The sequence below is a fragment of the Patella vulgata genome, chromosome 6, assembly GCF_932274485.2.
Source record: "Patella vulgata chromosome 6, xgPatVulg1.2, whole genome shotgun sequence".
NCBI classification, from domain to species: domain Eukaryota; kingdom Metazoa; phylum Mollusca; class Gastropoda; family Patellidae; genus Patella; species Patella vulgata.
Window position 1 is genome coordinate 63,724,890 of NC_065884.2, and position 144,179 is coordinate 63,869,068.

Genomic DNA, 144,179 nt, shown 5'->3' on the forward strand with positions numbered 1-144,179 from the left:
GTCATCATGGAGAAAAGGAAAAATAAAGAAAAGAGTGGCTATAATTCTCACTATCCGACATTCCTCACATTTGTTTTAAAAACAAAAACGCAGCCATGTATAATACATTATCAATAATAAAAACATTTATCATAAATTTCAAACAAGATTATTTAAAAATTCATTATTAAATAATTCAAGAAACATAACAAAACAAAGATATTGTACAGGGAATGTCTCGAAATATTAAACAATGCTCGAATATGAAACAACAAAACTTGAGTAACTGGTCTAATCACTTTATAGACGGAGATAGCAGTGTTGTGCACGAGTCAGGGTATGCTTACTCTTTCTAAAACACATGATACCACTTACTGCTCATTGCATGAGTTGACATAGTATCTTTACTCCTTCTATAACACCTCATACCTCATAGTATGCTTACCCTATCTACAATACCTGATACCACTTCAAATTTGGGCAGTTCGCATAGTCTGATTACTCTTTCTAGAACACGTGATACCATTTCTCATTTCATCATTTTAGTTGTTCTCAACGTATGCCTTCTTTTTTCTAGAAAATACTACTTTTCATCTCAGTTGTTCAGGATAGGGTATGCTTACTCTTTCTAGAACACGTGATAACACTTATCAATGAATGCGTTCACGCATCATGCTTACTCTTTCTAGAACACCCGATAACACTTTAGTACTATGTTATCAACCACATTTGATATATATGTATTATTATTTTCCTAGTTTGATTGCTTGAGTTATGTACAATGTGTCTATACTGTTGGTCCTACACGTGGTCTTACTATTCAACCTCAATAACGCACAAAATATTGTAAAACGTGACCGACAAGGAAAGATATACTTTACCTACATGCATATTCCACATCCAAAATTTAAATGATTTCAGAAAACAATAACGACAATTATGGAAAATGAAATGACATTATCAAGCATTTTATGAATAGCATCATATAATTTTAATCTGATTAAAACACAGATGCTATTTCGTTTCGTTTTTTTTATAGTCGAAAATTTCGTTTTAGTTGTCTTTACTACACTAGGATCTAGAAGAGTTGTTATCTAACACACGATCTGGTTGATGTTAGGGATTAGCCAATGAAACGGTCTGTTACCGCGAGTTTTTGGCGTGAGGTGTACGAAACTGTGGGTAACCCACTAGAAACACCAACGCTGATTGGTTAACCAAATGTCTGACGTCATAGGGTCAAAAGCCGATCATATGACCCCTGACACGACCTTCCACTACAACCGGCCATATCTTCATGTTGTAGAGGCCATTGAAAGTATAAAAAAACCGAAACGAAATATAGATCTGTATTTTAATCATAATGCATTTAATTTCGTTTGTGTCTTGAAAAGTAAAGGGGCCAAGGTAGCTAGGTAAGTATGGGACTGGCTCACTAATCAGGAGTTCCTGAATTACAGTCTGGTTTCACTTTGTCGGAACGGCGGACATGGCACTGAAAAGCGTCTAGTCATTCGTATGGTATGATAAATCATTAACAGCACGTTAAAGATCCTCTGGTAGTTGGAAATCAACTTAAGAGTAGGCAGGCCATAGCGCCGTTTTCCCAGTAAAATGTCTCTCGTAGCCCATTGTATACCAAATTTCATTTCCTCATTTAAAAAGTACAATTGAAAAATACCGACCTATTCTTCTACAAATAAGCCTGAATCCATAAATCTACGATTCCTAATAGACAATTAACATAAAAGGAAAATAGCAATGGTCAAAATATCTAGTAAGTTAAATGATATTCGATTGGACTCATTGGTTCTGATCAATTATTAAATATGCATTATGTAAGAGCTAAATCTGCCTATTGAGGGTCTTTGCTTTGGCTCGAAAGATTATATAAATTACTATTTAATGATTTCTGCACATAAAAAGGGTATAATCAACGCGCTAGAACATCGGATGGCTGAAATTTAAATGGATTAAAATTCAACGATAAAATGGATAATTGAGGCTTAGTCTCAATTCCCAAGTAACGTTGCTACAATAATAAACGATCTACGATAGATCTTCCAACAGTCATAACTTCACCCAGAATAAAGTAATTTGAATTGAATTTTCAATATATTAACTTTTCATTATCTATTTTTGACCTATTACAGCACAAATGGCGCCTCTTTATCTCTTACATAATGCATCTTTTATAATCTGTATTAGCCAATGAGTGTGTATCTACGACTGTACGATTAATCTAGTCGTCTACTTTGAGTATTTCTGGTTGTAATATTAAACAACGAAACTGCGTCAATGTGCTTACGGTATGGAGCATGCATGGAGAATTACCCGATTCCGATACTTTCACTTTCCTGATGCGCTATCCTTTTCAGGTTCATATTCGACACATTTAATCGGTGTCCAAAACTACTTCATCGTTTCTATATTCAATTGCATCAGCAATTTTGATTTCAACCTGTCATTGATAAATTGATAAATTTGTGACTAAATAAACATCAATCTAACATCTGAGACCTGGGTCCTGTTTCTCGAAATCTTAACAACTAAAGATAAAATCCAAATTTTAGTAGATACTTCAATTTTGATTGGTTAAGCACTGAAATCAATCTAATATTATCCAATCAAATTACTAAAATTTGGATTTTATCTTAGTTAAAATTTCGTTAAACAGACCTCAGTATTGCTAACTTTATAACGAGTTAAGTTTTTTGTGTTATTATCAGTTTCACAGCTTCCGCTCTCTGCCCCAGTTCAAGAAATGAAATTGTACTATGAACTATTCCACTAAAAGTCTAGATGGCCATTTTGAATTAATACATAAAATAACAACATGTACAAATATGGATTAAATATTATACAAAATCACAGTTTAATAGCTTTGCACATCTGTCCCATAGTACTCAATTAGTATCTACGTCGCCACAACTTTCCATTACGTAATATACCCTACACAACTCTAAATTACTTAATAAGTTATACACATAACTCTAAATGACGTATACAAATACTATACGTCACTTCTATTTGCGTACAAAAAAATACACAACTCCAAGACACGTCATAAATTACACACAGCTCTATGTTACGTCATCAGTTATACAACACATTTGATGAAAGTCACGAACACAACACCAAAAATAAATTAAACATTCATAAATATTCATAAATTATCGTTTATGATTAAGGGCTTGTGAGTAATATTTGTAAATCACACCGTTAGACGACTTGATAATGTTTATTTAATAAAGAGTATTTTGGATTTTTCAGTCACTGAAAATTATCTATCACAGGGCGTCCGGAATTCTTCATCAGGAACTAAATACGTCAGACGTTGGTTCCCTTAAATTACTGTCATGGATTTTCGAAGATTGTATATTTTTTTGCTGTAGTTTTTAAATTAAAAACACACGGACTATTTTCTGTCCGGACTATAACTTCTTGATTCCGGTGCCATTTCTGACTTCCTATCCAAACCATTCAACATTCGTTCTATGCTCTTCAGTTCATGGTTGGGGTTCGGATTAGTGTTACCCTGACGATGAGCCGGTAGGGGGCTTTTATGATGACGGGAAGAGACATGTTCCTCGTTGGTAGACGGAGACAGAGCACTGGTACTTCTAATAGAATCCGCTAAACCATAATGTATCCCAGGGACTGTGAGAGGACTAGCCGTAGTGACCATTGTAGTTTTAGTGAGGGGTACAGTGTAGGGATTGAATCTGTGCGGAGCAGAACGTGGCGAGAACATTGGTCCTAGGGGGTGGGAACCGGAGATGTGTGACATGGAGCTTGAGAGGGAGGAGTTCAAGGCCTGATAACTCTGGTTGATTAGATGTGAGTTTGATAAAAGACTATGGGATCCTAACATGGGACCGGTGTTGCTATGGTGAAGGTGTGCGGGAGGTAGATGAGATAATTCTGGAGACGAACCTGATAGAAGAGGAACAGAGAGAGGACCATGAGGGAAAGAGGAACTGCTGAACAAAGCTGGATTTAGATGAAATGAGAGGGCGCCTGTGGAACCTGGAAATACTGTCCCCGGTGGACAAAGATATGGAAACATGGGATGCGTCACGGAAGGTTGTAAAACGGTGACATTTGGAGGTGAGGAGTCCTTACCAAGTAATCTCTCGTGATCTTTCATATCCCTGTATTTAAAGAAACTGCGTTCCCGATCACTTTTTTCGTATTTATCAATACTGTAGTCTCTACGATCTTTATCAACACTCGGCGGCGATAATTCTTCATTCGACGAGTTCATTTCGTATTTATCAGAATTGTCCAATTTTTCAAAACGCTCACGACGCTCAGGGTCTCTGAACTCACGCGTGTTAGCAGGTTCGGGTATTTTTAGTTCTTTATCGTTAATTTCACTTTTTAAGGGTGATTCGTGTTTCTCTTCGGTGTCGTCGTGTTGTTCCACGGTGGATCCACTGTACTTAGGAGGTGCATGAAACACACCGTGTTCCTCTAAGTACGTTTTCTCATCCCCAACGTCAATCTCTGTAAAAATAAAAGGATTAAATTAATGGCGAGCGCACACGAGACAGGGTTTGTTAATGTAGCTAAGTCTCTAAACTCAATATCATCCAAAGTCTTACACGTTGAAAACACGAATTACTTGTCAATTCAAATCAACATTGATGTTGTTATCTTACCGGGAAACGGTAGGCGTATGATATCCAATATTTAAGACAAAATAAACATTTTACCATTGTTACACGAATCGTGTACCATAGTGCGTTTCATCGTCATTTGTAACAAGTGACCAGAAAGAGCGAGGCTAAACATATTCCACAACTGATGTCATATGGCGACAAAATAACTTATCTGGAGTGCATGCGTAATAGACTGGAATAACCAGACGCTAGAAATTTCTATTCGGTTAAGACTCATGCCGTATTTCCCTGGACCTAACTGATATGAAATTAGAGTCAAAACGGAAACAATTGAATGTAAATCAGTTTATATACAATCAGATTACATTATTATTTGCGTTGCGACCCATTTGGGTCAATTTCTAGGTCTCAAATATTAGCGATTGAGCTCCTTTAAACTTTTTGAACACCCGATGCCACTACTTATGTTTGGCATATACGCTGTGCGCATGACCAACAATTTCTTCAAAATTTGAATTTTAAAATTAATATTTACAGCTCAGGTTGTGTCGAGATTCTGCTATAATAGTGTAATTTTCTAAGTTTAAAATTGCTTTACAAAAACAAAATCATTGAATGGGTATAATTATATAATCATAAGTCCGTTAGAACCTCGTTAAATTTTAAAATTTCTTAATTTGAGGCTAAAGGGAAGTTCGTATTAACACAGTTTTAATGTTTTGATATTCAATTACTTATGATCTATTGTGTATTCCTTTCCGTGCAGGGCCGAGGGCCTGACAAGGGACAACGTATGGGACAAACAACCGAGGTCCCGTGTACAAACTGCCCTCATACACACTGTAATGTCCGTCTTCATTAGCCCAATAAGATCAGAACAGTAGGACGTCAAACAGCATTTCTTTGCTGCTTCTTGGACCATCAGGTCCATCATTAAGTCAAGTGGGGTGGTTTGGATCCCCCGTTTGTACGTGACAAGGCGTATGGCCGCCTGACTATCATAGGGAGGCGGGACTTCCGGTTTCCTCCCACTCCTAGTGACCTATACGCACAAACGAATTATTGAAAATAAACTTGTACCCTATGTTAGTCCCGAAATGACCCTACCCTTGTTTGAATGCCAAGGGCTCCTTTACGTGCACATGAATTGTTTGAGCACGTGAACGGTTCATAAAAAGAAAATTCTTATTATACCTTGTGGTGTTGGTGTTGAATGACGGATTGGAACAGGTTTCTCGTCTGGTTCAACAACACAAATCTCCATATTTTCGTTGTCTTCGTCATCACTTCCTGCTGATTCGTCATGTTTAGGGTCACCGGAAGCATATGACGAGTTGTGCTCACTTATTAACCTTCTGGGGAACAAGAAAATATATATCAATTATCTCATACAAATATCATCGTGAGCCAAATGTTGTGTTGTGATTTTGGAACCCAGTCAACGAAAATACCGGATTCTTCAACGGTTTCATGAATATGGCCCCTAGTTTATGAATATGTTGGAATTAAACCATATCGGGTCTTCTATTGTCTAGTCTCGATTACTCCAGCCTAAATTGTCTCCGCTTAGATCACAAGGAATGCTACTCTGGACAAAACAGCATAATTTGTCTATATCGTAATAGGCTTTCTGGATGTTCGCGAATACCACACGAGAAACGTTGTCCCATGTCTCAATCCACGACTACCGTTATCTGAATGCAGATTTGTTTATAACGTAACGTCTCCTGATTTTCTTTCTGTTCGACTTGAAAGAAAATTCATTTCACGATTCTCTGTTACGAGAAAAGAAATCGTGTACAATTGCTCCCAGAGATAACCGACTTCAATAAATTTACATAAAAGAATCTAAATTCGAATACTACTACTCAATTAAACAGACCTAAAAATATTGGTGACTGAATCCTAGATACCGGGCAATAAACAGACCCTACACTTTTGGTTACTGGATCCTACATATTGGTCAATCAATCAGACCCTACACTCTTGGTTACTGGATCCTAGATACCAGTCAACCAAACAGGCCCTACACTATTGCCGCCTGTTGGTTAGTGAATCCGAGAGCTGTAAAGGATGTAACATCAAACTCGAGAACAGTTATGTCAAACTGTTGACCGCTAACAGCCATCAATAATTAACCTTAAACAAACCCCCACCATCAGTACCAAATTTCACCAATTACCCGCTATTCTTTATAACTACATTACCCGCCCTAAATTGATATCGAGGTTAATGTGATCAGTCGCCATATTGTGGTCGAAAATTTGGCGCCAATCATGGAACATTTGGTGCGAGCTTTGTTCAAGTTCCGTTCCCAATAAACGCCAAGTGAACGGAGCAATTAAGATAATTGTTTTAAAGAACTGCGGATCATTTTACTCGTATTCTGATTGAGTGATCACATCTTGTCAGTTAGTTAAGATCTCGCGTTACTTGCCCGCAAAACGAGTAATTCATTAGCTTCGCTTATTATGTATTCTTCCGCTACAAGTCACGAAGGGCCGCGAATCTGAATGGGACTCAATGAGCGGACAAAAGAGTTCGAGTATAACCGGTACTTCAGACCACAATAACGAGGAAATTCTTAAGCGATGGAATAATGATTGAACGGAAATACAAAGAGGCGAGGCTGCGCGGGTAAATTTGTCTTACTTGTTCCTTCATTACCGTGTTAGGTATTACACGTTCGGACCACCTCGTTCTTTGCGACTCTCGTCCCTCGACCACAATGCAAGCACTGATTAAAGTGTTTCCTTTAGTGAAATTAGCGTGAATTCAAAGCTAAATGTCTTAATTAGATGATCGCCTTTCTAGTGAACAGACGGTCAATTCTTAACCGCAACCTGACAATCAACATGGCAACACAAACCCACATTTTATTTCATCTCAAAATCTTCAAAAATGTTTTTGCTACTCGATAATGGATTTTTGTTTGCAGTCGGCCATTTTGTAAAATTTTACGGGATAAGAGCAAACGATTTTAAACAAGAGACAACAAAATACCAGTTAGTAACCATTTCAATATCAACTATTTCAATAGCATTAAGTAATTAAACGAACATTAACTTGATAATAATGATAAGAACATGAGAATTGAAGTCCTGCTAATCAGGGAAAGCGCGTGGGGTTTTTTTGTCAATAAGTGACCGATAAAAAAGGTGTTATAGACATGTATATTCTATACAACATATCCCATTTTTAATAATTTGATTTAAAATTTGACAAAGTTATGAATAAGTGAAATTGATACTTACTTTTTCTCCCTCTTGCCTCCCCCAGTGTCTCTAAAACCTTTAGCAAACGGATTGTGGTTTATCTTTAACTGTGTAATCTAACAAAAAATATAATAATTAAATTATGAATCAGACATTAAACAATTTTATCAGTTAAAGTCAAGATTATGACATATCTAAAAACGTAAACACTATATGTTGCGGTTAGTTAAGTCTTGGTTTATCGGGATTTTCTGGGGTGGTTTCCCCTTGTGTGTGGTGCAGGACGGAGGACCTGGCATGGACAGCTGTCTAGTCGTTTGGATGGTACGAAAACCCGAAGTCCCGTGTATACATTGGTGTGCACGTAAAAGATCTCTTACCAGTTGGAATTCGATATAAGAGTAGGCCGTAGAACCGCTGACCGGGGAAAATTTTCCTCACGGCATAAACCCGTCTTCGTTAGCCCAGTCGGAGCAGAATTGTTGGACGTTAAACCTCATTTCAATTTATATTGATATATTGAAAGTTAAATATCAAGTTTAATAGTATAGTCCTTAATGCCGCTGCCAGGGAAAAATTTCCCTAATAACACTCTGCATGACCTGTGTCCGTCTTCATAAGCCTACTTGGAACAGACAAATCGGACGTGAAACCCAATGTTGTTGTTTTTTTTAGAGATATTATATTTACTATAAACGAATGGGTGATCGATGAACAGGCAAAATGCCTATGTCAGACCCCATTTCATTTCAACAGTTACTTAAAAAGTATTTACCAATAATAAGTTAAATTTAAGAATGTCCTGATGTCAGGTGAATGATTTCCAAGTTCTTAATTTCAACAATTTATAATTGTTAATTATCACGTAACTTTACAAATCTGTTTATTAATACTTTCAATAAAGCGAGTCTTTAACTAAATGTTGCATTTTTGTGGGGCAGTATCTAACATGTCAGAGTTTAGTGCTTGCTTCAGAATATTCAGGTCCGGATTTCACAAAGCATTCTCAGACTTAAATTAAGAATTTACTCAAAATTGTTCACCTTATTTTAACTAAAATATAGCCCTTTATAAAACTTTTGTTGTTTTAATGTATCAAATACATTAATAAGAAACTATGTGCAAAGTTTTGTATTTCTGGATCAAAGATATTTTTCATAAACAGTGTTTGAAAGTTGAGTAAATTCTTAACTTAAGTCTGAGAATGCTTTGTGAACTCGGGGGCAGATTGATTAATTAACATTTAAATAAGAAAACAAGATATCAATATTAGAGAAAGTTCTGGCTAGGCATTCATTCGGATTACAACGAAAATCATGTGTGGTGATTTCCAGTGGACGCCGAATGACTGCAACCTTTCAATCCATCATATTTTTGTTCATACTAAAGGGAATTCTATCATATTTTGATTAATATTCTTTGTATTAGATATTCAACTGGCACGATGTTGTGGTTGCTAAAATGACGTGGAGTGGGATGGCTGAATGGTTAGCGTGCTGTATCATAAAGTCTGTCATTGAGTCGACTGGCGTGGTTTCGAATCCCCGGTTGTACGTGACAAGGAGTCGGGTCTCCTGTCCAACCTCGTGGGTTTTCTCCGGGTCCTCCGGTTTCCTCCCACTGCTAAAGACCCCTACGCGCAAGCGAATTATTGAAATAAAATTAAACCATATGTTAGTCCCGAAATGACCTAGTTTGTGTCGAGTGGACGTTAAACCCCATTTCTCTCTCTCTCTCTGCTAAAATGACGATGTATGTGGGCTCTTATCAATGTGGACATACACAAATGAAACTGAGTTTGTTTTGAGAATAATAAACTGGTTAAAATTTGCCGGAGCCTACTAATGTACGAAACTGTGGGCGACAGGCGAGCAACATAAATGTTCTCTTGCGTTCTAAGTAATATGTAATTAAAAAATGTCAACAAAAGATGAACAGCGTAGATGTTGTTAGTTATAAAATTAGTTACTAAAACAGCTACATTTTAAATTTCCTCTAAATATCAAATATGGCATACAATATGTGAAGCATGCGCATTGGTCAGTAAAATTAAACTTTTTGGAGCGTACATGGAAAAAGAATTACGAGAAAAGATAAAAACGAACAATTTTAATTTCCACTAAAGCAGAGTTTTTAATATGTGTTCCCAAATAAGAGAAATTCAAATTGATGTTGCCTAAAACACACTCAGCACGGTGTATTGTTGTCCTCATTAAGCCAAGTTAGTGCAGAAAAGTAGGAATTAAAACCCCATTTTACTTCATTTCCACTAACTAGTGGAAAACATGTGGGACATGCGCATTATTCAGTAAGACTGAACTTATCAATAGTTCACCTGCAGCGAACAATTAACTTAATGATTATAAGCAATTACCCAAATTCGAAAAAAAAACCCCGAAAAACGAACAAACAGGTAGAAAGATAAAATTATAATTTATTTGTGAAAAGAAATGAAATGAAATCGGGTTTAACATCCTACAGTTTTGCATTTGTGAAAGGAAGATCGTTTACATTTGAATAGAGCCAGCGTTCTGCTCGTATAATTAGCTTTCAATATTTCTAAGACTTGAAAACGTTTGAATAGTGATACAATAAGGGTTAAACTATTAAGAATTTTTAAATACTTCGCTCGGGTCGCTCAGTGTGTTGTTTTCACTTGCACATGAATAGAAATGATCGAGGGATAATGAAAATGTTGTTATTTAAGAAAAGAAAAATTGATATTATATAAAATACCATAATAGGCAGTTAATCATCCAAATCGTTCAAATACAAGAAAATAAACTCTAATATTCAACAAATTGTTATCAAATAACTGGATAAGGGAACTTTTCTTGCAATTGACTTGAAAACAATGGAATATGGTATCCTGAAAGAGAATTTCTTGTAGCGATTATACCGTCCCATCAAACACTAACAAAATGATTGTTAATAATTAATGTCACCAGTTATCCTGTTCTATTTCTCAAGTTTAATTCAATCTTGTAATGATTCTGTACAATAGGAGTGTAGAAATCCCTCAACAGGAAACAAAAATGGTTAAACGAGGTAACATTGTATTTTATCCAATATCATATCGTCTTAAACTTCTTGGGTTGATTGGAAACCACGATTTTTTTTTTTCTCCCTTTTTAAAATCATTCTCCCGGAGAAACTGATGATCTTAATAGCATATCAGAAACATTTCCAATTTAATTTGTGAATTATTCTTCTTTGAAGTTACGCAATTAAATTTTTAATTTATTACTGAGTACCTTCACTAAGTCTATTCATATTTCTCCGCCCATCTTGTGATTTTTGTTAACGAACGAGCCACGAGGCGAGGAAATTTACCGAACTCAGTAACATCGTCGCCTTGCTAATTACATATACAGCCCGCGTGGTTTAAGACTTAAAAGTATTCGAATTTAAGGCCTGCTCAGACTAAGCATTAGATGTGGTTTAACGTCCGCTCGACACAAACTAGGTCATTTCGGGACTAACACGTGGTCCAATTTTATGTCAATAATTTGCTTGCGCGTAGGGATATTTAGCAGTGGGAAGAAACTGTAGGACCCGGAGAAAATCCACGAGGTTGGACGGGCGACCCTATTCCTTGCCACGGACAGTGGCTCGGTGCTTAGGACGTTGGTTCGCTAACCTTGGGGCCGTGGGAATCCAAACCACACTGGTTGACTCAATGGCAGACCTTATGATACAGCACGCGAGTGCTAACCATTCGTCCATCCACCCCACCCCCCGGCATGGTGCGTCTATCATGACCTATATATCGTGGCTGACCAGAAACAAACGTTGGTGTGTACAGTACTCTGGTCATTTTTCGTTAGTTTTTGTTGTAACAATATTTATTCAGTAGACGTTAATACAAAGACATCATTATGGGATATGAAGCAGGCGCTTTCATACATCCATGCCAAATTTTGAGTAATACCTCTAATATGGTTGTGGTGTGTGCAGGGCCTGATTAAGACCAATAGAGGCCCTAAGCATTTAACAGATGTTGGTACCTCCATATAAGCCTATATGTAATTCCAAATATAAAGATAGGAAGGAGAAAAACAACGAAAAGCTCATTATAAAGTCTTAATGTTTATATTACATATTTTAAATCTGTCACCTAACAAAGCAAATGGTGCCACCTCCCACCCAGATGGCCTAAGCAGGTGCTTAATTTGCTTAATGGTTAATCCAGCCCAGGATGTGTGCGATTCGTCTCCGTCTCTTCTTATCCCAATCCAAATTATTAACGCGTCTTTCACTCCTCTATGTACATAAGATTAGTATTTATCCAGATTACTGGAAGGTTTCCTTCCCAAGACTATTTCCAGACCATGATTGGAACAATGGCCCTCTTGTTATTTATGTGTGTGATGGGGTCTGGGAGCAATTCACAAAAGTACAACTTCGAAACAATTTAGTTGCGGCCAGTGAATCTGCGTGAGGTACATCATTTGTCCCACGGGAGGAGGGGCGGGAATGGGGGGGGGGCAGAGTGAGGAAGAGAGAGAGAGTGGGAGTCGGGGTGGGGGGGGGGTATTTGGAGACTCTCAATGGTATATATTTATTTCTAGCAGTTGTAGGAAACCGGAGACCCGGAGTAAACCCACGACAAACATGAGATTGCAACCATGCCACTTGAATCAATGGCATTAACAAATCTTCTAATAAGTATTAGTCCCCCCCCCCTTCCTCTGTTGTATGCGGTAACAGCCCCTACTCTCATGGGGAAAATGAATCGCCTGTCTTAGAATTAACAATAATTAGTTATAGATTTCGTGAGCTCCACGAGATTGGACCACCAGATACCACTTCTCAAGTTTTTACACTTACCTTTTCATTCTGATAAGCTGTAACTGCTATAAACTCCATTTCTTTAAATACGTAAGTTCTAAAAGCACTGTACGGCAACTTCAAAATATCATTGGCGCGAACCAGATGAAAACGAGGCTGGTACTTGTGCATGGAATTCAAAATGGTCTGAAAAAGAGAGAAATGGAAGAGTTTAGTGGGTATTTAATTTATTGAAACTACCACTCATCTGCTCGTCCATAGGGGCCCGTCCATATAGGATCTCCACCACCGTAAATAATACTTGGATTTCCTTTCATTCCTAACTTACTGCGAGTTTATTATATAACTATTACCGACTAATTAAACCCGTTAAATCGTCATTTCAATTTTTCGGACAATATTTAATTATTCACGGTTTTTGTCCACGCTAAAATGTACTCAAATAAATTGATTATTTAATAGTTGAAGGAGGCAAGTCTTTAACTCAATATCATCCACAGTCATCGACATGGCAAATAAGACTTATACGTCAATTTAAATCAACATTGATGTTGTTATTTTACCGAGAAAAGATAGACTTCTGATATCCAATATTTCAGACAAAATGAAAATTTTAATATTGGCACACGAATTGCGTGCCAGATTGCTTTCTAGCGCCATTTGTGATGAAGCGACTCGATGAACGAGTAATCACACGCCAAAGACTAACTTTTATTTTGGACTCGCGTATTTCGCACAACATAACTGATTAGAAATTACAGTAAAAACAGAAAAGGTTGAAGGTAATCAGTTTATATACATTTTTATTTTATGATCAGTAGTGGAATACCGCGTTTTATCAGTGAAATAAAAGTGTTATTCCACTGGCTAGCAGTAGTCCATGTTGTTTTTACCTAAAATGATTGTAAAATCATAACTCAATATCATCCAAAACCTTCGACAATGAAAACACGAATTATTTGTCAATTTTAATCAACATTGGTGTTGTGATCTTACTGGAAAAAGATGGGCTTCTGATATCTAATATTTAAGACAAAATAAACATTTTACGATTGGTACACGAATCGTGTACCATAATGCGTTTCAGCGCAATTTGTAACACGCGACTCGAAGAACGAGGTTAGACGTATTCCACAATTCAAACGATGACCCCATATTCTTATCTGGAGAACATGCGCAATAAATACTATCGGTATAGACTGGAATAACCAGACTTTAGAGATTGCCATTGGATTGAGACTTCTGGGGTATTTCGCCGAACATAACTGCTTTGAAATTAGAGTAAAAACGGAAACGATTGAATGTAAATCAGTTTATTTACATTCATATTACATTATTATATACGTTGCGACCCATTTGTGTCGATTTGTAGGTTCCAAATATTAGCGATTTAGCTCCTTTAAACGCGCCATTTAAAAAACAAGTACGACCGTACTATGTACCAGGAACTGACTATGTTGTTGGATGAAATTCAAATATCTAATTGACCAAACCGATGTAGAATTGCTCAAAGAACAAGCATGCCAATTTTCATGTCAATCGAACTTGAATTTACGGAGCCTTAGGCTTGTTCGAAGAGGGTCATCCCAAGAAGAAGACGATGAGTAGCGGTTAGCGACCATGTTTGACCATGTTAGCTTCAACCATTTAAATCCATGTGTAAGAGCAAGAAACATACTAATCGACCCGAAAAAATGTTTTTATAGTGTAACAATATTCACTGTGGCTCCATCTCAAATCAAATCAACGAGAGAGAATGGGGTTTAACGTCCACTCGACACAAACTGGGTCATTTCGGGACTAACATATGGTTCAATTTAATTTCCATAATTTGCTTGCGCGTAGGGGTCTTTAGCAGTGGGAGGAAACCGGAGGACCCGGAGAAAACCCACGAAGTTGGACAGGCGACCCTAATCCTTGTCACGTACAACCGGGGAATTGAAACCACGCCAGTTGACTCAAGCAAGAAATGATGATATTGAGTTAGAGACTTAGCTACTTTAAGTAGATGAAACCTAAATATCAACGTTAGACAACCCCCCTGTGCATATAAAAAGATGAATCCAAAATTTTCAATTTAATTTTTAATTAAATATTTGTAAATACTAAACAAAACTGGACCATTATTGGATTGATATTCCACCTTTTACAAGATTATGGTAGTTAGTAAAGCATAAGAGGATAAGAATTTCCATATCAGGTTCAGAGAATTTAATTAAATTCACTATTTTAGGTGTAAGTAAGATATACACGTAATTTACATTGACATGCATATGATATAATTATATGGAAAACAAGTTTTGTTTATTACTGGGCGGCATTCTCACTCTCTAAACTGTATCAATCAATGATGAAATATAACCCAACCCAATAATATTCAGTAACTTTAAAGTAGCGAAGTCTCTAACTCAATATCATCCAAAACCTTCGACAATGAAAACGCGAATTATTTGTCAATTTTAATCAACATTGGTGTTGTGATCTTACTGGAAAAAGATGGGCTTCTGATATCTAATATTTAAGACAAAATAAACATTTTACGATTGGTACACGAATCGTGTACCATAATGCGTTTCAGCGCAATTTGTAACACGCGACTCGAAGAACGAGGTTAGACGTATTCCACAATTCAAACGGTGACCCCATATTCTTATCTGGAGAACATGCGCAATAAATACTATGGGTATAGACTGGAATAACCAGACTTTAGAGATTGCCATTGGATTGAGACTTCTGGGGTATTTCGCCGAACATAACTGCTTTGAAATTAGAGTAAAAACGGAAACGATTGAATGTAAATCAGTTTATTTACATTCATATTACATTATTATATACGTTGCGACCCATTTGTGTCGATTTGTAGGTTCCAAATATTAGCGATTTAGCTCCTTTAAACGCGCCATTTAAAAAACAAGTACGACCGTACTATGTACCAGGAACTGACTATGTTGTTGGATGAAATTCAAATATCTAATTGACCAAACCGATGTAGAATTGCTCAAAGAACAAGCATGCCAATTTTCATGTCAATCGAACTTGAATTTACGGAGCCTTAGGCTTGTTCGAAGAGGGTCATCCCAAGAAGAAGACGATGAGTAGCGGTTAGCGACCATGTTTGACCATGTTAGCTTCAACCATTTAAATCCATGTGTAAGAGCAAGAAACATACTAATCGACCCGAAAAAATGTTTTTATAGTGTAACAATATTCACTGTGGCTCCATCTCAAATCAAATCAACGAGAGAGAATGGGGTTTAACGTCCACTCGACACAAACTGGGTCATTTCGGGACTAACATATGGTTCAATTTAATTTCCATAATTTGCTTGCGCGTAGGGGTCTTTAGCAGTGGGAGGAAACCGGAGGACCCGGAGAAAACCCACGAAGTTGGACAGGCGACCCTAATCCTTGTCACGTACAACCGGGGAATTGAAACCACGCCAGTTGACTCAATGACAGACTTTATAATACAGCGCGCCCGTGCAAACCATTCAGCCATCCATCCCCCGGCAAATCAAAGAGTGTACATCCCTGTAAAATTTAAAGCAATGGTACAATATCTGTTTATATCGATCTATCACAGCCAATGAGTGAGGTTAATTCTGTCAGGTTCAGCCAATTATCATTCTTCTAACCTTTAACTGTATTAATTAACTCTCAATTACCCTCAGCTCTATCATTGTTCGCTCCACAGATCTCACGAGATCTTACGATACATGTATTAACAGGTCGCCGCCAATCAAGAGTCACAAACTGACGATCTGACATCTATACGATATAATGTCTCACAGAAAATATATAACAGAGCTTTAATTAGTTGGGTTGCCGACTGGTTAACGCGTGCGCGTTGCATCATTAGCTCTGTCCTTGAGTCAAGTTGCGTGGTTTCGATTCCTTGCTTGTACGTGACAAGGTGTAGGGTCGCCTGTCCAATCTCGTTTTTTTCCTCCGGGTCTTCCGATTTCCTCCCCCAACTAAAGACCCTTACGCGCAAGCGAATTAATGAAATATAATTGAACTATATGTTAGTCCCGAAATGAACCCTCTCCCTCTCTCTCTCTCTCTCTCTCTCTCTCTCAATAGTTGGTGGCTCAGTTGATATGGTGCTGGCTTATTAACAAGGTGCTGGTCGAGATAGTTCTTGTTTTCCCTTGTCAGTGGTATAGGACAAATGACAGGACAGGGGAAGGCATATAGTCCCTTGAATCGGACAAAAACCCCAGGTACTACCAACAGCAGTACATTAAATATTCCCTGGCAGTAGGCAATCGAAATAAGAGTTGACCACTGCGCAACTGTTCATTCACAACACACTGCATTCTGTATGCCCTTCGTCATTAGCCCGGTTGGGGCAAAAACGTAAGACCTTGAACATCATTTTATTTTATTTCAATTAGATAGTTACATGGGAATAGTCTTACTTCGAAGAGTCATTTATGCAGAATTATAAGACTAAAAATAAAGCAATTAAGGCGCGTATCAGATTAAATCATTAATACCGGAAGTTGTCGTGGTTCTATTATAAGCACGTGTTCATGCTGTTACTATATTTAGACTAATTCTGGTAATAATAAACAGTATGGACGATATAAATAAACAACTTATCGCTAACAGACATTATAAGTGCACTATAGATGTTAGTCAAGTGCTTTTGAAAAGGGGTATTATCACTCTCAAGCTGATCTGATCATTGAAATGAGGTTTAACGTCCTATATACTCCTCTGCACCAACCGGGATAATGAAGATGGACATTGTGCGTATCCGTCTATTCGTCGTCGTGTACGCGGGTCCTAAGTTGTTCGCCCCATCTTAACGACTAGACGCCGTTCCCAACTAGCCTAACGGTTCTTCAACACTGACATTGGGAAACAGAGCTTTAAATTTCCGAGTAATTTTCTCGGCCAACACCGGGATTGAACCCAGGCCACCCTGGTTAATGAGCCAGGGTCTTACTCACTGAGCCACTTTATGGTACTTTAAAGCAGGGGCTAAGTGAGATGGACGCAATGACGAGCTTTGCGTTATGGTTTTGAGTTTTTGCGCCCCCTTGAAATTTTGTGCCCCCCCCCCCCGCACACACGTATAAATATTGCTTTTTGGGGGACCCGGGTGGGATCTTGTCCCGTATGCAAATCATGGGTCGCCCCACCACTGCCTTAAAGGGGTATTATCACTCTCAAGTTGATATTTTAATATCTATAATTGATTTTCAATAAAGTCACAGCACTAGACAATCATAGATTTGTTTTGTGTGGGGATAACCCTCTTTCAATGGATATCCAGTAATTTTGTTATTGGGCGGGGGTCGAGTGTGAGGGTATCATGTCTTGCCATTCTCGTGGAAAATTTATTAAGAAATATGTCTAAGGTTTGAGGCAGTTACTTTTATTTGGATAGAGGGCCTGACAAGGACAGCTGTCTAGTCCTTCGGATGAGACGAAAAACCGAGGTCCCGTGTATATATTGGAATGCACGTAAAAGATCCCCTGGCAGTTGGAATTCGATATAAGAGTAGGCGATAGTGCCGCTACCCGGGCAAAATTTCCCTCATAGCACGCTGTATGGCGTATGCCCGTCTTCATTAGCCCAGTATAGGAGCAGAACAGTAGGACGTTAAACCCCATTTCATTTCATTTCATTTTATTTGGATAGAAAATCCTACTTGTTTTTTTAATTAAGTTTCGCTGTCCATCTGAGGAAACCATTTATTGCACAGAAATAACCGCTTTCAAAACTATTTCGCGTTCTATAGTAATAATCATATGTGATAAATCTAGCAGTCGTCTTGATAATCGGGGATAACAGAGTATCTATTTCTAGAAGAATATCTCAGCGCCTTGACAATCAAGATAAAACGCACACTTGATCCAGCGTGAAAGACCGTGGAAATAAGAAGCCAAATAGAACCAGATAATGTCTGATTCTCGAGGAACTATTCTGTATAATGGAGTAGTCAGTCGTCTGATGAGATTCCTGATAAACTCAAGCGATAAAAATTCTTGTCAACTCATAATAACCAAATACCTCACTGATGACTTTATCTCCCACTTATCGCGTTTTATCGTCAAATTCACGTCTTTTCTCGTTAGTTCGTCACTAAGGTGGCGGAAAAATGGCGGCCACGGAGCAAAGCAATCTGTCTCGGTATCGTTATTCCTTCCGCTTTTCTTAACCGCGTTTTATATGCGAGTCGACAAGCGATTATTAATCATATGAGAAAAGGCTTTTAGCTTCTAGAATGATTTCGAGAAGTATCATCATTATGGACAGATAAACTGTCTGTTTCAGAGTTCGGGCTTTAATTTGAGCATTCCTTTCATATTCGCCAGATTTTCTAGGTTTTAACGTGTCTGTGCGCCCGTCATCGGCACGTTTAATTATCATAAAGCGAATCCGGTATAAAACCCACAAATTAACTTTATTCGACTTAAAATCGGGTACAATCGAACCTAAAAAGCAGTAAAAACACGGATGATCAATTAAAAAAATAAATAAACAAGCAATGATCCAAATGTGAAAGCAATGGCATACAAGAAATGAAGCCGTTAGCAGTTCGCACTCCAATAAGAGTAGGCGGAAATGCCAATCCCAAAACAAGATTGTAACGAAGATTACAAGTGGTGTGGGCTTGTTTTGAACTTATCCAGTTGATATTGTCCGCCGAATGCTGACAAATTTTCAATTCATTATATTTATGCAAATACTGAACGGCACAGGACCATTTTCATACTGATGTCTTTTGCGTGGGGAGGGGGGGGGGGGTAACTCGCGCTGGATCAGAATGTCTGTCATTGAGTCAAGTGGCGTAGTTTCGATTCTCCGATTGTATGCGTGACAAGGAGTAGGGTCTCCTGTCCAACCTCGTGGGTTTTCTCCGGGTCCTCCGGTTTCCTCCCACTACTAAAGTTATTGAAAAAAAAAGAACCATACTTTAGTCCCGAAATGTGTCGAGTGGACGTTACCCCCCCCCCCCCCCCGTCTCTCTCTCAAGACTGGTGTTCCTTCATATAGTTTATAAGAGATATACCGATTCCCCCCAATTGACGTCCATAGTTCTCTTCTTGCTGTTTATAAATGCGAGAATCTAGGTCGAAACCGTTAATGGAGCCGAGACGATTAGCAACATTGACCCTCGTTAGATGTTTTGTTTCCAATGTTTATTTGTAGTAAAATCTCGGTCGGTAATTAATACACCAAGCGTGCTTAGTTTACCTTAACTAACGCCTGACATGTTAATTCGTTTCGTTTGTTTTGTCGTCTGTAATCTTGTCAAATCCTAACAGGCGTCGTGCTGAGATTGACACCAAATTTGGGATTGGTCGTTAGAAAAAGAGGAAACGAAAAGTAAGAAAAAACACGTTTCGTGTATCAGAATGTTTATGTGTTTATTCGTACTTTTTGTGAACTGGAAACGTTCTCATGGTAAAATCGATGCGTTTTAAAACTGGATGCATTACGCTCGTTAAAACGAGTGGTTATTTAGGAAGCTTTTGATACCGGTGTTAGTCTTATCAAAGAAGAAGAAAGGCTGTTTTGAAGACAAAGTGTTTTGCGAAGTAAAAACTTTCTCTGCTTTATGCATTCGAGTATTACTTCATGTTACAGACTTTGTTGGATCATGGGACATAATACATGTATAATTAAAGACGTATTCAAAAAGCGTTAAATTCTAGGTTGTTAAAAGTAATTAGACAGTTAAAGATGTATTCCTGTGATATTCGAATTAGCACTGATAATATAGTACCTCCAATGTACTCATTGTTATGTATTAGTTTGTAAATTGTTTATATAATGTTGTTTTGTACATATTAAAATATGTGTTATATTGTAAATTGTTTATATAATGTGGTTTTTGCATTACTTTGTACTACATTGTAAATTGTGAATGTAATGTTGTTTTTGTATAATTATATGTTATATTGTAAATTGTGAATCTAATGTTGTTTTTGTATAATTATGTTATGTTGTACACTGTGTATGTAATATTGTTTTTGTATTACTATGTATATTATATTGTACATTGTGTATGTAATGTTGTTTAGTACTACTATGTATTATTTTGTAAATTGCGTATGTAATATTGTTTTTGTATTACTATGTATATTTTATTGTAAATTGTGTATGTAATGTTGTTTAGTATTACTATGTATTACATTGTAAATTGCGTTTGTAATATTGTTTTTGTATTGTTATGCGTTATATTGTAAATTGTGTATATGATGTTGTTTTGTATGTATTAATAATTGTTTATATAATGATGTTTTTTTGTATTAATGTGTATTATTTTGAAAATTGTGTATATAATGTTGTTGTGTAACAGTGTCTTATATCTGTATAATATGTACAGAGGCTTTTTCTGTTCCCCCATGCTAATATCAAATAATTTTATTCAAATAATCGGGAAAATATACATGTATCTTTATATTCTTTTAGTGATAACTAAGGTGTCCGATGAAAACAAATCATAGCAACAACAGCAAAGGGTCCAGAGACAAATGGTGCATGTTCAAAAGATGGATATTGAAATTCGAACTGGATCAAGCTATCTTAAACAGTGCAAGAGAACCGTGCCACGCATAAACAAACAGAAATCCAGAAGACAAACAAGAGGAGTAATCGATATGTTTTAATTCATTGGATACGTGTAGCTGTACTTCGACGGCATAGATAGCCATTTTGCTTTTCAGATTTACTATCTAAATCATATCTAAACCATAAAGGAATTTAAATATTTAAACATAATCATAAAGGAATTTGCTTTTCAGATATACTATCTAAATCATAAAGGAATTTAAACATTTTAAGATAATGATAAAGGAATTTGAATATTTGAACATAATCTTAAAGGAATTTAAATTTTGCTTTTCAGATATACTATCTAAATCATAAAGGAATTTAAATATTTAAACATAATCATAAAGGAATTTAATGAACATACTCTTAAAGAAACTTGACTATAATTGTATAAAGGAATTTATATATTAAATATGATTTTAACGAATTATAAAATCATAAAGGAATTTAATTATTATTATATCATATTTGAACTTTATCGTAAAGGAATTTAAATATAATTGTTTTAAGGAATGTATATATTAAAAATTATCATTATAAGGAATTTTAAAGATAATCAAACCTAATAAATAAGGAATTTAAATACTGAACCGTAATCATAATGGAATTTAAATATTTAAATATAAACGAATTTATATAAATATATTTGTATAAAGGAATTCAAGTATATAATGATAATAATGAAGGAATTTAAGGATTTAAACAAAATTATAAAGGAATTTAAATTTAATTATTGTATTATAATTTCTTTTATAAAGTGATTTAAATTTAATTATTGTATTATAATTTCTTTTGGGCTTCAGTATATTATTCTCTGGTAGATTTTCACTTTAATTGTTTGGCCAAGTGGACGTTTGATTGTGATAAAATAATAGGGAAATAGAAATAGTAGAGATCGTGGGCGGTACACAATCATATTTCTCATTGTTGTTTACGACAGTGTTGGAGACAGGGATATTGTTCAAAACCGTGAGAAAATATATTGTAAAGAAAAATGGGATTTTCGTATCCAATTTTTTTTTCACACTCTTTTCAAAAACTGCCAAAATTAAACAGTTAAAAGTGGGAACGGATATTTCACGAAGTATATCTCTTGAAATTAAAAGGCATTTTCCGTTAGATACACTTGAAATCGAGAGAAGTTTGGCGACTGATATGTCGGCAGAGTTTTTGATACGATCTACCGTAGCGCCATTCTTATAGTTATCGCCTGTTAACGTGGCACGCGACGCGCCGCGCCGTACTCAAGAAAAAGGTGAATGAATAGACTCTGTCATCAAGTCTGTATTTATGCCAACTTTTTGGTGAAACTATACTTAAAGGGGTGCGTCCACTTTTTATTTTATATGTGCTGAAAATTTAAAATGGGTTTTACTACAAATACAAATTCTGGTGCATGTGTGAATTCCTCGGATACACAAGAAATGTTATTGGGTGTTCTATCTCGGGAATAGCTGCCCTTTATCACCAAATGAGATACATGTAGTTCGGATTTACTTCTGTTGTTTGTTTTTTTTTAGTTTATAACTAAAACTGAATTGGGTTTAATGTCTGATACACATAGGGACCCATGGTGGCTAAGGGGATAAGACGCTGTCAGTGGTGCAGGAAAGAGGTCCCGTGTATACATTGGCTTGCACGTAAAAGATCCCTTGGCAGTTGGAATTCGATATAAGAGTAGGACATAGTGCCGCTGCCCGGGCACAAAATTCCCTCATGGCATACTGTATGGCGTATCCCTCACACATACTATTTTTAGTCTGAGACTACATTGACAGTGGTGAGTACGCGTTGAACTATACTGTTAATTTAACTTCTGGGCGTTAGCACAGGACACAATTCTTCGTAAAATAATTATTGTTTATGTCGGGCGTTTCGTCTAGGATTCGCGCTGCGCTATTTCTGTCCATGCTACGAAACGTCTTTGGTTAATGAGTTAATATCTTTGAGCCACTCTCAGTAAGAAACAGAAACTGTTCTTCAGAAGTATATCCTGTGTGTATCCATTTCAATTACTGCACATCATTGAAACAGCATTTATGAATGAAAGACTGGATAAGGAAAGACTACTATAGACACTGTTAATGATTAGTGAGACGTTATTGAGTGTATGTAAAATGAAAGTAGCGGAATGCGCGTAGTTGACGTTTTATCACTATAACAGTCAGTTGTTGTGTGAACAAGTTACAAGGCTGGTACTTGATAAAATACTTAAACAAGATTTATTTAAAACACATGTGTTCTCTAGTTTCAACTCTTTCACACTGAATTTCATTCATTACCCCCTGATGTTCATTCACAGATTCGTGGGGTTGGATAGCCGAATGGTTAGCGCGTGCACGTTGTATCATAAGGTCTGTCATTTAGTCAAATGGCGTGGTTTCGATTCCCCGGTTGTACGTGACAAGTGTAGTTGAAAAAGGGTTTTCTCCATATCTCACAGTGCAGAAAGGTGGGACGTAAACTCCATTTCATTTCATTTCCAACCTGGTGCATGATCAAACGCCACGAGGCAGCTTCAGAATCATGACGATATTATCACAGGAAGGAGCGGGTTGCATGAAAAAATCTTTGATCAAGCTAAACATTTTGTTTTTATTTCTGGATTTTATCAAAGAATATTTAAATTTATTTTGAAATTAATTAATCATTTATTAAAATCAGGAATGTTAGATGCCACATATGTTTTAAATTTTGTAAAATTATTCTAATTTATTTTAATTCAACCGCTATCAAATATATTTATGCAAATTTCCAGTAATATATTATGTTAATTTTTTTTTTACAACTCAAATATTATTCCATAAATAGCTTCTCTAGGTAGAAAGTTATTTTAGTCTTTCTCTTAATTCTTTTTTCTTTTTCCCCCTTTTGCATGGCGATTTGTGTTGACTTTTTGGTGTAGAATCGAATAAAAGGGTTTGAAAATAGATTTTCTGTCAGGTTTTGGTGAAAATTCATGACTTTGGGGCGGAAAGTTTCGGGAATTGAATGTTTGGTAGGGTTAAAATGTAGCGCCGAAATTGCATGTTTTTTGGTCTTTACTTCCAGTTTGTGTATCTCAAGTTTTCAATGGTGAACCTCATACGTGATTTTGAGCAAGAGGTTGCCACAGCTCCATCTGTGGTAGAAAGCGTCCTACCCAACGAAAATTTGGGGAAAAGTTAGAGGCGGTCTAAGAGACGAAAATTAACATGAAAGTCAATTGGGAAATCATTGGTGATCTATGTCCATATAGATTTTATTCCTATTTTTAGCTGAAAATGAACACTATACACAATCTGTTATATTATCCGGTCGTTTGCTTCATCTAAATTTTTTCAATACCATTTGGTAATTAAACTTAAATATGCAGAACATAATTCTATGGGAAGCGATTACTGTTTTTACTGAGTGACGATAAGGACTACAGAATCCTAGTAGAAACGTCACCCAATAATAAAAAATAATTATATTCCATATTAATCTTAAACAGGTATGATCTACGGGCATATACTATTTAATATGCAGGAAGAGAGATTGTGATCACACAAAATTAGGTCAATACATAAAATTCAAAGAAATCGACAAATTTAATTTTGAACAAGATAAGATCGAGGAGGGACCACCCATTTATAATATATGTAAAATATACTGATCTCCATCAACCTGTCAAATTTACAGGATTAAGAACAAATAATAATACAAAAAGTAACAAAATAAGGCCATCTGTTTCTACGTGAATATAATTAAAGTGACATTATGTAAGATTTAGATAAAGAGCTGGCCGTTCTTTTTATAATAGTTTAAAAATAGATGATACAAAATAGATAATGAAACATTATTTATATTGAATATTAATTCATTCAAAATAATGTTATCAGGGTTTTGACACGATGTAACAAATTGTTTATATTAGCGTAGCAATGATCTCGATTCGCCAGTTTTAAATTAAAATATTGAATGGGGATTTTTCGGCATATATATAATTTTTCATAGCTTTATTTGCCCTAAAATATACCCAATTTGCCTGATCAACATTTAATTTAAAATCTATATATCAATGGTAGATAATCTTTCAGCTTGGATTCAATCGAATTAAACATAGACTTATCAACGTGTTTTAATGAACTTGGGGGGACCTGGCGTGTTTTGACCAAACAATACAGTACATTACAAATTGCAAATATAACAGAAAACCAACACCAATTCAAGGATTAATATTAATAATAAATACGTTAGTCGTTTCAAACCCCTCTAACATAGTGTTTTAAAAAAGACAATGAATAAAAGTTAAAGTAGCTAAGTCTCTAACTCAATATCATCCAAAATCTTCAACATTGAAAACACGATTTAGTTGTCAAATTAAATCAACATTCATGTTGTGATCTTACCGGAAAAAGATGGGCTTTTGATATCCAATATTTAAGACAAAATAAACATTTTACCATTGGTACACGAATCGTGTATCATAATGCGCTTCAGCTCCAGTTGTATCAAGAGACTGGAGGGACGAGGCTAGACACATTGCACCAAATCAAACGGCGTATGTAGACTGGAATAACCAGACGCTAGAAATTTGCACTCGCTTGAGACTGCTGGCTTATTTCGCCGAACATAACTACTTTGAAAGTGGAGTAAAAACGGAAACCATTGAATGTAAATCAGTTTATATACATTCATATTACAGTATTATATGCGTTGCGACCCACTTTTGTCAATTTCTAGGTCCCAAATGTTAGCGATTTAGCTCCTTTAAGCAACATCGAAAGAAAGAGAGAGAGAGAGAGAGAGAGAGGGGAGAGAGAGAGAGAGAGAGAGAGAGAGAGAGGGTCAACGTCCACTCTCGACACAAACTAGGTCTTTGGCAGTGGGCGGAAACCGGAGAACCCAGAGAAAACCCACGAGGTTGGACAATGGACCTAACTCCTTGTCACGTACAACCGGGTATCGAAACCACACCAGTTGACTCAATGACAGACCTTAGGATTTCACCCGCACGCATTAGACCACTCGACCATCCAACTATTCAAGACACTAAAGACCGATAAGGAATATATAACAACTCATTACGTAATTATCAGAAATAATTAAAATGTGATTGATATCTAGGTATTCCCGATGATGGTGAGAACAGGTCGTTTGTTGCGTTCTATATTGAGGGAATCCTGTGCGTCAAGATTCTACTACAATACGTATAAGGGTTGAGGTGGTTGTTTACTCGCTTGACTGTTTCGTTCTCAATTATCCTAAAAGTAAATTAATCTCTAAATTAGATGAGGTTGAAGATTAATTTACAACTAGTCTATCAAGATTAAGGGTGTATTAAACGTGTAATAATAATAAAATATATACATAAAACTTTAAATACATAATATTTCCCAATTAATGTTGTATGTACATGTAGAGATATACTTTACTCTCTCACACTGGTATACAAAATCTGTACCGATAATAAAATAATAAATTTAGCTGTTCGAGTTATCTGAAATCAACTTCCTCTCATGGACGTATGATGCACAGCGTATAAATTTCATTACAACGTTATCAAGGGTCACAACTCTGACAGTAATTATCGTTAAAAATCAAAAGGCTTTCTTCTTCGCATATCCTAAACACTGTGCTTAAAGGAATTCGAGTGGTGACTTTAGTTGCTCATAGCACGTGGACGACGGTCCGACAAACCAATGTATATTTCAATATACATGTACCTGTATAGAAACTAGATTTTTATTTTTAAAAAATAATGTTCCACTTGAAAACAGGGAACTTAAAGATACATTATCGGAGATTAGATAAAGAGCTGGCAGTTCTCACTATAATAGTTCAAAACTAGATAATGTAAATGGAATTTGCTGAAAATTTCAAATTGATACACTTTGAACTGAGAATTTAGCATTGAATTTTGGGCCTAGTCTCGACCATCATTACTAAAGTCGGTACGATAAAAAAAACCCACATAGTTTCGATTATCCACTTTTTGATTCAATTATCAATGACCGTTGAACAGTAGATCGGGTTCTAATCCAGTAAATATCTCATGCTAGCGGTCGACGGTTGACTATGGTCTGGATAAGTTAATTAATGTTTAATTAATAATTTAGATAACATTTCAGGCCTAAAGAAAGACCTGCACTTGACAGAGATATATATATATATATATATATATATATATATATATAGAGAGAGAGAGAGAGAGAGAGAGAGAGATGGGGTTTAACGTCCACTCGACACAAACTAGGTCATTTCGGGACTAACATATGGTTTAATTTTATTTCAAGAATTCGCTTGTGCGTAGGGGTCTTTAGCAGTGGGAGGAAACCGGAAGACCCGGAGAAAACCCACGAGGTTGGACAGGCGACCCTACTCCTTGCCACGTACAGCTGGGGATTCGAAACCACGCCAGTTGACTCAATGACAGGCTTTATGATACAGCGCGAGCACGCTAACCATTCAGCCATCCAACCCCCCCCCCCCTTGACAGAAAAAGCTCTGGCATAATGTATGTTTAATAGATTCTTATGCTTTTCAACCCGAGTCTCAAAGAATCCGGTCTGAACTGCGACACCAAGACACCAGCATATCCCATCACCCCTCTTTATGACGAATTAACCACGTGACGATATTTAAAACGTGCATTTATATTACCATAGATAAATCGTTTCATTCGTTTATATAATGAACCGGGCCAAACTGGGTAGCCTACTGATTTGAACGGTGACGCGAAGACATACGCATCAGAATACATATCCCATGATCCCTCTTTATAACGAATTAACCCCCGTGACGTGTATTTATATTACCATAGATAAATGTCTCCTTCGTTTTTATAAATCATATCAACGGAGTGTTATGTACATGTACACTATGACTTTTAATATGCTTTCACCTTTGACCCTTCGTGACGAATGTGTTATATCAGTGATTAAATGTACATTACATGCGTGGTTTGAATTCATTACAAAACGATTAGTAATTGTCTAGTCGGAATAATACATGTTTTATTCTGATGGTAGAGGCAGTCGCATCATGGTAGAATGTTTTAAAACATCCATTAAAATACTTCATTATGACATTATGAGCAGTGAGGGATGTGGACTAGTTGCCTCCCTTTATTTTCCGTAGAACGGACTGGGTCTAAAACTTAGTCCATTACGGTTAAAAAAAAAAATACATTAACAAATTCATTGTATGGATGGTGTAGTCTATTTCAAGGAATAACCTTTGAAGTTTACATTATTGATTTCACACCGCCATAGGCGATGCATTGAAATATATCTGATTTAAGAGAATGTTTGACCAACTTTTTTTTCTCAATGACACAGTCTTTAATTTAAATAATAATAATATTATAGAGGTTCAGGCATATGGTCTCTTCAAAGTGGTGTTTACAGCTTTATAAAGTGAAATTGATCTGGGCTGTATTTATGAATGTTCCCGCATAGCACATTGCACGGCGTATACCCGCAGATCGAGAGAGAGAGAGAGAGAGAAATGGGGTTTAACGTCCACTCGACACAAACTAGGTCATTTCGGGACTAACATATGGTTTATCAGTAGGGTGTTAAAGCTCATTTCATTTCTTAATCATGAAAACTTAAAGATACATTATAGAAGATTAGATAAAAAAAACTGACAGCTCTCATTATAATAATGAAATAATAAATAATGTAGAGGGAATATTCTGAAAATTTCAGTCAATTACTTCACTCTAAGCCGATAAATACTCATTTGAAAAACATTGTAGCCTCGATTGTCAGTGTTGCCGTTGTGACGGAAATAAAAAAAAGTCTTGATTATCCAATTTTGCGTTTATTCATAATGACTGTTAAACGGGAGACTGTATTCAAATCTAATGAAAATCAGAAGCATCAGATGGCACCGAGGGTTGATTATAGGCTTGATATGTTAACAAATCTCTAATATATTATATAACATCTCAGGCCTAAAGAAAGACCTGCAATATGCAGATTTAGGGCTAAATCTATTTGTTAAGGCCAGCTCAATTTTTGTCAAGGTCGCTGAGATGTAAATAAGGTTAGGGCACGTGCTTGTTGGCGAGATTGTGGACAGGGGTTAGGTTAAGTATTGGTGCTAGGTCCATAGTTAGGGTTAGGGTTAGTATTAGCGCTAGCCCTGTTTACATCTTGTGACCTATGACCAAAAATTGAGCTGGCCTTATCATTTAGCACTAACCCAGATTTAGCTCTTGCATAATGCATGTTTAAGTTAGAATATTATATAAGTATACTGTTTGTTCATTAGTTGTGAACTAATATTACAGCTTAAATTACAGATCTCGGCCAATGAAAAGTCTGAATTCTTAAAGTTTTCTTAAATAAGACTCTTGGTAGTTGGTCGCCTTTCGGTGATTTTAGATTTCCCTGTCTGTTATTAGAGATATCCAGGAAATTATTCGTCGGGTTTTCGAACTACTAGAATAAAACAGTGCACCAATAAAGCACATAATATACCCCTAGATTGCAACATATGAAGCTTTCCACAAACGACAACTTCCCTCTGACAGATGAGCATATCATACATCATGCACGATATTCGTCAGAATGTATTACGTGAACTTAGATCAGTTCAAAGGGAGAAAGTCGAACGACAATAATATGCCAATTCGTGGACAAAAACAGACACAAAATGCACACAATAAAATGCCAACAAAAATCTTTTATTTTTTTCATTTTCCAAACTATATTAACAATTGAAAGAAGTTGAACACATTACGTGAGAAGTTTAGCACATTTTTATGTCCAAACATGGCAAATCAACAACAGGCGAACAAATCGTTCAATGCAAAAAACCTTTTTTTTCTTGTCACAAACCGCACTACAATGAAATAAATAAGAACGCTTATTTTAAGAAGGAAAACTACAGCTCGAAGTATTTTGGCTCGAAACAGTGGCGCCAGTCTGTATGTTCTTATCATCTAAAATATACATAATTGCGCATGACTGAAATATACGACAATCGTAGCTAAGTCGATTGTTGGCATGGTTTCAAAGATGGCGTTGCGGACTTCAAACACAATCGTTGTATTTTTGTATTTGAATAACCAGGCGCCTATTGATTGTTAAATACTGACAATATTGCGGGTAAATTTAATGTGCGAAGAACAACGCTCACCAGAACTTTAACCAGTCTCAAACAATCGGCATAACAACAGTCACGTGATTATCGCCATATTTGCTAATTTTTTAATCATAAAAATTCAATTGTCACTCCTCGTGTTTATAGCCAAACGCTAATTAAAATTGATCAAAAATATTTCCATTGTGTGAAAACTGAAGTACTGGGATACCTTTTCCTACCCGAGTAACATAAAAAAAAGTAGGTCTACAGGATATATGTTAGCTATGCTATGAGAAGAAGTAGGTTCAATAACATATGAAAGATGGGAATCAATATTATTGATAGAAGTTTTCTGACTATTCAGTAACATATGATCTGCATCAATAGTGATATAACTGTTTTATATTTTCTGACTATTCAGTAACATATTAAAAGAAATGTGAATCAATAGTGTTGATATAACTGTTTTATATTTGCTGACTATTTAGTAACATATAACGAGAAATGTGAATCAATAGTGTTGATATAACTATTTTATATTTACTGTCTATTCAGTAACATAACGAGAAATGTGAATCAATAGTGTTAATATAACTGTTTTAAGGATGACTTTTCTGACTATTCAGTAACATATTACGATAAATGTGAATCAATAGTGTTGATATAAGTGCTTTATATTTTCTGACTATTCAGTAACATATTACCAGAAATGCAAATTAATAGTGTTGATATAACTGTTTTATATTTCTGACTATTCAGTAACATATTACAAGAAATGTGAATCAATAGTGTTGATATAACTGTTTTATATTTTCTGACTATTCAGTAACAAATTACAAGAAATGTAAATCAATAGTGTTGATATAACTGTTTTATATTTTCTGACTATTCGGTAACATATTACGAGAAATATGAATCAATAGTGTTGATATAAATATTTTATATTTTATGACTATTAAGTACACGAAGTGTGAATCAATAGTGTTGATATAAATGTTTTATATTTTATGACTATTAAGTACAAGAAATGTGAATCAATAGTGTCCATATAACTGTTTTATATTTTATGACTATTCACTTACATAGTATGAGAAATGTGAATCAATAGTGTCGGTGAAGGATAGGTGTTATTGACATGCATATTTATCATTCACAGACGTGGTTATAATAAACATATTAATATTAGTCTTTCTCACATTATCCGCCGTCTAAACACACCATCTTTAACTCAAATATGTCAACAATGTCCAGCACGCTGGTCAACTTTTTACTTGTCTAATGGCATGGCTGACATCAATTACGGTCATAAAATTCGGACACGATATCTTTGATCTCGATAAAAACGAAACGGTCGATTTAATCAAATTTGAGAACTAGATTATTTTTTTTGCGAACTGAGTATATTTCAATGTTTAATATTATATCTTAGGCCCTGATTTGATGTCGACGATTAAAGTCAAAAAGAAAATGGAGGTGATAAAATTTCCTACTCGCTCTTCCATTTTCACCTTATTTAGACTAGCCTATCGCTCACAAATAACTTGTCTACGATATCACCCTAGGTAGAAGCGGACGTAAATCTTGGATAAACTAACTAACATGGTGGACAGAATCAGAAAACATTTAAAAGGTATAATAAAAATCAACTTACGAAATGATAACTTACAAAACCATGTTTATCCGAAATATTGTTTGTAAGCTTTAACTTGTGGAAGGATACGATCTTCTGCATCCATTGCTCACCAGTACTCGGAGAATCTGGATGGATGTACATCCTCTTGGGCATCTCTGGATCAGCTTTTCCCGCCACCATCCATTTACTGTTGTGAAATTTATATCTACAGTCATCAACAGCCACAATATCCATCAATAAAATATATTTAGCTTTTTTATCTAAACCTGATACTTTCACTTTAAATGGCGGGAACATTCGTCTGAAAGTAGAAAAGGCAATAATTAAATTGGCGGGAATAATCGTCTGAATGCCGAAAAAGGTCTAATTTAAATTGAACATTCGTGTAGAAGTAGAGACAGGTATAATTTAAATGGCGGGAAGTGGGACATTTTTTTCTGAAAGTAGAGCAAGGTATAATTTAAATGACGCCAACATGCGTCTGAAAGTAGAGATGGGTATAATTTCAATGGTGGGAATATTCGTCTCAAAGTAGAGAATGGTATAATTTAAACAACAATAATTTGAAGAATTAATGGAGATATTAAAATTGTTGTTATGCCCTAACCACGTGCGCTTTCTAAGATTCCACAAAAAACACCAAGGCCAATAACTCTGGGCGTAATAATTAGAAATCGCTAAAATCAAATAAACAGAGAGAGAGAAATGGGGTTTAACGTCCACTCGACACAAACTAGGTCATTTCGGGACTAACATATGGTTTAATTTTATTTACATAATTCGCTTGCGCGTAGGGGTCTTTAGCAGAGGGAGGAAACCGGAGGCCCTGGAGAAAACCCACGAGGTTGGACAGGCGACTCTACTCCTTGCCACGTACAACCGGGGATTCGAAACCACGCCAGTCGACTCAATGACAGACTTTATGATACATCGCGCGCACGCTAACCATTCAGCCACCCCCCCCCAAATAAACAGTAATTACAATATGAGTACAAGATATTATCCCGAGGGTGTTCACACGCGTGGTCGACGCACTGACAAACGATCGGGGGGGGGGGGGACAACAATTTTAGCGTATAAAAAACGAAACGAAATTCAAATCTGTATCTTAAACAGACTGAAAATTAACGAAATAAATAATCATTTTGAAAATGTTGACGATATTCGAAATTATCACACACATCCTATTTTATTAGAAAACCTTTATTTCACCCCTATGTTTAACCAATGTCAGACGTTAACCCCGAGAGTTTAGTCGCAGCCGATTGTAAATTGCGACTTGTCTGTGTAGTTTGTTGATCCGAGGTGACCAAGGTGTCGGAGATCAGTTTATACAAGACTTCACGACAACATGTCAACCAAAACAACAATTGTTGGGACTGAGAAATAAAATTTTAACACCTATCTCTAGCCTTTGATCGCACCGCTGGTCTCATCAGGCAGATAAAGGCCATAATCTGAAGGGTCACGAAACTTGTATTTAAAGAAAGCTTTCTGTATTTTCTAGGATCTGATTATTTTTGTCTTTTGACAAATATAGAATCATTCCTTTGATTCGTCTCGAGGCTCCATTTATTCCTCGATGAATCGCTAATCAGGTGGTCTCGGGGTCGTTCCGCGGAATTTTCCGGCATAGTTTCCCCTTGTCGGGGTTGCAGAATAGAGGGCCTGGCCAGGAACAGTGTCTGGTGCAGACACGAAAGACGTTAAACCCCATTCCAATTCATTTCATTTTCCTAAAGAGATTCCATTAACGACTCTGACACAGAAATGAGTTGGAATATATCGGACATTACTTGTGTGGGTTTTCTCCGGTTCCTCCGGTTTCCTCTCACTGCTAACGACACCTACGCGCAAGCGAATTATTGATATAAAATTGAACCATTGGAAAACTGGATTTTTATTGGAAAACTGGATTTTTATTGGAAAACTGGATTTTCATGGGAAAACTGGATTTTCATTGGGAAACTGGATTCCATTAATTTAAAGCCAGCAACTGACTCTAATGCAGTACAATTCAGTAACGGAATCCCAGCAAAAAACCCAATATCTAAAAGTTAAATTAACAAAAATTCTTGAAACAAAAATAACCGACAGACAGATAGACGGCTGAAGAGAAAATCTATAGTCCCCTTAATAAAATGCCTCCAATAGATAAAACCATCGCCATATTCTATATTATAATTGCATTCAAATTACAGAGAGCAAATAAAAAACTTCATAAAAAAAAACACACTTCCTGATTCATACATTTCTATGATCAATTCAAACACAAATCAATCAATCTGATAATTGAGGCAATCAAGTGCGTGAAATTGTCCTCCCATAAAATTTAAATATTGGAACAGATCGGATGCGGTGATGATAAACCTAACAATGGCCAACCGGGCAAAGAAAAACAACAATTGCGGTTCATCAGAGCTTGATTAAAATCTACTGGCGAATTGGACAAACAAAGTGCATAGATACCTCACCAGAACATGGCTTGGTGCTTTTTGTTATCTTGATCATTAGCATTAGTCTTCTATTCAAAACCGTTTCGTTTCGGAAAAAAAACACAACAGCATTATATTGGACATTATGAATATAAAGAGAGTGTAAATGCGAGTGACAAGCTGATTGATTTTATCACCTTTCTGAACAAATCGATTTTAATCAATAAAACAGTGTTCGAAGAACCAATTTTCAATTATGTAAAAAAAATATCCCTATTTGTTTTACAGAAGGCTTTTGTGTCGTTTCTGAAGCAAGCATGACAATTAAGTATATGACGACCAGGCGATAAGGACGATGGCGAAGTACTGACTAATTGATTTTTCAAACATGACAAAGAAAATATTGAAAATTATTGATATAACTTTTCAATTATTGTGTAAAAGGGGAGGATAAAGCTGTTCTGAAAATCAGCAACTTATGGTTTGTTAGAAAGCAGTTTGAATTAAAATGGGGTTCTACTTTCTCTGCCAACACGGATATAAAGGTGAAATCAGGTTTGTCATTGAGTCAAGTGGTGAGATTTCGATTGGTATTGTGACAAGAATTAGGGTCGCCTGTCCAACCCCGTCGATTATCTCCGGATCCTACGCGGTTTCCTCCCACTGCTAAAGACCCAACTGTTAAGTAACAAATGAACTAGTTTGTGTCGAGTGGACGTTAACACTCCCCCTCCCTCTCTCTCTCTCTCTCTCTCTCTCTCTCTCTCTCTCAAATGAATCAGTCCTGTTCAATGTAACAAAAATTAGAAAATGAAATGAAATGAAATGAAATGAAATGGGGTTTAAGGCCTTACTGTTCTGCACCGACCTGGGCTAAATAAATGAAGACGGGCATACGCTATATAGTGTGCTATGAGGGGAATTTTGTCCAGACAGCGACACTACGACCTACTCTTTTATCGAATTCCAACTGTCCAGGGTTCTTTTACGTGCAGTCCAATGTGTACACGGAACCTCGGTTTTCCGTCCCATCCGAACGACTATACGTTGTCCCTTGGCACAGACCACCTTTTCTGCACAACTGACAAGGGGGGGGGGGACACGTCGGAAAAGCCCGATGAACTTTCTCGACCAACGCAGGGATTGAATATGGAACCGCCAGGTTAGAGAGCCAACGATTAGCTGCATTGCAAATGACAGAAAATTGAAATAAGAGTTTGCTATAAGAGTAATATACCTACATGTGTGCAAAATTATAACACCCATAAAGTCGTAAAAGTTTTGAACTATTCCGAACCCTTATTAGTGGAATTATTGATCTCTAAAAGGAATATCAGTCCAAAAAGGGTCCCGTTCACTATTTATTTATATACTGATATAATCATTTGAAAAATTTGGATTATTTAGCATCTTCTGTATAGACGAGTAACTTGTTTCGATATAAATGATATGAAATGAATAGGGGGTTTAGTTTAATTAACGTCTTACTTTTCTGCACCGACTGGGTTAATGATTACTGGAGACGGTAGTTTGATATAACACTAATAAATGAAATAAAATGGGTGTTTAACGTACTACCCGTCTTCATTGGCCCAGTATAGGAGCAGAACAGTAGGACGTTAAACCCAATTTTATTTCATTTCAGTTTAACGTACTAATTTTCTGCACTAATTGAAAAAAAATACAAGTCGTAAAGGTATATTGAACGTTTAACCTCCGTGTGTTAATTACAGGTATGTAATGTTTGCATACAGGTAAAAATACCTACTATCTGTGGTATAATAGTTGTGGTATATCAACTGTGGTATATTAGCTGTGTAATATTTGTTAAATAATTGTTACATTCACCTTATGTTGGTTGATTAGCATATATACATACAGGTAATAATACCTACTATGGTATATTAGCTGTGGTATATTAACTGTGGTATATCAACTGTGTAATATTATTGTATTTAATTGTTATATTCACCTTATGTCTGTTGATTATTATATATATACCACATGTTTTACATGTTTATTGTACTTGTATAATTATAATGATCTACATCAGTGATCTCATTAATACAGATATTCTATTAAATCAATTCTCCCTGTCGTATTAATCACGTGACCACAATAATTAAATTTAGAAGTTAGAAATGAAATGAAATGAAATGGGGTTTAACGTCCTACTGTTCTGCTCCGAACTGGGCTAATCAAGACGGGCATACGCCATACAGTGTGCTATGAGGGAAATTTTGCCCGGACAGCGGCACTACGGCCTACTCTTATATCGAATTCCAACTGTCAAGGGATTTTTACGTGCACGCCAATGTGTACACGGGACCTCCGTTTTTCGTTCCATCCGAAAGACTAGACACCTGTCCTTGTCAGGCCCACCGTCCTGCATCACTGACAAGGGGGAACCACGCCAGAAAATCTGAATGAACTTTCTCGCCCAATGCACCCGACCAATGCACCCACTTAGCCACGTGATCCCCTTTAGATGTTAGAATCTGAATGGAGTACTATTGATCGTAAAGGGAAGTCAAAATCTAATCCAACATACTAAAAAATGACAAAACAGCGAAACATAAAGCTAACATACAAAAACGAGTTTTCCAAGGCGTTTCGAACTGTCAATGGTTCTTTTACGTACACGTCAATGAGCGCACGGATGAATCTCGTTTTTGTGCCATCCCGACGACTAGACACTAAAATAAACGAGAAGCTGCATGATGTGGTCGAAAAAGAGTTTTAATTCTTATATCCTATTGTACCCTTGAGGGTTCGATTGTGTTCAGAAACGTGTATAACAATACGCAAGTTCATATTAGATACATAAGTAATATAAAGTGGTATCGGGTGTTCTGGGAACATAAATTAAAACACCTGTCTACAGAAACAGTAATAAGAATACATTTCAAAATCAAAATCGAAACCGGAAGTGTCACTCTCTGGCTCCTGGTGCCCAAATTTCTGCCTCGGGACATTCCTAGTGTGATCGCCAGCCCTAAACAAACATATGGACAAACGGCAGTCACAAGTAAATAGATGATGTGGTATCAGGTGTTCTAGAAATATAAATGATAGTCCTATATCTCTTATTTACGGGGGGGTGGGGGAATGGCTGAATGGTTAGCGTGCGCGCGCTGTATCATAAAGTACGTCATTGAGTTGACTGCCGTGGTTTCGAATTCCCGGTTGTACGTGGCAAGGAGTAGGGTCGCCTGTCCAACCTCGTGGGTTTTCTCCGGGATCTCCGGTTTCCTCCCACTGTTAAAGACCCCTACGCGTAAGCGAATTATGTAAATAAAATTAAACCATATGTTAGTCCCGAAATGACCTAGTTTGTGTCGAGTGGACGTTAAACCCCATTTCTCTCTCTCTCTCTTATTTACGACGGGCAAAATTTCCCTGATAGCACACTGCATGGCGTATGCCCGTCTTCATTAGCCCAGTCGGAGCAAACCAGTATAGGACGTTAAACCCTATTTCATCTCTCTCTCTCTCTCTCTCTCTCTCTCTTTCTTTACGGCACCCATTTGTCTATTATTTTGATGTGCTTCCTTTATAACTGTCAACTTTATAAGTTAATTTATATTTTTAGAAATTTAAAATATTAACGTATAAAATATTGGTGCAAGCTTCACTAAAATTCTTATAATAAAATCATGAGCTATATTTTCTAAATACTATTTATTCAAAATTATGTCAAATGTCTTATAATAAATGCCAGATGTTTTTTTTTATTTTAAAAATAACATTTATTTTATTCAATATATCAAAATTATGTCAAATGTTTTATAATAAACGCCATTTATTTTATTCAATATATCAATACGTCTACATTGTAAAATTAAACGTCTGCGTTTTAAATAATATTTATGCATTACATTATAGATATGATGTAAACGCCTGGGTTTTGTTTAACAACATATATCTATATGTCTACAGTCTTAAACATACATTATGTAAGAGCTAAATCTGCCTATTGCAGGGCTTTCGTCGGGCCTGAAATGTTATCTAAATTATTAATTGAACATTTATTAACAAAACAAGACCATAATCAACTCTCGATGGCATCGGATACTCGAGATTTTAACTAGATTAGAACGGTTCGCCATGTAAAAATTTAATTTAAAAATGGGAAAGCGAGGCTTAGTCTCGAATATACTAATGCCCTGGTTACCACTATGCACATATCTTGTCAAAACTACAAACAGTGATAACTTGGCTCAGAATGAAGTAATTTGAATGAAATTTTCAATATTTTCATTTCACATTATCTATTTTTGAGCTATTATAGCAAGAATGGTCAGCTCTTTATTTGAATCTTACATAATGTATCTTTAAAATAAACTTCTGTGTTTTATTACATATTCATTACATACTGATATGATGTAAAAATAAACATACAATTATTGGATCTGAAAACAATATGGAGGTTTTATTAATTTATCATCCTGAAGAAATTATATATTTACAATGTTATAAATACATTCATTTAAATTTTAAGGTCTAAAACGGAGAAATGGTAGGCATTCGAAGGAATAGGGGGGGGGGGTATTACAAAGTTGGTAAATGTAATATACGCTATCAGGACACAATACGAAAAGAAAGGGCGAATGAGGTTTAACTTCCACTCGACACAAAAAGGCTATTTCGGGATCAAAGGGTTCAATTTTAATTCAATAATTCGCCTGCGCGTATGGATCTTTATCAGTGCCGAAGACCCGAACAAGCACAAGCCGGGAATCGAGTCCGCGCCATTTTGAGTGAGTGACAGATCCAATGATCTAAACAATTCGGCGATCACAACATGTAATACGCGGACTCATGAGATAAAAGTGATAACATTTTATTGCCATATTACGTGTTGTTACTATATACTGTTAATAAGTTGTTATATATCACGGTAATAGAACAGGGTAATATACTATTATATATCATACCTAGTTATTATAATTAACACAGGTAGGCTACATTCTAGTATATTAAATATAGAAACACAAATTACAAAGTTGATTAGAGAGGTGGGTCAGGTGAGAGAGGTGGTGCGTTTATGTGATTAGCTTATTTCAATATTTTAAAATTAATTAAATATAAATGAAATGATATGTGGTTTGACGTCCGGATTTTCTGGACCAACCGGGATAATGAAGACCGGCATACGTCATAAAGTGTGGTATCGTGGAACGTTTTGCCATGAAAACGGCACTGCGGCCTACTCTTATTTCGCTATTTCAACTGGCAAGGATCCTTTTACGTACATGCCTATGTGTACACGAGACCTTTGGTTTTCGTTTCATCCCATAGAATTTCTGACGAAACAGAACTAAATAGTAAGTGCGCGAGGACCTGTTTATAGTTAGCTATACCAAGAAACGTCCCGGGGGATCAAAATGTCGCCGGGGATTAGTTTCGGATTGTCGTCAAGACCGTTAAGAAGAAAACCTAGTAAAAGAATCAGAAGCCTTTTATTTAATCAGTCCATGGGGACAAACAAAAAAAAAATGTCGAAAATAATAATATGTCTCTTATAGAATTTATTTCTAAATATAAAATTATTACCAGCCAAACATTCAACAAAAACTTGTTAAAAGATGTATTCAGTGAACAAGATTAGATACAAATTTGATAAATATCCAAAAACAAAAAAAATTAAATCGTAGTTTCAAAGAAATGATCAGAATAATAAAATAAACTAATTTAAATACAAAAATGTAGCACACAATAACCACAGAAATATAATGATGTAAGAGGGCTTAATAAAGCCATAATTCTTATAATATTACGTGTTTGTCTAAGCAATAAGAAGTATTATTAAATAGTCAGTATTATTATTATTATTATTAGGTTGTAAAGCTTTATTTGTTTATCCCGCCTTCTGCTTCTTTGAACTGTGTCTGATAGCAGACGACTTGTTCGCCGATTACCGCGAACAAATCAATATCGCGTTGTTAATGAACTTAAAACCGCTTTAGAAGCAGACGAAATGTCGGCCATTTTGTCTGATTGACGAAGAAATGGCGACAAAAACTAGCGGTCTAGTAATCATGTGAATTCAAACAAGTTCCTGTTTGCGAAGATTATCCTAAATTATTTAACTAATCTCTCGGCGGTTACATGAAACTAGCAACCGTTACTCTTCGTTTTCAAAGTTCAAATATAGTATAAATCCCGATCGCTTTAAATCTCTTTTAATGGAGACCTGCGTATAATTTCTGTCTTACCTGCGTATAATTTCTGTCTTTAAGCAACAATAAAAAGTTGTTTTGTTAATGTCACACATCTTCCATTTTTTCCCAGATAAAAAAAATTGTGACTATTTTCTTTAAAGTGTAATTTCTTTTGAAATTTAAATTCTAATTTCAAAGTTTTTCTTATTAACTTTTTGGAAATTCTAATTTCAAAGTTTTTTTCTAACATGTTTGAAATTCTAATTTCAAAGTTTTCTTTTACGTTAATTTTAAAATAAATTATACATGTTGCCTACTTTTGATATAGTTAACGATAAATACAAAAACATATTGACCATGTGAACTCCCCGTAGATGATAATTTCTAAAGTGCAAGTAGTTTAGTGCAGCGTAACTCAAACGTAGCCTATTATATTTATATCTAAATGTGGTTATGTATTTTGGGAAGACGAAGAATGAATGACGAGGGAAAGAAAAACGTTTCTAGTATGTAAATGTATATGTAAGCATGTATATGGTCATGTTTTTTTTTTAAATGTAGGCTATTTCTAGTGAATAAATTTAATAAATGTTTTAGGTTGGATTCTGTCAAGTATAGAATAATATATCATCACTTGTGTCATAACGGAATTAATATGCTATTTAAGTCTACACATGTATTATTTATTGATTTGAAATTTAAAAAAGAAACCACAAAAAAAAAATAAGTAAAATAACCGTTATTTATTTCTTTACCTGCACCATAACTATATTATTATTATAATGATATTTCATAATATGTTATATTAAATAAACTCTAGGCCGCAAATTAACATAACCCCTGTTGGAGCGGCTTTTTTTAAATTATTATTATCATTATTCTTTTACTTATTCATTATGCCTCTATATTGTACAGTTTCTTTCAAATAAACACTGTTTAAATTAGCCTATTTTTTAATTATTTTTTTTTTAATTCTGAAAGTAGTCTTATACCCATCAGTAGTAATCTGAACAATCCTCCATTTCAACAACACAAAGAAACAATCCCGAGATGTGGTCTCGTTACATTTAATATCAAGAAGAGAAATTCTATTTTATCATGTTGACTCACTGCTTAGAACATGGCTATCACTCAAATGAGATTATCCAAAAAAATAAGTATTTAAAATCACACTTATTATAAATATTACAATAGTATAAACAATAAAATCCGCATCAAAGAGAAAGCAATAAAACAAACCAGTGGACATGACACATGTAATAAAACAACAATATGCGATCAAATAAATGGACCGTGAAAGTCCACTGTACTAACTGTACATTCATTCAAAGGTATGTCATGATACAGTGTTCGTGTGCAACAAAAAACAGACATAACAAACCATACAGAGAGAGAGAGAGAGAGAGAGAGAGAAATAGGGTTTAACGTCCACTCGGCATAGGTCATTTCGGGACTAACACATGGTTCAATTTTATTTCAATAATTCGCTTGCGCGTAGGGGTCTTTAGCAGTGGGAGGAAACTGGAGGACCCGGGGAAAACCCACGAGGTTGGACAGCCGAAACCATACAGAGCTATAAAGGTAGTGTATATATGAAATACAATTAATGGTTTATTATAATATCTAACGCGACGATTCGACAAGGTCGTTTTCAAGCAGGTCGATAATCAAACTGTGATTTTTATAATAATACTACTTTCATTTTGTTTCTTGTTAGGTTTATTACTTTCAGTGTAAAAACAGAGTTTATCTTTTAACAAAGGTTCATGGTTTTTGAATGTTATTCATTTATTCTTTTGTTAACTTTGGCAAGTATTAAAATTCTTAAAAATATTGTAGATACCTGTCTAATTGTGATATAATAAGTGTTGGTGGCCAATTCTAGGTGGCATGCATATTTTGTTTTCTTTATTAAAGTTGAATAATCAATTCGAACCCATTTTAGGGTGGATTGCATTTGTTATTTTCAGCAAAAAAGCAAACGACCATATCAAATTTGTTTCGGATTTTTCGAGCATATCTTGTATCTACTCTGACAATGTTTACCCAAGTGAGTTGTTTGTTTTTTCCCCTGTTTTAATTTCTCGTGCAGTTATCCTGGTCTCAATTCTATAGAATTGAAACGTTGAAACGAAAAAAAAAATCCGAAACATATTTAACAAAAAATATAAATGTTGTTTGTAGTTATTAATAATATATCAAAGGAAACAATTTCTTATCGAATAAAACACAATATTCATCGGGGTAAAATCCATATTTTGAAAGAATACTTTTAAAGTAATTAGCTATCTTTCAACTATTGTTTAATTGTGCTAATTGTAAACGCCTTGTTTTTAATAATAGGGATATTTCATCTCAAATAACATCTATATTTTAGAATCAGGATTTTCTTTTCAAATTATCTTTGGAAGAAATTGTATAGGTATAATAGCTATGAAATTTCACTTTTAAGAAGTGTGTCGATGTACCGTGTAAAATCCAATATTTAAGAACCTTATGCCCGACAACACCATGTAAAATACATTTTTTCAGAACTTTATGTCCAGCAACACCGTGTAAAATCGATTATTTATGAAGCCTTTATCCCGCAAGACCGTGTAAAATCCCTTATTTAAGAACTTTATGTCCAGCAACACCGTGTAAAATCCCTGATTTTAGAACCTTATGTCCAGCAAGACCGTGTAAAATCCATTATTTATGAACCTTATGTCCATCAAGACCGTGTAAAATCCACTATTTAAGAACCTTATGTCCAGCAACACCGTGTAAAATCCATTATCTAATAACCCAATGACTGACGATAACGTGTAAAATCCATTAGTTTAGAATCTCATGGACGGTAACACTGTGTTAAATCCATTATTTAAGAACCGTATACCCGGAAACACCGTGTACAATCCATGTTTGAAGAACCTTATTCCCGAAAATCCATTTTATCAGTACGCTTATCACACTTTTCAAATTTTCCAAAACAAATAATTTTAATATAGTATCACTTTCAATAATATCATGTGCATTCGATTATATTAGTATCACGCTATTCTAATTTTTTAAAAAAAAAAAAGAATGTTGGTAATAATTGTAAAATTTCCCTGTTAAGAAGTGTGTCTTGTGAAAAAGGTTAAACTGGGCCAATTTTTACCTATAAATGTGTGTATTTAACGACAAATTGTTGAATATATCAACATCATTTGCTGTATTCCTTTGTTTGCGGATTAGTTGCTGGTCATAAACAACTCTTTCTGCCATCGTTCAGTCTTTTTCCTGTCTGGTTTTATTGTGATTTATTAAGAGTTGTGTTATGTTGTCATATAAATATATATACACATACTTTTATACATATATATACATTTAGTCCATTATGCTCAACATAGCCATCATTCCGCAGACAGAAGATCCATCTACGCCATACTTCGAGAGTAGATCTCTGCCCTAAATGGCCGCCATATTCAAAGATTAGTATACCGTTTTGTAATGCGGTTCTACTCTGTTTAACATCTGCCATACACACAAATACTAAACAAACTTTATCAGTTTATTAAAAGGAAGCAGAATATATACTTCTCACAATTCGCGAAGTACACTTGGTGATATCGACTTAAATCGTCGATTTCGGAATTAAAATGTCGGTCACCTAGCTTAGTGTCTGTAGACAGGCAGCCCAATTTTAGTATGCATAGACATGTCCTTAACAAGAGGACCTACTAATCACCAACGAGAGCGTTTTTCACGTTATTGATATGCAAACATTTTAAAGAGTTAAAAAAAAAATTAAAAAGATATGTTTAAGTGAAACTGACAAGAAAATGACAACCGCTGTCAGTGATTAGTAAACCGTTTTTGTCAAAATTTCACCTATCCACATTTTTTTTTCAATCATATGTAAACATTTAAATTTTGGACATGATGTGTAGAATTTTTATGACTATAACATATCCTTCCTTGTCGTTATTGACAAATTAACGTTCTTGTCAGTAAGATGGTTTTATCAATATTTCAATTATCCATAATTTTGGCAATTTTTATGAAATCATTTCAATTCTGAAAATGATGTGTAGAAGGTCTTGTGGGCCCCTGTCGATTATTAGTAGGACCCTTATTCTCCCGTCAAAAGGCAAAACCTAGTAACTCACTTTTTTCTTATTTTGAGAAAACAAAGGAAAACATAATACATGAATATTAAACCCCAACAAATCCATTGATTTGACTATTGAGTTACTAGGCTTTGCTGTGGTATACTAGGCAAATGAAGGAAGTTGCTAGGTTGTGTCATGGGTGTAACTGCTTACAAAATCAAAAGATTGGAATATCTAGTACAACAACATGAAGCACATACCCTGGTAACTACAAATTTGGTCCTAACTCAATTTTGATAAAATAAAGCGAGTTACTCGGTTTTGCCTTTTGACGGGAGTATTAACCGCCAGCAGATGTTATGATACATATATACTAATCTGATTAAACATGAAATGGGGTTTAACGTCCTACTGTTCTGCTCCGACTGTGATAATGAATCTGATTAAAACACAGATCCTATTTCGTTTCGTTTTTTTTATAGTTTAGAATTTTGTTTAATTGTCTGTACTACACTAGGATCTCGAAGAGTTGTTATATAACATGCGTTCTGGGTGGCGTGGGGTATTAGCCAATGAAGCCATCTGTTACGGCGACTTCTTGGCGCGCCATGCACGGAACTGTGGGTAAATCACTAGAAACGTCAACGCTGATTAATTAATCAATATCTGACGTCATAAGGCCAAAAGTCGCTCGTACGATCCCTGATGCGACCTTTCAGTGAAACTGGTCAGATCTTCATGTAGTAGGCAATTGAAAGTATAAAAGAAACGAAACGAAATATAGATCTGTATTTTAATCAGATTGCAATTATACATAAGCCATACATTTTGATATACATTCTGATAACACATGTAAATTCATAACCATTTACTGTTTAAAAATTCAAAGCTTAAAACCAGGTTGGAATGAAGTTCACCTTGTAATGTTGTAAGGTGAAAAACATTTATATGTAATTAACTGTATGATATATGTGACTTGCATTAATTACCCTTGGTATATTGTTCTAAAATTTAAAGATTAACAAAGTCCAAAGTAACCATAACTAGGCTGTATATTTTCCTATGTAAAGGTTGCGAGCGTTGGCTTTTATGAATTAATATATCGAAATATCGCGTATATTATTTGTCCAAATTTCTCCTATGCAAAGACAGTGAGCGTTTGGCTTTTATGAATTAATATTGGTATCGTTATATTTCGAAACTTCGTGTATATTACTTGTCCAAATATCTGAACACCACATCTAATGAATGGAGTTCAGCAGGGCAGTTTAAAAAAAAAATATAACAAAGCGCTTTAACCCAAAGATGTATCATTTAAGATTTAGATAAAGAGCCCATTTAAGATTTATATAAAGTGCCTATTTAAGATTTATATAAAGAACTGACAGTTCTTGCTATAATAGTTCAAAAATGAATTATGAGAAATAAATATCTTAAAAATGTCATCCAAATTAGTTTATTCTGGGCAAAATTGTGACTGTTTGAAAATGAAGCGCCGAGTGTTGATTATCGTAGCAAAGGTATTTAACAATCGGTGCTGTCTCCACTATACATTTTATCGTTAAATTTTTAAAAACTCATCGGTGTTTTAATCCATTCACATCTCAGCCATACGATAGTCTAGAGAGTTGAACATTGGCTTTCCGTGTTATTAAATGTCTAATTATAATATATATAACATTTGAGGCCAGAATAAAAACCCACAATAGGCAGATTTATCTCTTGCATAATACATCTTCAACCGATATAATAGTGCACGTATCAGAAACTGGCAGATTGGTTTCATGGCCTTTGGCAGCAAATGTAACTTTGACAAAGTAGGGTTAGCTTTCGAAATTCAGGTTCAGTGTATATTTTATAAAACACCTATAGATAACACTTCTCATTTAAGCAGTGCCCACAGCTAGGGTTTTTATGACTTGTCTTTTAACTGAATGGCATTCACTCACTGGCAAACATGAGAGCGAGTTGGATTGGTCGTGTGAGCTAGTTTAGTGCTACTGGTGTTTTTTGTATGAGCTATTGGAATGGTGTAATTAGTGTTGGTTGTATGAGATACTGGAATGGTGTTGGCTGGTGTCGTTTGTATTAGGTACTTGAATGGTGTAACTAGTCTTGACTGTATTTTAGTGGTGTTACTGGGGTTGTTTGTGTGAGCTGTATGGAAGGTGTTACTGGTTGTGTGAGCTATTGGGTGTGTGTGTGTGTGGGGGGGGGGGGCGTTACTGGTATTGGTTGTGTGAGCTATGAGTATGAGCTATTGGGGCGGGAGTTACTTGCACTGGTTGTATGAACTACTGGAGTGTTGTTACTGGTACTGGTTGTATGAACTACTGGAGTGGTGTTACTGGGGCTGGTTGTGTGTACTATTGTAATGGTTTTACTTGTGTTGGTTGTATGAGCTGTTGGTGAGGTATTACTGGTAGTTGGTTGTATGAGCTATTGGGGATCCGCGGCATACTTTTTTTTATATATAAACGGCCTGCTAAACAAGGACTATACACAAGACCTATATACAATTACTACATACTTTTGTACTTATTGACTTACAGTGAAATTAACGGAATTATTCAAATTATCTAGGTGCGATACAGAGCGTACTATATACAAACAATATTATTCTGGCCAGGATGCCATGTCATGCATAAACTGTACATTCTACAGCTAATGGTATTTTAGTATTCAACAATTTAAGAAAATACAGCATTTAAACAAAATCAATGAAACCCCCCATCCACCAAGCCATTAAATAATTTGAAAATCAAATATTCATGATCTTTTAATTACCTCTCGCGCTCTAGGTGATTACGTCAAAAATACGAAACAATGGACAATTCCTACAGGAATGGGTTAAATTGATTTAATACGAGTATACGTATTTCATTTGAGAAGACTGTCAATTTTTTATAAATCCATTTACATATTCAAGTATACCTTTGGTAATTCTTACAATTCGTTAAAAAAAAATGGGCACAAAAGATTTGTTAATGTGTTTATAGTGAATAAGTAAATATGCATGTAATATTTCCAGTGTTTTCTTGCTTCTTTTATTATTCACACTAATAGTGTTTATAAAAACACTTTATACAGTATTATTGTGTTTTGTTATTCAACAATTAAGGAATGAATTGTTACGAAAGAATAGATTGTCTCCTGTCGTACTTATTAACTTCTAACACTTCACTTCTAAAACTAACTGATGCATATAACAAAAGATTGCACAGTAAAAATCAAGAGCAGCGTAAAGAAATGTATTTTGTCAATTTTTCTTAACAATAGTAGGTTTTTAGAAATCACAACCTTTCTTTCAAAGAGCAAAGGAGTTGATTTATATTATTTTAAAAGCCCATTCGTGGTCCTGTAAATTCATAATAGTTAATAAATTAATCATGGCGGCGTCAAGCCTTGGCAGTTAGTTGTGAGATGATATAGACCGTAAATAAAATAAGGTGGTATATATATATATATATATATATATATATAGTTAGTGCAGGAGGACTGTACTACACACAAAACAAAACCTACAAAAATAAAGCTGCGGACAAGACAGAATATAGAATTCTCAAAAAATAAACAAATATCAAATCAAGTGAATACTGATAGTGATATTGTAATGGGAGTAATACGGTACTGGGAGTAATATGGTACTGTGAATAATACGGTACTGGAAGTAATTTGGTAACTAGAGTAATTTGGTCATTAGAGAAATATCGGTACTGAGAGTAATATGGTAACGAGAGGAACTGTGGTATTGAGAGGACTTTGTTACTGAGATAGGTAATGGTACAAAGAGTTTTATGGCACTGGGGTGTTATATGGCACCGGGGTATAATATGGTACTGTGGTGTAATATGGCAATGGGGTGTATGGTACTGGGATGTATGGCACTGGAGTGTAATGTGGTACTTGGGTGTAATATGACACTGGGGCGTATGGTACTGGGGTGTAATATGGTACTGGGGTGTAATATGGCACTGGGATGTATGGTACTGGTGTGGAATATGGTACTAGGGTGTATGTCACTGGGGTGAATGTTACTGGTGTGGAATATGACACAGGTGTGGAATATGACGCTGGGGTGTATGGTATTGCGGTTTAATGTGGTACTTGGGTGGAATATGGCACTGGGGTGTAATATGGTACTGGGGTGTATGGTACTGGGGTGTAATATGGTACTTGGGTGTATGGTACTGGGGTGTAATATGGTAGTGTAATGGTACCGAGGGTGATATGGTACTGAGAGTAATATGTTACTAAGAATTGATATTTTACTGAGAGTAATGTGGCACATATACTAGTATGGTACCGCGAGTAATATCGGTACTGAGAGGACTGTGGTACTGAGAGGACTATGGTACTGAGAGGACTATGGTACTGTGAGGACTATGAGCTTGAGAGGACTATGCTACAAAGATTGATAATGGTACTAAGAATCATGTGACACTGGTAGTAATACCGCGCCGAGTTCAACGTCCACTTGACACAAACTAGGTCATTTCGGGACTAACATGGTTCAATTTTATTCCTATAAATCGCTTGCGCGTAGTGATCTGTAGCAGTGGGAGAAAACCGGAAAACCCGGAGAAAGACCATGAAGTCGACAGGCGACCCTACTATTTGTCACTCCTTGTCTAGACTGACCACTAACCATATGTTGAGTCCAGCAGCTGCGAGCATGATTTACTGCTGACCAACAGCGTTAGCAGTAGTTAATAAGCCTACCTTACAGATTGATTAAGTTATTACAATTTGGAGTGGAATGAGAGAGAGACTGGGAGAGCGTAATATCCCAGAGAAACCGAAAACAAATATTCCATTTCTAAAGCATTTAATAAAGAGAAAAGCGAAATCCACACCATATTTCAATGATATCTAATATAATTAATTATTCCCCAGATTGATTTCTATCACTGCTAAAAATTATCATAAGTAAATACTATAAAACATATGCTTTAATTTATTCATAATATACAGCTCTGTTTAATATTCTCTGATTAACCATCCACTGATTTGCACATAAAAACAAGCTTCATTAAAAGAGAGATGAATTCAAAATAATTCTCTGAAATATAACACTTAAAGCGATGAATTTCATATTGCTTTAGTTTTCCATCAATATCTTCACGGTTAATTTAGTAGTAGAATATCGAATATTATTAGTAATAAAAAATTATGTGTAACTTCTGTTTAGAACAAACCGGTATTTTCTATTAGTTACCGATCACATATATACACAATATATAAGTCCAGAAATGGCCATGTTTGTGTCGAGTTGGGTTTAAATCTTTGTGGTTTTTTTTTTGCTAACAACCCTGAGTTTGAATTGGGGTTAATTTGTGGTTTGTTATTATTCTTATAGTATCTTTTTGGTCTTGATAGTTTTGTCCAAATGGTTGTGGTTCTAACAGCTTCGTCCAAATGGTTTTGGTCCTGACAGCTTTGTCCAAATGGTTGTGGTCCTGGTAGCATTGTCCAGATGGTCGTGATCCTGGTAGCATTGTCCAAATGGTTGTGGTCCTGACTGCTTTGTCCAAATGGTTGTGGTCCTGGTAGCACTGTCCAAATGGTTGTGGTCCTTGTAGCATTGTCCAAATGGTTGTGGTCATGACTGCTTTGTCCAAATGGTTGTGGCCCTGGTAGCATTGTCCAGATGGTTGTGATCCTGGTAGCATTGTCCAAATGGTTGTGGTCCTGACTGCTTTGTCCAAATGGTTGTGGTCCTGGTAGTATTGTCCAAATGGTTGTGATCCTGGTAGCATTGTCCAAATGGTTGTGGTCCTGACTGCTTTGTCCAAATGGTTGTGGTCCTGGTAGTATTGTCCAAATGGTTGTGATCCTGGTGGATTTGTCCAAATCGTTGTGGTCCTGACAGCTTTGTCCAAATGGTCGTGGCCCTGGTAGCATTGCCCAAATGGTTGTGGTCCTAACAGCTTTGTCCAAATGGCTGTGGTCCTGGTAGCTTTGTCCAGATGGTTGTGGTCCTAGTAGCATTGTTCAGATGGTTTTGGTCCTGGTAGTTTTGTCCAAATGACTGATATGAGTATTTCCATACATATCGTAACTGCTTTTGGGGTATTCGATTGGAAATCCCGGAAGTGAATCCCGCAAAATGTACCAATAATCTCGTCCACGTGTTTCATAACGTCACGAAACTACTCACAAGTTTTCTTTCATCATGTGATAAAACTCCATTCGATCGAAATTCTGTCAATTCGGAACGTTCCGCGTTCACGATCACGAACCCGCTTTAATATGTCATGGAGGTGACGATAGCGGTGTATGACGTATTTTCTTTTTATCAATAAATATATGTGAAATATGGAAACGTGAAATAAAATGGGGTTTAACGACCTACTGTTCTGTTCCGTCTGGGCTAATTAAGATGAAGATTTGTATTTAATTGATTTCATAGATTTTCTGACAAAACAGAAAAATAAAAAAAAATGGCTGTTTGTCTAGAAGTAAAAAAACCCAACTGTGCCACATTAAATGAAATAATCAATGTAATTGCTATGTTAAGAATCACCTAATATCGGTTTTAATTCGTTTGTAGATTCTCCGTATATCACGTGTTTGTTTTTATTAGTAATCTAGGACACAATTACTAGACATTAGTAGACAGTAGGAGGTTCGATATTTCCTGGTAAAGTCAAACTATCCATTTGTTTGTATTAGAAAGCTTTAGATAAACTACTTTCACTTTTTCACTATACATACATTATACATAACATTATGGACTGTATACACAATCTCTCATACTAGTATACAATATACATCAAATCATCAGATAACTGATTACTATAAATCGATCCTAGTAATAACTGAAAAGAACCAACAAGAGGGTCTCCTTTTTCAATTGCGCCTAAACAATTGCAAAAAGTGACCAAAACGGAAAGATAAGTTATAGATACGCACATTCTACAAATCATATTTCATAATTTTTTTTTTACAAAATTATGGAGTAATATGACATAAATATTATTGATTGCAATTTATATTATATCGTATTAGTAATAATTTATATTATATGACGTAAACATTAGTTATTGTAATTTATATTATATGACGTAAGAATTACGTATTATAATTTACATTATATAACGTAAATATTACTTCTTGTATTGAATATTATAAGGTGTGCAAACATTACTTATTGTAATTTACCTTTTATGGTGTAAATATTACTTATTGTAATTTATATTATATTACTTATTGTAATTTATATTATATGACTTATTGTAATCAGTATTATATGGCGTGAAAATATTACTTATTGTAATTTATATTTATATTTATAAATATTAATTATTGCAATTTATATGACGTAACGTATATTACTTATGGTGTAAATATTACTTATTGTAATTTATATTATATGACATAACTATTTTGTAATTTATATTATATGACATAACTATTATTTACTTTTTATTATATGACATAACGTACACATTACTTACTTTAATATTTATATTATATGGCGTACATATTACTTATTGTAATTTATATTTTATGACGTGCATATTACCTATTGTAGTTTATATTATATCGATTCAGGATTACTTATTGTAATTTATATTATGTGATGAAAATACTACGTATTACAATTTTAAGATTAATTCTATCATAACGTAATAAGCATTAATTGTCAATTTCGTCATAAAACGTGATTAATATGAAGCTAATTTTAACTCACTGTCTTTCCGTCTCAAGGGTGCAAAAAATATTGGTAAGATCAATAACTCCCACGGCCCCATTTAGCAAAATAGGATTTTCTTCCTTCGTTAATGTTCAATTGCATCGTTAAGTATACCACACCAAGCATTATTAAATTCCTTGCAACAAAAACTATTATGAATCTATTTAAACAAATTCAGATTAACCATTTTGCTTCATATAGCGAACTCACAAACAAACAAACAAGCTCCCATAAAGATTACATACTTTAATTTCTATTTTAATATAAAACGCAAAGGTGGTCAACTTTAGCTAACATATATCTAGATGACGTAACTGCTTTTTTGATAATGAAACACAAAAATGACTAACTTTAGCTTTCAAATATGGAACAAAGTACACATGAACATAAAATTAAAACTGAAATAAAAATGTGCACAAGAGCAATATTAGCCATGTACACTTGCTAAAAGGGACAAAACTATACATGGTAAATAAGCTAGATGACAAAATCTGCTACATTGTAAGAAAAATCTTGGAAAAGGTAAATACGAATATGGTTATCATCCTGAAAACTGTTTGTTTAAGATGTCTTCATCTTTTTTTCCTATGTCGTTTTCTGTGAATTGCACCTGAATCGAGTTGTCTTGTTGAAAACAAAGATTACCTGAAATAATGTCAACAACACAATTACCTCTCGTTGCCTAACAACCAACAGCCTTTGTTTACATATGACGTCAAATTAATCAATGTCGCTTCACACGAAATGTGCGATTTTTTGTTCCATCGGGGCGAAAAATGTGTTTTAGTTAAAAGAATGTGAAAAGCTTTTTGTTTCATTTGGCTGCGACACGAGGTAGATATATTGGAATTTTTGAAATATCTGACACAAATCGATCGAGAGCTATATTTTTTCACATCGTTTTTTTATAGATTATTGGCGGAAACGTGCCGAGTTGGCACAAAGGCTGGGATTTGTCTCGCGTATCAACAATTCTCATTATCCTTTTAAACTTCTAGCCAAAAATAAACATATTATTGTTTGATTTTAAAACGAACTCAAATATATCCAGTACCAAAAAACAAAATAAATCCGTCTTCATTATTCCCGTTGGTGCAGAAAGGTAGGATGGTAAACGTCATTTCCCCCCCCCCCAAATAATATCTATTTAAACATCTTAAGAAGTGGTATCAAGCCTTCCAAAACGGGTGCCAATATCTTGTCTTGTCTTGTGTACGATTGTTTGGATCTAGATTTCTGAAACCCAAGGCTCATGGGTAGAAGGTAACCGCAATCCCAAGGCAGCTGAGTAGAAGATAATCTCAAGGCTATGGCTAATGTCCTACTGACAAGTGGAAAAGATTAGTCTAGTTGAGTTTCTGAAAGACTTCTATTGCTGTCAACTGTAATCAAATTACTGTGAACGCGTGTCAACCGATCCTTTCTTTAACAAAGTCACAAAAGCGAAATTTTGGTAATTAAATTGTTGTTTCAAGTAATTATTAGTGACAGTTAACAATTAACACGAGGTAGTTCTTACCTAGTTGGATTCCGCAAAAACCTGGGTTGGACTATAGTTAGAAGATACTATCCTCGGCCATCAACAGAGTCAGCCACCAGTCCATTAGCATTGTCGGTTATCGGTCTAGTAGCAGAGACAGTCATCAGTTCAGTAGTAGAGTTAATCATCAGTCCAATAGCAGAGTCAGTTATTAGTTCAGTAGCAGAGTCAGTTATCAGTCCATTAGCAGCGTCAGTCATCGGTCCAGTACCAGAGTCGGGCATTAGTCCAGTCGCAGAATCAGTCACCAGTCACGTAACATAGTCAGTTTTCACTCAAGTAGCAGAGGCAGTCATCAGTCCAGTAGCAGTGTTGGTAATGAGCATAGCCAGTCATCAGTGCAGTAGCGGAGTCATCAGTACAGTAGCGGAATCACTTATCAGTTCAGTTGCAACGTTATAATAATATTTAAGGGAACTCGGGAACTTAAACTAATGATGGAAAACTACATTAATCAACCTAGCACTGTTTATGCTAATATTTAAGCGATCAAGGGAAGTTAAACCAATGTTAGACAACAACATTAATCTAGCACTGTTTATGGTAATATTTAAGGGACCAATGTTAGACAACATTAATCTAGCACTGTTTATAGTATTATTTAAGGGATTAAAGAAAACTAAACCAGTGCTATAGACAACATAATTAATCTAGCACTGTTTATAATAATATTTAAGGGATCAAGGGAATTTAAACAAATGACATTAATAAAGCTTGTACTGTTTATGGTAATATTTAAGGGACCAGTGAAAGTAAAATTAACCATTGACAAAAAATAGTTTTAATAAATCTACATGTAGCTCTAATCATGATAATATTTAAGAGACGAGTGACAAGAAACAATTGATAGAAAACAATATTAATCAACCAAGCATAGTTGTACTGGTAATATCCAAAAGACTAAATGAATCAACTGATTGAAAACAATAGTTATTGTAGTATTTAATTGACTATGGTAACTTAAACCAATGATAGAAAACAAAACGAATCACTTTAGCACTGTTTATATTATTTATTGTAGTATTTAAGGGATCAGGGGAAATCAAATAAGTGCTAAAAAATAACTTTAATCAAGATAGCACTGTTTATTTAATGTGGTATTTAAGGGACCAGGGGAACTTAAATAAGTGCTAGAAAACAACAATAATCAAGCTAGCATTGTTTATGATATTTTAGAGATACACATCTGATATTACCCTGGGGTTATCACAATTGTTTGTTTATTGTTTATCTTGTATTATATATTTATAAACTAAAACAATTGGATCGGTGTTCACTTTCTTCGGGGAATTTATTTCATTCTCTTTTTATTTATCCCTCGATGATCAAACATAAATGTGCGTCGTTTAATTATAGTTCTGGTGATTCGATAGAATAGACGTTATGGTCTATTCGGCTGACTGCTGTCCCTCCACTCCGGATTTCACCAGAACAATCCTGGTATCCAGATAGAATAATAGAACTACGGAACCAAAGAACTTCAGGTCGATTCGGTTGACCACCAGGGCCGGATGAAAGGGGCCGCCAAATTAGTTCTAAAAATATTTTGAAATGCCATTTATTATGTTGTATGTCTGTGTCAAAAAAAAACCCTATCTACCTGACATACCAATGTCTACTTTTCACTGTTGATGCGAGGACCCCGGTGACATTTTCACCAGGAGTCCCATGCAAGCTTAATCCGGTTCTGCTGACCACTGTCCGGATTTCATCTGATAACTAATAGTTCTGATCGAATATAACTTGTATATCAATAACAACTACAACACAAAACACGGATGGCAGTTTTCCAGACTGACTACTGTCCGTCTATTCAGGATTTCATCAGAACAGTCCTCGAAATCACCTATCCATAGTTGTTTAAATATATTCCAATGCTTCAACAAAAATAACATTGGATGCAATTGGATTGGAAAAAAGTCATTAATGCATCCATTGAATAAAATTATGTTAAATCCTGAAAATCAGTATAGATTAGAACTCTAAAAGCAGTTAGTGAAGACGATGACCACAGTCTACAATGAAAGAAATGGAATGGGGTGTGGTGTCCTACTTTTCTGCAGCGATTGGGCTTATGAAGACGTTACAATGAATTTACATGGCATGAATGAAATGCAATTAGGTTTATCGCCCTGTCCGTCAAAGTCTCGAAATGTAAACAGGACTAGCGCTTACCCAAACCCTAACCACCCTGGACAAAGCTTAACCCAAACTCTGGCCCTAAAGCACAAATGTACACATGGCTAGCGCTAACCCTGGAAAAAGCCTTACCCTTACTCTACCCCTAACGCACAATCTACATATGACGTCTCCGATCTAGCGTTCTCCCTAACAAGCGGAAACCAGACTGGAAAATCCAGTAGCACTGGGATCAGACCATTGATCGTCTGGCTAATGGACCACTGTCATAGCCACCAAGCCACCGCGAATCAGTAAGATCGCTTGTTCCTGGACTTTTACGTCCACTTCCACCGAGGGTGATATCGTATCTAGACAAGTTTCAGCAAGATGTCACCGACATATGGGGGGTTGGATGGCTGAATGGTTAGTGTGCGTGCGCTGTATCATAAAGTCTGTCATTGAGTCGACTGGCGTGATTTCGAATCCCCGACTGTACGTGACAAGGAGTAGGGTCGCCTGTTCAACCTCGTGGGTTTTCTCTGGGTCCTCCGGTTTCCTCCCACTGCTAAAGACCCCTATGCGCAAGCAAATTATTGAACTAAAATTAAACCATATGTTAGTCCCGAAAGGACCTAGGTGTGTCGAGTGGACGTTAAACCTCATTTCTCTCTCTCTCTCTCTCTCTCTCTCTCTCTCTCTCTCACCGACATATTTTAAATCAAGGCGCCCGTGTACTCGCATTCAAAAGAATACTCAAACAACAAAACCCTTGTCATTGTCTGGATTCTAACCATTTGTTTTATTATCTAGCCGGAGAGTGTGACCAACTGTCATGGTGGAACGAGCATAAACAGCGTGATATATGGAACCCTTTCAGAACATTTCAACACCAGAACAATCAAATGGTTCAGTTAACTTTCTAGCAGATGATCATGAGACTATTTATATTAATTGTAATTTGTCTTAATATATAATTGATAGGGTAATTGTTTCAGTTATCGGCCTTTCAGGACCTCTGGTCAGCTACCCGAAACATATCTGATGAGATGAGTATCATTGTTTACACTGTAAAACAAAATACTGTGGTTGTTTCGATCTCTACGATCAAGGGACGTCGTGGGTCTTAATGTTACCTTAAGCTCTGTACACACTGCCACTGGTAACCTTTTCGGAATCGTTTCGGCAACACGCCTGGGCAACAAAAATTTGGCCCTGTATACACACAGCAACTGATCGACAACATGTTCGACAACTTAACAACCATTCCTTGCTGGTATTGTCAGGAGGGCCTGACAAAAAAGGCATCTAGTCCTTCGGAAAGGACGAAAACTGAGGTTCACCCGTGTACTCGTTGGTATGCATGTATAAGAACCCTTGGTGAGTGCCCGTCTCTATTTGCCTTATTTTTGTAGAATAATATTGAACTATGTGTTAGTCCCGAAATGACCTGGTTTGTGTCGATTGGACGTTACCCCCTCCCCCTCTCCCCCCTCTCTCTCTCTCTCTCTATGTTCTATGAGTGAAATTGTAACCAATGATGAAAACTGAACAAAACGTGTTCAAACACAGTAAATACAGGTTAAACTCGTGTGTTATTTACAGTGTATGATACTTTGCTCTGGTGTAAAAAAAACAAACGTACACTGTATGTAAAGAAAATGTGATCCTTGCCTTGGGCTTCACTGATTACCTTTATTCAATGTGTTTAGATGAGTGTAACTTGTTCTACAATAAACGCCGTTTTTCTTGTTATATATGTGAATTATTAATTAAGATGTTATTAACCATCATTATGTGTAGTGATCCATGCTTTAAGTTAATTATGTCTTATTAATTAGTTGTTATTTTAGATACATTTTAACAGTCATGCATAAACTTATTAGACTAGGCATCCGCCAAGCAAATCGTTTTTAGACTAACATTGACGTATTGTCATGAAATTATAAGTATCAATAAGTATTTTCGTAAATATATAATACAAATCCACTTAACAACAAGGTCCAGTGGTGCAGGACGGAGGGCCTGACAAAAAAGGCATCTTGTCCTTCGGAAGGGACGAAAACTGAGGTTCACCCGTGTACTCGTTGGTATGCACGTAAAAGAACCCTTGGCGTGTGCCTGTCTCCATTAGGCTTATTGTTGTGAGATTAACCCACGGTCTATTTCATATTATTTATGTTGCTTCCCCCGCCTCTTTCAACCCCCAATCCAATTTGACCAGATTAAACGCACTTAATTCTCTCAAACAAGAACCGAATTGGCGACACCAGAACGAGAATGCTTGTTTCAAGAAGCCAATTGTGGTTTAGTGGAGAGTGAAGAGAACACTGTTCGCGTGTTTGTACTTGGTGTTGAATGTGTGCGTGTTGCGTATGCAACCAGTGTTGCAAAAACAATGATGCAGTTGACGTTCCACTACAAGATAAAGAACAATGAAATCGCAAAGAACAATAAGGTCATCTCACGATAAATTAAGTACAGCATAAATACTCCACGGAAAATCTAAATCCAAAGTAGACTGCCGTTTTGTTCCCGCTTCCCTTTCCACATTAACAGTTCGCAAGGACAGTGGCACCACCTCCGACTATTTAAGTGCAGGGGTTGGAGGGTGATTGACCGAATGGTTAACGCGTGCGCGTTGTATCATTAGGTCTCTCATTGAGTCAACTGGTGTGGTTTCGATTCCCCAGTTGTTCGGGTTTTTTCCGAGTCCTCCGGTTTCCTCCCACTGCTAAAGACCCCTACACCTGAAAAGACCTGGTTTGTGTCGAGTGGATGTTACCCCTCCCCCCACATCTCTCTCTATATCTCTCTCTCTCTCTTCCCCCTCCAGTTTAAGTGCGCACCAACGAGTATATCCGAACAAAAAGACATCTTTCCTTGTTAGGACTCCGTTCCTGTGTCACTCACAACAGGACACAAGGCTGGAATGCCCCAAAGAACTTCCAAAATAAAAGAGAGCTCGTATCATCTGCCCTATGTTTGGTTTTACAAAAATAATTGTTGCCCTTTTGCAAGTGAGTTATTGGAGTCATAAAATAAAATACACATAAATGCTTGGTGATTTGTCAAACTATTGGTGCAATAAAGTCGCATCTAATCCAGGTAACTTACTCCATTAATACAAATATATCGTTTTGTAAAAAATAATCTCGAACCGAGAATCAAAATATAACTTAACCGAATCGAAACGAAGCGAGAGTGAATAAAGGGGATAATACTCTATAATAACTCAATAGTTTTCACAATATTCGAAATTAAATTTCAATAATGGCCCTTTCTAATCAATACTGATATTCGTATCTTGTCGTGAACATATGGGATCATAATATCCATTTATTAAAGACACATTCCCGGGTACAAACTGGGTGATTTGATGATATATTTGGACTAAAAACATATTCAAACTAATTAATTTATAATAATTTTGCTTCAAATCCTTCTCAAAACATTGCAATTGCCAGAGGGAATGACCTGGCTATAATAAAATCGATCATCAAAAGAAGTCATGTTTATGTCACGTGACTTAATTCTCTCTCGGAGGAGAATTCATTGCAAACACAAGACGATGCGTCTTTTTCCGTGATTTTCATCTCAGAAAGTGTTGTACGTCTAACTCTTCATAAAGTTTATCAACATGTACATCAAGCGCTCAATCTCCGCGTGCAACCTTTGACGTCACGCGTGCAGAGACTCCTAATCGTCGGGCTGTCGATTAGGGAAACCCTTACAATTTCGTCCTGTATGCGCTTCATGAGTGTTTTTCAGGGAATCCAGTATTTTTCTAGTAAGATTGGATATTTCTACTTTCCATATATACCAAAATTGCCATACTTTTATTGGAAATAACCACCCGATAAATACTTTTCTGGGAACCTATCTTTAGGACAAAGCGATAATTTTAAAATCAGTATACGAGTCGTGAATTCTATGGTGTCTGACATCATTTGTAATCAACAAAGAAATGCACATCCTAGAAGACAATACGGAAGTAGTAATGGCTGATTCACAAGCACAAAATTTTAATTTAAAAAAAAGAGTGTAGTTTAACGTCCACTCGAAACAAATTAGGTCATTTCGGAACTAACACGTGGTTGAATTTTGTTTCAATAATTCGCTTGCGCGTGGGGATCTTTAGCAGTGGCAGGAAACCGGCGGACCCGGAGAAAACCCCGCGAGGTTGGGCAAGCGACCCTACTCCTTGTCGGGTACAACCACACCAGTTGACTAAATGACAGGCCTTATGATGCAACACGCATGCGCTTACCATTCGGCCATCCAGTCCCCTATCCCATGCGCTAACCACCCCCCCCCCCCATGCGTCTTTATTAAGGTTCCAAGGACAAAGAATACAGTCATACGCCGTTTAAAATACATAACAAAATGCGTATATAGGGTAATTATTGAAGGTCGACATACTGCCTAAAACGTTAGTTTATAAATAGAATGTTATATGTTCACCTACAGGCGGTACATCAAAGGCATGTGACAAGTTTATAAATTACTTATATACCTGTATTTACCTGTATATCTCATGTATATGCAAATGTGATTTATAACGTTATAATTCTTTTTTTTTTCATTTGTTATTTGATAGAGATATTAGCATAATTGGGACCCCCTTTAGAGAGAGAGGGAGAGGGGGGGGAGAGATATTAACGTCCACACGACACAGTTATTTCAGGACCAACACATCGTACAATTTCAGTTCAATAATTCGTTTGCGCGTTGGGGTCTTTAGTGGTGGGTGGGGCGGCGAGAAAACTCTCGGGGTTATGCAGGGAACCTTGCCCCTTGTCATGTAAAAAATTGCGAACGGTCAACGTCCATTCAACACAAACTAGGTTATTTCGAAACTAAGATATGCTAATTTTTTATTCCAATTATTCGTGCACGTGCAGTGGGAGAAAACTAGAGAGTCCGTAAATGTCTAAGATCGAAATAACTCTAACTGTCTCAATGACAGACTTAATGATCTAAAGCGCATGTGTTAATCCACTCGGACATCGATTTAAATTATCGCCTCGGATTATTCATGTGCAAATTGTTCTCGTGATTTAAAAACTCTCTGTATCTTCATATTTTAATATTATTATATTTTACAGTTCTCATGTATAGAATTAATCTAGAAATGGGTATAAAATTAAATAAAAAAATATTTACACTGGAGTGGTTCTTATGGATTCTCAAACTGAAGCAATTCTATAAAAAAAAAGATTGTTTTTTGCTTTAAAAATGCCCAAGAAACAAATGGCAGTGTCGGCTAAACAGAGTTTCCTGGCATCTCCTGACGAACGAACAAATAGGAGCACTGGTTAATCTGTTTCTGGCGTGGGTGGATGGCCGAATTGTTACCGCGTGCGCTTTTCATCATAAGGTCTGTCATTGAGTGAACTAGCGTGGTTTCGATTCCCCGGTTGTACGTGAAAAGGAGTAGGGTCGCCTGTCCCATCTCGTGGGTTTTTCCGAGTCCCCCGGTTTCCTACCACTGCTAAAGATCCCAATGCGCAAGCGAATTATTGAAATAAAATTGAACCATATATTAGTCCCGAAATGACCTAGTTTCGAGTGGACGTTAACTCTCTCTCTCTCTCCATCTCTCTCTCTCTCTCTCTCTCTCGTCTTTTTCAATGTCATTTAGGAATAGAACTGGAAATAAACAGGACATGATTCTATGTAATACAATTACTCTTTATTACTGGGCGACGTTTCTAAGAGTCTGCTCTAGTCTTCATCAAACAGTTACGTTTATTATTGAGCGGCATTTCTCTAGTCTGTATCAAGCAAATGATACAATATTTTTTTAAAAATGACGAAGCATATATACTTGAAAGCAGCAACAAAAAATATCCTGTCAAGAAAAGCCCCGTTTGAATAATAGATATTTTACATTGGAGAGAGAGAGAGAGAGAGAGAGAGAGAGAAATGGAGTTTAACGTCCACTCGACACAAACTAGGTCATTTCGGGACTAACATATGGTTTAATTTTAGTTCAATAATTAACTTGCGCATAGGGGTCTTTAGCAGTGGGAGGAAACCGGAGGACCCGGAGAAAACCCACGAGGTTGGACAGGCGACCCTACTCCTTGTCACGTACAACCGGGAATTCGAAACCACGCCAGTCGACTCATTGACAGACTTTATGATACAGAGCGCGCACGCTAACCATTCAGCCATCCAACCCCCAGAACGAATGCAGGAACATCACTGCTAGGACGCAAGTCTCCCAATACAATTACCGTTTATTACTGAGCGAAGTTCTGACACATTATCTTATCAAGCAATTCTCCCGTCAAAAGGCAAAACCTAGTAACTCACTTTTTTTTTTATCAAAATTGAGTTAGGACCAAATTTGTAGTTACTAGGGTATGTGTCTCCTGTTGTTGTACTTGATATTCCAATCTTTTGATTTTGTAAGCAATTACACCCATGACACAACCTAGCAACTTCCTTCATTTGCCTAGTATACCACAGCAAAACCTAGTAACTCAATAGTCAAATCAATGGATGAGCTGGCGTTTAATATTCATTCATTACGTTTTCCTTTGTTTTCTCAAAATAAGAAAAAAGTGAGTTACTAGGTTTTGCCTTTTGACGGGAGAATTACTGTTTATTACATAGCTTCTCTAGTCATTATCAAGCAAATGATATTTTTTTTAAAAAGAAACTACGAAGTACATATACTTGTAAACAACAAGAAATGTCCTGTCTATAAAAACCGTATTCGAGTAATAATTATATTACGTTGGACGAATGAAGGACTATAAACGCTAGAAGGATGATAGTGATTTTATAATACAATGACATTTTCTACTACAGACAGTCAACCTACTGTTAGTCCAGTTTCTATTTGATGTGTCTGGCGAAACGGATCAATTTATTTGTTCTACTTTCATTTCACAATCTATGCTTTGATTTGAACTAAATAAACTGTTATTTATCACCACAGAAGTGGGTATATGTATACCATTTACTAGACCCTGTCTTTTATAAAGTAAATTCAATGCTAAATAAAATCACCATTCAGAAAATGCAAATACATCTTCAAATAATGTATCAGGGTTTTTTAAACACATATAGTGCTGACGTCATTCACATATTACGTAATTCGGTCCTAATTTGCATAACATTTCGAGCCTCAGGTAAAGCAAATACACAAAATAGATACGATCCAAATATTACCATAGATACTAATAATTACTTTGTTTTAATAATTATTTTTAGAATTTCCGCTTTTTCAGGTTATATATTTACAGAATCATTTCAATTGCTGCTTTGCATTGGTATTACGTCATACAGCTTCCCACACAGAAGACCTTTGTTTGAAATTTCTTACAAAAATTTCGATTTTCGTGATTTTTTATGGCAAATGGACAAAATTTAAATAATGGTTCTGTAGGAGATTGAGGGTGAACTACCAAAACTAAACCAAAACATATTAAATTATAAATAATTTCTAGTTAAAGGGTCATTGACAAATTTCATCAAAAAGTGTTTAATGTACTGTTTTGATAATAATTTATGTGATTCAACATTAACTACATGCTTCGCAATCTCTAGATTTGGTGGTAAGTCGATACAAATTTAATAATAGTAATTTCAGTGAATTAAACAAAAACTGCATGCTTGATAATCTCTAGACATCGATGTCAGTGGATACAAATCAAACATATTTCAAAGATTTTCAGATACATAACGATGCCGGAGTGAAATCAATAGAAACTAAATGTAAACTTCAAACGGTCATATCTTCCAATGGCATTTATCAGTTTGAATAACTGTTGCCCTAAACCTTTAACCAGGAGCCGCGACCCGGGTGAAAACTTCCATCATAACATTGCATATTAGACAATGGTAAATAAAATTAACTCTGTAGTTGACAGAGATAAATTATTGACAGGATGTATTCCAATGGAATGGGGTTTAACGCCTCTTTGCCACTTTATTTAGTTGGTTTTGAGACTAACACAATATATTTTTTTTTATTTCTATGTTTACGCATGTAATGGTTGCCAATACGTTAAATCACACGCTTTTCCTTTCAGAAACTCTATTTGAATTTTAAAATAGTTTAAACGTATTTCATATTTGCTTAAATAGTGTTTCACTGTTCCAGTGTTTCTTTGTGCATGGGAAGTGGTATACCGTGTTCTAGAAAAGGTTTAGCGCGATCTGCCTAGTGCACAATACAGCCTGCTAATTGGAGAAATAAACGGTCTGACCTTGAAATTCTGAGTGACACTAACTATATCTTATCTAAAAACAGTCTTAGTTGCGAATATAAAAAAAAAAAAAAAAAAAAAAAAACACTTTTCACACTTTTCAATTTATTCCCACAAGAAATCAATCTGAGAATACGACTTCTACTTTCACTTTTAAATTAAAGATGCATTATGTAAGAGTTAAATCTGCCTATTGCAGGTCTTTATTTAGGCCTGAAATGTTATATAAATTTTTATTTAAACATCTATCAACATAAAAAGCCTATAATCAACGTTCTAGACAATGGGATGGTGGGAATTTAAATGGATTTAAACATCCGCGAGATTTAAAAAAAATATATATAACGATAAACAGTACCGTTGCTACTATAATGAACGATCTATGCTATATCTACAGTCATAACTTCGCTGAGAATAAAGTAATTTGAATGAAATTTTCAATGTATTCATTTTTCATTATCTATTTGCGAACTATTACGGCAAGAAATGTCATCTCCTTATCTAAATCTTACATAATGCATCTTTAAATTTCAGCTTTTGCACAATTGAACAAATTGAAGATAACGAATTTAAATATCACATAAACCAGTTATGTAAAAGAACGCATAGGGGTGGAACGGGGGGGGGGGGTGTCTTCGAGGAATGACAAGTATATAACATTGGTATACAATATTAACAATGGTTATTTTATTGGGGTCAAGGTGAAGCGGGGATGTGGAGGAGGGTGTATGAAATTTGAGAAGTCTTACATTGAAATACAAAGTGTAATTAGTTAGAGATACATTAGTTAAGAGTTTAATAAAGAGTTGGTCATTCTTGCTATAATAATTCAAAAACATATGACAAAAAAGAAAATATTGAAAATTTCATTTAAATTACTTCATTCTCAGCCAAGTTATCATTATTTGTAGTTTTGACAAGATGTGTGCACAGTGGTAACCAGGGTAGGCCTACTGGTATAATCGGGACTTAGCCTCGCTTTCCCATTTTAAAATTAAATTTTTTAAATGGCGAACCGTTTTAATCTAGTTAAAATCTCGAGTATCCGATACCATCGAGGGTCGATTATGGTCTTGTTTTGTTAATAAATGTGTAATTAATTAGTTTATGTAACATTTCAGGCCTAAAGAACGACCTGCAATAAGCAGATGTGGCTCTTGCATAATGTATATTTAAATGGCGAATACCTAGTGGGCTACGTAGTCTTAAGAATAGATTCTGTCATAAGAATAGATTTTATATACTAAAACAAATGACGGAGATTTTCATTGATAAATAAAAATATCATGGCTATAAAATACAAGCAGTTCAATGCCGAGAATAGCTTCACCATCCATTCAATTGTATTTATTCAAATATCAACAATTAAGAAGGCAAACACAGAAAATCGCATCGCTGAATTATTACGTCATAGACACGTGCTGGTTTCAAATTTCTGCGGTTGCATAATACATACTGAAATGGATATGGGTTTTTAGGATTTGTTTCAAATTTGAAATGCATCTTATAACGTCTGTCAATTGACTGACAAGTCAAATAACACCAACGAATTCAAATTTAATGTATGTTGGGTTTTTTTATTATTCATTTTAAGGGTCAAATAAATAAAAGGGCGTGTACATTAAAATTACATGTCAATATCGTTTAATAATATACAACATTATGGATTTACCACTTCTTAGTTTATTACATACAACGTTTCAATACTTTTACAGGTATCTTTATCAGGCAATATAATATTCAATAATTATTATTTGTAAAGGTCATATTCTCCACTATAATAACGGCGAGAAAGATAGTGCATGTTTTAGACTGAGAGGGAGAGAGCGAGAGATATGTAGTGTAATGGATGACAGGTGCATGTCGACAGAGCTGTAGTGAATAGAAATTTAAAATACCTGTCTGATAAAATTACGTAAACATATGACAGGTTAAATTTTGGATGTTGAAATATATGGCAGTCGGATTCAATTTGTTTGTACTGAGTTAAAAAAAAAAATTATCCTGTCCTTTTTTTATTGCCATCATTATTTGGCGCTGTAAAGGGCAGACGCTACAATTTGTTGGTGAGGCCATTTTCATATTTTTACCTTCGTGTTTCCGTGCTTTGTTTTATTATGGTAATGTGCTTATTCACCGTGTCAATAATTGAACATACCAGGAGTCTCTGACAGCCAGACTAATTGATTGTCATTAATAAGCTTTTAATCATGCTTATTAATGAATAATAATTTAAAAAGTCTAAAGCTCCGGTGTATTTTAAATAACGACCATTGCTAGGTCACTTATTGTAAATAATGTCCATTGCTAGGTCACTTGTTGTAAATAATGCCCATTGCAAGGTCACTAATTGTAAATAATGCCCATTGCTAGGTCACTTATTGTAAATAATGACCATTGCAAGGTCACTTATTGTAAATAAATATCATTTTGGTACTTAACCATTTTAGGAATCAGAGTTTACAAACCTTGTACCGTGCAAAGGTTGGGGTTGGTGGTTTTTTTAAAATTAATTATATTCTTCCTTCAAACAAATTTTAATTGTTTGCTAATAATGTTTCATGAATACACATGTGTGTGGAAATTGCCGATAGTCAAAATTTTACAAATATTCTACACGTGTATTAATTAAGACGCCATTAATGTGAATTAAAATCCGAGATGTGTTTGAACTGTGATGTCATCCGTTTTACAAGACTGGAAGTTAAATTAGTAATAAGAAAGAACAATAAAGAGAGGGCTAGCTGTCAGTCAGCCCATGAAATAGATAAATATAATGAACCAGATTAATAAAAAATAAATACATAAAATAAAATTTTAATTCTCTTACCTTCCTGATTTGGTTATCACCATTTCCGTTCCATATTTATGAAATTGTCCCCAAAGATCTTTTTCTTCTAGATCCACTTTTGGGTCGTCTTGGATGTCGTTGTCAGGGGGATCCATTCCCCGCATGGCCCGGAAATGATCAGGATGGGGGAAGAGTTCTCCGGGAAGAAGGGGGTTCCTCCCCATCGATTGTAATTTAGGTAGAAGTGAAGCAGCAAGTCCGGGGTGCTGGAATGACATGCTCGGTATAAAAGACGGCTGGCCTCCCAATAACGAACCCATACTGTAGTCGTTCGGCCTGTGAAATAGAAACGGGTTGAACGCCATTTTAGCTTCCCGACGGAACTCGGGTACAATGATCATCAGATTAGATACAAAATACTTTCACATCAAAATACAGAAAATACCGACTAATATTGTTATTAATGTGCTAGAATTCACGTTTTCATCTTTTTCATATACTAATATTGTTTTCACTGTCACCGCTCGCCGCCATACTGTGTCGCTATACAACCTGCACAATCCATGCCTCACTCAATCATCTAACACGATAGTCTATTGGACAAGGATTACCCGGGCGACCAATCATATTATTGCTGGGCGGGACGATCTGCCAGTTAACGTGCCGCGATAACAGATAACTTATTGACTAGTCGTTGTAAGTCCACGCCCACATTTCTTTGTTATTTTACGATACATGATCGAAAAACACCTTTATTTGACTGAAAATTTCAAAACGAAACCTAACATATTTAACAAAAAGGGCATTTTAGGATTGAAGCTAGCTTAAATTATTTTGAATTCTCTGCTTTTAAAACCACTATTCCCGAAATCGTTCTCACTTTAGCGTGTTCATTTGTACAACGCGTCTAAATTTCTTATTCGACTCCGCCCCATTTCTCGTTTGATTGACAGGCTATTAAGAGAAGAATGAAATGCTCGACAAGCCCATGTCGTATATAACTACCCGCCTCAGACTAACGGCGCCGCATGTTAGTTCACGAATTTTCAACTAAAGTGCTCGTCATGGCTGTAACATTCTCCCGTCGGAGTCGTGTACGATCTTCACGGCTTCACTTTCCGTCGAGCAGACGACAAGCCGTTTATTTAAAGTGAATTACACCGACTTCCAATAACTTAGGGTAGAAGAAGGAATTGAGTTTAACGCCCGGCCAACAAACTATTCCGGTCATTCTGAGACTAACATGCGGTTGTTTATTTTACTATGATCATTTACACAATGTTAGGGAAGGGGGTGTCTTTTCCATTTAATCGTCATCGAGTAGATTTTTTGTACTGTTACTCCAATTTATAGACGGGTGGAACTCCGATTTTCGTCGCACCCGAACGTCCAGACACTTTCCTTGTCAAGAGCAAACCGGATTGTTCAGCCCAAAGATTCTACCCGGCCCACGTATGGATTTGAACCTGTGCAATAAAATTATTTTGTTTAGGTACATTAAGTGGGAAATATACCATGTCCAGGATATTATTGTCGTTAGTATTTTATTCCCAAAAATGCCAAACATCGAACAACATTTTTTAATTTTGTGCCAAAGAATATTGTCCAGAGAAATGGAATTAAATCGGGTTTAAGGTCTCGTCTGTACGATAATTCAGCCATTTTGAGAACAGCTTGGGGATTTTTTTTTCTCATTACGATAACAACATTTCAAATATTTTATCTGGAAATAAAATTAATTTAGATCATTTAAAACTCAATACGATCAGTTGTTCTCCAGGCTACACACAGATAATCGAGAGACGAGGGATGGGGAATGGACTGGGAAGGAGTCTGTGGTTATGGTAGTTACAGAAACTTTTTACTATAAAGTTTACGTAGTAAGATTGCCACACGATAATGTTTCGTAGTCTATGCCCTACAACGCTCCATTTACAGTCAGTGTTTCAAAACTTTTCTCGCGCCTCAGATTGGGGATCCATTCAGCCCCCAGTCCGTCCCTGATGAATGAGTTGAATATAAAATTATAAGAAATAGTCTACTATTTAATAGTCGATTTTGAAAAATTGGCTTCATAAATTTTGTCTTTCGCAGGTCGCTTAAGAGCGTTGGTTTGGTGGAGTTTTTTTTGGTATTTCTATTCAACTAATATATGTTTAAAAGATATGATATTTGAAATTTGTCGAGTGGTCAGAATATATATATATGATGGTGCGAGTAGCCCAGTGATTATGTTACTAATGGGCGTATAGATATGGTTATAAGAACTGACACGATACGAAGCATGTTCACATGTAAGTCGGGTGGCGCCACTGTTTCATACACTCAAGCTAATAATACCGTTAATATATGAGCCTTATGATTACTTATGACACGACAGGGGGGCAAACACAAATAAACACGCTAAAAGCCCAATGAACTGTTACGTCATCGGTTAGTGCGTATCGATTCATCATAACCTGTGTTTATCATTATGAATAATTTTATTTTGTTGAAATCGTCAGTAATTCGGCCGCTTTTAGTAATTATCAACATGTGCTACAAAGTTCATGACAGATATGTTGAATTCGTGAGAAAAATAAAATATCAATGTCCACATTATTTGATATTGTTATTAGGTAATTAATTAAAATATATTACTCTGTTAACTTTGTCTATATAGAAATGAAATGAAATGGGGTTTAACGTCCTACTATTCTGCTCCGAACTGGGCTAATGAAGACGGGGGTCTATACAGAAAGCCTCTAGACTTTTTAAGAGAGACACATTTTTACATGAAATTTTGAATAAACAATTTTGATTATTTATTTATAAAACATTATATTTTTATTGTATTATATTATTATTTTAATCTTGATCGTTGATCAAAGTTGTTAGTGATTGTTATCCATGAAGTTATGTTTTGCGTTATTTCCATGTACTGCTGGTTAGTGCTAAATGATAAGGTCAGCTCAATTTGTCGTCAGAGGTAACACGATGTAAACAGGGCTAGCGCTAATCATAACCCTAACCCTGGACCTAGCCTTAATGCTTACCAGTTAAACCTCATGTCCTTTCATTTTAAAGATCGTCATAGTGGTCTAGAGTGTCTCGCTTCGACTTCTAGCCTGCCGGTCACCACTGGCTTGCAGTCGTGGTTTCGATCTCTGGTGTGAACGTATGTGGCTTGGAGATAGGGGCGCCTTCCTAACCTAGTTCTCAAAGCGAGCCAGCGCGACCTTAAAGGGGCATTATGGGAGATTAGGTAGAGAGTTGACAGTTCTCGCTATAATAGTTAAAAAAAAAATAGATAACGTAAATAGAATATGCTGAAAATTTCAGTCAAATTGCTCCACTCTGAACCTCGATATTAGCTTTTGAATTTTAGGTTAGTTTCGATCATCAATACTCAAGTCTCGATTATCCAATTTTACGTTTAATTATTTTTCAAAAAATGTATTCCAATCCGCTATATAGTAAATTAATGTCTAATTAATAATTTAGATAACATTTGAGGCCTAATGAAAGACTTGCAGTAGGCAGATTTAGCTTTTGCATAATGTATGTTTAATCTTTGACGACCATCTTTGCAATCTGAATGATATTTTTTAGATTTTAAATAATGTTCAGTAATCAATTTGAATGGATTAAGCCGGAAAAGGCAAGTGGCATTCAGCGGCTCTAACGATAACATTTAGTGGCATGGAAGCAGGCGATGAACAACATATCCAATTAAAGTTTCACTATGGATAAATGGTCTACAACTGTTGATATTGCTCGAAAGTAGGAGCTGACAACATTCAATTAAAGTTTCAAGAGGGATAGATGTTCTACAACAGTTGATTTTGCGAACAACATATTCAATTGAGGTTTTAAGGTGGATAAATGGTCTGCAACAGTTGATATTGCTCGAAAGCAGGCGGCGAACAACATATTCAATTAAATTTTCAAGATGGATAAATGGTCTACAATAGTTGATATTGCTGATAAACATTTCGAAGAATTTCTTTCTTGAATTAGAAAAAAAGGGTGGATTTTTTTACCAGGGGGTCGAAGGAGATATTACACCGTCGTGTGACACCTTTTAAACTCTAATACATCGTCTGGACCGGTGACGGACATAAACACCTCGTCAGCAAAACGTGTCATCGCCGCTTTTGTTATCGTACAGTTATCGTCCTCGTGAGTTGTGAGATTTCGATGATAAGTTTATTTGTATTTTAGGTCAGACCCGCTGATATCAACTTTCATATACTCGATAAGTTGGTATTCGAATGAGACAAGACATCCACCGAAATAAATACATCCACCATCGCCCTTACACTAAATTTAATTAATAAGTGTGGGGTAAAACGCGAGAGGTGCGAGAGATATGACGTTGAAAGGTTCGGTGAATGGGATAGCCTCTACTGAAAGCTCGCGTGGCGCCTCCTGGCCAGACGTCGGGAGTTCAACCTCACTTAAAAGGGACTCATTATCGTTGTTAGGTTAAATAAACATATACTTTACTTTCACCGTACGATTCACCCCGTGTTGATTCACTCATAGTTTAACTAAATATAACATAACACAAATCATATCTTCTCTTTGATAAAATCAGAGATAGACTAGGTGTTGAGATTATTAGTATTAGGGGGACGACGAATTGCCGGACAGTTGATTAAAATGGCTTTAATTCAATTATACCCTCTCGGCGGTTGATAGGATAAATCCCCCTGTTTATATCTTTAGTCTTAAAGAATCATTTATTCCCCAACCAGATTGAATTAAATTGTTTTATTTGTTTGTTTCATTGTCTGATTAACAGACAAAATGTCATGGTATAAATAGTCGTTTAATTATAATAGGTCTGTAGTCTAGTCATAAACATGTATAATTATTAATGATTTATTTATGACAAAGTACTAATTGTTCATTCATTTATTCATTCATCCATTCATTGATTTACTTTTGATCAACAATTGTCGATATGAAATGAAATGAAATGGGGTTTAACGTCTTACTGTTCTGCTCCTACTCATATATCGAATTTCAACTGCCAAGAGATCTTTTACGTGCACGCCGATGTGTTCACGGGACCTCGGATTTTGGTCCCACCCGAACGACTATAAGTCAGTCAGTTAGTCAGCCGGTCAGTGATTCACTTACATTATATTTTTGTGGATATGTTTAAGTTACTCAATTGATTTTATGGTGACAATGTTAATATATATATATATATTTCAAGTCTTTGATCGTGAGTGTTGTTTAATCGCATACAAACTATATTATTATCAAATACTAGCGGTTGACCCGGGGTAGCACGTGTATAGCCATATGAACCGGAAGTAGCATGACTCCGAAACCGGAAGTGGCATTCCATCGCCACCAGGATGAGCTACCCCTATACACCCAATTTCAGCCTCGTAACTGTCGAGTGTAGCCACCAACCCTGAACAGACAGACAAACGACAGTCACAAATATTAGTATAGATTATCCAATATTACCAGTATTAACCAAAATGGTCGAATTCCGTTCATTACTTAGACAGATATGATGAATTGAATATTTGTCATCCTTCAGCATCCTCTGCATCCTCTTTGAATGTGACTGAATCCAAACCGTTGATGTTTTAATTTTGTTTTCTTAAAGCGACAACAAGTAAGATTAAAAAAAGTGGTGACAGTTCTCGTTATAAGATAATGAAAAAATAATATTTTGAAAATTTCAGTCTAATTACTTCTGTCTGGGCCAAGGAATCGGCGATATAATTATAGACTAGTCTCGATTATCCACTTTTACCGCATTTTGTGCCGGTAAACGCATCCAGCACAAAACGTATAGAAATGAAATGAAATGAAATGGGGTTTAACGTCCTACTGTTCTGCTCCTAACCTGGGCTAATGAAGACGGGCATACGCCATACAGTGTGCTATGAGGGAAATTTTGCCCGGACAGCGGCACTACGGCCTACTCTTATATCGAATTCCAACTGCCAAGGGATCTTTTACGTGCACGCCAATGTGTACACGGGACCTCGGTTTTTCGTCCCTTCCGAACAAAACGTATAGGAATTCACTAAATATCGCAGGCATCCGGTAGCATCAATATATGATTATGGTCTTGGTAATTTAATAAATGTATAATTAATAATTTATATAACATTTAAGTCATAAAGAAAGACCTGCAATTGGTAGATTTAGCTCTTGCATAATGCCTGTTTAACAAATAATTTGTGCTTAGACGTACGGTTTTTATGCAAAATCGAAAACTCTGGTATGGACGCAAGCATCAGCGTAAACGAGCCCTTCATATTGGTAATTCGATGAAAAGAATTCACGCCTCTATTAAACCAATTGGTGCGAAAATCCACCGTCAAAGGGCAAAACCTAGTAACTCACGTTTTTCTTATTTTGAGAAAACAAAGGAAAGTTGAATGAATGAATATTAAACATACATTATGCAAGAGCAAAATCTGCTTATTACAAGTCTTTCTTTAGGCCTGAAATGTTATCTAAATTATCAATTAGACATTAATTAACTTATCCAGACCATAATAAACTCTCGATGTCAAGGCTAGCCTTCGATGTTGGCTGGATTAGATTCCTATATGCCGCTAACGGCTATTGATAATTAAATCAGAAAAAGTGGATAATCGAGACTATGCTGTTTATATTAATGATTTTAGTAATGATGACCGAGACTATGCAAAAATTTCACCCGCTTCTTTCTCGGCTCAAAGTGGATCAATTTGACTGAAATTTTCAGCAAATTACCTTTACACTATCTAGTTTTTAACTATTATAGCGAGAACTGCCATCTCCTTATCTTATGTTCCATAATGTATCTTTAAACCACAGCTCATCCATTGATTTGACTATTGAGTTTTGTTGGGTATATTAGGCAAATGAAGGAAGTTGCTAGGTTGTGTCATGGGTGTAACTGCTTACAAAATCAAAAGATTGGAATATCTAGTACAACAACAGGAAGCATATACCCTAGTAACTACAAATTTGGTCCTAACTCAATTTTGATATAAAAAAAAGTGAGTTACTAGGTTTTGCCTTTTGACGGGTGAAATCTAGGACGTTAAACCCCATTTCATTTCATTGTATGTTGTGTATACATGTTTGCCCAATAAAGTCCCAAAGACTCCGAATTATATTACCTATAGATGACGTGCATTATTGGATAATATTATTTAATATCAATAAACAGGATTAACTCGGCACTGCGACTGACTGTCACTTCCATATTAACCCTTCATAAATAAGTCCACCCAATTTGTTAAGGGTCACATATTAGGTGATAAGCCCCCCTTCAATTTGTCGCCAAATACAACAATTACCGAGGAAGAGATATTAACTACTAATTAACATATAATTAACACCCTGTCTTTAATTATATCACATATAGACTTAAAGGTAATATACTTGTCTGCGATATCACCGGTAATTATTAGGCAATATTATTGAGTGTTCAAAACGACAGCCTGTTAAACAATGATGAAATGAAATGGTGTTTAACGTCCGAGTAAATCTGTAGTCTGGTCATAAACATGTATAATTATTAATGATTTATTTATGACAAAATATTAATTGTTCATTTATTCGTTCATTCGTTTACTTTTGATCACCATTTGAAATGAAATGAAATGGTGTTTAAAGTCCTGCCGTTCTGCTACGACTGGGCAAATGAAGACGGGCATACACTATACAGAGTGGCATGAGGAACATGCTATGATGACGTCCGAAGAGGACTATCGCTATCTGTGCAAAATTCTCTTTCAAGCAAAATAAAATGATATTTAACGTATCACTGTTTTGTACCAATAGTAACACCGGAAGGGGATCACGGCAAATGAAATGAAATGGGGTTTAACGTCCTACTGTTCTGCTCCTATACTGGGCTAATGAAGACGGGCATACGCCATACAGTGTGCTATGAGGGAAATTTTTGCCCAGGCAGCGGCACTATCGCCTACTCTTACATCGAATTCCAACTGCAAGGGATCTTTTACGTGCATTCCAATATCTACACGGGACCTCGGTTTTTCGGCAAGGAAAAGTGTCAAGTGGTTTGGATAGTACGATAAGCCCGTGTTTAACATTGGTAGCACGGTTAACGACCTAATAGTACATTGCATGAAGTATACATCTATTGTCATGTGGGGGGTTGGATGGCCGAATGGTTAGCACGCGCGCGCTGTATCATATCATACGGTCTGTCATTGAGTCAACTGGCGGGGTTTCGATTCCCCGGTTGTACGTGACAAGGAGTAGGGTCGCCTGTCCAACCTCGTGGGTTTTCTCCGGGTCCTCCGGTTTTTCTCCCACTGCTAAATACCCCTACGCGCAAGCGAATTATTGAAATAAAATGAACCATGTGTTAGTCCCGAAAAGACCTAGTTGGTGTCGAGTGGACGTTAAACCCCATTTCTCTCTCTCTCTCTATTGTCATGTTCGATATGCCTCCTGGAAAAATAAATAAATAATAAATACATGTCATCATTAACACGGATGGTACATGAAAGTAGGACTTTGAACCCAATTTCTTGTCATTTCATTTCATTACAATCTCATAATGAGCCCCCCCCCCCCAGGCCCCTCGCACACACACACACACCCACATCCACACACACACACAAATAGGCGTATATCTTTATTCAGTTTCAAAGAACCTTGTAGGCGTCTGTGGAAAGTGAATAACAGGAAGAGTGTTGTATTCTGTGCCTGCTGCTCTATTTGTTTTACAAGCTCCAGGGACAATTTAACGTGTTCATTGCATGCACGAATCGCAGAATCGTCGAGAATGGATGGCGGTGCCAACACTAGGTAAATATAACTAATTAGCGTTACCTGGATATCAAAGACAATATCAGGTAGTGCATGATTAGTCGAAGGGCGGGTGATATTTGTTGAATAAAAACAATTGGAAAGCATGTAAAAATTGATAACTGTTTTTGAGGTTTTATTTCAGCTGAGGCTTTTTTTGAAACAAAATATTATGTCTTTGAAGTAGAGTTTTGAACCAGTAAACATGAATTATATTTAGCTCGGGGAATGCTTATGAAATTGACCTTGGTTTCCGTTCTGATAAGGATTTATTTTCTCAAGGTCATTCATGTATTATGGAATCTTTTAGAATAAGAACACGAGGCAGAGTTTGGCTACCCTTACCAGAAAATTCAGGTTTCGGCGCCTTTTCCTGAATAGCATGTTCTTCGACATATTCACAGTTAATCATTTTCTGCGGCCTTTTCCAGAAAACCATGACCTGTGGTCTTTTTCAGAAAATCATGTTCCGCAGCCTTTTCGAAAAAAATCGTGTTCTTCGGCATATTCCAGAAAATCATGTTCTTCGGCATATTCCAGAAAATCGTGTTCTTCGGTATATTCCAGAAAATCATGTTCTTCGTCATTTTCCAGAAAAATATGTTCTGTGGCCTTTCCCAGATAACCATTCGCAAGGCAAGAAATCAAAGACGATATTTTTGTGATGAAATCAAGGCCTTGTTGTAATAGATTTGGTATCTTTTTCATCTACAAGACGAGAAATTATTGAAGCAGTCCTGACAGTCCTGCACCACTGACAAGGGGAAACAAACCAAGGAAAATCCCGATGACCATTCTCGGCCAACACCGGGAGCGAACCCGCGACCTCCAGGCTAGCAAGCCAGCGTCTTACTTACTCACTTAGCCAACACTGTGTGATCCAGGTTGGCTCAAAATAGTAGGACGTTAAACCCCATATCATTTCTCCTTGTTCCTTCACGACCGTATATTGAACTATACAGGTCATCACGACCATCATTACGAACCAGTCAGTATAACGTATACTGTTATAATATGTAACACTTTACACGATCTAAAAATGCTTTTACAACCCAGACGATAGGTAAACACAATTATACAAATTACCCCGATACATGTAAACAAACAATAAAACATCCCCACTCACAACGATACGTACACAAAGTTTGACAGGACTCGTATATTTATAAACAAAAATATGTGAACTATGTCACCTCGTCATCTAAGAAGTAATATCAGGTGGTATTAGATTGAATGGTGGTGTTGCACGTTTCGTCAAATTAATACCACGGTCATTTTTGAAAGAGAATTTTGCACAGATAGCGACAGTTCTCTTCGGCAAATCATGCCATGCTGATGCAGTGGATTTCAGTTTTAAAGACTAATTTTGAATATATGACGTCATCGATAGCGGACTACTTCCGGCGGATTACAGTTAGAGGTCTAGTGTGCGCAAACACTGCCCGTTTCATCATATTAGCCAATCAGCAAGTACAATACATAATCGATCACGTATTGAATGGCTTACTACCTACCTTATCTTTAATTGCAATTATCAGTGATGGTTGCCAATTATTAATTAACAGGGGAATTGTGTAAATTGTAATTAGGAACATCAGTTTGTTTCCATGAAACAAAGATACATGCTTGAAGATTGGTATATGGGCGGAATTGTGCCTGGAACTTTTCAAATTCCAACTGCTAATGGTTGTTTTACTCACACGTCAATCCGCCAAAGAAAGATGTAAAGTGTGATAGAATATCGACCCCCTGGTTAGTGAGCACGTAAAAGAACCCTTGGCAGTTGGGATTCGGTGAAGAATAGGCTTATACCCGAGTAAAACGTCCCTCACAGTACACGGTCAGTATTCATCAGCCCGGTTGGTGCCGAAATATAGAACGTTAAACGCCATTTTGATACATTATGTAAGAGCTAAATTTGTTTATTGCAGACCTTTCTTTAGGCTTTAAATGTCATATAAATTATTAATTAAACATGTATTGACATGCAAACACCCTATTCAAATCTCTAAGCCACCGGATGGCTCCCATTTTAAGTAGATTAGAACGGTTCGGGCATTTAATGATTTAATTTAAAAATGGAGGAGCGCCATGGTTACGATAATAAACAATCAATGACCACATGTTGTCAACACTACAAACAGTGATAGCTTGGCTCAGAATAAAGTAATTCGTATGAAATTATATATTCATTTTGCGTTATCTATTTTTGAACTATTATATCAAAAACAGCCAGCTCTTTATCTAAATCTTACATAATGTATCTTTAAATTATGCCATACTAATTATTTTACGAAAAACAAGCCCCTCGAATCTATTCATGAAGTCTGTTGAAAATTCTCACGTTTTATGAACTTCCACATCCGAACATTTCACCATTGGTGGCTTACTTAACAGTTTGGGTCGAAAAACAACCGACGTGTCTCAGCCGTATGTAAGAGGGGGCTTAACGAGGCGTCGAGGAGTCAATGTAGCGGTTTGGTGTAAAATTCTCTGTATAAACAATCGTCAAAGAAAGGCTTGTAACTATGTATATATAGCACTACAACTTTAACCTAAACAGTCATTAACAGTAATATCACAAGTATTTTAAAAGTTTATTTTTTTTTACACATCCAGTTCTTAGTCCGTTATTTAAAGGAAGAGAAGCGAGTTATACGTAACAACAGAGAGAGAGAGTGAGATAACGTCCACTCGACACAAACTAGGTCATTTCGGGACTAACATATGGTTTAATTTTATTTCAATAATTCGCTTGCGCGTAGGGGTCTTTAACAGTGGGAGTAAACCGGAGGACCCGGAAAAAATCCACGAGGTTGGACAGGCGACCCTACTCCTTGTCATGTACAACTGGGGATTCGAAACCACGCCAGTTGACTCAATGACAGACCTTATGATACAGCGCGCACGTGCTTACCATTCGGTCATCCAACCCCACAACAGATAGATTTTTACTAAAAATCAATACATATAATATATATATATAAACTAAATTTAAGGATACTAATTTAACGACTAGCGCTTTCTGTTCGTACTGAACATCTTCAGGCCATTTTTAATAACAATTGCGGGCTTGCTGTTAAGTGTAGGAGGACAAGACCATAGCCTACACAAATAAACTAACAAAAAACGAGACAAGCACACGGACAACAGAGAGCACCCCCCCCCCCCTTTATAAGAAGGAAAACGAAAAGCATCACAGGTCCTATTGCACGTCATACTTCAGTCCAAATGATGTGGTTTGACTAGGTTTCATGTGTATGGGAATCGAGTGAAACCACTTCTGAGACATATATGTTATTTTATAACATTCGAAAGTTGATTCGTCTTGTTACTTCACGTTTTGTTTTCGTTGGCTTTTCAACAAACCAACGATTTAATTGCCAGTGAACTGCATAGTTATCAATGTTTTGAACCTCGGGAACTTGTTAAGGGTTTTGTTTTTTGTTGTTTTTTTTCAGTTTGCATTTTGGATCTCTACCAACCGCCCCTTTATGATCATGGTGTTTGAAAAAAAAACCCACATGATAAAATCGAAGTACCGAGAGACTGAAATCTTGGTGTATATGTACATGTACACAAACCGTGTCCCTCACATCATTAGATATAGTCACAAATACTCTACATGTTACAGACACACTTGTTGATATCATCTGGTAAAGGTCCAACATCACAGATGAGACTAAATGAGACGAGGCGTTTAGTTGAGAGGATACGCTTCATAACTTCGCCTAAATAAATCAGTAATTGTTATTCCGTATGAGTTATTGTGAAATGAACTGGAATGAAGTGGGATTTAACGTCCGACTTTTCTGCACTGGGATAATACCAGTGTGGTATGAGGGAAATTGTGGCCAATTGACTTACTCTTAATGTCAAGGGTTCTTTAACGTCCACGCCAAGGCGTGTTCGTCTAATTCGAGCGACTAGACGCTGTTCAGGGAATTTTTTCGACCAGCACTGTGATGTTTTACGGGACACCCACGTTAGTGAGGAATTGCGACACTGAGTTACCGTTACTTCCTTGTGTGTGTATTGTACACATGAACCCATTGCATTTGAAATTCGACAAAGAGTAGAAGAAATGGCCGCTGTCCGGGAAAATGGCCATCACAGCAGCGGTTGGTGCAGAAAAGTAGGACTTTAGAAGCCCATTTTATTTCATTTACTCTACAAAACCGGTTAGGATCGTATGACCTTAGTATACTGAGTATAATTTATTGCGATAGGGCCTTTAAAATTGGGCAGGAGAAAAATTTCACAGGTCTAGTCTCGTCATATTGTCGCCCTGGGTTCGATGATGTGTTTGTTCTCTACTGTATAGCCGACAAAGCTAATAGCGGTTTCTCGCTCATTGTTTAAGTTGGACAGTTGTACCTCGCCAATATTCTTACCTGATTATCCCAGAACAATTACATTCATTAATTACGTGACGCCATGGTGAAACATTTTTGTAGATTTTGGAAGGTAAAAAAAGTTCACCTGGGGCCAATTTTGTGAAATTTGGTGCCTTGTTGTTTGGAGATCAACACGTAACGAGAGAAATTCTGACAGTTTCTCACCAACTAGTTTTCTTTTAAAACAGTCATTTTAAGAGACTTTTTAACTTGGTGTGTTAAATTGTGAAACAGTTGTATCACAATGTCCTCACATTATCTAAGAGGAAGTGCAGGAGACCCGTACCACACAAACAACAGAAAGCCGGAAGACAACCCCGCGGAATGGATACACAACACATGGTCATAGCAAGTATTAAACAGCAAACATACTATCAAGCATACGGAATGGATCTATGGGCTGTCTATAAACGTCCAATAGGTTGTACAGTCTCAGACCTGTACTGTCACAGGCTTGACACACAATGAAAATAAACTCGGAACAACGTGGGCAATAAATGGTTTAAAACTGACTGGAAATGACAGGAAAAACTATGGTGTAGTTATTACTATAATGAATGACAATGTTTCCAGATGAATGTGGCCTGGCTATCAATTACTTCTAGTTTGTGCTGTTGGTACTATTGAACTGTCTGTATATGTCAACCTCAAAATGATTTTTAATATTCTGTAGTCATTTCCATTAATTAAGCATTTCTTATTCGCTTCAATAACTTTTAATATTTCGTAACTGATTTAATCATTGTGGATTTAGTTAATCATTTCAATCATTTGACCATTTTGTCATTGATTCAAATATTTTAACGAGTTTACTAATTGATTTAATTTTTTCAGCGTTTTATAATTGACTTAGTTATTCTGTCATTTTGTAACTGATTCAATAATTTTAAAATGGGGTAATTGATTCAACCATTCAAACTTTTTCGAATTGATTTAATTATCCTAACATTTTATAATTCTTTCAATTATTTTAACATTATGTAATTACTTAAATAATTCTATCATTTTGTAATTAATTTCGTAATGGATTCAATTATTTTAACATTTTGTAATTGCCTCATCTTGTAATTCAATTAATAATTGATTCAATTATTTCAACATTTTATAATTGATTCAGAAATTTTAACATTTTGTAATTGATTCTACCGTTCTAACATTTTGTAATGATTCTAACATTCTAAAATTTAACTGATTTAATAGATGTTAAATTTAGTAATTGCTTTACTTATGTTAACATTCCGTAATTGATTATTCAATATTTGTCATATTGTGTAATTCATTATTCAATAAGTGTAATATTCTGTAATTGATTATTCAATAATTGTAATATTTTGTAATTGATACAGTAATTGTAATATTTTGTAACTGATTCAATGAATGTAATATTTTGTAATTGATTCAATAACTTTTAACAATTCGTAACAGATTTAACCATTCTGATATTTTTAATCGCGTTATATATTGTAGCTTCAAGCAATCGTTTCAATAATTTTAATTTCATTTAATTGTTTTAATATTAATAATTCTAACATAAATGAATGTCCTAAACGCTTTAAGAACTAATAATCATTTTAAAATGTAAATTTTATTCCGCAATACCCGAACTATATAATCCATTTTTAATGGTATTATAATAATATAAATATTTTAGGATATTTAAATGATTCAGATAGTTTCTAGATCTGCTCGACTGATATTTGTTGTTTGTTTATTTACCCATGTACTCGATTCGAAGTATGTTCTACTACCTTTTCAAAGGAATCCCAATTATTTTTTTGTTGCCCTGATAAAGTACATGTATTATTACACTAGCGAAGAGGGATTATATAGGCTTTGCGTAGTTTCCGAGCTATAGATGTCAATAATGTGTCATTTTGTAGTCTTTTTGATAACCATTTTTCCAGTTTCGCGATCTGAGTATGTCAATCAAATGTTGTGTATATAGAAAACAAAATATTACACCACTTGTCATTTTGTAGTTATTTTGGATATTATTTACTATATTTTGAATGCCCTTTAAGTGTAAATACCCTTTGAGATTTACTATATTTTAAATACCCTTCGGGACTTACTGCATTTTGAATAACATTTAGGATTTATTATATTTGAATTTTAAAAAAAATACAAAAAAATACAATATAATGAGTTATTAATGTGAATTTCAGAAATATATTTTTTAAAACAATATACATGTAGTTTTTTTACTCTACATTTGAAAGATAACGCCGACACTCGTATCGCCATAGCACCATGAATAAGTGATGTTACAATATGTTTTCGTCCTAAAATATTTAAAAAAAAACAGCAAAAAAACACCCTGTCACGTGATACCCATATTCCATATGCGTGTAAATAGACCCGATCAGTTACAGTATTAATTTAACTTTGTTTAGCTGTAAAGAAATAGACGAATATATCCGTGTCCAATGTTGTTACTTTGTATTAAATATTAATACCATCTCTTTGATGAAAACATGAAAAACAAATTATGATCCGCACAAATAAAAGATAAGGGCTATTTATATTAGGTGTAATTATTACACAATAGGTTTTTTTTTCTAACTTTTTTCTTTGCCAAAGAGGGTTTTTTGTCACAATGGATGACTTATGAAGCGTTGTGTTTCAGCTTCACAATGAAATATTACGACTATTGTTACGTTGAATAAGGACATAATATTGTGACTGATGTATTTGATGCTATCTGAAAGATATTTAACTCCGAGGCCAGAATACCAAGAAACTCCCCTCCATTGTTTAAGTGTTTGTGATCGTATCAACATTCATGTAATGTTCAGTTTTATGACCCCTAATTTTATGGCGAATTTAACATGAAGATTGGGGCGTCATTTTGTTGATAATTGTATCACTAAGAATGAATATATTTTTTTATTTTCTTTTAATCGTTAAAATTCGGTCTGTTTGTAAGGGAATAAATATCCACTTGTCTTTATGCCAGGACATCTTTTTTATATTTTTTTTATGTTAATTGCCCTAAGTGCTACATCTGCCCCCCGCCGCATCTGTATGCATTAATTAAATTGTATTAAATATAATTAGGATTAACAAAAGGTGAAAATGAAATGGGGATCTAACATCTACCTTTAATTTTCTACATCAATAACATACTAAACTTAGCTGTCTGTCAACAATTAGCTCAGCTTGAGAACAGCCACTAAGCAAGTTGACCGATATTTTAAGTCCTAAATCGGCGAAGTGTTTTCATAAACCTAAGTATGTTTGTAGAATTGTGAGAAGTATATATTCTGCATTCATTTAATAAAATTGAAAAGGTTTAATTAGTCTCTTTGAGTATAACAGATGTGAACCGGGGTAGGACCGAATTACAAAACAGTGTACATGTACTAATTATTGGATATGGTGGCGGGGGGTTGGATGGCTTAATGGTTAGCGTGCGCGCTATATCATAAAGTCTGTCATTGAGTCGACTGGCGTGGTTTCGAATCCCCTGTTGTACGTGACAAGGAGTAGGGTCGCCTGTCCAACCTCGTGGATTTTCTCCGGGTCCTCCGGTTTCCTCCCACTGCTAGACACTCTTACGCGCAAGCGAATTATTGAAATAAAATTACACCATATGTTAGTCCCGAAATGACCTAGTTTGTGTCGAGTGGACGTTAAACCCCATTTCTCTCTCTCTATCTCTTGAATATGGCAGCCATTTAGGACAGAGACCTATTCTCGAAGTAAAGTAGATAGTACTCTGTGTGCAGAATGCAATCTGGCTAATGAAGACGGAAATACGTAATGCATTACGTCTTGAGAGACAGTTTGCCCTTATAGCGGCGTTTTCGTCTCCTCTTCGTCGATTTCGCACCCCCTGAACGACCAGGCTCTATTCCGTGCCAGGTACCACTGACAGGGCGCGGGAAAACAGGCTGGAAAATCCGACGATCTTTCTTGGCCAATACTGGAATCGAACTCGTGACCTTCTGGTGAGTTGGTCAGCGCCTTACTAACTGAGCTACCGCAGTTACATATGAGATACAGAGTTCTCAAAATCATCACCTGTGTTCAAATCCAAACTCAGAACTTAGTGACTTGTTGTCCGGACTGGCTATCATCGTGCATGCGTTTAGAACGTGGTATATGGATGGAATAACCACAATTATAAATGTACTATATTATTATTAGGGTTTTACTTTCACTTCCACCTGACTGTATCAATAGACATAGGTAATAACAGGGGCGTGTCAAGGAGGAGCGGGTGATAATTTAACACAGCCTGTCTTGAATACGGTGTCTAATCACGCGTGACATTGCGAGACTTGTTTGCAGTTGCTCGTGCAAGGAAAATGACTGCCGTGGGGCAAATCCTTCGCTAATCGCGTTTCACCGTGAAGCGACCGGGAGTCGAGGAAACAAAGGACTAAGCGTGGTCGCAGACAAGCTGGGAGCCGCTAACAATCGCTTCATTTGTGTCGTAAAAGAGTAGAAATCGTTTGAGCGAAAAGGACGCGTGGATAAAGCTGTGATAGGCTGTGTCGAGTATCGCACCATTGCTCGCTGTAAAGATCTTACCAATGTAACAATCTGGTCATTGATAGTATAATTATAACCCAGATGAAACCGCCCATCTTTGTTTATTATTCAGTAATTCACCTGCATTGTTTAGGCTACCATATTTTCAAAAACGACGCTAGGTAGAGAAATGAAATGAAATGAAGACGGGCATACGCCATACAGTGTGCTATGAGGGAAATTTTGCCCGGACAGCGGCACTACGGCCTACTCTTTTATCGAATTCCGACTGTCAAGGGATCTTTTACGTGCACGCCAATGTGTACACGGGACCTCGGTTTTTCGTATCATCCAAATGAGTAGACAGCTGTCCTGGTCAGGCCCTCCATCCTGCATTACTGACAAGGGGGAACCACGCTGGAAAATCTGGATGAACTTTCTCGGCCAATGCAGGGATGGAACACCCGACCTCCAGGCTAGCGAGCCAGCGTCTTACCCACTTAGCCAGCGAGACCCCCCCCCCCCCGCTAGGTAGAGAATATCGGACACGACATTTACATAAAATTGAACGAGACCTATTTTTTATGACGTTTTTTTATCTGGGGTGACCAAGAGGCAACCTATATATATATATAATAATTTCCTCCTTCCCTCACTCCCCAACCCCCGTCTTTCAGTTCTAGGTTGTGAGAACTGTATGTAGTAGCGTATACAATCCAGTTTTACGCGCAAGCTACACAATTTACTCGAAACTTATTCAAGTTAAGCCCCATTTCATTTCTATTAGCGCCAGTTATATAGTACCTATTTCATCTCCCTGTCCAAAAGAACTGTGGCCGAAACGTTAGCCCTACCCACAATCCATTGTTTTATTTATAAGCCACGGGATAAATTTAATTATATATTTTAGCACCAATTACTGAACAATATGTTTTATCCACGGAATTCAATTCGATGTTGCGTATGCTGTGTTCGTTAAGAAGTAAAAATATGAAATTCCTTCCATTTATTGAATTGTATTTTCTTCATGCGGCGAGTTCAGTTGCTTCTGGTCGATCTTTGTCAATGGACTACCGGTTTCGATATATACCTGTATATTTGAGATGAATAACAGTCAGTAGAATGGAAAGTGGTATCGGGTGTTCCTATGTGAACGAGTATTAATACAAGTTTCATTTAATGCTTTACGGATTAATGTACTAATCTTACAAAATAGAAGTAATATTATTCACAAATAAAACACACCTCCTATTTTTATAAACACGGCGATAATCTATCCATTTTACCCACACATTGATCAGCGTAAAATGGGATTATCTGCCCTTAGAACGTGCAGCGAACAATTATCGATCGGTTTTTATTTTCTATGTTTCGTCAAGTTGTCGATACAAATAACTTGTTTTATTGTGGTTGACTTGATTTATCTCCCCTTGGAGTTTAAAAGTAAAAATGATTTTATTGTGTTTATTTTTTTAATTAAATCTAATAAATTCCCCTGTGCATGAGATCCGGCTGCACGTGTTACGCGCTTCTTGTATAAAACGTCACTAAGACCTGTGTACAGAGGTATTTAGGGTGTGAAATCTTTATATTCAATTACTATCCATAATATATATGTTATCTGTTATTTAAATTCTAGTATAATTTATTGCCATTTGAAGTTTACATTATCAATAAGTTTTTTTTATTTTTTATAAACAAAATTTTTATTCAGGATGTCTAAATGGGATTGGGGAACAGGCTCAGCCTATGTAAAACCCCTCTCCCTAGTTTTGTGTCGGGTGGACGTTAAACCTCATTTTTCCCTCTCTAAATGTCGGATAACCAATTTGAGTACATTTTACGTGGATCAAACATAGAAATATTAGATAATTAGTACCTGACATTTTTAACCTTTTGTTGAACATATATTAAAAACATTGCATTTTTTTTTTTTAATTATTGCACATAGTGACTGTGCCTGGCAAATTCTGAACTTTGTGTCTAGTAGCATGATTGTCCATGACGGGCGTCGTATTTCCAGACTTATAGGTCGCTTTAAGGCTGGAACTCGCATCTAATGTACGCTAAGTATAAGTTTTAGTTACAAATGAATTCAGAATTTGTTTTTTCTATATGGGTATTCAGTGTCCTAATAAAATTCGAGCCATGACTATAATATAATTAATAACAGTCGTTGAATCATATAAGATGACTGCCCTCTCTTTCCGTAAACCAACTCCACTTAATGCAATTCTTAGTCTAAACAACCGTCGGTTACACGATTACTGCATCATAAAAATTCAATTATTTAAAAGCATAACATGGTAACGTTCCCACGATTTGCACAGATTAGGTTTTAAGTACCCAATGAAAGCCGAGAAACCCGCGCCAGACATCTTGAAATGTCTTCTTATTGTAAATTTGAAACTGTTAAAAATAGCAAAAAAACTCAATAATGAAATGATATACCTGCTAATTGGCGATGTCATCAATATTGAAGCCTGTTTATTACATCTTTTAATATCGATGGGATTAGTATGTTTCGTTTCGTATTTAGAAACAAAAGCAATAGAATTCTATTAGCTTCAAATAACAAGAGATGGGACATACTTCAGTCTATCCCACGCTTTCCGTTTATAAGTGCCAATTAAAATTTTACACTAACCGGTTACTTTAAAATTTCAAGTATAAAACGAAACGAAATGTGACTCAGTTATTGATCTTGATACTTATGTTCTTTTTTTTCTCGTGTCATGAAGCTTTTAGTATTTCGTGAACTGAGTGAATAGAATGCGCGGGGGATGGGGGTCGTTTTTAAATGTGAGGCGAGGTTGAGTGACCGATTTATCTTTTAAAATGTTGGGTGACCGAGTTATCTTTTAAAATGTTTTCTCGGTGAATATTCAGGTCGGGATGGGTGGCCGAGTGACCTGACGCATCCCCTTTAGTCATGTGTTAGTCTCGAAATGATGAACCGCCTTTTTGTGTATTTGCAGAAAAAAATGGCGCCACCCGTGCATTCGATTCGCCGGTTGTACGTGACAAGGAGTAGGGTCGCCTGTCCAACCTCGTAAGTTTTCTCCGGTTCCTCCGGTTTCCCCCCACTGCTAAAAACCAATACGCCCAAGCGAATTATTGAAATAAAATTGAACCATGTGTTAGTCCTGAAATGACCTAGTTTGTGTCGAATGGACGTTACCCCCGCCCCTCTCTCCCCCCCTCTATCTATCTCCCTCTCGCCACCCGTGCACACATTTGCATGCGCGTAAAATAACCATTGCCAGTTGCAGAATCGCCGCTTCCCGGTGAAAATACCTCTCCCCATCCTGACATCACACACGAGGCCATATAAAAAAAAGCATTGTGGCCACAAGACGTTAAACTTCGTTATGTTCCCTTTATCACGAAAGGTCGCAAAGATCATCAAAAAACGGCAAGATGAAAGGCAAGCTCGGGACAATAGACGTCCAACTTAATCCATAAAACTGTGTTGAAACGTCCATTTTTAATGTCCAACATAGATAGTCGATTTACCTAGACACTTTGTCGGTTAGTTTATCTGCCCGTAAACATAAAAATATATCAAAAACATTTAATTTCCCATCTTAAACTTCACCAGGGCTTCAATCAAAATAAAACAGATTTTAATTAAACGCTGCGAGACGTTGACGGATAGTCGAAAGTTTTCACAACTCATCTCGCAACGTATAAATATCTTTGTAAATATAAGTGACCTCATATTGAAACCATCTGAAGAACTTTTTTTTCGCTTAAACTGTTTTATGTGGTCTTGTTTAATGCGTTTTTTGAACAATGCACGCTGTTGAAAAAGAAAAAAAATATTATGGGTTGTAAAAATATATATATTTAACAAAACTTTATGGTGTCTCTATATTGTTTCCGTATAAAGAATGGTATTATGTTTTAAAGAATACCGCTTTGCTTGGATCTACTTTAAATGACATGCCTATTCATTATTATAACGGTTCAATTTCATATACATGGGCCGCTTCTTAAAAGAAAGCAAAGCGACAATAATAAAAGAATATTGTTCCCAAATTTGGCCTCATGATTCTTCAAGTCATTCATATTTTTGTGTGATGGGCTAAGGGGGAGGGGGTATTTAGTTTTTTAAAACGAAGCTTTCAACCGTCATAATCCAAACTGTTATTTCCATTAGTTATAGGAAGTGACGGATGTCGTTCATGCGGTAGCGTATGCTTACCCTTTCTAGAATACCTGATAACGCTTTTCATTTGAAGGGTTCACACAGTATGCTTACACCTGATACCAATTCTCGTATTATGCATAGTCTTTCTAGAACACCTGGTTGTACGAGACAAGGAGTAGGGTCGCCTGTCCAACCTCGTGGGTTTTTACCGGGTCCTCTGGTTTCCTCCTACTGCTAACGACCCCTACGCGCAAGCGAAATATGTAAATAAAATTAAACCATATGTTAGTCCCGAAATGACCTAGTTTGTGTCGAGTGGACGATAAATCCCATTTCTCTCTTCTCTCTTTCTAGAACACTTAATATCACTTCTCATTGAGAGAGACAGAGAGGAAGAGAGAGGAAGAGAGAGGGGGTGGGGGGATTTGACGTCCACTCGACACAAACTAGGTCGTTTCGGAATATCCCAAGTAAACCCAAGAGGTTGAGAAGGCGTCCCTATCTCGAAGCCACATACGTTCACTCGACACAAACTAGATCATTTCCGGACGAATATATGGATCAACCTTATTTCAATAATTATAGATGTTGGACTGGCGATCATACCCCTTATCACGAACAAGTGGGGAAGCGAAACCACGCCAGTTGACTCAATGAGAGACCTTATGATACCACGTGGCACCCACTTTTAAAGACCCCTACGCACAATGAGTTATTGAAATAAAATTGAACCATATTTTTGTCCCGAAATGACCTAGTTTGTGTCGAGTGGATGTTAAACCCCATTTCTCTCTCCCCACCCCTCTTATTCTAGTGGCTAGTCTTATATAAATATACTGTGCTCGCTGTGCTTGTGACCAGGTACGCTTAATGACACCAGTTACAATTTATCTAAGAGGCTAACAGCTATTTTGTTATTCATAACACTATTGGTGACGTAATACCCCGTAAATAACACAGCTCTAGAAGTCAACAATGACATAAGCGACTTGGACTTGCGTTTTTATTATCCGTTAAGTTGAACTAATCCGTGGCGAGACAAGTGACCCCGGACACCTCTTGGCTGACCAGATCTTACCATCATATAGATTAAAACATTTATTGGTCCATAAACACAACAAATATAACACCACAAATGTAATATTTAGTTTAATGTATCATTCACGCTCGATCATCATAAAATATATTTTTCTTAATTCAATATTTTGTTAAATAAGATATAGATGAAGAGCAGCCCGTTCTTGCTTTAATAGATAATGTAAAATGAATATAATGAAAATTTCAGTCACTCTACTTTATTCTCAGCGAAGTTATAAATGGTTGAAGTCGTGACAAAATATAACGTAAACAGTCTCGATTGTCAAGTACCATTGCCACGACAATAAACATCCTCTCGATTTTCCATTTTGACGTTTAACGATAATCTTTCAGATATTTTCTAATCCACTTAATATCTAGAAAGTTTGAACCCCAGATCCCCTTGTTAGTGAATTAATGCCTTGTGCCACCCTCACACTTGCACCAATTTTATCATCGCAATTCCGCGAAATGCGCCGCGGCAATGCCTGCCATTTCGCCTAAAGCCGTGTTGCGCCCTGTTCGGGCACTGTGCAGGCATAAGTTACGCACTGTCTACGTAATGGGCGGCCAAAAATGGGCCGCGTTAGTAGGCATTGAGACGCAACGGCACTACTTGTTTACGAATCGGTTAGGTATTGTTCACGCAGACACGCATTGATAGGAACCGACGACAACGCTCGCGTCGAGTTCGCACTATGTTCACGCAAATGGCACGCACATGCCACGAACATTGTGCGTGCTGAATTTTGGAAAATTTCAAAATTCTCTCTACGATATGACACCTATCACATACTCCCCGCGCTCGTTCCCGCTCGAAGACTTTAATCATTGACACGCCGAAGTGTGTGCCATTGCGGGAACAAATCTCGTGCAAGTGTCAGGGTGGCTTTACTCACTGATCCACCGTGGCTCTGAATCCCCGATCCACTTGTAAGTCAACCAGCTCCTTATGCACTGAGCCACCATGCCCTAACTAACTAGTCGGTAAAAACTGCTATAAATCTGAGCACATGTGTTATATATAACATGTATAGTTTATTGATATTTTAATATTTATTTAGTATTAAAACAGATATACTTGTAGTTCAGTGAGTGGAGAAATAGAAAGATAGATTAGTACTACTTGATTACAGATATTAAGTCGCTCTCATAAACCCTATTGTTAATGACAGTCTGCGTCTCAACTCGTGTACACTACTCTCAGACTAATCGGCGCGCCCACGGCCTAACCCAAGACACGGTGCATAGCGATTGTTACAGTATGTTTCAGAATACTGGAATTAATAAGTGTACTGGCAGACCGGATGTTTGGTTTGTCTGTCTGTCGTCTTACCCGCGGGTCTGTTATTAGTGGTAAACCATTTTTAAGTTAAACCTCACAGCTTTAAGTGAAGAAAATGATTAAACTTATGAAATGACATGTGGTTTAACTGCTTACTTTTCTTCAACAACCGGGATAATGAAGACGAAAACACGCCTTGCAGTGTGCTATGCGGGAAATTTGGTTTCCGCCTACCCTTCATCAAAGTGTAATTGCCAAGCGTACTTTTACTTGCACACCGACAAGTACACCAGTGGACCTAAGTTTTTCTTTGCATCTGAACTAGACAGTTTTCTTTGCCCGACCCTCCACACTATACTACGGGCGAACGGAGCCCCCCACCCCCCGGAAAATCCCAAGAATCGTTCACGATCAACACCTGGTTGGCCGAGAAAGTGCCTCGGGGTTTTTTCAGTTTGATTTACCCTATGTAGTGGCGCATGGCGGATAGTCTCGTAACGAATTCCTTCTAGTGGTACGAAAAAGTGAGGCCCCATTAATAACTTGTCGTGCAGCACGTACAAGTGCCTACTATTCACTGACAGTTAAATTCAACGAATAATAAACGTTAACACCCCTGGCCAGGTAAATTTTCCCTTATAACACGCTACACGCGGTTCTGGTGTATGCCCGTCTACATTAGACCGAATGGTGAAGTACATTAGGGCATTAAACACAATTTGTTTCGAAAAAAAGAAATAAAAAAAAAGAATCAAGGATAATGCGATGGCATGATGCATACTCAACACCTTAAATCCTTTCAACAGGTAACTCGTGACGGAAGGTCATTTTATCCACAGAAGTAATGACGTTTATAGCATATAGCACACTAACACGCGATTGGCTCGTATATAAAGCTTTCTATGATCATAAGGGGTTAATATTGCGTCTACTTAGCGATTTAGCTTCAAAATACACTTCTTTTAATAAGCTGAAATATTACAGTGTAGAACCTGAATTAAATGTCCCGTTAATAAAATAACCGCAATATACATTTCTTGTCTTGCATTAATATTGGTGTTTATTTACCATTAAATCATTCAATTACATTGTTTATAACCCTCTCTTGTCAGAATAACATCGTTGGTTTTCTCCGAGTTCTCCGTCCCCATCACTTCCAACCCAAGTAAAACAAAACTTGAAGAAAGCCCATCATGCCAGAATAGAGTCGTGGGTTTTCTCCGAGTATTCCGCTCCATCACCCCCCGCCCAGGTAAAATACAACCTGTATAAAGCCTAATATGCCAGAATAACATCGTGGGTTTTCTCGGTGTTCTCCGGTTTCCCTACACTGCTCAAATAAAATCTGCGAAGAAACGAATTATATAAACACAAACATACCATATGTTAGTCCTGAAATGGGGGGGGGGGGATGGTCGAATGGTTAGCACGTGCGTGATGTATCATAAGGCCTGTCATTGAGTCAACTGGCGTGGTTTCGAATCCCCGGTTGTACGTGACAAGGAGTAGGGTCGCTTGTCCAACCTCGTGGGTTTTCTCCGGGTCCTCCGGTTTCCTCCCACCGCTAAAGACCCCTACGCGCAAGCGAATTATTGAAATAAAATTGAATCATATGTTGGTCCCGAAATGACCTAGTTTGTGTCGAGTGGACGTTAAACCCCATTTCTCTCTCTCTCTCTAATCCTGAAATGACCTAGTTAGAGTTGAATGGACGTTAAACAGGACTTCTATGGAAATTAAATGTTGAAATGTGAACGTGCTAGAATACACACATGCCACACGTCTAATCTTCCATCAAAAGAATAAAACGATAACCTACGAGACATTACGAGAACTAACGGTGATATCTGACAGTGTAACAAATCGACCCGGAGCAAATGGTCGCCATCTTTCCATTTAATGTGTCGCCTCGATAGAATAAAGGTCGCAAATATCACTTTAAAGTGGCAAGATTCCCCTCATTGTACACTGTATAGGCGACTGAGCTAATGAAGACGGGCTACGGCGAAGTTTTTGCACGTGCAGTGGCACTACGGTCTACTCTTATTTCTAATTTTAACTGACAAGGGTTTTTTCTACATGCACGTCAGGTGTGTGCACGGCGCCTCGGTTTTGGTATACGGAACGACTAGAAAGTCAGGCCCTACATCTTATACGACTTGACAAATGGAAACCAGGCGTGACAACCTAGAGGAACTTTCTCGGCCAACCCCGGGAGCGAACCTGGTTAGCGCGCCACTGCGGCTCCTATCAAAAGGTAGTGGTCTACATATTACCTCTTTAATATGTTGGTATATTTTTATTCTCTAAATTAGTTGAGGGGCCAGGCGGTTATCTGTAACGCGACAAACTACCGGAATAAAGAATAAAACTGTTAAAATTCAAGAGATATAAAGTCTTATCTAAATGAGCATCAAACGTTTCTGATGTTTTCATCTAGATCTGTTTAATGTAAGAAATATGATAACCCCTTGTATCTTTTAGTGAAAGAAATTGTCTTTTATGGTGTTCGTTGGCCACCACCATGAAAACAAATAAAAATCTCAAAGAGAATTCCTAACAGATAATAGGGAGGATTAATTGCAACTCGGACGAAATGCTTCCAGTTTAGACAAATCGTACATAAATTAAAAGAATGTTTATCACGTCCAGAATAAATTAAATAGCCCGACAAAGATCTATGCAATTTCTATGAATGAATGCGAAGTGTTATTGAATGGTGCAGGACAAGAAAGTATACACTACGTCGTGCACAACCCACATTACCAATCTAAGAAGGTTTAAAGCGGAAATAAGTCTTCTATGCAAGCATTGGTAATTTGATATAATTATTCAGCCTTTAATATGCATATATTAAACATACATTATACAAGGGCTAAATCTGCCTTGCAGGTCTTTCTTTAGGCCTTAAATAGCTACTTTACATTATAATATTTCATCATTTAATAACAATATAACCACTTTTACTTTATCAATTAATAACAATATTACTACTTTTACTTTATCAATAATAATATTACTACTTTTACTTTATCAATTAATACAAAATAGTGCTACTTTTACATTCATTTTCTACATATACTTTTACTTTTTAAGGCAATAGCAATATTCATATTTCTACATTAAAAACGTCGCTCAATAATAAGCAGTAATTGTATTCCAAAGCTCTGTGTAATTCAAGTTAAATTACTGAATACCATTGTAGCAATGAATCAAAAATCGTTATTATGGTATTAACCCTTTTTCAAAGCTGTCATGTGACTTCCGGTGTACTGATGAATTTCTACATCATTTATCAAAGTGATTTCTAAATATTTTAGGATTTTAAGATTATGAGAATGTTGAACAATAAAATTATTCAAATATGGTGGCCAGTTTATCATATTCTCGTTAATTCTCGTCATATCTCGTATAAAAGGTGTCCTTAAGATAAATGATTAGCTATCATCCCTCGCCACTGTGACTGATGTTTTGACAATTTTTGACACGAAAAAAGAAAAAACGTTTTGACAGTGTTAATCTACTCTAAATGTAAAATGTACACTGGGGCCACAGATGATCGATCACGGGGATTACGATTTTATACTTTACCACAAACTCCAAAGCTTAAAATTATAATTTTACCGTGTTACATCGGAATTATTTGACTTAAATTATTACAATTTATGTTTTGTAATATATGGACCACGTGGGTACCAGGTACGACAGTTTTAAAGATATGTTATGGAAATTCTTATTTAACGCTAAGAGTGAAGGAGGCTGGAGGGAGGGGTGTAGTGTATCATCCGTCCATATTATAAGATGACATTGAACGCAAACATAATTTTTGAATTGCCCAAATAAAGGAAAGATTACTCATTAATAAACTCAATTAAACTCAAGTCAAATTAAATTAATAGAGATAACGTTAAAGTTCATGAAATTTGAATTATCCGAGCCATATGAATAAAAGACCACATATAAACTCAATTACTCAATCGAATGATATAAGATAACTAAGTAATAAACTCACAGAAACTGAATTACTCAAATTATCTAAGGAAACTAATTAGAAACCTCTCAGAGACTGAACTGAATTATTCAAATTATCTAAGATAACTAATTAATAATCTCACAGAAACTGAATTACTCAAATTATCTAAGATGGCTAATTAATAATCTCACAGAAACTGAATTACTCAAATTATCTAAGGAAACTAATTAAAAACCTCTCAGAGACTGAACTGAATTATTCAAATTATCTAAGATAACTAATTAATAAACTCACAGAAACTGAATTACTCAAATTATCTAAGATGGCTAATTAATAATCTCACAGAAACTGAATTACTCAAATTATTTAAGATAGCTAATTAATAATCTCACATAAACTGAATTACTCAAATCAAATGATAAAAATAGGTAATTTTCAAACTCATATAAACTGAATTACTCAAATTATCTAAGATAGCTAATTAATAATCTCACAGAAACTGAATTACTCAAATTAATTAAGCTAGTGAATATACTCACAGAAACTGAATCACTCAAATCATATGATAAAAGATACTGTAATTTTTAACTCATATAAACTGAATTACTCAAATTATAGCTAATTAATAAACTCACAGAAACTAAATGACATAAAAATTCAAAATGGTCGCCTTTAAAAAGCAAATACACAGAAAGATTGATTGCCCTGTTTAATCTTTCTACGCCTTTCGAGTTACAAGAGAAATAAAATGTCATTCGTGTCGATCACAAACTGTCAAAATACAGTCATTTATAATATATTTGAAAATTTAAAATAGCCGCGGTAATGTATAAAATTTGATGAATGGCCGTTTAAACCACGCCTTGTAATTTTTAATTGTATTATATGTCAAAACATTGGAATTTTATATTATGATGACAGATAAATGAGATATTTTGTCTTTAAAACACGCCAGACAGGCCTAGGTGTATATTAGCAAATCCAAAATGGCTACAATACTTAGGCTTTGTCAACTGCTATTGACAGAATTACATCATTCAAACCAAATAAGTGTCTTCGCTTCGCATGAATTCAAAATGATGCGAGTTTTGGATTATCAAAAAAATCCCCTTCGCAATCACCCTGGCTAGGGTTTTATTTTATGGTACACATATTCACATATTAAGGCTTTATCAATCATTTAAAGTTACATTTGCCTTCTGCAGGACTTTCTTTAGATCTCAGTTGTTATATAAATTATTAATTAGACATTTATTCACATTCCAAGCCCATAATCAACCTGGTAAATCATCGGATGGTCGTTATTTTAAATGGATTTATACACGATCGCCAGTTGATAATTTAATTCAAAACTTGTTAATCGAGACTTTGTTTATTATCGTAACAATGGCTGCAATGAAAATTGAGACTACGCAATTCGTATTTAAACTACAAACACTCGTACCGTTCGCTCAGAATAAAGTAATTTGACTTCAATTTTCAACATATTCCTGGGGCGTTGGGTGGCCGAATGGTTAGCACGTGCGAGCTGTATCATAAGTTCTGTCATTGAATCAACTGGCGTGGTTTAGATGTCCCGGTTGTACGTGACAAGGAGTAGGGTCGCCTGTCCAACCTCGTGCGTTTTATCCGGTTCCTCCGGTTTCCTCCCACTGCTAAAGACCCTACGCGCAAGCGAATGATTGAAATTTAATTAAACCATGTGTTAGTCCCGAAGTGACCTAGTTTGTGTCGAGTGGACGTTAAACTAACTCTCTCTCTCTCTCTCTCTCTCTCTCTCTCTCTCTCTCAACGTATTCCCTATTCCTTAACTTTTTAAAGCTATATAAATGGTTTAGGAACTAATGTTTTTTAAAATAAATAGATAAATAAATGAAACAAGACATTTGCACAACTTTTCAAAAAACATTTGAATTAAAACGGTTTTCTTTTAGAAATTTGAAGGCGTATATAAAATGGTCGGTTTTGAATCGCTAAGTTTCGTTTTACACCAATATGGGTAATCTTCTAAGCCACGTAAATAATTTAAATAGATTAATTAAATATAATTAAGTGAAATACAAGTTGAAAACGGCTTGCTGTGAAATGCATGTTCTGTCCACGGACCTGTAACTTTATATGATAAAATAGACCGTAAGTGGTGGGTGTCAGATCTACGATCAACATCGCTAAAAGCCAATTTAAACTCATTGGGATTTCCACACATTGCAATTGTGGCGGTTTTCTTTAATTCGTATAAGATTCCGTATAATTAAATGACTTAAAGATCATTAGTAAAGTGTCTTGGAGATAATTATAACCCGTCTCCTACGGACTGACCCTTCCTGGGTAGATTAAATCAGATAAGAGGAAAGAAAGGGGGAAGGGCAACCCCGATTATAAGAGAAAGGAGGACAGGACAACACCGATCAAACTCAATAAAGACAGACGATTATTTTAATCGTATTAAAAAAAGGGAGGCAGAATAACGCATCACCATAAAGGATTAGAAGAGTGGTTTATTTACAAGATGGACGACAAATCAAAGCTTGGATTAAAAAATCGTAAATTTTACTACAAGTGGTCATCTCTTCAGATGTTGCTGTAAACGACTTGTAGTTGGTATTTTAAATGGACTTCTATAAACATTCATAAATTTCATTCCAATTTTTACGTGAAGTTTCTCCCTGGTTGTACGTGACAAGGAATAGGGCCGCCTGTCCTCCCACTGCTAAAGACCCCTACGCGCAAGCGAATGATTGAAATGAAATTGAACCATAAGTTAATCCCGAAATCACCTGGTTTGTGTCGAGTGGACGTTTATCTCTCTCTCTCTCTCTCTCCAGTTTTCCGTCCCACGCGAATGATTAGAAGCTTTTCCGCTACAGCCCCTCCATCTTGCACTATCAAAGGAACCGGCAATGTGAATAAAATAACGAATGATTGTCGCAAATGAAAGTTTAATTTTCTCAACGTTTCTTTATCCGCATAAATCAATTCGTACAACAGATCGTTAAAACCAGGGATTAAAAAAAATATTGAAAGCTCTGTCAATTCCGATCCAAGAGCAATAAACAGCAAAAAACATATGACGCAAAAAAGTTGTTTGGTTTTAACTTTCGTCAAGCGTATTGTATTATTGGGTTGAGGTGCCATTTATTTATTCGCTTTTCAAAAAAACCTAAAATAATGCCCTACCATGATCTAACGTCATTGGAAAATGATATAAAAAATACAGGGTACGTGACTGAAGCCGAACCCGATGATCCGAGGACATGTGTTCTGCTACCAAGTGCACAAGCCCCATGTTACACAGTGGTCTCAAATATTTTGCCGAGTTGTCAAAGATTTGTTTGTGACTCTGTTGGTGATTCCAGAAGAACCCGGCCACCCAAGGATAAGAGTCCTACCTAACACGATAAACATACTGATTAAATGGTTTCAGCGATTTTCTTTTTCGTATGCTGATGAAGTAAATCCATGACATTTCTAGGCCTATGACAATTTTAGGGGGGTGGGGGGCATTTCGACGATCTTAATCTTTATGACCATTAAAAGCCAAACATATCACAATAATTTGATTAAAATAGTGCAAGAAATAAATAAGGGGTTTAAAGTCGACACCAACTGGGCTAATGAATGCGGACATTCGGCATGTAGTGTGCTATGAGGGCAATGCAGTGTGGTATAAGGAAATGCAGTGTGCTATGATAGAAATGCAGTGTGTTATGAGGGAAATGCAGTGTGTTATGGGAGAAATGCAGTGTGTTATGAGGCAAATGCAGTGTGCTATGGGAGAAATGCAGTGTGTTATGAGGGAAATGCAGTGTGCTATGGGAGAAATGCAGTGTGTTATGAGGGAAATGCAGTGTGCTATGATAGAAATGCAGTGTGTTATGAGGGAAATACAGTGTGCTATGGGAGAAATGCAGTGTGTTATGAGGGAAATGCAGTGTGCTATGATAGAAATGCAGTGTGTTATGAGGGAAATGCAGTGTGCTATTGGAGAAATGCAGTATGTTATGAGGGAAATGCAGTGTGCTATGATAGAAATGCAGTGTGTTATGAGGGAAATGCAGTGTGCTATGGGAGAAATGCAGTGTGTTATGAGGGAAATGCAGTGTGTTATGAGGGAAATGCAGTGTGCTATGGGAGAAATGCAGTGTGTTATGAGGGAAATGCAGTGTGCTATGATAGAAATGCAGTGTGCTATGATAGAAATGCAGTGTGCTATGAGAGAAATGCAGTGCGAAATGCATTGTGATATTACAGAAATGCAGTGTGTTATAACGGAAATTGTCCCCGGACTGTGGCATTTCCACCTACTTGTCATCGAAGTCCTACTGACCAGTCATTTTACGTGCAAGCTAACGCTTTTTCGTCCCATGCAAGCGATTAAGACAGGGTTCCCAGACTGAAAAATCCCGCATAAAAAAAAAATAGGATCAAACATGGGATCTCCTGGTGAGCGAGTCAGTCCGTTATTTACTGAGCTAATGGAAGAAATTTTATAAATCGACAGAAGTGCGTTCACGAAACAGGGACAATAATTACTAGTCTTAGTGACCAGCACCCTCCTCCGTCCCCCAGGTCAGCTTCGTCAGTGTAACGTCAGCTGTCAAAATGAAAGTAGAACCTATCTCCACATTAATTGATGAGTGTATACTTATTCTTTCTATAATACCCTATACCACTTCTCATTTGAGAGGACCACAAAAAAATGTACCTACTCTCTCTAAAACACCTGATACACTCCTCATTTGATGTGTTCATATAGTATGCTTACTCTTTATAGAACATCTCATACCACATGTCAATCGGGGAGTTCATATAGTATGTTCATTCTGGAACACAAGATACCGAATCTTGTTTGGGAAGATCACAATTTTGTTATTTCACTGAGTTTAGGTTCGACTATCATAAGTTCACATAGTATGTTTACATTTTCTAGAACACTTGATGCAACTTCTCATCCGAGAAGATCAGGGAGCCACGGTAGCTCAATGAGTAAGATCCAGTGTTCGATCCCTGCGTTGGCCGAGAATGTCCATCGGGGTTTTTCTCCTTTTTGTGGTGCAGGAACGAGGGTTTGGCAAGGAACAACGTGTAGTCATTCGGATGGTACAAAAAACCGAGGTGCCTTGTACACATTGACGTGCACGTAAAAGATTTCTTGGCAGTTGGAATCCGATATAAAACGAGACCATAGTGCCGCTGTCTGGGAAAAAAAATTCTTCATAGCAAAGTTTATGGTGCATGCCCGTCTTCGTTAGTCCAGTCGGTGCAGAACAGTAGGACGTTAAACCCCATTTTATTTCATTTTATTTCAGAGAAAAACACAATAGCAATTTTGTGGTTTGTTTAGTTCAAACTATGAAGCGTCTTGCACTCCCTCTAACTTCATGTAATATAATTATGACCATTTGGACTATCTACAGTAATATAATTATGACCATTTGGACTATCTACAGTATTAATTACCTCACATTTTAACAGTTAATTAAAACACATTAGCCATCAAATTATTTAAATGATAATTATCCAAGACTACATGTACTCGAAATTTACTTATCAGGTGTCAATCACGTCATTTTAATTTACACGGTATGTGTGATTCGGACACTGGAGCCACAACACTGTTGATGCAAGGGCTCCGGTGACAGATTCAGAGTAGGTCATAGCGTCGTTGTCCGGGCAAAATTTCCCTCATAGCACACTGTATGACGCACGTCTTCAATAGTCCAGTCAGTGCATTTCATTTCATTTTTATGTAATTACCTAATGTTTCTAAAGTATCATTTTTTATCCCCTTTCTTTAAATTGTTTCTTTTGACAAATCATGATCAAATACAATTGATTTTTTTTTAAATTTTTACAGCAAGCATAATCCTTCCATTGGAAGTGATTGGATTTTATAAATTGATAAAAATATTACTAATTTAACAATCTAATTGGTAACGATATCCCGACATGGTTTCCCCTTGTCAGTTGTGTTGTGCAGGGCGGAGGGCCTGACAAGGACAGCTGTCTAGTCGTTCGGATGGGACGAAAAATCGAGGTCTCGTATATTCATTGGCATGCACGTAAAATATCCCTTGGCAGTTGGAATCCGATATAAGAGTAGGCTATAGTGCCGCTGCCTGTGCAAAATGTCCCTCATAGCACACTGTATGGCATATTACTACTTTAACATATTTGAGTTAAAAATTGCATGAATTCGCCGCCTTTGAGTATGTTTTTAGCGTGGATGAATCAGTGAAAAAATAGATATTGCCCGAAAAATCCTCGATCGGGATCGGCGACTGTAAGTATAACAAACATAACATTTTTACATTCTGGTACATCTCATTAGTATATAATTTAGTACTCAACAACTCTCTAAATATTATACTGAATAAATAAATAGAATTAACTGGCTCACATCTATATATTCAGTTAATAACGAACTCGGAGTTTATCATATAATATTACTATGGTTATCAGTTGATCTGAGACCGGTCTTGGAAGTAGCCGTTAAAATGGCGTACTGGGTTCTTCATGGCGACCAGACGGTCAGTAGATAAGTTTGATTCGGCGACCACTGAAAGCCTATCCACTAATCAAAGGTCCGAATCGCTGATTTCCATGGATAATTGTCTGAAATTATACCGGTGTTATTACTCTAGCTAAATGTCATCATATACATTCTCACGCCCTATTTGTTTATCGTATATATCAATCTTCATATACACCGTGATCAATGATCTCCATACAGCGCCACACATGGCTAAACCTTTTTGTTAAGGCCAGCTCATTTTTTGTCAAGGTCAAGATGTAAATAAGGTTAGGGTACGTCATTGTTGGCGAGATTGTAGGTTAGCCAGGGTTAGGGTTCATAATTTGGGATTAGCGCTAGCCCTGTTTGCATCTCGTGACCTATGACGAAAAACTGAGCTGGCCTTATCATTTAGCACTAACCCGCCACACATAGCTTTGACCAAGATAATCTTAAATGTCTGTAATATCATGTAGATGAGGCTAGCTTTATGCATATTTCAAAACAATATATTAACAGCACATTAACCTAAGAGACAGAAAATATAAAAAGTATTTATATTCTTGCGTTTTGCTTTCTTTTGTGTTATTTAAGCCTAAATGGTGGCTGCGAATTATTTTTGGTTGACTAGAGAAATAGGGTCTAACGTCCACTCAATTATTATATTTCAATAATACGCTTGTGCGCAGGTGTCTTTAGCGGTAGGAGGAACCCGGAGAAAACCCAAGAGGTTACAAGATTTGGATAGAAACCGCGCCACTTGACTCAATTACAGAACGTATATATGATATAAAACTCACGTGATAGACCACCCAACCACCATTTTAGTTGACTAAATTGGACAATCTGAACCTACGATAACCTACCAGCCAGGGCCTAAAATTACCGAAGATTTGGGCCTTAATAAGGAAAGCAGTTATCTCCCCATTTGTTTCAAACTACAGCCGAGGAACACTACTTTACATATGGAACAGTAAATGGTATGTTATCCCAACATTACCTAAATAATCAGTGTCGACAAGACATCAAACCCCATTCCATTCATTCAAAAATTATAGAGGGGGGTGGGGCGAATGGCGCGTTGCATAATAAGGTCTGTCATTGAGTCAAGTGGCGTGGTTTCGATTTCCAGCTTGTACGTGACAAGGAGTAGGGTCGCCTGTCCAACCTCGTGGGCTTTCTCCGGTCTTCTCCCACTGCTAAAGATCACTACGCGCAAGCGATTTATAGGAATAAAATTGAACCACATGTTTAGTCCTGAAATAACAACCTAGTTTGTGTCAAGTGGACGTTGAACTCTTTCTCTCTCTCTAAAAAAAAAACATATATTGAACCCGAAGTCTTTGTACCTGCCAATATATTGGCGACCACTACCCCCTCCTATTCATATACCACATGGCAGTTTGTCAATAGAAAAAACCTCTCGGAAACTGTGTCTGCTTGCTTAATTGCTAAACCCAGTGAGTTTTGGCACAAGCCTGAGACCAGTGATGTAACAATCAATTTGTTTAGCTTTGTTTATGTACGCAATTTTTTTCTTTGGGGATGTTTTTTGGGGCGCCCAGACTTGCAAGCACTCACGATGATCAAATACGGTTTTACCAAAAAACTGATTTAAAATAATCTTTTTGTGCTCCCCCCGCCCCACCCTACGAATGACGGGAAAGCCCATTTGTTTTGATAGCCGTAGAAACGGATAAGAAGACGCGTCGACCTTCCGGTTCTTGCTGATGCTAAAGCCAGCGAAAGATTTTTTTTTTCTTCAGCTTTGGAGAATGTCACCGTTTCTGTAAACAAGACGGTCGCCAAGCAGCTTCGGGTGTTGTGTTTCTTAACTACAGACTATCATTTTACGACATTCCATCAAACGGTAGCGGTCTTCAAACAGCATTGAATCCAACCAATCATGGTCGGTTCTTTCTTGATGTTTCTCAAATAAATAGTTGTAATCAATAGGAATTCCTCCTTTCCATACCAAACAACGTCTACGACATACCATACATGGGCATCTGTGTATCCGCCGGAATAAGGAGAACCAAACAATTGTCTTTACCGACAAAAAAACACACATTACTTGCAGCATAACGGTTTAAAGGTGTGTGCTCACGAGACAAGCTCGAGACATGCGAGGGGAAGACGAGCATGTAGTATTTCATTGGTTTATATTATAAATTATAAAATTTGATTTATAAATAATAAAATATTGATGTCTCGTGGCATTTTGTTGTCTTTCGCCGCCTTGTTTCAACTGGCATACGCGTGTGTTCAAGCGAGTAGAGAGGTTAGGTTGCAATTATTTCCGTAACCACGATTGATGCCGCAATTGACAAACAAAATTTCCTTTTTACCCGTATTCCATAATATTGTATTCCGGTACCACGAAAATAGAATGTTGTCCAAATATATCTGTAGTAGATTATTTTAAAGAATTGCTTTGTCTTCACCCACGAGAATATATGTTATTCTCGGTCGCATAATTGCAAACACTACATTTTTCGTTTGTGGATGTGCGAGGGCATAATTCATTTAGTCATTGGAAAGTATCACGCTTGTCCAACCTCGTGGGTTTTCTCCGGGTCCTCCGGTTTCCTCCCACTGCTAAAGACCCCTACGGGCAAGCGAATTTTTTAAAAATATTGAACCATATGTTAGTCCCGAAATTACCTAGTTTATGTCGAGTGGACCTTAAACCATCTCTCTATCTCTCTTTCCCCCTCATTGGAAAGTATCGCATTTTTTGAATCATTTGATGAAATGAAAACGGTTACAGAAATAAAATGTGGGCTTAACATCTTCTCTATCTACATCGACTTGGCTATACGCTATGCTGTGTTCAAGGAGGGACATTTTGCCCGTACAGCGGCGCTGCGGCCTAGTCTTATTTCGAATTCCAACTGTCCAAGGTTACTAGTAATTTACGTGCAGGTCAAGGAGGAACAGAGCGGTTACGGTACGTCAATGGCAACATAGGCATACAGTGTACCCCTTAACATCGACAAACACTGTGTGCACTTACTGATCAAGATTATTTTCTTAGCATTTGCATAAAATGATGAATCGTTATTCAAATAGTAGAAGTCTATTCTGATAAAGATGTACTGGGCGTGAAATCAAACCAGACAACTCAACCATTACACTGATGAAAATACTGGTCTTAACGTAAAAGCAATATTCACGAAACCAATTTTCTTCCAAAAATGACGATGGCACGAAAAACAACACTTTGCCTGTTCTCATTTATTTTAACAATAATATATTCCCCGTAGCCTCGCAATCATCCGTGGCTTTATCAAATAGAATGCAAATTCGTGTTGGACACGAGAAGGCTATCGAGCTATTGTTCTCCAGGGAACATTTAGTCAAACTTGTGTCAAATCTAAGGTGTCAGGTGATAATATTCCTATTGCTTTTCATTTTGGCTTCCGGTTTTCCCCAGGGATTTCCCCGGACCAAATGTGTAAGATATCACATAGTTTTCAAGTGCCAGCATTTAACCTGATAGCTGGCGATCGACCTAAAACTCCCCATGGATTCCACTCCACGGAGTTTCTGATTTCAACCCGAATCTTTTCGCTCTTCCATTTCAGAAGGAAAGAAAGTTCTATGGGGAAATAACGCGGGAAAATCAATTAGCACGTGCTTGGCGCGAGGACTGAAAATGAACAACGGAATTGAAACATATGCCTTTTAAGAATGTCGATTGGACCTCGGCATGCAAAAAACTCATCCATCGTGGTGCGAAAAGAGTGCGATGAGTCGATCTTGGGGCTCGCATCACGACAGACGAGATTGGCAAAAAACACAAAATGACGTAAAGCGTAATTGAAAGGTTCTCCAAGCACGCGCGAAAATTAACACTAATAGAACGTCTGATGTATTTGTTTATTCCAACTGACGTCTTCTCGTGGACGCCATATTAGTATTCATGAGATCTCGCGCGTTAAAACACAGATTGGATTTCCTTGTTTATTAACAACGCATTAACACCATTCAAGATGGAGGCTCATTTTATCTTAGGTAATAAATCTGTTGTACTTGTGTCAAAGCGCTATTTCGGTGCGTCTGTTGGCAGCGCCGAATAATCTTAACACTCAAAATAATATATTTAAACAGGCTTATTCAGTAATTTGTTGTTCCACGAAAATTGGTGGCGTTGGGGGTGTTAGTGGCCTTTAACGTTACCATGCCGATTGAGATGTGGTTTCGATTCTACGCCAGCACGTGTCAAGAAGCAGGGTCCGCTGTCTAACCTCATATACGCTTTCGCCAATGTTCGCCGATCTACGTCACTGTATGGTAATTTTTTTTTAAATGTGTTCAAATGTGTAATAATGTGACTGATTTATAATTGCTATTACACAAACACTTTACAATGTTTCATAGCAATAAGTTTGATGATATCGTAGGCCAAACATAAAATATATGTGTTTACAGTTACCAAACCTACCTAATCTGATTAAAACACAGATTCTATTATTTCGTTTCGTTTTTATAGTTCAAAATTTCGTTAACTTATCTTTATTACTCTGGGATCTGGAAGAGTTGTTATATAACCCGGGTTCTGGTTGATGTGATCCATTAGCCAATGAAGCGGTCTGTTGCAGCGAGTTCTTAGCGTGCGATGCACGGAACTGTGGGTATCCTACTAGAAACATCAACGCTGATTGGTTAATCAAACGCCTGGCGTCATATGGTCAAAAGCCACTCGTATGACCCCTGATGCGACCTCCCACTACAACTGGTCTTATCTCCAGGCAGTAGAGGCGGTGGAAAGTATAAAAGAAAACGAAACGAACTATTGATCTGTATTTTAATCAGATTGCCAATCGACCCTATTTTTTTTTTTTTTTTTTTTTTTTTAGCCCAAATCGCTGACCCTACCTTTTGTTTCTCATTCCCCATTTCCTATAAATCGGCCTTCGGATGGTTTTCTGCAGATACTGAAGTTTCGGTATTTACATCAGCCTGTATCGGCATTATTTTACAGAACCTTACTCTGTAAATTTGCTAGAATTGCTACAAAATAAATGATCAACGCTTTACAGCATTTAAAAGGGCGCCACAAACGATTTAGAATGCAACTATCGATGTAAGTTATTAAAAGATTAAAACCGACCAACCCTATTTTCGGATAATATTCTTTTTGTTTTGGCCTTACAATGATAGTTTATATTGATATACTGTCTTGTAGTAGATCATGAAAGTCTGACGTAACTCATGACGTAACTATTGTCACCATTATAAAATACAACGAAGCGGTGTGCAAAAACTTTATACCTGCATCGTTCTTTAGCGCGGAGAGGAGAGCGAATATTGTACAAATCTTGTATACTCTCGTGCTTCACTTCACCCCACCCCACTCTCAGCTCCCCATAAATAACCGTTATAATGGTTATCAAATATAAAGTTGATGACGTAAATGTCCCGTAGGACGTCAACAGTTTAAGTTTGATATTTAAGATATGGTTGAATTCGACATTCAAGAATGATGAGATCCACTTGAAAGTATATTTAAGGGAAACATAAATCAAGAAAAATAATCGCCGTAAATCTGTAAACAGCCAACATAATCTGATCTGCAAAATCCCAATATAAATCGGTAAAATCGCGTAAGTTTTAAAATTCAAAGAAAATGTCCAGCTTGAAAAACAAGGTATAATAAGATTCTGTTGGTAAATCCTTTCGACACAAATAAATATATTAAATGGAAAATTGTCAAATCCTTGGAAGAACACTCGAAACCATTTGGAAATAAATGTAAAATTTGCCTACTTTTCAGAACTCTCTTTAATGGATGACGCTCTAAACTCTTACGGATAAATGTAAATTTACAAATAATTCTAATGTGAAACTTGTTAAATCTTCAGAAATCAGAACTCCATTCTTTGGAACAACCCCAAAACACCCGAAATCCTTTCGAAATAAACATAATTTAAAACTTGTTAAATATTCAGAATTCGCTTCCTGGGAATAAACCCTTTAACAGAAAATGAATTTTATAATCCTATAAGTGAATATTAAGTGTCATGATTTCAAACTGTACACAATCCATTAACACCCCTGCCAACCCTCCCCTATTACACCCTTGGTGAAACCCAACACCCCTAATCTGACTTAAAGTAGACAGGGCACGATTTTCACAAATCTGGAATGAAATCTAAGTGTCCCCGAGTAATAATTCTAGTCAAGATGTTCGACATGTCCCATTACATTTAGCCTACGTGTTCAACGTCAGTTTAGATTCCAGCTTGTGAATGATGACAAACAAACAGGCATTGAGAAATGACAATAATTATAGTAAAATCGAAAGTAGGAAAATGAGTCATTAGCAGTGTTGTGATGTATGATTATTAAGCTACGACTTCCAGCACTTTAAGAAAAGAAAAAAAAATCAGTCATTTGTGGACTCTAGTAGCTATTTACTAACTTAGCAAACTAATTAATTATATCATTATTATCAAAGAAAATCCTTTATATTTGGACATTGGTACCAGTACGTTAAAGGTCCCCTAACAGTGGGAAACCTATCTAAGAGTAGGCCGTAGCGCCGCATTTGGGTCAAAAGGTCCCTCATATCTGACGGTTCGACTTTATTAGCCTAGTTGTTGCGGAAATGTGAGACGTTTAACCCCATTTTATTATATTATTTTTACCTTGACCAGTTTTAGTATTTTACTTAAAATTATTTGAAATTATGTATCAGCAATCAACAGACATCCCACCCCGTCCGCCTTTGGAATAAACACGTAACCGAAGAAATAAAACAAAATACCATATGACCGAATTATTGTTGCAGTTGTGACGGGTTCTATCCCGATATTGGTGGAGCAAGCCTGGGCTTTTCCCGCAAGTTGCCCTCTTGTCAATGATGTAGGTCAGGGGATCTGGCAATGGACAGCGTCCAGTAGTTACGATAGATTGATGACATTTAGATTTCGACGATCGAAATCTGTCGGGATAAAGGTTCCCCATAGCACACTATATGGATATCGTATACTGGCCTCCATTAGCTCAGTTGATGCAGAAAACAAAAGCAGGACGCCAAATCCTCTTTCGTTTCTAAAAGAGCTACATTGGCGGTTAAAGAGGCATTTCTATACGTTGAAAATCATTCTAATCAATGGCATGCGTCGGCAATAGATACACTAATCAGAATCAGGTACACTATATTAAGATATATGGCGTCGTATATTAATCTTGTCAATTAAAGCACAGATAACTCTCATTAACTCATTCAATTTTCATTTGCAACCGTCATGATAGGTGGCTCCCCCGAGGCACGTGCACGGTCAACGTCTTAGGGGGTAATAATTGAGATTGACAGCGATCCATTGATTAGAAATGACACACGTTTTAATTTCTCCTGTCCTCTGACAAATACATCTCTTTATTAACACACTTGTATTTGACAATCGGCGTCTTTCTAAGAACGTCCATCTTAAGATATTGTGACGTAATTTGTGTTTACTTGACAAGGTCATTTCACTGGGCTGCCATTTTACTTTCTCTTCTGACATCAGTGTCAAAATAGATGTATGTTGGGCGCATTGGTGTGCTTTACAATTTTGAACTAGCTCTATTTGGTTTTATAGGATCTGGTGCACCCTTAGTCTTGCCCGCAAAAACCTAGTTTGTCTGAACCCCATACCCCCCCCCCCCCCCGCTCTCTCTGGTATACCCCTAAAATTGTTGTTGTTTTGCATTCTGACTTATCAAATTAGCATTTTACAGGCACAAAAGATAAATCCTAATGTCGGTAATATTACAATTCCGAGTGAATTTCACAAATCAGAACAATTCGAATTTATGATTAAAATAATATCCAAGAAACCTATGTTCTTTGAACGTCAATTGGCACTTCCTTGTTATACCGTAAACATACTGGACTCGTAAAACATAATGCAGTGAATATAATAATTACTGTTTATTACTGAGGGATGTTTCAACTAAGCTTCTTTACTCTTTATCAAGTAATTACTACACATATTATTGAGCGACGTTTGACTAGGATTCTCTACTCTTTATCAAGTAATTACTATTATTACTGATCGACATTTGACTAGGCTTCTCTATTCTTTATCAAGTAATACTGATCGACATTTGACTAGGATTCTGAGCGACGTTTGACCAGGTTTCTCTTGTCTTTATCAAGCAATGATACAATATAAAATATAATGAAGCATTATATACATGTAAGAAATATAATTTTACTTAAAAACTGCTGTCATTTATATTCATGACCAGGGCCGTAACTAGCTCAGAGCAACCAGGGGGGCGGGAAGTGTTCTCAGGGGTACTGTAAAATTGACGGACACTGTTTATCTAGGTGTTATGGTTGACAATTTTTTCACAGGGTGTGAGTGGTGCAAACGTTTTGCAGGGTGCCTAAGCCCCCCCCCCCGCCCTGCCCCTTAGTTACGGGCCTGTTCATGACACAAATCTTAAAGATAAATGTTTCAATAACTGAATTCTTAATATTCCCTGTTGTATTAGTACAACACATACTTTGCTAATATCGAATTAATAATACGTTATTTTTAACTTGATAATATATATAATTGACTTGATAATATATTATTTTTGACTTGATAATGTCATTTTTGACTTGATAATATATTATTTTTGACCTGATAATGTTATTTTTGACTTGATAATTTGATAATATATTATTTTTTGACTTGATAATGTTATTTTTGACTTGATAATATTTCTTATTTTTTTTTACTTAATCATATCTTATTTCTGACTTAATCAAGTTATTTTTGACTTTCTAATATATGTGTATGTTATTTTTGCCTTGATATGTTATTTTCGACTTTATGATGTTATTTTTGATTTTATAACATGTTATTTTTGTCTTGATAATATGTATTTATTGTTATTTTTGACTTGATAATATATACGTTATCTTTGACTTGATAATACATGTATATACATTAGTTTTGACTTGATAAAGATTACGTTTAACTTGATTATATTATGTTATTTTTGACTTTATAATATATACGTGACATTTAACTTGATAATATGTTATTTTTGATTTGATAATATATCGATTATTTTTGACTTGATAATATTCTATTTTTATATATATTATTTTTTTTACATGATAATATAATATATGTTATTTTTCGACTTGATAATACATATTCTAACTCTGACACGGACTCTTCCTGTCCTGTTTTTCTTGGAATTTCAACTGCCGAGATATGGTTTGCTTTCATTGCCAAATCGACTAGCTCGGAAACTCTCCCTATATCTCCTCCTGCGCGATTTGATATTCTTATGAGAATGGGGAAGAAAAATCAATTTCCCACTATTCGTGCGTCAAAGATCATTATTATATGTTGTTGTTTATTGAATTGATTGGGGTATGCATCTTCACGAAGTCTTGGATAATATTGATATATTATATGAATTATCTTTCTTATTTTTGTTGTTGTTTTAAAGACATAAAATGAGCGTTATGTGAAGTTTGCAGATGACCGCAAAGTCGCATGTGACGTTTTAGAAAGCGTTGTTCTCTCTTTTTAGCTCCTTTGAGTCTCGCTGACTGTCTTTTGTATTTTTCAGACAGTTTGTAACATTTCACAGCTTAATCCACATTCAAATTAACTCAAATTAATTATTTAACATTTATTTAAGAAATGAAATTAAAAATAACAATGGTAGATACTGTAGATCATACTGATATAAATTTCTGTTGAACTAATGTTATGTATTGAAGTTTTAAACAAAAAAACCCAACACGCAACGAATAACTTGCTCAACCGTATTGTCTTCCGTCACGCGTAGAAGATTATGCTTTATTTTCTCAAATTTCACAATATATCCTTGTATAGGATTTGACAGTGCTTGTGTTGAACGTGGGTGAATCCCTACCCTGTATATAACCCTTGGCGGCCCCTAATTGCACAGTGACTCCAGAGGGTCTCATAAAGGTACATACCAAAACAGGACCTTGAGTTGCCAAAAATCCTATACATCTGTATGCCGTTTTTAAAATTATTTCATATTATGGCATGTGAAATTAAAAAATACAACGTAATTCAACTGAATTCATATACTGATTTACTGATATCTGATACATATTTATCATTGCCCGAGATCGCTACGGATTGTGAGAGATCACCGCGGACCGGATTGTGAGAACATAAGCGCTAGCGTGTTTAATTTATTTATGACTGAATCCGGCAATGAGGTTTCGTATTCATATCCTGTAAATTATTCGGCTGCCAGATTTCATGTCATATTTTATTTAATCATAAAATATAAAATGATATGATGTCTTGAATTATTTATTAAGTATTAATTTCAAATCCGGGCTCTTGAATAATGAATTAAATAAATTGATTTTTAGTGAAATACCGGTGATAATACAATCTCCGACAAGCCCGATGATTCAAGCATGTCGAGGAATGGGTTAATTTCTGTGCAAATAAATACTTCTAAGCCAGTGGAATATAAAAACAAAATTAGTAATAGAACTAAAACATTTTGGGATCATTTATTCCTTTAATTTCTAACCGACTAATAATACTTTTTTTTAATACATATGTGTTATATTTTTGTAAAGTTAATATCCCAACCGCCGTCCCGTCAAAAATATTACAAACATATCAGCGTTTGATCTGTATAATATTTTGTAAATTTCGAGTTCATGTTAGCAGAAATTTAATTTGTGAAGTATGTAACTTAATTCTCCACAAATCGTATTTAAAATGTGAAAATTGTGTAAATTCCGTGAAGTTAATAAGATATATCATACCTAGGGTGATGTATACGGGTGTTCTGTACATCGCTTAATGTGCGCACGTTTCTGCTAATAAAGACTTTGAAATAAGAAACCGAAAAGTACTTGCAATTAAAACTTCAGCGGATTTCTTTTCTTTTCTTAAATCAACTACGGGGCGAAAGTAGGGGGTTTACAGTGGGTGGACGAATGTCCTTAATAAATGTACCTATTATTTTACATTCCCCTTAATAAATACTTTGATAATAAGCCATAAAAAAGTATTTAAAATTAAAATGTTTTGGTTTTTTTTCTTAAATTAGTACATGAATAAAAGCCCTTAATATGCGTCATTATTTTACATTCCGTTAAAAATACTAAACTGTATGAAAAATTAAAATAATTTTTTTTTTTTTTTCATTTCCTTTTTAAAAAATTACTACATGAGTGAAGGTCCGTAAAAGGTGTCATTATTTTGCATTCCCGGTAAAATAAAATTTGAAAATAAAAATATAAATTGCTTACCTGTACCAGGGCAAAGTACCTAAACCACTCGGCCAGTCAATTGACCAATTCATACTCCTGTAGTCAATCCGCAAATTTCACAATTAAAAGATATTTGGTTGACCAGGAGAAAAAGAATGGCGGATATCTTTGGTAGGTTTCTTTTGAAGTGTCACGTTCGCATTGACGAGTTATGCGTTTTAGTTCTACAAAAAGAAACCAAAAAGCTTACATATAGAAAACTTAGATCTTAAATTTGTAAATGTGCGAATTTCAATTTAAATTTGAAAAATTTGATGAACAAAACGATTGGAAAATGACAAGAGTTTCCATCTGAAACCCGCTGAAAATTCAGTCAACTTTTGTTGTGGAAATGTACACAAATGTTTTCCTCCAATGAGAGAAGGCGTTACTTAATCCTTGGGTTGGTTCGTGTCAATAATCTGATCTGTTAGTTTTCTTACCGTATAGTGTCATCATATTTTGATAAGTTGCGATGACGGCGATACCGTCATTGATTTTATCCAGTATTTCCATTAATTAACCAAGACAAAAGTAGACGAGAACATAAATAATACGTATATTGATCCGATAAAACGAGATCTTCATTTTCTTATAAAGAATTTCAAGATCTGTTACCAAGATCATAAATTTATGTTTTTTTGTTTTTATCTGAACGGAAATCGTGTTGTCATAGCTCGGGTATAAGACGGACCTGGTACAACGATGCCCCCATTTTCTTTCAGTCTTATACCAAGACCATGGTAAAATAGTATAGGGCGGATTTTGTAAAACCAAGCCTCCATTTTGTTTCGCATTTTATATGCCCAATTTCAAGATCTGTTACCAAGACGACAAAACATTTCAAGTTTTACTTTACATTTAAATCGCTTGTTGTTAGCGTTAAAGCTCAACTATATCATTGAAGATATTACATTTTAAAATTAAATAAAAATAATGCAGTCAATAAACTGATGTTAGCGCTCAAGTTAAAATATAGCACTGACGATATCATATTTTAAAATTAAATAAAACTAATGGGGGAAATGAAATGAAATGGGATTTAACGTCCTACTGTTCTGCTCCTATACTGGGCTAATGAAGACGGGCATACGCCATACAGTGTGCTATGAGGGAAATTTTGCCCGGGCAGCGGCACTATCGCCTACTCTTATATCGAATTCCAACTGCCAAGGGATCTTGTACGTGCATTCCAATGTATACACGGGACCTCGGTTTTTCGTCTCATCCGAAGGACTATAAGCTAAAATTTAAATGTAGTGTTGTCCTACACCGAACGATGGCATCGAGAATTGATTATGGTCTTGATAAGTCAGTTAATGTTTAATAATTTAAATAACATTTCAGGCCTAAAGAAAGACCTGCAATAGGTAGATTTAGCTCTTGCATAATGCATTGTTCAGTCTCGATTGTCAGTCATACATCTTTATATGCAGTTGGTTGATTGATAAAGCGTGTATTAACCAATTTGACACAGAAATTACTGTTCAGTTCAGCAAGGCATGTGTTGACGTTTCAAAGAAACTGCGAAAGAAGATGTTGTTACCAGAATCGGACATTTTTGTAATTAGTCGAAGTGGATTCTGTCGATTTAATTCAATATCGAAATTCCTTTTTTCTCTTAGATTTCTCTAATGTTGGTCTAGACGAATTGTATTAGTGTTTTTATTGCTTTCATTACGTGCGAATCAATTTTGTTTTGCAGTGTAGAAGGTTTTGTTAACAGAGAGAGAGAGAGAGTAAAAAAAAAATCTAAACTTCCTTTCTCCTTTCTCACATTTCGCATGCACTCTTCCCAATGCTTAAGTCTTAGGGAAGTGGTTCTAGACCGGGGGTACGAAGCATTAAAACAGGAGGTACGAGATACTGTATACGCCAACTAGTACTGAAATTGCAATAATACTAATAACGTACTGTGTAAGTACGATTGTACTTGAAAGACTATAGTTTTTTCAGTATATTTGTATGTATTCAACGCATTGTATAAATAAACTTACATTGTATTTCATATTAATTATTATAATTTATCTCCTGAAGCCATTTTAGACAGGGGTACGGGGAAATATTATGAAAGTCAAAGGGGTACTAGCGCATAAAAGGGTTAAGAACCACTGTCTTAGGGGCATACAATCCAGGAGTTGGCCACGGGAATCTCTAAACCTCTAAATTCAAAAGAAAAATATTGTATAAAATCAAAGTGAAAATATGAGGTAAGTTTTGTAATATCGACTTATTATAAGGCCGTATAATAAGCAGTTTCAAATTTAGCTCTTGACGATCTGCTGGATACCAATACCTGTAATGGCGGCTGTAATCTATACTTAACTTCTGTTTGTCAATAATCTTGTTAATTTACGAGCCTCATTACAGAAGAAAATTAAACACAACCCATCAGTGGTAGACAACAAAACCAGAAATAACATACTTTACGTCGCTCATTTGTGTCTGGATAAATGGTAATTAACTGTTAGACTTGGTTAATAGGGTATTGTTTGTTTGAGAAGGTGATTAATACGTGAATCACAGTTTCCAGCCATGTTATCGATAGATTGTGTTTTCTGAGATTGATGTTGAATTATGGCTATATAAAGAGATTTATCACAGATCCCAGTCTGCTATATCAACCTATATGGAAGCGGACGTTAGCTCAATGTCATCGTCATCATCATCAGTATCACGAGAGAGATAGAGAGAGAGAAATGGGGTTTAACGTCCACTCGACACAAACTTGGTCATTTCGGGACTAACATATGGTTCAATTTTATTTCAATAATTCGCTTCCGCGTAGGGGTCTTTAGCTGTGGAAGGAATTGGAGAACCCAGAGAAAACCCACGAGGTTGTAAAGGCGACCCTGCTCCTTGTCACGTACAACCAGGGAATCGAAACCACGCCAGTTGACTCAATGGCAGACCTTATGATATTCTCCGCCCCCCCCCCCCCCCTCGTATCCGCATCACAACGAGGACGTTATATAACGTTATTTCGCACAGAGATATGTTTTGAAATACAGATCCAAACCCTAGCCCCAGTTAGATCCAGGGCCCCTATCTATGTATGCGTTTCCGCCATCAGAAATACGCCACTTTTACGTGCGCGATTTTTTTTATATCAATGTGTACGGAACAGTAGCTGAAAAGTGAGGATTTTTCTTTACAGCATGGGGACCGGTATTGTTTACGTTCAGACGCCGCCTTTTAATAATACCGCCAGGTCCCAAGAATCTCCAATTTGCAAGTCAAATTTACAGCTACACATCACTCGAGTAAAAAAGCTGCGGACAAGTTGTTTGGAAACGCTTATATGGAAACGGCCCCATTACATTAGCATTAGACCGTCTTTGTTGCCGGTGGAATTGCGTATATGGAAACGTTCCCATTACATTAGACCGTCTTTGTCGCCGGTGAAAACGTGTATATTGAAAGTGAGACCAGGTCGTGACTCGAATCGGTAAAGAAGCAGGAAGTACCTACCACTATTTCTCGTTTACTACAATTATTAAATGCGATATCTCTAGTTTGAAAAATGTATCCCGAATCTTGAATCCAGCTGGGCGTGGTTCCAATGTCTTTACCACTGACCTGTGTACATATCATTTGTAATCTGGGCCTAGATCGTGACACGCGTCGGTAAAGACGCAGGGAGTACCTACCATTATTTCCCGTATACCACAATTATTCAATGTGATTTCTCCTGTTTAAATTTGGTTTGAAAAATGTATCCCTTTCTCAAACCCAACTGGGCGTGGTTTCAATGTCTTTACCGCTGACCTGTGTACAGATCATTTGTAATAGTCTTAGGAGTATTATTATTTTTATTGTGAAACTGTGTTCGTCATCCCAGTCTGTCAAACTTGTCACGTGAAGTAGTTTTAATATAGACAAGTTAAAACTTACTGGACCACTTGAAGTCCACTTCATATCTCTTTAAATGGTGATTGACCAAGACAAACTATTGTCTGTGTTTAACTTTAAATGTCCACTTGCAGGTCAATTGGATGATTTATCGGATCGCCAGGAATCCTTTTAGGTGATGGCAAAATATCAAGGCCTTTGGCGGAACACGACACCAAAGGGGTTGCATGTCAGAATTATTTTCAAAACTATTTGACAATTTGTCAAAAAAAACAAAAACAACCCAGCTTACGTTTGATTTTATCCAGAATAGGGTAGACCTATGATTTGGTTATTTTGTTATTTAGGAGACAATTCTATGGAATACAGTTACAATTTAAATTTAATGTGATGGGGCAAGTTCCAAATTATAATTATATTGTTCCTAGTTTCGTGTTTGTCTGAACTGTGAAAAAAATCCGCTATAGGTTCGAGGGGTGGGGCAGTGGTGCTGTGAGTAAGAAGCTGGCTAGCTAACTACGGGGCCCACTTTCCATCCCGGTGACTGTTGGCTTAGAAACTTTCTCGGGATTTTCCGGTGGTTTCCCCTTATCAGTAGGTCCCAGCACCGCTATTCAAGAAGAATGTTTCTCGTAGAACACTGTTAGAGGGGTGGGGCAGTGGTGCTGTGAGTAAGAAGCTGCCTAGCTAACCACGGGATCACAATATCTATCCCGGTTTTGGCCTAGAGGGTTTCTTGGTATTTTCCGGTGCGGTTTCCAGTTGTCAGTAGGCCCCAGTACCGCTGTTCTAGAGAAATTCCCACTCAAGTAACACTGTTTTGGCGCATGCCCGCCCGGTTTCATTAGCTCAATGGGTACAGAAAAGTTGGACGTTAAACAACATTTCATTTCATTTCTGTCCGAGGATCTAAGAACTGTCGAAGTATTGAGAATGGTCTAGTCAGTCCGTTTATTGGTATCATGGCCTGGAGTTAAAGAGTTTGTAAGATAAATACCGCGCTTAAATCACCCAAGTTATTATTACGCAAGAAAGGACCTATTACATGTGTTAAAAGTCCACAAACCTTTTGCTTTGAACTCGTTGCCTGAAACGCTTTTCTGCTGTCGATTCACACGACGATATTATTAGTAATATTACGACAAAACGAGCCTCGAGTGATGATATATTAAACCGGTCATTTTGTCGTCTGTATTTCAAGAGCCTGAGTTGATATCTCAAGTGGCTTCTCAAGTGGTTAAACGAGTAATCAACATGCCTATAGTCAATCTCATTCTCTGACAACCCTATTGTTGGTGAAATGACGGTTGGATAATCGAGACATAACAGTCATTATGGCATCCGATTACCTAGTCGACGATTTGTTTTTGGGCTACCACCGGAAGTGAAGGTGTTAGGTAGTAGAATTCATAAAGAAATGCTACTAGACCTATTGTCGCATTTTTTGTTATGACATTTCTCTTTGAAGTAATTCATTTTGATTGTTTCAGCTTCATTTAGACATTTTCCATTTAATAGTCTCTCAAGAAAATGTAGGTCACTCCAGAACTGATATGGAATATTTTAATTAAGTAATTCGCTTGAGAACAAATGTTTTTTGGCAGGAGGGGAGGGGTGGTAAAGAAAACAAGAGATTCCGTATGAGAATCCATATTGGGTGACTTCAAGATACAATGGGTGGACACTACTATGCTTTATTTAACACTATTGCATGTTTGTATTCATGCACCGATGGATGAACTTTGTTTAGATAAAGGTCTTAAGACTTCTAACAAGTCACTCGATCATCACAATTGAAGAAAGTTTCTTTCGATCTCTGGGGATATTTAGCCGTGGCTGGATATGCGGGGAAACTTGCGGGGTTAGCGTGACGGGACAATATCTCTAAGATTTATTTTGGCGTTTTGGGTTGGGGTTTTCTTTTGTTTTTTTTTTCTTCTTTTATTTGGGGGGGAGGGGGGTTGCAAGTGATTACCCTGAAACCAGTTTTAGTTTCCTTTTGTCGTCAGTTGAACACACAATTAATTAAGATTCCATTTATCAAATAAGCATATCATAAAACCCAATAACAATAGACAGTTTATTTAGATCCCATATCAAAGCGGGGTGCCATTTTTGTCAGCCATTATGGGTAGATCTCCAGGAACGTACCAAACTAAATACCGAGTAGGTTGACGATGAATGAAGAAGCTGTCTGATGATACACCTCGAACCTAGAAACAATAAGTCCTGTTTATCTAGTTTATTTAATCTAACTCAACATTATCAACTCAGTTCGTGAGAAAAACACGGCAAACTTGTGACGACTCGACAAACAATATGATCCTATTCAAGTCATGTTGACCATCAGATGGCCAGAAACAATGTCCACCTTTTGTTTCTCTTCTCAGGATATTTGTCAATTTTGTTAGCCGAGTTGCTTGCACGCGCACGTCTTGTGACATACCTGTCACGTGCGCGCGTTGCGTTATCATAAATGCCGTCAGACAATAATCGGGTTCGTGTTTGTCTCTGGGCAATAAATCTGGATATAATACACTCCCATAAGCCGGTGAAATGAAATAATAATTCTTTCTGCCGTCTCCAAGTATATCTGTTTTTATTTATCATTGAGGCTGCTCGTGTAATATTAACTCATAAATCACAGTTGATAATAAGCCTCATTAAACATGCGCGTGACGTGTACCCGTTAAATATGATATAGAAGATATTGATAAACGGGAGAAATTTATATTATTATTCCATATCACGTAGTACAGAAGCCTGACACTGAACTGGGAATAGATCTCACTATAGTCTTGGTTACTCTGAACCAAGTTATGTGTGTTGAAAGTTTGAAGAGATAAGTCTCGATTGTCAAGTACATATTGCTTCGATAATAAACAAAGTCTCGGTTATTCATTGTAAAGTTATATTGTTAAATGGCGAAGATGTTCAAATCCCTGCAATATCTCGGCGAGTCGATGGTTTAGATAGTTGATTGTGTGCTTGTCGTATATATAATATAACATTTGAAGCTAGAAAAAACATGCTATAGGCAGATTTATTTCTTACATAATACGTCTTTATGAAAACAAAACCGAAATATCAATGGCAGATACTACCCAGCTCGGATGCTCTAGAGACCCAACAAACAATTTTATTCAAAACGTTGCGCATGTCGCTGGTTTGTTTATGTTGTCTGCAGAAGATAGCGAGTATTGTTAGATTTGTAATTTATCATATCTTTGGAAATCCTGAACAGAAAAGAACCATTTTTTATTTGGTATTCCTTGCCGAGCAGTGGTTCTTAATCGGGGGTACGTTTACACCCTGGGGGTACGAGATATGGTGTCAAATGCAATACTGTATAGGGTCTATACAGTAGTCATTTTAGACAGGGGGTACGGGGAAAAAGTATGAAAGCTTAAGTTGTACAAGCACATAAAAAGGATAAGAACCACTATTATAGAGGTTCAGCCTTCATGATATTGTAGTTTGCAAGGGATTCACATCCTTCAAATGACGACATGTCATTTTTTAAAGTTTAGATATGTCATTTTTTAAGTGTAAAGTTTATATGTTTATATATGCCATCTTTTTAAGTTTAAATTTTATATGTTTATATATGTCATGTTTTAAAGTTTATATATGTCATGTTTTAAAGTTTATATATGTCATGTTTTAAAGTTTATATATGTCATTTTTTAAGTGTAAAGTTTATATGTTTATATATGCCATCTTTTTAAGTTTAAATTTTATATGTTTATATATGTCATGTTTTAAAGTTTATATATGTCATGTTTTAAAGTTTATATATGTCATTTTTTAAAGTTTATATATGTCATGTTTTAAGTTGATAATATGTTATTTTTCAAAGTTTATATAATATGTCATTATTTTAAATTGACTAAAAAGTATAAAACGTATTTTTGGGGGTATATTTATTCTTTCTAGAACAGCTGCACCATTTCTTATTTGATGAGTTCACGTAAGTAACAAATTTTAATAATTAATTACGGTAGTTTTCAATCTGAAATTACCAAAGGCCACGCTTGTCTTATCTGGCAAACTTCTCTTCAACAGCCAAGTTGTTTAAAGGTATAAGTATAATACATATTGTTCGAAACCAATTTATAAACTTTGAAGATACTGTATAATATGAGTACTGGTAGATTAAAAGTGGTTTATTGTATCAATATTTAATTATAATTGCCGTTTAAAATATATAAAACTGAATCAAATTTCTAAACTATTGAAATCTATATTTTAAGTAATCATTGATCGGAGCCGTCAAAAATTAAAAACTGTCTTAAACATTAATCTTGGATAATTAATGTCAGATGTATTTTACATCTAAGTATAAACTTTAATATCAAATTACATTATCGAAATCTATGGCATATCTAATTATTGTATTTAAACAATATTTTAATGCTTTTTAAAATCAATTATTTACCGTTTGTCGGTTTTCAAAAGGGGTGTTTAAAAACCATTAAGATTAATTTTAATCTTTTAATCCCCTTTCCCAAACAATCAAACAAGGATCGATTTCTTGTGATTATTATTTTAGGGAAATTCTAGAAAGCCATTTATATACAAATGACCCTTTTGAAGTGGCAGAGAAAGTAATGTTTAAAAGCAATCGAGCATTTCGTATTGTTTATCCAGGACACAATAATATGGTATACAATTAGTGTTGCTACTTGGGGATTTTTGAACCATCATGTTGTTGCGGGCTACGCTCTTCGGAAAAGGCCTAAGGCTCCGTCAATTCAAGTACCATCGGCATGAAAATTAGCATATTTGTTCCTTGGACAATTTAGCATCGATGACGCTATGCTCGCTTCCTTGTCTCGATACTATCGTAATTGTTTCATTAGGTTTTATGGGATTGGTGTGGGGAGGGGGGCGTACTTGGTATACATCCTATTCCGACCCATTTAGTACGGTTTTGATCATAATAAAGCAACCGAAAAAGGAATATATTAATAAAATGCTGACTATATAACCCTATTTATTTTCAGATGAAATCACTATAATGATAACACATAATTTCGGCCACCCAATAGAATGAATGGCTATAAAAAATTAAATTGCGTTTAACATCTTACTTTTCTACCCTAAGTAAGCTAATGAAGACATGAAGACGCCATGACAGTGTGCTGCATGGGAAATTATGCCTACTCTTCTTCGAATTACAACAGGCAAGGATTCGTTTACGTGCACGTCATGGTGCCTCAATTTCCCGTCCCAGTCAAGAGAGAGAGAGAAATGGGGTTTTAGGTCCACTCGACACAAACTAGGTCATTTCGGGAATAACATATGGTTTAATTTTATTTCAATAATTCGCTTGAGCGTAGGGATCTTTAGCAGTGGGAGGAAACCGGAGGACCCGGAGAAAACCCACGAGGTTGGATAGGCGACCCTACTCCTTGTCACGTACAGCCGGGGATTCGAAACCACGCCAGTTGACTGAATGACAGGCTTTATGATACAGCGCCGTCCCAGTCAAGGATTCGTTTCTGTGCACGTCATGGGGCCTCGATTTCCCGTCCCACCCAAACGGCTTGACACTGTTGCTTGTCAGACCTACAGTCGTGCACCACTCACTGAAACATCCAGAAAGGCTAACACACCATTCGGGTGCTCAAAATCTGTCTTGAGCTTCCTAAAGGGGTCATTTTGGACACATAACGTTCGAAAGTTTGCTGTTGGGCTTAGAGGTGATGGTGTCGAGGGGGTAGTATATGTATATCTAGTGACCTACATGTGTCCGGTTTCTTTATGGACGTAGGATTAACTAATGGATTAACGGGAAGTCAGATTAGTGAGGACTTCGCTGTTGGTAAACACCATGCTAGAATCAATATGACCAGTGTGGCAGACAAAAAAATCCTGGTAGCAACCTTTGACCCGTTTGTTGTCCTTTTTTGAACACTTGATACCTCTTCTTAATTTATAATAAATCGATGCCATACTCAACCAGTTTCGTATTAAAAACATAAATTTCGTATTTCAAATTTGTGTCCATTTCGTCACCCCAAAGACATATTTATGTTTTGAGGTTCCGTTTTCCATTGACATTTGGAAATCGAAATAATAGTATGTCGTAGCACCGTTTCCTGGGAAAATTCCCCATAGCATGCTGCATAGCCTATGCTCGTCTTTATTAGCACAGTCGGTGCAAACAAATACGACATAAAACCCAATTTCATTTTCATAAGATAAATCGTACTATATCGTTCCATGTTTTTGTGTACGAGGTGTTGTACACTCGTCGTATTTGTCAAATCTCGTCCATTAAGTGCAGTGTCGCTTCACCTTTAGTCACAAAGAAAAGATGAAATTAAAACTTCAAAGAAAAACGTTTATTCAACATCAAGCGTAAGCATCAAAGATGTCGCCATCTTTAACTGGATGGGATGTTGACACGTGATCTGAGGAGGAGACGGGGCAGGCAATGAGTCGCCATTTTCATAAAAGAGGGATCAGCAAATGCGAGGAACAGCTCGGATCTTTTTGATGAGTTTCCCGAAACCCTGGTCGCTTCGTCCCAAAGATCGTGTTAAAATAAAAGGGTTTGTGATTCTTGTAAAAGTTGTTGGCTTCCTGTTTAAATACTGGATGTTATTTCAGTTAATCTCTTGTAGTCCCTTCCCCGAGATCCCTTAAGACCCCTCGGCATTAAAAGGGCATGGAGAAGACCCTCTTGTTTAATTAAAACAACATAACATAGACAGAGAGAGAAAAAAAATCCTTGTTGAATTAAGCAATCTGAATGTGACCCGTATAGGACGAGAAAAGGGATTCTTACATCATTCTTGTATTTGACGTTCGTGACCTTAATGGTTCATCTGTAGTTTATTTTGCCCACTGATGACTCAACGTTACTCAGTCGTTTGGGTTTTAGGGGCGAGCAAAAATGTCATCACTAACATTTTTCGGCTTGCGATTAGCGGCTCCGTTTCTGTTTCAGAGCGATCAACAAATACCACTTACAGCTTCCCTAGTGGTAGATTTGTCTTTATTCTGTAATCATTACGTCATCAGTGGTGAAAATAAATACACGATGTGTGAGAGAATTGTTTTAAAACATCTGAACAATATACAGATGACGAACACCTTCTCAGAAATTCACTCAACCCAAACGGCACTTCATTTGTTAAAATGGCGATAAATGGTTTTAAAATAAACAATTAAGGTTTAAACTTCATCAATGAAATGCTGTAAATATGCTCAGCTGAATGATGAGCTATTCTGGAGAAACCTTTAATGCTTATGGACGTTTCGGTTGTTTAAAGAAATTAAAAAAACGATAAGCGTTATTACCATTCTCACAAGTTCGTTATGAACACAATCTGGTTAAAACACTTCATTTCAGAAGTCTGTTTTACTTAAGTTCACTGCAGATTTCATGTTGTAAAGCCCATCAAAAGTATAAAAATACCGAAACGAAACGAAATATAGATCTGCATTTTAATCAGATTGTTTTGTACGTTCCAATTCAATATAACTTTTAGTACCAACAAATGCAAAAACATTGACCCACATAAAGATATGTATTCTCCACCAGCGTACGTTAAATTCATTGAACGCCCATCCACCAGTCCTACACGCATTCCAACCATTTAAGAACGATCTGGTGTTTTATCTGTAATCATACATTAATTATACGTTTGTATTTCGACTTTTGCGGGGTTGGATGGCCGAATAAGGTCTGTCATTGAGTCAACTGGCGTGGTTTAGATTCCCCGGTTGTACGTGACAAGGAGTAGGGTCGCCCGTCCAGCCTCGTGGGTTTTCTCCAGGTCCTCCCACTGCTAAAGACCCCTTACGCGCAAGCGAATTATTGAACTAAAATTGAGATATTTGATACCAAACCACCCCACCCTCTTTTGTGATCTGGTTCACCCGCATGACGGGTTATGCTCCAGGTACACCCCACATATTTCACAAATTAAAAACGCAAAATATCTTTAGAGTTTCCAAAGGGGGTATAATTTTACTAGAAACAGTGGTAGGTATTTTGTGAACTAGGGCGACGTCAGTTTGTGTGCCTCCTTCCTCGATTCGATTCCAAAAACGTGGATATAACTCGAAGGACTGTTTAATTAAAGTATCCGATAATAAATTTAATTTGCACCTCTTCTGGAATGCGAGTTAGGGGGCACCAATCCCTACCCACACTGTCGAGGTGAAAACCAAGAATATGACGAATGCATTAAAAAATATAATATTTATTGAAATAATTCAACTCTGTTGAACAGAAGCATAACGCCACAGCTATTTCGCGGGGATTAAGGACCAATTGGTAGAGATAACAGGATTAGTGTTGAACGAGACGAAGAAGTGAATTTATGAGGCGGGGTTCTGTAATACACAGACAGGTAAGATAAACAAGTTTTTTATTCCAATATCGACTACGTTTATAGATTTAGAGAGGTTATCATTGACTTGAAAGTCGAGTGGATCCTAATAACTTCTTCTACAAACACTCCACGGCTAATCTTCTATTCATCTACGCTACATTAGTTACAATGACATTGTAGAACGGTTAGGCGCCACTGTTGAACAGCGGGGACTCCTCCAATAGTCACCACAGTGTTAATAAGCTTCTTAAACCTAGTAGGTCAAAGTTCGCGGTCTAAACTGCTCTCGGTATTTACCAACACTTCGCTACTATTGTGGTTACTAATTCACAGTAGCATGCGAGCACACACTGGGTAACATACCACTCGGTGTGTTTGTAGAGGGATTTCCCAAACACTAGACGAGGCAAATTAGATACCGGATTTTTATTCAAAGTTTTGTTACAAAAGCAATCCAGGGGTCTGTAATAGCTGGCGAGTTAAATATGTTGAGTCAACACGGGAACACAGAACTGGATTGTTAAAGTTTATTGCATCTGGTCTCAACACCAGACAGAGCAACTGTTGCAATCAATTCGGGGTATTGACGGGGTTGATCCTCGTTTTATCTGTCTGGTCCAGGACCAACTGTTGTAATCAGACCAAGAATTGAAGGACGTGATCCCAGTTTATCCACTAATCATAGATTTTAATTGTTGTCTTGATTATTTTGGTATTACATATATTGTATAGAACAAGTGAAGAGACACCTGGACTGTTCCTGGGTGTCCAGACTAAGTTCTTCAGCGTCATCATCTATGTAAAATATGTGCGTCTTGTTGGTTCTGGTGTTCTTCATTAACGCCTAGCTTCATAACTAATATTATTTCAGACACATTTTCTTACACATGCCTATCGCCTCCTGCATAATAATACGATATTGGAATTATTTGAGTGCGGGTTGGGGGGTGACTAATCGGGTAGTCGAAAGCGCGAGCTCTCCATTTGTCAGCGGGGTTGCAGCCCCCCCCCCCCCACTGCTGTATGTCTCTGCACACAAGTGAATTATTGAATGGAGTTTAACGCCCACCAGACCAAGTCATTTCTAGATTATTGATATACCTGTATTAGCAGTTGAAGCAAAGGGACGAAACCTACTCCTAAAGTAAATTTATAGTTGGATATCTTGTCCCGGTTTTGAAGTTGCTTCATATTTTTAGTATTAAATAATTGATTGATTTTGTGCTTATTAGATCTAGTCATATGTCTATACTTGAGTTTATTAGGTCTAGTAAAATAATATGTATGTATTTTAAGTTTTTAGGGCTAGTATATACAGTAATGTGTATAATTGAGTTTACTGGGTCTAGTATAGTAATATGTGTATAATTATTATGAGGTCTAGTATAGTAAAATGTATAATTGAGTTTATTGGGTCTAGTATAGTAATGTGTGTATAGTTGAGTTTTATTGGGTCTAGTATAGTAATATATGTATAACTGAGATTATTGGGTCTAGTATTAATATATAATAGCAAAATAGTGGTATTATTTTGAATAGTATATTTTCACTTGAGCACCACCAACAGGCTTTTGGGCTGACATAAAACAATTATGGTCCTTAGCCCAGATCTTGAAATTGCATGTAGACTATAAAATGAAATGAAATGAAATGCATTTTAATCCCCCTGTTTTCTGCACCGACCCAGCTAATGCAGATGGGCATACCCCATGCTGTATTCTGTGAGGGCAATTGTGCACGGATAGTGACTTTTCCGCTTACACTTCAACGAATTCCAACAGTCACGGGTTCTTTTACGTGCACGCCAACGATTACATGAGACCGTGGTTATTCACTTCATTTGAGCGACCAGAGGTTGTTCCTTGCCAGGCCCTCCATTGGATACCACTGACAAGCCAACGTATACACGGAACCCCTGTTTTCGTCCATTTTCTTGCCATGCCCTCCATCCTGTACCACAGATAAGGGGAAATCACGACACTGACAATTTTGTCGGGAACTTTTTCGGCAAACATCGGGAAACCTGTTTAATGAGTCAATGTCTAATTACTCACTGAACCACCCTGGCCCCAAACTAGGGAACGGTTATGGTCTTTGTTAATATGTTATGCAGGAGAACTTCCATCATAAAATATAGATAAAACGAAACCGGAATACAGCCAAATGAGGTGTACGTTCCCAGAGAAAAATAGAGAAACTGAAAGAGATTTTTTTTTATAATACACCAATTAATCAACGACATAATTATATTGGTTTAATCTTGAACAAAGACAAGATACAAGAAACATCAGGGATGGTGATACTAGCGATTTGAACAAGACACGAAGGTCGCAATGAATGGTGAATATTTACCAAGTCAAAGCACGACAAATTAAAGTCTTAATAATTATATAGGGTGTAACCATGGTGAACCGTAATCAACTCTCTTTATTACATAATCAAATACAGACATAAAAACATTCAAACGAATTAAGAGAGAAGTAAGAAAAATTTACAAAAAGAAGAAACAGACTTGTCGCTGGTTCAATTCTTTTCCAAGTTGGTAGAACAAACTATGTTTAAAATGTAAGTATAAGAAAGGGCAGAGTCTGACATGAAAGGGGTGGATGTTGGCGACCGAAACTTGTTTCTCTCACTACAGAATAAAAGAACATTGTGACAATTGTACGAAACTAAACACACAGACTTTACATTTCTCAACAAATATGGCGGCATGCGAGCTACAATGAACGGAGTGGCGTTGCTTATGTGCAAACCGTCACGTTTTGGCAAACACTCAACAATAAGACTGTCATCCCTTTGGGAGACCACAAGCCTGCCGCCAAGACAGATTAACCTTTTCGACAAATTTTGGCTCTTGCTGAATCCCCTGGTTCTTTTGTTGTGGGCATTAAAAGGAATTGAAGGTGGGGTTAGTTGGTTGTTGCTGGCAGCAGAAGAAACCTGGTTGCCATCTTTTGAAACTTGAGGTGTAGGTTAACTGTTCTTAATCCGCAATCTTTAACTATCTCTTGGAAAATTTTCCTCCTTCTCAAGCCCATCATCTCCGTCCATCTGTCTACATCATCCGTCATCAAAGCGGTATTAGGACCTCTGGTTTTGCAACTGTTTCAGTGATGGGGCTAATGTTAACCACCGTTGAACTAAAATCATTAGTTGGTGAAGATGCTGGAGGAACGATCAAAGTTTTAATACGTCAGGTCCATCTGTGTCTTGTTTATCCAGGGATCTGAGAGTTTTATTGTAAAGATTAACTGGGACTGGATGTGATTAATAATGAGTATTGTACAGATTAACGGTGATTATTGTCATTTTAATAGACTTTATTCATGACTTAAAAACTCTTTTGAACCAAACCACAGAAGCCAACTGTTCTGCTACTCGCTTGATTCCCATCGAACAACGGGCAACCCAACCAATTTTAGGTGGGGTGGGCGGTTACGGTTGCAAATGGGGAAACTTTTTATTTGTTAAATACGTTAACGGAACGGAACATGCAAATGGATTCAAATTCTTTCCTCATGTTTCTCTCTTTGCCATCTTGCTTTACACATGGTAAAAATAAACATATGTACTCTATTTATGTACCCGTTAGCCATTTTTGGGACGACACGAACCATGGCATTTTTCACGTCCCGTTCCCACTACGGAGTAGAGACTATGTCTTTTGTACTGGATAGTCGCAGGTAGCATTGACAGTTGAAATTGGACGAGGGCTATGCGGATACTCCGCTGTCCGGGCAAAATTGCCCTCGTGTCACACTGCATTGGGTTAGGCCTTCTTCTTTAGCCCGATTTTAGGTGGTCTTGGCTTTCAACCTCGACTCCCAAATATCTTTTTTTTTCAGAAGTAACAATCTACGACAAACAGTTTTGGAACTGCTAGAATTGTTTGTGGTCATTTTTACACGGATTTTCATCTTAATATGTTTATATTTCATGTCCTCGAGAAACCGGCCCAATAACAAATCACCATGTTTGTCGGTAGACATTTACTTAACTCAAAACCGTTTTTATTTGCGTCAATATTGAGGCAGGTTTGACTCCTGCCTTGTACTATTGGTTGACATTCACGTGCTAACCCCCAGACGGCCATTTGTAAACATGGCGCCTCAAGGTGAATATTTTCAACTCACGCGACTGAATTTCTAATGGCTAACTGCACAAATTGAATTTTAATGATTGTAGTAATGGGCTTATTAATTCATTTTAAGAAATTGTATTTAGTCCAAGTATGGAATGAAAACATTTCCTGCTTAATTTAAGTAATAGCTTGCAATTAAAATGGCGTTTGTTTAAAGTTATCACGAAGTAGCAAACACCGGGTCATATCCGATAGGATTGCATTACATTGAGGTTGAAAATGTTAAAATTTCTGAAGTTCACCAAACGGTGGTACATTCCTGTACACAATGGAGTGCACGCAAAAGAACCCTTGACAGTTGGAATTCTATGAAGTGTAAGCGGAAACGTCACGGTCCCCATCATTTCCTAAGATCATAGAAGGAATTGCCTTTGTTAGTCTCAAAATGTCAGATGCAAGATGAAATGAAATGTGGTTTAACGTCCTACTCCTATACTGGGATAATGAAAACGGGAACGGGTATACGTCATACAGTGTGCTATGAGGGGAAATTTTGCCCGGGCAGCAGCACTATGGCTTACTCTTATATCGAATTTCAACTGCCAAGGGATCTTTTGCGTGCACAATAATGTAAACACGAGACCTCGGTTTTCCGTCCCATCCGAACGACTAGACAGCAGTCCTTGTCAAGCCCTCCGTCCTGCATGAAAAAGCAGATGCATTGTCTTGACGAGACGTTAAACCCCAATCTTATGCTATGTTTTATAAATTGTTGGTTCTGGTATTTTGTCAACCAGAATTAAATTTTTCCAGACAAAAGCTAGAGCTAATATGCTATAATAATGTATTCACACTATTATGGAAGAATGGGACTAAAACTCAGAGTTTAAAATTAATTTCATTCAGATGTCACATATCTATATACCCAACTGTAACTTGCACATATCTTGTAATTTCTAGATATCAATCTAAAAATGCTAAGCACAGTGAAACAATCGGTCAAATTTAGTCGGGTTTCTTATTTTATCCAAATATCTTTACACTTTATTTCATCGCTTGACAAAGATGCCGTTGTGTCTATTAATTAAACATTTTTTTTTTAAATTCCAAAGGTCTCAACTTAAATTATAATTTATTCCTTTTGTTGGAAATAAAATATAAATAAATAACTGCCTTTCTTTTTAGTTTATTTTTTTCTCGTTTAATTTAAGATGATGTATATAAATAAATAACTGCTTTTCTTTTTAGTTTATTTTTTTTTCATTTATTTTAAAATAATATATGCGTGTATTTTCACACTTATATATTCATTATGTGCGGACTTTCACAAATAAATATACAGGTTTAATGACAGGTATACTTAGTTATGCAGGTATATCCTCCCGTGTCACTAATACAACGCTTTCAGAAAAAGGTAAGGTTTTACTTAAATGTCCATACCTTTTTTTTGTTTATTTTTTTTTTAAATTAATTAAAATTAAGTCGCTGTGTGGGATTTGTATTTTTCATAAAAATATCAAATGTTCTAAAGCTTATTCCACTCTAAAATGTAAATTAAATCGATTTTTTAATATCTAACTAAGAAAACAAACCCAAGATGCATCAACAGGAGATTGGATTGAATCGGATTTTTAAAAAAAAGGGGGGGGGGGTCGGTCCATCACAGTATTATATCTGGCGCTGGGTTTTAACATTTTCTCCGTGTATATCGTCTACAGAATATTTCGAATTATATAATTGTTATAAATACGAAAAACCTGATTTAAAGTCACATATTTCATCCAAATCGGGTGTCAGAGCCAAATTCATTAATGCAAATTATTTTTTTAAAATTTTAATTCTTTTATTCGGTTAAGATAACATTGTAAATTGCCAAACGAGAGTACATTTTATCATATCAAATCTGGCTTGCGTCAACTTGTGTTAAAAGATTACGGTACCCCTTTTTTATTTGGCTGGAATATAAAGCCATATATTAACTGTTTTCGTGTTTATTCATTTAGTTCATGGTTGTGAAAGTGAAAAGCAAAATGTGCACTTTTAGAATTTTCAATTTTATAAGGCTACGATATTTTTGTTTCAATATTCACCGTCCTATCATGTTAAATAAATGATCGCTCGTCATCGCAAAGTTGTTGTTTATTGGTAGAACAAGGGGAGTGTAAACAGTTCACCTTGTAGACGGCCATACAAATCTCAGGAAAAAAACAAAATGGCGGACGGAGAGTGTCTCGGATTATATTTTGATTAAGCAGGTAAGAATGGAAAAAGTAATAATCCATTGTACGATTTTTAATTATATGGATTTAAACGAATTTATTATTTTATGTAATCATATCTTTAATGTTCCATTACTCAAAATTGATTGTTTTCTGAAACACAAAACCCATGTGAAATATTAAATATAAAAATAAAATTGGTCTGCTTTTCAACATTTCCATTTTCCCCCGATTTCTAGTTTCGTTTCATATTATATTTTTAAGGTTAGGTTTTTAAAATATTTTCTTGATCCCATTTATGATTTTGTTTTTGAAACTCCGATGTCTTACTATACTGATTGGTTTTCTGCATTTTTATATAAGGATTCGTGGTTAAAGATCTCCTAGCAATATCATAGTTAATGTTTTACCCTTCTACACGGACAATGCCATGCAGTATGCTATGGGTGGGATTTTGCCCGGACAGCGGCGTTATACACTACTCTTATTTCGATTCCCAAAATGGCTGCAGATGACACAGAGTATCTGGATTTGTCCCATCTGAACGACTAAGCGATTTCTCTGCTCCTCCACCGTTTAGAAGGGGCGAACTCTGTTGGAAAATTCCCGAGGACGTTCTTGTCCAACAGCAGGATCGAACCCGGGGTCCCCTAGTTAGTGAAATAAAATGGGGTTTAGCTTCCTACTCACTGAGCAGTGAACCTGGTTGCCATCTTTTGAAACTTGAGGTGTAGGTTAACTGTTCTTAATCCGCAATCTTTAACTATCTCTTGGAAAATTTTCCTCCTTCTCAAGCCCATCATCTCCGTCCATCTGTCTACATCATCCGTCATCAAAGCGGTATTAGGACCTCTGGTTTTGCAACTGTTTCAGTGATGGGGCTAATGTTAACCACCGTTGAACTAAAATCATTAGTTGGTGAAGATGCTGGAGGAACGATCAAAGTTTTAATACGTCAGGTCCATCTGTGTCTTGTTTATCCAGGGATCTGAGAGTTTTATTGTAAAGATTAACTGGGACTGGATGTGATTAATAATGAGTATTGTACAGATTAACGGTGATTATTGTCATTTTAATAGACTTTATTCATGACTTAAAAACTCTTTTGAACCAAACCACAGAAGCCAACTGTTCTGCTACTCGCTTGATTCCCATCGAACAACGGGCAACCCAACCAATTTTAGGTGGGGTGGGCGGTTACGGTTGCAAATGGGGAAACTTTTTATTTGTTAAATACGTTAACGGAACGGAACATGCAAATGGATTCAAATTCTTTCCTCATGTTTCTCTCTTTGCCATCTTGCTTTACACATGGTAAAAATAAACATATGTACTCTATTTATGTACCCGTTAGCCATTTTTGGGACGACACGAACCATGGCATTTTTCACGTCCCGTTCCCACTACGGAGTAGAGACTATGTCTTTTGTACTGGATAGTCGCAGGTAGCATTGACAGTTGAAATTGGACGAGGGCTATGCGGATACTCCGCTGTCCGGGCAAAATTGCCCTCGTGTCACACTGCATTGGGTTAGGCCTTCTTCTTTAGCCCGATTTTAGGTGGTCTTGGCTTTCAACCTCGACTCCCAAATATCTTTTTTTTTCAGAAGTAACAATCTACGACAAACAGTTTTGGAACTGCTAGAATTGTTTGTGGTCATTTTTACACGGATTTTCATCTTAATATGTTTATATTTCATGTCCTCGAGAAACCGGCCCAATAACAAATCACCATGTTTGTCGGTAGACATTTACTTAACTCAAAACCGTTTTTATTTGCGTCAATATTGAGGCAGGTTTGACTCCTGCCTTGTACTATTGGTTGACATTCACGTGCTAACCCCCAGACGGCCATTTGTAAACATGGCGCCTCAAGGTGAATATTTTCAACTCACGCGACTGAATTTCTAATGGCTAACTGCACAAATTGAATTTTAATGATTGTAGTAATGGGCTTATTAATTCATTTTAAGAAATTGTATTTAGTCCAAGTATGGAATGAAAACATTTCCTGCTTAATTTAAGTAATAGCTTGCAATTAAAATGGCGTTTGTTTAAAGTTATCACGAAGTAGCAAACACCGGGTCATATCCGATAGGATTGCATTACATTGAGGTTGAAAATGTTAAAATTTCTGAAGTTCACCAAACGGTGGTACATTCCTGTACACAATGGAGTGCACGCAAAAGAACCCTTGACAGTTGGAATTCTATGAAGTGTAAGCGGAAACGTCACGGTCCCCATCATTTCCTAAGATCATAGAAGGAATTGCCTTTGTTAGTCTCAAAATGTCAGATGCAAGATGAAATGAAATGTGGTTTAACGTCCTACTCCTATACTGGGATAATGAAAACGGGAACGGGTATACGTCATACAGTGTGCTATGAGGGGAAATTTTGCCCGGGCAGCAGCACTATGGCTTACTCTTATATCGAATTTCAACTGCCAAGGGATCTTTTGCGTGCACAATAATGTAAACACGAGACCTCGGTTTTCCGTCCCATCCGAACGACTAGACAGCAGTCCTTGTCAAGCCCTCCGTCCTGCATGAAAAAGCAGATGCATTGTCTTGACGAGACGTTAAACCCCAATCTTATGCTATGTTTTATAAATTGTTGGTTCTGGTATTTTGTCAACCAGAATTAAATTTTTCCAGACAAAAGCTAGAGCTAATATGCTATAATAATGTATTCACACTATTATGGAAGAATGGGACTAAAACTCAGAGTTTAAAATTAATTTCATTCAGATGTCACATATCTATATACCCAACTGTAACTTGCACATATCTTGTAATTTCTAGATATCAATCTAAAAATGCTAAGCACAGTGAAACAATCGGTCAAATTTAGTCGGGTTTCTTATTTTATCCAAATATCTTTACACTTTATTTCATCGCTTGACAAAGATGCCGTTGTGTCTATTAATTAAACATTTTTTTTTTAAATTCCAAAGGTCTCAACTTAAATTATAATTTATTCCTTTTGTTGGAAATAAAATATAAATAAATAACTGCCTTTCTTTTTAGTTTATTTTTTTCTCGTTTAATTTAAGATGATGTATATAAATAAATAACTGCTTTTCTTTTTAGTTTATTTTTTTTTCATTTATTTTAAAATAATATATGCGTGTATTTTCACACTTATATATTCATTATGTGCGGACTTTCACAAATAAATATACAGGTTTAATGACAGGTATACTTAGTTATGCAGGTATATCCTCCCGTGTCACTAATACAACGCTTTCAGAAAAAGGTAAGGTTTTACTTAAATGTCCATACCTTTTTTTTGTTTATTTTTTTTTTAAATTAATTAAAATTAAGTCGCTGTGTGGGATTTGTATTTTTCATAAAAATATCAAATGTTCTAAAGCTTATTCCACTCTAAAATGTAAATTAAATCGATTTTTTAATATCTAACTAAGAAAACAAACCCAAGATGCATCAACAGGAGATTGGATTGAATCGGATTTTTAAAAAAAAGGGGGGGGGGTCGGTCCATCACAGTATTATATCTGGCGCTGGGTTTTAACATTTTCTCCGTGTATATCGTCTACAGAATATTTCGAATTATATAATTGTTATAAATACGAAAAACCTGATTTAAAGTCACATATTTCATCCAAATCGGGTGTCAGAGCCAAATTCATTAATGCAAATTATTTTTTTAAAATTTTAATTCTTTTATTCGGTTAAGATAACATTGTAAATTGCCAAACGAGAGTACATTTTATCATATCAAATCTGGCTTGCGTCAACTTGTGTTAAAAGATTACGGTACCCCTTTTTTATTTGGCTGGAATATAAAGCCATATATTAACTGTTTTCGTGTTTATTCATTTAGTTCATGGTTGTGAAAGTGAAAAGCAAAATGTGCACTTTTAGAATTTTCAATTTTATAAGGCTACGATATTTTTGTTTCAATATTCACCGTCCTATCATGTTAAATAAATGATCGCTCGTCATCGCAAAGTTGTTGTTTATTGGTAGAACAAGGGGAGTGTAAACAGTTCACCTTGTAGACGGCCATACAAATCTCAGGAAAAAAACAAAATGGCGGACGGAGAGTGTCTCGGATTATATTTTGATTAAGCAGGTAAGAATGGAAAAAGTAATAATCCATTGTACGATTTTTAATTATATGGATTTAAACGAATTTATTATTTTATGTAATCATATCTTTAATGTTCCATTACTCAAAATTGATTGTTTTCTGAAACACAAAACCCATGTGAAATATTAAATATAAAAATAAAATTGGTCTGCTTTTCAACATTTCCATTTTCCCCCGATTTCTAGTTTCGTTTCATATTATATTTTTAAGGTTAGGTTTTTAAAATATTTTCTTGATCCCATTTATGATTTTGTTTTTGAAACTCCGATGTCTTACTATACTGATTGGTTTTCTGCATTTTTATATAAGGATTCGTGGTTAAAGATCTCCTAGCAATATCATAGTTAATGTTTTACCCTTCTACACGGACAATGCCATGCAGTATGCTATGGGTGGGATTTTGCCCGGACAGCGGCGTTATACACTACTCTTATTTCGATTCCCAAAATGGCTGCAGATGACACAGAGTATCTGGATTTGTCCCATCTGAACGACTAAGCGATTTCTCTGCTCCTCCACCGTTTAGAAGGGGCGAACTCTGTTGGAAAATTCCCGAGGACGTTCTTGTCCAACAGCAGGATCGAACCCGGGGTCCCCTAGTTAGTGAAATAAAATGGGGTTTAGCTTCCTACTCACTGAGCAGTGAACCAGCACCATACTTACCGAGTCACAGTGGCTCCCCAGCTTTAGATCAAAATGAATTTTGCTGTTGTCCAGCCTTGACCCGAGGTTTTGTTATTGGGACAGGTGCTCCTATCGGGAATCAATGAAACCCGTGAACCAAGGCATGGAATCGATACCTCGCGACCGAGCGAGCCAAAGGGATTGCCCACGACCAAATCTGTTTGAAGTATTATGTAAACTAGGGATACTACAGGACAGAAGGATCAAGGTGTCCCCAGATATACGAAAAGTCACATTAAACTTGAACAACAGAAGGATCTAGGTGTCCCCATACATACAAATAATCACACAGCACACCACATATTCAAACTCGAATCAATAGAGGACAGAAGAATCAAGGTGTCCCCAGATATACGAAATTTCACACAGCGCACCTCATATTGAAACCTGAAACAATACAGGACAGAATGATCTAGGTGTCCCCAGATATACGAACAGACACACAGCACACCAAATATTTACATCCCTGCTACACCACCATATCTATTTCAACTGTCGACAAGTATTGAATAGTTTAACTCGTTAACCCCATGTTAAAGATGTCTATCTATAAACAAATCTAAAGATAGTTTTTTTTCTCTTTTTTAAATGTGTAAGCATCCTGTCAAAATTTGTTACTATAACCAAAACGATGGTTTTGATAAAATGGTCGAACATGCTACAAAAGATCGGATGTAACGTTGCCTTCAGGCTTAACAATCTAACCACTAATTCATTTTGACATTGTACCCTTAACCTCCCGCCCTCTTGTCTTTCAAATGCTTTATTTTCATATACTTATCACCGATTTCGTTTCGGCGCCTGGTGCCTGTGTTGTTTCGGTTCACAATTTACAAGCAGCCGATAATTCTGTAACCTGCCGCCATATTTCTGACAACAGCAGAACCGGTGTAGCCGCCATGTTATGATGATGACGGGTGATAAAGGGAGTTTAGGCAAGAGAAGTAATTACCCTGTAGGCTTTCCCATTCATTCTCCGCTCTCTAATATATATCATTGTTTAATTGGAGTTGAATCGTGGCAGAATTGTGGCGTCAATTTGTATCGTCTATACCAGTGCACAATTCTACATCATGTGAATAAACACTTCTCTATCTCTTCTCTGACATTTTATTCTTAGAATTACAAAAAAATATTGTAATTACTTTATTTTGTACATTCTTTTGTCTGCAAATTATTTCATTCATTTGAAAAGTGGTTAGAAAACGGAAGGTGTTCATAATTAAGTCGGTAGCATAATGTTTCGGTCATGTTGAGACTAACATACGTATTTTGCTGGGTTTTATTTTATTTTATTTTGTGTTTTTTTTGTTTTTTGGTTGTTTTTTTTTGTTTTGTGTATTTTTTACTATGGCTAAGTAGGCAGTGTTAGGGAGAAGTTTACCGGGAGAGTGGTGTATCCTCTTTATTTTTTTTTTACTATGACTAGATATGCAATGTTAAGGAGAAATTTACCCGGGGAGTGCTTATCCTATATACAATGTACTATAGCTAATTTTACCCGGGGGGGGGGGGGGGTATTTCATCAAACTTGTTTTACTATGACCAGGTATATAATAGTAGGATGAATTTTAACCCGGGGAATGTGGTTTTTATTATGGTTATGTATGAAATGCTTGGGTGTATTTTCCGAGGAGTAGAGTTTCCGCTTAGTTTTTATTGTGGCTATATACGCAATGCTAGAGAGTGGCGTTTCCTCATTCTCTTCTGTCATTTAGTTTTCGTTTACATGCACATTAGTATACATTTAGGGTCGACCTCTGTTTTAACACGCGGACGGCTATGTACAATTTCTTCGTCAGCCCTACAGGCGCCATCCCTAACTAGTGGGAACCCGCGAGCGAAAATATACTCCAAAATATTCTTTTCATTCATCAAACGTGATAGATAATGTGATTATATCAACATATGCTTACTTGAAAACGTTGAGAGAATACTCTTCGAAACGTCGCCTAACTGAATCAGTAATTGTTCTTCAATAAGTATGTGTTATAGTTTATTGCTCTATCCGGTTGCTAAATGCCTCTAAAGGTGATTATATTATGTTAATAGAAATGGAAAATAATTTAAAAAGAGACAATATAAAGATGGACTTTCACTGACTCTCCTTTCACCCAGTCGACATAAAACATTAGATGAAACCAATGCGAGACTAGGGTTCTACAGTTCTACTCAATCTGATTAAAATACAGATTTGTATTTCGTTTCGTTTTGGGTTTTTTCCATACTTTCGACACCCTTCACTAAGGTGTACTGAAGACGAGCATCCGAAATTTTGAACTATAAAGGAAAGGAAACGAAATAGTACCTGCGTTTTAGTCAGATTGGATTTTACTTAAATTAAAACAATTTCGCTTGTGTACTTTTTTTGTTGTTTTTTTAAAACTTTCAATTTACATATATATTCGGTACTTTGATTATATTTGTTTATATAGGCCCCTACTTTGTTTTTTTTATTTAATCGCGACAGAGCAGTCAAACTGGCTGATTGGTCAACGCCATAGGAAATGGTTATTGTTTGTAAATATACATACTTTCCTAACTAGCGATTTTTGTGTTTTAAAAATAAATATTTTATATCAATAAATTTACTTCCTGCGATAAGATCTACTTCTGGCTCTCTATAAAACATGAAAATGTCCTTTCGCATGTCTCAACAAAACAGTTTAGAATAACTACGTTTACGAAACTAATAAATACCCCTTTTCAAAAGAATGTTTAACCCCCACGATCGAATCCTTCATCACATTAATTTTTACTCGCTTTGAGCCATCAATATATTTTCGTTCGGGATATATTGAATGGATTTTTATTATGGCATATTTTTTTTTTATTTAAAATCCATTAAAATATAAGCACGAAATACAAAAAACTCAATGGTCGAATAGGAAAAAGTTAATAGTGGACCCCACAAATGAAGATAAATCACATTTAAAAATTGAAAGGCCTGCCAGGTGCTTGGACAAGAGAGATTATATTTGATGTCACGTACCTTTAAAAAATATTGATTCTAATAGCGATGTTTTTCTTAAGGAAATTGTATTATTTAAGAGAAGTAAACAGACAATAAGTAATATAAAGAATCTTGTATTGAGGATATCAAAATAATATTTTAAACACGGGTCATTAGTTTCTATATTTAGTTTTTATGTTTCATATAATTAACAGATAATCCACGTTGAGAGCAACGTAGCTAGCACGCACCTGTCTGGGGACATAACTCTATTAATAATTCAAACACATAATTGGACGTATAAAATATAAATATTTCTTTAATTGCCGTCTAAAATCTATCATAATATCGGTTACCTTCTTCGAGAAGAAGCTAATTACGAGCGCGAGCTCGGATAAATGACGTCATCGGTGATCGTAACGACCATGATTTGAAGTCGTTAAATCATGTGACACGCGCAAATGAGAACATTATTAGCAATATTAACCCGGTGTCTGTCCCGTTGTTTATCATTTGATTAACTGTATACCTGACAAGCTGATCAAAATAATAACCCAGAAGAGGTCTTCTCGAGTAGATCTGTCTATATTATTGACATGATGTGTATGGTAACAAGCTGTGTTTCATGTTTTTAATGGACCAACTACCAGTACTTTGTATTTACCATATCATACATCGTAATTGTCTTTTGTCTAAACACGTATCAAATTCGCCATCTTACCTGCGCAATCAATAAAGGACGCCGCCATTTTAACTGCGCGATCGATAAACAAGGACGGCGTTTGAAAGATTGTGGATAGGTTTTGTTTTAAGAGTATCGCGTCTTCGTATTCCAAGTTGTGGTAATATAAAATAATAACGTGCATGTCTCTACGCTTATTAATCTGGACAAAGTTGAAGCATTTTACGGCACCGATTTGCCAAATTTTAATACTAATTCTACAGCATAAAAAATATATATATATTTAAAAGAAACTTTATAAAATGTTTTTTAGGGTGTCTGGCTTTACGGACTGTGACCCAGGGACCTACGCTAGACGTCAAGCGAGGAGAGGGGGAGGGGTGGTTCCATATTTAGGGATTAAGTGAAAATGTATTTCCTTTAAAAGAAATGACGCAAAGAAAATAATTGAAATTTAATTGTTTTCGACCTAACCTGTAATACATTTTTCCTGCAAATCTATTACCGGGACGATGGGGGGGGGGGGTGTCTCACCGTACCCGTAGGGCCTACAAAATCTATAACAGCATGTATCCTGCAATAGTATCCAATCGGTATTTAATTACTTCAACCTCAATACCATACAAGTGGGATATGCAAAATTAAATTTTTAAATATAATTTTAAACAAAGCATTTCTTGAATTGACTTTTAAAATAATAAAAAAAATGTATATAAATTTCTGTTTATTCAACTCCTAACCCCGTATAACATAAACCTTTATAACTACGGGGAAGTCGCGTGGTCTTAAAACAAATACATTTATATAGATTAATTTTCACATTAATCTTAAAATCCTGGTATTCGGTGTTAAAATTTAAATGTTTTTCGAGCGGAAATGTGTGACTTTGTCATAAATTATAAAGAAAAATACGTGCGGATTTTCATACCCCTACTTGTGATAAATGCGAATTTTGAGGTGAAGTAGGAATTTAATTCTGTGAGTTATGAAGCAATTGTCCAGTCGTATGACGTGAGAGTAATGATGACGGCCGATATAAGATATAAATTTATAAACTTTATACACGAAGACATTTCAGATATTTCTTTCGGATTTTTAGATTTCGTTGACGTCTGGTTTATTAAGTGCGAGTCTTGTCTGTGGAAGTTATTTTATTTAAATGTTTTTAACTTTTATGTGGTACTTTGTACACGGGGCGCCATAACGTGACAGCGAATGGAAATTATTATCCGCCATTTTGTTACCTACCTATTAATTTTAAAAACTAAAAAATCTCATTGTCTTAAAACACGTGACACACCAGATCCTGTGACAGATTAACTTCAAATCGATATTAAAGGACAAATCTCGGATATATTTTGGAATGAATTAATGAATGAAGGAAAAAATGAAATGGGGGTTAACGTCCTACATTTCTGCATCCACTGGGTTACTATGTAGTATACGGCGACAATGAAGGACATTTTGCCCGAACAACGGTTATTTTACGTCCATGCTAAGGTGTATACAATCCGAAAGACTAGATGCTGTTCACCGATAATGCAAAACCACACTGGAAAATTCCATGGACCAATACCGAAATCGAACTCCGGCCTCCTGGTTAGTGAGCCAGCGCATTACTCACCGAGTCACTGTGGCTCCTGGTATGTTTAGGTGAATAAAACTGGTTTATTATGGATGCATGACTCTATAATTGTTTTGTACAACTATCTGAACCTCTCTACCATAGTCATGTACAACCATCTAAACCTCTCTACCATAGTCCTGTACAACCATATGAACCTCTCTACCATAGTCATGTACAACCATCTGAACCTCTTTACCATAGTCCTGTACAACCATCTGAACCTCTCTACCATAGTCATGTACAACCATCTGAACCTCTCTACCATAGTCCTGTACAATCATCTGAACCTCTCTACCATAGTCCTATACAACTATCTGAACCTCTCTACCATAGTCCTGTACAACCATGTGAACCTCTCTACCATAGTCCTGTACAATCATCTGAACCTCTCTACCATAGTCCTATACAACTATCTGAACCTCTCTACCATAGTCCTGTACAACCATCTGAACCTCTCTACCATAGTCCTGTACAACCATCTGAACCTCTCCCTCTCCAAAAAAAATACAAAACTGCAGTTTTCACGAATTCATGATGAATGCAATGATTCGTTCTGCTTCTTTTTTTTAAATTTATTTCTTTTTTGTCGGGGGGGGGGTATCAAGGTAAATAGGCTATATCAAGGTTAATAGGCTATATCGTCACATTTCGACCTGGCATTTGCATACTTTTATTTACGATGTCCTGTGAAATCTAGGGACTGTCCCTTTAAGAGAAATGTGCACAGCTCACCGCATTTAACCCCATTTCCAATTTGTCAATGAACATGTTTTGAATGGAGAGGCTTGGTTGTTTTTCTTCCTATCCGTAAGTCTAGACAACTCAACCACACCAGCAAAGAGAAAAAAAGACAACACTTTGACCAGTCGAGTGTTACTAAAGGCAACTAAATTAGGTAATAAATCACGCCCTTTTTTACAATCTTCATCATCTTGTCAAATAAAACGGGTTTTAACATGTTTGTTTTTCATTTAAGTTGTAATTTTTCTACCTTTTAAATTTGTGAATGAGTGAATAGGAGAGAACAAGATGTCGGAAGGTCGTCATTAATATTCTACTCATCCGCAGCGTTTTCACTTTGAAATGCTGGAATATTTGAATTTTTATTTTCTTTAAAGCTGAGAACTGGGCGTTGAATCCTTTGAAATGAACTGACCTTGGTCTTACGTTTCACAAAAATGGCTACAGTTGACTCAGAGAGGTCCCAGTGTTATGTATTTGCGCCATCAAAATGTCTGATTTAAAATTAGTTTCGAAAAACAAAAAGGATTTTTCTCTATGTATTTTCCTTTTTGATTTAACTTTACAAGACTTTTATGTCGTGTAATAGTTTGAATACAGGAATTGAAGACATAGGTCATAGGTAACGTGAAATGAAATGGGGTTTAACATACTATTTTTCTACACTAAGCTAGAGACGACAGCCGAGATAATTCCTTTGGATTTTACATCGAGGAACATCGTCTTGTCTTTCGGTTTGGACGACAATTCAATCAAGGGGAAATCGATGAAGAATAGGCTCAAGTATTCCTCATAGCTCACTGTATGACGTTTGTGCGTTTTATTAACCTGGTTGGTGCAGGCAGGCAGGCAGGACGTCAAACCCCATTTGATTGTTTTGCACTCGGGCGGGTGTTTCTCGACTACATTCTTGGCCGAGTGGTCTGACGCGTGCGAGGAAGATCACTAGGTGTGTCATTGATGCATATAACTTGGATTCGACCTACGCCTCCCTCGCCCCCACCCCCTTTCTCAACTCTTCCAAGATAGGCTCTTCGACATTTGTTGTATGCATGTTTGCCATTTTTCTATGAACGTGTTCCTTACATACACCACATGCCCCCCCGTTATCACTTAATAAAAATACAATTTATAAACATAACACTTTATAATTTACACGATGAGTTACTCCCTCCTCTTTTATTACTCTTCTATCAAAAGAGATAAAAATCTTAAACTTCATAACTCTTTTATCAACGAAGATACAAATCTTATCGTGTTTTCCACTAAAGGCACGCTCTTGAATTGTGGCCGTCTGGTTCATTTAGCACACAGTAGTCTGCTATTTTGTTTATGCTTCCATATTTAAAAGGCTAACAGACAATGATATGACTATGTCCATTTATATAGTGCCAAATCCACAAAATATACCTTTAATTAATTCATTTGCGTGCACGGATCTGTAGTAGTATATGTCAGTGGACAATTAAAAGAACCCTCAACAGTTGGAATTCGACAAAGAGTAAGTGGAAACGCTTCAAAGAACACTGCATGGAATATGCGGCATGACCGTCTTCATTAGCTAACAACGAGAACGAAATCTTACTGACTGAACCATTGTGGCTCCTTAATTTCATTTGGACGTAGAAACATAATATTTGTGTCCAAACACCTTTATTTAGTAAATTTATTTCTGTGCGAAACTTTTGTCTTTATCCATAAAAAGGTTACTGGGACCTTTCTTGACCAACACCAGGGTCGACTGCGGTTAAAATGAAATTTTAACCATAATAGAACTAGAGTGCCTTTGGTATTAGACAAGAAACAAGATGTTCCGGAAGTAGAGTACAAGTTTAAAGAGGAGTCATCGCATAGTGTGATGTGGTACACCTTACTTACCAGAACCGTCCAACCACAGCTCCAGGCACTCTTCACTTCTGAAAGACACAAAACAGACCCGCAGTTAATGAGTACGGACTTGTGGGTAATATATTTACTGCTGAACATGATGAACAGCTTGACCTCGTTTTAGATACACAAC

General features: G+C 36.3%; 1 protein-coding gene across 5 annotated transcripts; it reads right to left on the bottom strand.

The window, feature by feature from the left end:
* Positions 1-3,383: 3,383 nt before the first annotated feature.
* LOC126825664 (T-box transcription factor TBX3) lies at positions 3,384-112,916 on the bottom strand. Of its 5 annotated transcripts, XM_050555408.1 has the most exons (7): positions 112,852-112,916; positions 66,966-67,262; positions 31,897-32,179; positions 12,650-12,796; positions 7,859-7,935; positions 5,799-5,959; positions 3,384-4,488 (listed from the first exon to the last, which is right to left on the bottom strand). In XM_050555408.1, exons 1-7 carry the CDS (start codon positions 112,902-112,904, stop codon positions 3,398-3,400), a joined length of 2,109 nt encoding a protein of 702 aa, XP_050411365.1. In that variant the 5' UTR covers positions 112,905-112,916; the 3' UTR covers positions 3,384-3,397. The 5 variants fall into 5 exon arrangements, with proteins under 5 accessions (XP_050411365.1, XP_050411367.1, XP_050411364.1 ...); XM_050555410.1 differs by lacking the exon at positions 112,852-112,916 and having other exon boundaries at positions 31,912-32,179; positions 66,966-67,450; XM_050555407.1 differs by lacking the exon at positions 112,852-112,916 and having other exon boundaries at positions 66,966-67,450.
* Between the last annotated feature and the right edge of the window lie 31,263 nt (positions 112,917-144,179).

Excerpts from the sequence above, each read along its gene's own strand:
- LOC126825664 (XM_050555407.1), bottom strand. The coding sequence starts at position 67,327 with ATGATCATTGTACCCGAGTTCCGTCGGGAAGCTAAAATGGCGTTCAAC. Across the intron at positions 5,960-7,858 it reads GGAGGCAAGAGGGAGAAAAA|AAGGTTAATAAGTGAGCACA; the intron begins GTAAGTATCAAT and ends CTTGTTCCCCAG. Across the intron at positions 4,489-5,798 it reads TTCAACACCAACACCACAAG|AGATTGACGTTGGGGATGAG; the intron begins GTATAATAAGAA and ends TTATTTTTACAG.